Below are 144,179 nucleotides of genomic sequence, written 5' to 3'. Positions count from 1 at the left end.
CAGCATATAATATGTTGAAAAATGTTCGTTTTGGATATTTATCTTTATTATTTGATTGTAACTCTTGAATGTAATTTTCGTCATTCTTGATTTTTGACTTGACTTCATCAATTCATTTTCTAAAGATGTAGCGTAATTTATAAAACACTCTATGTATATATGTATATATATATATATATATATATATATATATATATATATATATATATTGTATATATAAAACATATGTAATACTTATAATGCTAATAATATTATATGCGTGCAGAGAAAGTATATTCTTCTGATACTATTAAAAATTATCCTTAAAATTTAAAATATTTGGGTCATACTATTTTGCCTGTCATTCGCACTTACTTTCAATATTGTCATTTTTTTCGATGAGATAATCGTCATAGTTAGGTAAAATATTCCAATGAAATCTCTTGCAATCATTTATGCTAATCTTTCGAGAGATGGCCTTCATATTATTAGCTATATTAAAAATTCGTCCCCTCATACAGATCCCTGACATACAAAAGCCTAGTTTACACCAATATACTTTTATATGCATATATAAAGTACTACTGACCAATCATAGCCATTCTCCTAAAAAAATAGAATGACTGCGATTGGCGAGTATAGTACTTGATACGCGTTTCAAATAATCGGTGTAAACTAAAGTCAAACTGTTACTGTTACTGTTTGACATATGTCAATTGATATCAGTGTGGTTATATTTATATATAATTTAAATTTAAATATTTAATTATATAAGTTTAAATTTGCATTGCACAATTTGCCTATATAAAAAATTTCTATTTTTATATTTAAATTTAAATAACAAAAATAGTCATACAATGTAATAAGCTGTGTTGTGTATATATTGGAGAAAAAATAGCATTTTCCCTTTCATTCATAAGTAATTAATAATGAACGTGGTAGAAAATGTAATAAAATTAACTAAATACAAAGTATATATCTGTTCTAAAATAACTCGTTTTTGTATTAAATTCAAATTTATTAGATCTTTTTATATTTTTTTCGGTTTTTTTCTCACACATAACGAATTTCTTTTACTGCTAAATTACGTAGGAAAAAATCCATATATAATATTATTGCAGTATATATAAAATATATTCATATATATTATTTTTATCAAGCATTGTGCCCGCCATTGTGCTCACGTTTGCGCAGTAGTCTTCATGGAAATAGAAAGACAAAAAATATTACTCTCTCGCTCTATCAACTCTCGAGGCGCGTTCCGATATTCACTGCTAGTATTGAAAATCTATAGTGCACGTGACGTAAATTATAGATTTTCAGTATTGGCAGTGAATATCGGAACGCAGCCTATGTACCATGATTATAGCATATATACAGAGTGTCCGGTAATTCGTAAAAAATCTCTCGTTTACAGATAGAGCGGATCAAACTGAGCAAGAAAGTCCTCTACCATTTTGCAATTTTCGCAATAATTATTGGGAAATTAATTTAAAAATATCGATCAATTCGCGCCAATATATTAGCACTCTGCGAAAAGACAGCTCGCTGTCAAGCGGTCGCTAGAGGAACTAGGAGTATCGCGAAAAGAGACAGTCCGTTGTTACACGGTTATTATGCGTGCGACTAGCAACCGCGTGCAGCAGGCTGGCTTATTTTCTCGCCACGTGCAAATATTCACACGATTTAGTCGATTTTTAAATTAATTTTTAAGAGATTTTTTACGAATTATTAGACACCTTGTATAATACTTTTATATCGCTAGCATCGGTCGAGAACACAGACATCTATTTATATAGATGTTTGTAGTCGAGAATGGGTGAAAACATTACGATACAGACGATATCTCTGTCCCAGTTCCACATTTAGTGTACTGCGTTGTTTTGCGCATGCGTTGTTAGTGATAACTAGTAATGATGCGTTTAATTTAAATTTTGTCGCTGTCGCGCTTGCGCAAAACAACGCAGTACACAAAGTGTGCGACAGAAAAAGTATCGTTTGCACCGTGATGTTTTCACCCGCTCCGCTGACAGGCGAGATACGATGCTAGCAAACGGAAAACTTTTCCGTTGTACTACTTATTTCCAGCACGCGTTCTGATTGGCTTCTGCTTTTCTGCTTTTCCGCCAAAGTATGAATTCAGCCTTATAGTCGCCGTTGAGACGCCGTCAATGGACGCTCGTTATTGGTTGATTTTTACGATTACAGCTAAAATTACGATTACGGAATTTATGTGTTTCTGGCTTAACCAATCATATTTATGATTCTTTTCTAAACTCAATTGTGATTGATTAATTTCTTAAGTCTTACCTCTTAAAGTCTCATTGTAGACTACGCTTTAGGTCGGTATTCGTAGAATAAATAGCCAATCAATGAAGTAGCCGCATAGCATCATTTTATTGGTTGAACGAGATCTTAAGATGATCTTAAATATAAGATCGGACTATGAATACCGGCCTTAAGACAGAAGATTACTCTGCCATGATTGGTTACCTATCATGTCCGCGCATGTGCAGCCATTTTTAGGTATGCTGAAGTTGCCAGAATTGCGCTACTACCGCTACTATATATACTATATACTGTGGTTCAATCACAGCTGAGAATTTGGGACTCTGGGAATTCTCGAATGTGTTATCTTTTACCACAGACTTCTATATATTAGAAGTCTGTGTCTTTTACGCACAGTTTAAAATGTCTTTATGTTAACTACATTTATTAGTAAAATTATTATATTTTCATTTTGTGATACTGCATCCATCAGCGGAAATCCATAAGAGAAAGAAGAAAAAAGATTATTTTATTTGATTATATCAAGTAATATTTTTACGCAAAACTTCTCTCGATCGAAGAATATGGATTCAAACGGTTGTTCGTTAACTTGCACTATCACGATTGAATGGTTAAACAATCAAGGATCTATTTTAAGGAAGGCAACTCACAGAACGGCGTTATTACGCTTAATTCGTAATGATAAGCGCGAGATGCTTGTTGAAATACAGACAGAAAAGGCAAATGTATCTACGAAATTACCCTTGAAAAGTATATCTGTTTTTAATAAATTTATGACCGAAGGAAAAGCATCCATAAAATTCAAGGAACAAAATTGCACGTTATTCTTGTCGAACGCACCTTCCTCTCAATTGATAAGCTTTTTGAAGACTATATTTATCAAAATGACAGGTCAAGAAGGAAAGGCTTCTGAAGGAGGTTCTCTAAAGGAAAATCTCATTACAAAATTGCAATATAGTGGTGCTGAAGATGTTAGTCCAGCTACTAGTGCAGAGATCAACAGAGCAAAGGAAAAAGCTGTCGCTATATCGCGTGCAACAATCACTACCCCTTCACCAAGCGTTGTCAGGAAGCGGAAGTATTTTAACGATGTCACTACTAAAGTACCAGCAGCAAAAAAAAAGTTATATTCTAATCCTATCGCTGGAGAATTGACCGAAGAACAAATGAAAGTTTTGAATGCAGTACTTAGTGGAAAAAATGTGTTTTTTACTGGAAGCGCAGGCACTGGCAAGTCATTTCTCTTAAGAAAGATTATATCGACTCTTCCTCCAGATGTAACAATGGCTACAGCAAGTACTGGAGTAGCAGCCTGTCATATAGGTGGAATTACATTACATCAGTTTGCTGGTATCGGTTTGGGTACTGGTACCAAGGAGAGATGTTTTCAGTTAGCTTCTCGCCCATCCGTAGTTTCAATATGGAGAAAAATGAAACATTTAGTTATAGATGAAATTTCAATGGTAGATGGTGAGTTTTTTGATAAGATTGAAGCAGTAGCAAGACACGTACGTAGGACAGAAAAACCTTTTGGAGGAATACAGTTAATTTTGTGCGGTGACTTCTTTCAGTTACCTCCCGTATCTAAAATCAATGACAGAGCAAAGTTCTGTTTTCAAAGCGAGGCTTGGAACCAATGTATTCACTTTAACTTTGAATTACAAACAGTCCATAGACAAAAAGATGAGGCATTTGTAAAAGTATTGAATAGCATCAGGATAGGTAGAGTTACAGATGATATTGTAAATACTTTAAAAGAAACGGCAAAACAACATATTGAAAGTAATGGAGTATTAGCAACTAGATTGTGTTCCCACGTCAAGGAAGCTGATGAAATTAATGAATTTCAATTGAATGAACTTAAGGATGAAACTAAAGTATATACAGCATTAGATTCTGATAGTTCTATGACATATTTGTTGGATCAACAGCTGCCTGTACCTGGCAAACTAGTACTGAAAATTGGCGCTCAAGTTATGCTACTAAAAAATATAAATATTAATAGCGGATTGGTAAATGGAGCTCGAGGAGTTGTTATTGATTTTAAAAATGATATACCGATAATTCAATTGCGTTCTGGAGCCCATTACGAGGCAAAAATGGAGAAATGGACTATTAAAATCAGCTCTGGAGCTTTTGTACATCGAAAACAAATTCCGTTAAAATTAGCATGGGCCTTTTCAATTCACAAAAGTCAAGGTTTAACTTTAGATTGTGTAGAGATGTGCCTGTCAAGAGTATTTGATGCAGGCCAATCTTACGTAGCATTATCAAGAGCTCAGAGTTTACAGAGTTTACGCGTTTTAGATTTTAATAGTCAACAGGTGTGGGCTAATACAACTGTACTTGAATTTTATAAAAAGTTCAGAAGAAATTTGCAAGAGATAGAGATAATTCCTATAGGAAAAAATAGTAAAATTAGAAATAAATAAAGGATAATAATTTTTTTTTTCTACGTGTATGTACAATTTGTGTATGAAAGTAACTTTCGACACATACACATACAAGAATTATATGACAATTTTAATTTCATTATAGAAAGTAAAAGTTTTATTTATACACATAATGTATTGATACGCGTCGTGTCGCCTCGAATTTTTCTTTTCAATTTTTTTTTTACAAGTTTGAAATTCATACCGATATTTAAGTGGACAACGATGTTAATAATCATCGACGGTTATTTCGATGGGTGGTATATATCGCCACGTATGTCCAGCATTTGCAAGCTCTGAATAAAGTATTGGAGAAGTTGAAGCCGATTCTTTACTACTGCATTGAATATCTATTTTATATTGACCAGCAGTGAAAAATACTACTCGACACTCGTGATAGGCTCTGCCATATTCCTGTAACTATTAATTATTTTTGATAATAAAGAACAAGATGCGCGCGAGAAGGGTTGCATTTATAAAAGTTGTAACTTACAGCGGGTAACATGACCTTATTGGTCCCAGCTATGGATAACCTAGTTTCTAATTGATAATTATTAACTCCATTATGATGATCCTGATAGAAATTAATAGACAATGTAAGATCGTTCAGCGGATGTTCCAGAGCGTTGCATACTCCTACACCAACACTGATGCATTCACCTAAAGCGCATGATAGTTCATCTTGCGCTTTTACAATAGTATCATTGATAGTTATTTCTAAAGAAAATATATTTTTTCCATTTATTAATTCTAATTTCGTAATCTTAATACATGGATTGTGTGTATATGTGTATAAGCAATACATACGCACCCCACTGTAAAGGACTCATTCTAACTAGGTCTAACATATCTTGAGTTAGAGTAATACCAGATAGAGTTGCTTTTCCCGTTGACTCTGTACCTAGTAATTGCCAATGCAAATCAACTAATGAGGCTATATGTTCGGCGCATATTTTTTGGAGTTCATTGGTATCACCAGCACTTTTTAACTATAAGCAAAAAAAAAAAAAAAAAAAATTATAATAATAGCAATATTATATAGTAATGTACTTTTAAGTATCGTATCTTTTGTTACCATAGACAATTTATTGAGTGGACATCGGTCAACTGGAACGGGAATTCTACATGGTTCTTTACCTTCCATGTATATACATTTATTTTGTGTATAATGTAATTCCATTTCGTGATTTGTCATATTTGTCACATCCAATACGAGATAAAATTGCAATGGTCTAAAAATTGTTAAACAAAAAGATTTTTTTGACTGATAAAGAATACCTGTAATTTTTTTCTAAAAGAGATATAAACTATATAAATAATATAAATAAATATATGTTACAAAATTTACAAAAAATAAAGTATGTGTTTTTACTTACGTTTCGGCCGGTAATACATCCCAATTAGTAATTTGCACACTAGCTAACATCTCAATGGTTATAAAAACAGATGAAGTTCTGCAATAACCAGCTGTTAAGCCTGCACCTCCTGAATATTTTATTTTTAATTGACCCTCGATAATATTAGATGTATGTAAAGGTACTGCAAGTTTTGACAAACGTGAGCTTATTAAGGAAGAATGGCCAGAGTGTGAACTTATTCCTGATCTGAAGGAGGAAGTCAGTTCGGATTGTCTTTTCATATGATGAGATGGAGAACTTAATCTAGATGGTAGAGAACTATGGCCTGAATGTGACATTAAGCTGTTTGGTTGACTAAAACATGTACTACTAGTGTCTGAAAAATAATAAGTCAGTTATTATTATTAATATATCATTAAAACAAAACATAAAAAAGAAAATGTACTGTAAAATTTGAAGATTATTGAGACTGTTACCATTTCTAACAGAAGATGCTACAAAATCTGTTGCTGCAAAGAGATATAAAGTAAGACTCGCACTGTTGCCAGGTTGTAAAGGTAGTTGTGTCATTAGATTCTCTTCACTCCATTTGAAAATTTTACTTTCAGTTACAGCATCTAAAGTAGATTGTACCGACAGTTCAACCATTTCAATAGGAACTTGTCCAATGTTCGTTATCGTTATAGCACACTCAGCGCTGCAAGCAAAATTATCTTTATCAATCTTGAATGAAAATAATATCATTGAAAGAATTTTTTATTATAATAAAACCTATGCGAACCTTTCACCACCATAGAGCGAGATACTTGCGCTTGTAACTATATTGTCACCTGAGCTGAAACTGGCAGTCTGAGGCAAACTAGTCGCGACATCGATTCTTGGTAAAGCCGGAATGACTTCGACCGTATATTGCGGATGTAACATGCCCTCCATATGTCTCAATCTACAGTTGGATTTAACTCCTAATGTGTGTGTACTAAAGCCGAGTATCTCTAAATCACCAATTTCCTTGGGTCTGCCTGCTAATGTAACTGCAATTGGCCCAGACTCAGCAGGTAGACTAATACTTTCTGGTATTGATTCAAATACCACTCCATTGGTCAAAAGTCTCATATTAGACACGTGTAATTCAAATGGTAAAGGATTTATGAGCTGCATTGATACCTCACAAACATCTCCTTCTACCCATAAATAATCTGTTGTAACAAAAAGCTCAATTAATGTAGAGAAAGAGGAACAGAGGGAGGGAGGGAGAGAGAGAGGGAGGGAAGAAGGGGGGGAGAGAGAGAGAGAGAGAGAAGAAAGTATATAATATTAAATATAAATATGTTAAATTAAATATTCAATTATTATAAGTAATATTAAATAATTATATACAATATTAAATTATATTGTAAGTTAACTATCATCACACATACCAACTTTACTTTTTGAAATATTTTTGCGCTCCAACGATCCAAAATTAATTGGTGTAAATAAAAATGGACCGTGATCTTCTTTTATTCTTTCTATCTTTTGAGGCTGTAAATGTGGCTGCATGTTTCTTAAAATAAACGATTTCGTTTTTGGTATATTTAATAAGTTAGCTGGTGGTATAACAGTACCAGAATCTAAAACCTGTTATAAATTATTAGTTTATAATTATTGTTTAGTTTATACGAATAAAATAATTGAATAAATTAATTGATATCTTTCTCTAGTATTATTTGTATCATTATAATTTTTATAACATACTAAGGGGACTGGTGCCCCCTCACACTGTTGAGATATATTTTGAAGTTGTAATGCGATGTCTTTTCGTTCAATAAATGTTAAGTGATTGTACATTGTTTGAAGTAGAAATGTTAGATGCCTTGTAGCAAGTGCCGGATTACCCATTCGATTTGCAGCAGCAACAAGTTCATTTATTATTTGAATCTGTATAGCCGGCCATCCTCTTTGTCCATCTGTGAGACAAGAATATATTGAAAAACATTATTAGGAATCACGAAGATAAATAATATTTAAAAAATTGTATAATTGTAAAATTGTAGCCCCATAATCACCTGGTGACATTTCAACAGGATCCAAGGATAATTTAAATCCGGATATAGCTTGTAACATTAAGTTATAACATTGCTGCCAATCTGGATTAGGATTATTTTGTGATACATGTCGAGTGGCAGCTAATCGTAAACAAAATGAAGCTTTCCTATCAAAACCAAAACTTGTATATAGATCTGACAATGTAGTGAATCGATCAATCTGAAATGTTTTATCTAATAATTTTACACTCTTTATATCTTGAAAGCATCTGCAAATTGCATAATGTTATCACTACGTACTTTTTCTTGTTCGCTAAGAGGCAGATTAATCAATACAACATTATTTAGATACGATGCAGCCTGTAAGGTACAGTTCTGCTCTATCGAGATTCTTGTAGCTTTGAAACTAGCTTCAGTTTCAATTATACCTGCATATTGATATTTACTATAATGTACAATGGCTTCACGATATTTCTTAGATATCTCCTCTGGTAATAAAATATGTGGCATGTTAGCCTTCACTATTTCTATACTAGGCGGAGATGGCAAAACTGTGGTGATAGCTTGTGATCCTCGTCTACAAATTATTATAAGATTTATTAGTTTACATTCTAAAATCAAGAGTTTTATGGTAAAAAGTAGAAAAATATTGATTTCAATTTTAATAACAATTGACAGAAAGGAAAACAAAAAGATAGTATTTATTAGATTTTATTTTTCAAAAAAGATTATGTAATTTTGCTCAAAGCATAGTCATACCTTTGCTTACTTGGACTTCCTTCCTGTAGAGAGGAATTTCTTTGCAATGGAAGACTTCGACACATATTGGGATAAAGAACCAAGACAGAAGCAGCACAAAGACCTTCGTATGCTGCTCCCAACCACAGCCAATCATTGACCGCTTGTAGAATGTTGGCTGCAGAATTATAATTATTCAATGCATCAGCTAGTAATCCAGCTTGAAGACATAGATCTCCTAAATGTTTTGTCATACGGCCCACGCATCTTTTTTTATTATTTCTGGATTCGAGATCGAGTCCTATAAAATCTTTCTTCTCGAATGGAGCCAATAGAAGAGAGACACGATCTATTTTTTCCCTAGAACGTTCTAATCTTTTCGATTCCAAGATCCAGAATAAGAAATTAAGATATTCGGCTATTTGTGTTTCCAGATCAGGACATGTTTCGTCTGCATAGAACACTGCCCGTGTTTTAAAATTGCTAGGCGTAGTACAGCCTGGTGGTGGTTCATGGCGGCCATTCGATTCGAGCGGGCCAAAGAGGATAGCTCGTGAATCATATAAAGTATTGCTGTATTTTACCTTCAAGGTCTCGTGTACTCTACACAACTCGTTCAACTCTGTCTGATTATCATACTTGCCAAACGTAATCAAACCTAGCAATCTTCTATGAGTTTGAAAGTCTCCCCAGTCATTGTTCTCCACTGGATGTTCTCTGACAAATCTGGCTAGGATCTCCCGGGTACCGCCACTGGAATCAGACACGGAAAATCTGCTGCCAGCTTTAATGATCCTTTCGCATAACCTACTAACTGTCTTTGGCTTGATTTGTGTACCGATGGGTCTCAATAGCAACAGTAGAGCAGCATGATCGTGAGCGGTTTGCTCGTAATCGGGATGAGACATTTTGTTGTCGGGCACCGGACTCGACAAGATAACGCTGATGGCTGAGCGCATTTATGCCATTGATTTGTTCGAGGGTACCCAATTAGTACCTTAGGCGTTCCAGCTTCCAACTGATTCTGTCATTTCTCTCTATTGTCATATAATGAAAAACATGTGCACACGACGAGTTTATATTATACGCGTTTATTATTATACAAGCGTAAAAAATAAAAACTTCCGTTTCATAATATAAATAACTAAATCTTATCAGATAAACGATTTAGTACATAAAGTCGTCTTCTAAACACACACAAAAGAGGCTACTCTCATTGTCAGTTCTGTATGTAGCTATGTAATGTACTTGCACTACGTACATACATACATGCTTACGTACGTTGACTGACGTGACGTGCGTTGACGAACGTAGTATTTATCAGCTGATAGATATATACGTCACGTGACACTGACGTCCTAACCACATGATCGCTCTCACGTGACTGCTGAATCGAACGTATTCGTATTCGTTTTAACCAACAATCAATCTCCCGACAAAAAAATCTCCTTATGGAATCTTTTGTATTTCGAATAAAGATATTTGAAGTGAGATTAAAAACGTTTGTGAATCATTTGATTAATTTTAACTAAATATTTTTAGATTATGAAATTAACAGGAAGCTATATATATAAAACGAACGCCATTTAATATTTATTAATTATGATTGATTGATTTGCTTATGGTTACTACTAAAATTTTGTCACGTACACTGACCTTTAAGTGTAAGTAAAACGAACAAATTAATCTCAATTTATTCTTTTAACTTTTAACATTTATAATCAGCATAGGCATAAAAATATAGACCGAGCGTTTGCCTTTATTTGAGAAGTGGGAGTAGGCACTAGGCACTCACGTAGAAAAAGACAGATATTGAACCGTGTGTTTTTCTTTCCATGCACTGTGCGTTTGCGCGAATGAGAGAAAACGCACGATCACACATCACACATTTCAATCTGTCTTTTTCTACGTGAGCACCTACCCCCACTCCTCAACACTCGGTCTATGGACTTACTTTTGAATTGCGTTGTGCAGTTCGTACTTCAGTTTAGGTCTATGTTTAAAATCGTCTTAAGATCCCATTCAACCAATGAAGTGGCCGCATAGCATCATTTTATTGGTTGAACGAGATCTTTATTAAGACGACCTTAAATATAAGATCGGACTATATGAATATCGGTTTATGAATTCCGGCTATAGAGCTTATACTATAATGAAAAGGCCTTGCCTATATGCCAAATATAGAAGGATCGACAAAGAAGATACAGTCGGTCCTCTTATCCTATGACCCTCTTATACTACGAAACCTCTTATCCTACGACAAAAAATTCTCTCATGCTACGACCGCGAAAAAGGAATTATACCCCCACTCTCAAATTTTTGTCGTAGGATCAGAGGTTTAAGGGGAAGATTCCGGACCGAAAATGTCGTAGGATAAGAGGTCCGACTGTATATATATATATATATATATGTGTGTGTGTGTGTGTGTGTGTGTGTGTGTGTGTAATTATCTCATACTTTTTCTCTTTCTAGAAATATAAATAGGATGATAATTATATTTCTAGAATGAGTAAAAACATTTAATAAACGCACAAATATTTTATGATGTAAATATTTTCAAGACCGGTTTTGGCTCTTTATTAGTTTGCATGCAAGAACAATTTTTATGCTTCTGTTTAGCAGATGTCACGTAGAAGACTTGTATAATATATAGAAGTCTGGTAAATACGCAGAAAAGCGGGACAGCAAAAAAATACATAACTGTATGTGCAATTGTCAGTTTAATCATGATGTAAATGTAATACATACATATATGCACACACACATATATATATATTTATTTATATTTACATCATGAGTTAATAATGACAACATAATATGCATATATTAAAAATTTTTAATGAAAACAGAAAAAAAGTTTTTATTTTTGTATTTTTTATATAATATTTTTACGCGCTCTTAAAATTTTACGCCTGCGTGCGAGCACGCATTGTGTGTTTGCCAGACTCGACTCTGCATATTTTCTTAATTTACAGTGTAATGCATACTTTGTCCCAATAATGGACGAAAATCGAATAAGAAAATAAGATAAAGAAAGAATAAGTAAAAAATTAGGTTCCTCTATATTTTTAATTTCAATTTTTTAGAATAAAATTTTATATATATATATGTATATATACATATATATATATATATATATATATATATATATATATGTATATGTGTATGCATTTAAATATATGTATGCACATACATACATATTCCTGTATGCATTAATACGTATATGCGCGCATTATATATATAATTTGTATATACATATATTATACATTAAAAAAATTGTTTAAATAAAAAAATTAACAAAAAAGGAAGACTATCAACATTGGATGACAAGCGTAACGATTAACGATAGAAACGGTTGAAGAAAGATTGAGAAGTGCATGTAACATGGCGATATGCGCTTCTATTACACAAGAAATGAAAAGTGGGTAGATCACTTATGAATTAATATTTGCTAAAAGTTCAAGATATTGTATGTACATATAGAATTTTTCTCATATTAAATAACCTAACCTAAATTTGAACATATGGAAATATTTGACAAAGATTTATATGATCATTAATCATAATATTATGTGATTGCATAATATTATAATTAATAATAACATTTTCTTTTTTATAAAATAACAATAAAGATTGATTGCTATAATTGTTGCTTTATTTATACTGATATATTATAAGTCTACAATACAAAATCTTAACATTATATATACACACATTACGCGCACACACACACACACACGCGCGCGCGCGCGCGCGCACATACACACGCACGCACGCACGCACGCACACACACACATATATATATATATATATAATTTGAAGAATAAATATAATTAAAGATTTTATCTTAAATTCTTTATAAATATTAAAACAATGATATATACTTTCATTTATATTTAATTTTTCAAATTTTAATTAATATTATTTATTATATTTTATTATATGGTAATGGTAATATCTATATGACAACCTAAACCAAAAGATCTGTTAAATTTGACAAAATTCTACTTTGTCTCGATTGATCCAGCACTGTGCTGTGTAGCAGCAGTGTAATATAGTGGGAGAGAAAGAATAGAGAGCGGCTCCGGCACTGTTTATATCGTTTATACCGTAGGTAGTGCGCAGTGGTAAAAGCCTCCGTACGTACGGGCTGTGGTGAACATACAACAGGTGTCCCGCAATCGTCTCTTCTGTGATACCGGTTCGGTTCTCCATTTTGCTCTCCCATCTGTTTATTCTTTGCCTTTCATTCCGGGACGAGTTAACAGCGAGTTACAGCCGAGCGTGAACGCGAGTGTGTGCTGAACCCAAGTGTGCGGATCGACGTAATATGATGTCGGAGACCGTGGTGACGATGGATGGTTCCAGCAACAACGCCAGCAATAATCCACGACAGGTACCGACGGTGAAGACGGAACCAGGTCAACCGAACCCTCTTGCTGGCATCAGGTTGAATGTGGCTTATTTCAAGACTATACCCGGTATCCTCAAGTTAGTACAGCTGGTAAGCATGCGGCTCATTTTTACTGTTTATTCGATCCATCATTGTCGTGTAGTATATGTAAGTATATGTCAAGAGATGAGAGAGCTAGACGTTTCCGTGCTAACAGCCTATTAAATTGGCACATCTAGTTTGACAATAAATTAATTGCTACGCTTAAGTGTTGCTCAATGAAATTTTCGGAACATTGAGAAAATAATGTTGTAATTGTATGACCTTTGATTGCCATGTCACTCTCTTTGAAGATAGGATAGAACGCAGGTCACGTACAGTATGTAGATATCATAATAAATAAATCGTAGCAAGTTTTTTTTATTTTAGTGCTTAAAATAATAATAAAAAGCTAGTGAAATTTAAATTTGATAATATCTGTTGTGATATTATATTGTGCTTTAAAATATTATCTCGATTGTAGAGAAAATATATTAATATATTATTTTATATACTATATACTAATATATTATTTTATTTTCCATGTTCACATACACAAATATTATAAAATTATATAAATTAGAAATAAATTAATATTATATATTACACACATATACACACACACACACACACACACACACACACACACACACACATATTTATTTATTTGTTTAAGTTTTCAAAAATTTGAAAGCTTACTTCTAATAAGTTTTTTTAATGGATTTTTAATCAATTAAATAAATCTAAAAATTTATTGATAAAATTATGCATGCATAATCTGAAGACTTTTGTGACTAATATAAAAAATATTCAATAACTTTTTCAAGATATATATTTTAAGAAGATATGAATATTTCTCTGACAATGAGAGATTTTTATCGTTTAAAAATAATAATCTCTAGTAATATAGAGAGTATGAAATTGTTTTTATATATAACGGTATATTGCCACACTGTAATTGCTGTTTCTATATACCTTTCTTAATTCAAGTATATAGATTCTCTATTTTCAGCTTTTAGATTTAGTTTACGTACATATACTTGACGCTTATCACGTAATGGTTAATAATAGAAACTTTAAAGTCACTAGGTATATTTTTGTAACACCCTGTAGCAATCTTTGATACATTATGGATATAGTCATAAGATAATCAGAGAGCCAGGAAACTGACAATTTTGTGATAAATTGTATACATTCTCTTTCATTTTTAAATTATATAAACTGTAAAATATAAGTATAAGAATAAATATAATTAAAAAAATAATATATATATATATATATATATATATATATATATATATATATATGTAGAATATATATATGCGTGTGTGTGTGTGTGTGTATTTTAATGAGTATAAATATCTATAACTATTATACTGTATTTAATGTTGCCAATTGGCAACGCTTTATTATTGAACACACGAGATTCAAGATTAGATTGCTCGACACAAAAGAGTTTCTCGCTTTTGTTTTTGCAGATTTTCTCTTTTTGTTGTTCCATTTTGGAATATCGCCAAACATCAAATCATCGTAAAAATCTCATTTCATGTTCTTCTTTAGTATGTTTAGTAGTGGCATCAACAACAACTCGATCAACAAGAATTCGAACGAATGAGGAAAACATTTTAGAAAGGCTTCTCTTATTTATATTCAAAGAAATTTTATCTTGTACGCTGAAATAATGTTACGTAACGCTGTATCTACACGTTTTATTCACAATTTTACGCTTTTGTGGTGATTTATAAAATTTGACCGATTCGATCATTATATTACAATACGCAAAATATTCACATCAGAATATGATATTTTGTTTCGTGATCTTTTCGATTGCGATATTTTAATATTTAATCTTATGCTTTTCTTTCTTGTACATATGTGTCAAATATTTTCGATATCCTCCATCTGTAGAGAATCTTTTTTTCTACGTAATTGATGCACTTTGCTAAAATAAAATGTGTCTACTTACAATATAATAAAAATGAAATATTATAGAATTATTAAATATAAGATTGTTTATTGCCAACAAGAGAAAATCTGAAAGTTAATGTTTTCATATGACTGTGTTATATGTGTTTTTACCGCTAATTCAATGATTAAGCTATACTATTATATTAATCATTTGCGCATAGATTATTATGTTTTTTTATGATTCCAATTTTTTAAATTTTGTTACTGCGATGTCTATTAAAAGGTTAACGACTGTTTGATACTTTCACTAGTTTTCAGCACTGAAATAATATCGTTTGCACTTAAGCGTCACTCTAATAGCAGAAATATGCCAAGGACTAGTCGCATACTGCCTACTTACTGTACAAACGTACATTAAGTATATGGTCAGAAACGTCATGACTTTGATAAAGTTATTGATTACGTTTTTAACTTTTATAACAATTGAATTAGAAAAAATTAGAAAAATTGATTTATTTACATAATTAGGACCACGATAGTTTTTATGAGAAAATTTAACTTTCTCAACAGTCTCGATCTGAATATTTGTGTGTAATCGCGATGATTATGGAAAATAGTTACCGCTCAATAAAACTCTGATTTAAAAGACCTAAAGTAATCATAAAAGTTATTTTTACTTTATTTTAAGCACAAAACTTCATATGTTATAACTTTTGATAGAGAGAGAGAGAGAGAGAGAGAGAGAGAGAGAGAGAGAGAGAGGAGAGAGAGAGAGAGAGAGAGAGAGAGAGAGAGAGAGAGAGAGAGAGAGAGAGAGAGAGAGAGAGAGAGAGAGAGAGAGAGAGAGAGAGAGAGAGAGAGAGAGAGAGAGAGCAGAATTTAATATTCTTGTATTTTTGCTGTATCAAAATGTCTGCGTACAATCTCCAAACTATTATTTGAATATCTATTCAAGAAAGAAGTTGTGTTTAACTTTACTATAATTTTTTCATTTCTTGTGCTTTCGTTTGTTCTATTTTAATTTACAACTATTCAGTTTATTGCTGTTTATTATAATGAAATTTATTCTTAAAAAAATTTACATATTCCGAGTATTGTAATTTTTCTTTTTCAACCGAAAAGTGTACTGTTAATCCGAGATGATTTTCGATTAAAAATCTTTTTTTTTCTACTTCTTTCTCTCTAAGCTTATACCATATTTATTAAAAGTATCAAGTAAAGAAGGGGGAGAAAAAAAGAATAAAAATAAATAATATTTCACGGCATCTTTCCAATAAATCTGAAAGTATTGTACATATTTACTACATGTACATACACGCATCATGGTGTTGCGCGGCTAGCTTATACCGTTGAATACCTGTAGTGGCATAACGGCATAACGGTATTCTTCTTACGGAGCAGTTAACAAAATACTTTATCTTTGCCAGATAGAAAAGATGACGTTTGATCACAACATTACATTAGTTAATTTATCTGAAATTATTTTAAATAATATTTGTAATTATGATTGACTTTGCAAATTTTTTCATGATTAATTCGTAAATAATCTAATTCTTTAAATACAATATTTATTACAAATATTTTTATTAAGCTACTGTACGTAAAAAAAAAGAATATATAATATCTATGTGTTTTATTATATACTTATTTTACAATAGTAGACTAGAAAGATAACGAAAACCTTTAATTTTCACAAAGATATGATAATTATATTTAAGGAATATTTTTTAAAATTATTGTAAATTGTTCTGTCTTTCTCAATTCGAAGTAATAATGTTTGGGAAAAATACATATTATGAGGACAGTGCTTATGCAAAAAATTATTAATATACATTATATTACTGCAGCGTGATGTATATTAACATTACGTGTATGTCATATGCAACTTTGTTACGAAACATTTACGTATTTTTATTCGAATACATTTTCTTATCATCAGAGATAACATCATATTGTTAGCTCTGATACCATTAGAGAAGATCAGGTCAGCGACTATGATTTTGATTTGATTTTTTTTATTTAAAATTTAGACAATGTGTCTTTACAATCCTCACTTTCTTACGAGTAAGTGCAAGGTTGCATATTATTTACGATCGATAAAAGTAAGAATGTATATTGATCTCTGACGCGATATAATTCTTATAATAGCATACGTGGCTTTACACAGTCGGTGACACTTGTGCCGGGAACAATAAAAGACATAATAATGAATGCGTTTGAAAGTTTTCCAAATTTCTGCTATTGAACTAGAATTGCGACATATACAAGAGGTTGTATATATCTAATAAAATTTTATTCCTTTAAGATTTTATTATAATAGATGCGGTTTTTAATATTCAATCAATTAAATTTAAATAACTTCGAAATTGAAAACAATATATAACTTTAATATTTTACTTTGTTAAAAAATGGTTAAAATACATATCATATGATATAAAATATTAAATTGATTTTTATTTATCATTTATGCTGTTTAAGCATAATTTATGCATTATAATTAAAATACTTATAAAAATTATTTTCTTTTGTCTCACTAATGAGTTCGATTATTCTATGAGAATATTCTGATCGATAATGAAAATCTAGAATATTATCGACTCGATTTATTTTTATTTTTGTTTTGTCTTTTCCCAAACTTTTCTTTAAGCTAATTACTATTTTAAACGAAAAATCCATGTTAATTTGTCACTGATATATCCCTTACATTATATATTTTAAAATAATTAAAAATTGCGAAAAAAACAAAGTTGTGGGAATTTAAAATGGATATCAACAATATATATATAGAAATATATAATATATATATATATATATATATATATATATATATATATATATATATATATAGAAATTACAATTTTATGTTAATGATAATATCAAATATGAAGTATAGAAAATCGTGGGGAGGAGGGAAGGAGGGGCTGACGAGTAACTGATTACCGAGATGAAGTGATGATCTGTTTCCTATTTACAGGTAAAGAAAATTTGACACAGTTATGATTGAAAAAGATTAAAAATATTTAATGCATAATGATGCACTTTTTTAAAGAGAGATTCAAGAATATAAACTTTATATTCTTTAGGTAATTTTATTTTAATGGAAATTTAACTTATTGTTAGAATTCATCGTAATATTTAATTTTGAATATAAAAAAAAAAATTACACAACATATGTAGTGATCTCTAATGAAATATTTTCTAACATTTGGCTTTTAGATTGATTAAAAACAGACTTTATAATGTTAAAAATCTAAGAAATGTTTGAATTTGAGAGCTTATATACAAGAAAGAAAGTGTTTTGAAAATTTTTATAGCTTTTTTATAAAATCTTTACTGTAAATTACATTCTTAAAAATTGCGAGTATAACGGCTTTGTCAAATTTAAAAATCGATTATAAACGACACACATAACGATTATTTGAATTATTTTCTAAATAACGCTAAATAAAGAGTTCTTTCAAAAATTGTGCAAAAAAAACGAAATAATATGGAAGAGTTAGCAGTTACAGTTAGAATCGCAAAACAGTTAATATTATTATAACACGATAATATCGAATTTTGGTCTGGAAAAAAACGGCGGGAATTTAGTAGCAAAGAAAAACTGGTTTACGCTAACAAGCGATTGGGCGTGTAACGAACGAGAGTTTGAACAGCGGTGAATTCGATGTTACTCATTTCACTATGCTAGATTGCACGCGATGACCATACATGTTCATCCAGACGACGGCGACGGGGCGACGGGTACCATACGGAGAGCGTCCCACATACTCGGTACCATCACCGCCGCGCCGACATTACGGTGACAACGATATCGGAATGTCTTATTGAGGATGTGTCCTTTGATTTTTCGATCATCTTGTCACGAGTTTGAAAAACACGTCACTACCGGATGTTCGCGTATTTACATCAAACTACGTAATTGTCTGACCGAAAAGACCTCATCTAGAAGAAGTTGAATATATAATTGGATTTAAAGCGAAAGAGTGCAAAAGAGATGTACGTAATATTGATGCGTATGAGATGAATAAGCTGCTAATAGTGTCAGATAGTTGTTCTTATTGCGTATATCAAGTTTGATTCCACAATTGTCGATCTTATAAATTGATTTAATCTTCTTATTTGATGTTTATACATACTTACACGTATATTATACTTGATGGCTTTTCGTGGACTGTTGCCAGCAAATAATAGTCGAAATTAAAAACATGTAGAAATGTAATTCTACATAAAAAGATCCATCTATATTTAAATAATCCTACAAGATGTACATGTAATACTTGAAAAAATTTTTGTTTATTAATTAAAAGACACAGTTGAAATATGACACTAAACTATAGAATTTAGTGATCTTTATTTTTCTTAAACAAAATATTGTTAAAATATACAGTGTTTTATATAATAAAATTATATAATTTGTCTTGCTGTGTATGTAAAATTTTACACAATACATTTGTAAAAACTCGTTTACTAATGGAAAGTAAGATTGTGGTTGAACAATATCGCGCAGGAAGAAACATATCCATGCGCTCAAATGCATAAAGTCGGTGTAAATATTCCTTGACGTTTATCCTTGACAATAATAGTTACTTTATTACTATTTAAATATGCATTGTGTAATCGGAACAATCGTATTACTTACACGTCGCTAGTTTACCATAATTAAAAATTAGTTAATCAGAGAATTGGTAACAGCAAGTAAATAAAAAATTATATATTGTATAAATAGTTATATAAAAATCATTTGCAAAACACAGTATTTTGCACTTTTAAGCTTTTTTTTATTTTTTTTTTGTTCCTTTTGCTTCTAATGTTCGTAGATATTTTTTGTATCAAGATAGAAAGAAAAAACTTTTATATTTTTAACATAACTTAAGATAAATAATGTTGTTAGATCGCAATCATTGATAATATATTAATGAAACTTAATTGTCATAGAGATTATGTACAAATCGTTACGAGCTTAATAATTATCACTCATGAAATTGGGTTGCTGAATCCTTGGACTATAATAATTAATACCTGGAACCATCATGAAATTGCGTGCAAAATAGAAGCAATCATATCATATACTACTTTGCTGGCATAACAATGTTGTATAATGTATCATCGATATACTTATGTCATACCTATTTACGTATCCGTATACACATAAATGGAAATAGGCTGCAAATCATGTACAAATCATATACAACAAAAATAAATGACTTTTTTTTATTGGCATTGCGATACAAATAACACCAGCTATTATAATTAATGTCACAATATATGTTGGATAATATTCAAACATTTTCTTTAAGGATTCTAAATTATTCTTTATATAATGTTTCAAAAACAGTAGTACGATGCCAAGAGTTAATTTAACGAAATATTTTAAACTTGTACTATTTAAAAATATTTAATAAAATAAAATTTATATATATATATATATATATATGTATATATATATATATGTATATATATATATATATTTATATAATATAAATTATGTATAATGCATAATTTGACGAACTATGACGCGTCCTTTTTTCGATTATAGGAAGAATATTGTTTTGATTTTGTACGGTTGTGTTATCTAGTTGAAAGTTCGCGGAGAAATTGAATTGATTTTATTGTTATCGAGACGAAAAGAATGCACGGGCAATTAAATTCTAACTTTTATTTTGAAAAGTTGTACGTGTAAATTGTCACAAGTATAAATTATTTTATACCACACGAATATATGCGCGTGCGCGCGTCCACGGACATACACATTTGTTAGATACATTACTAAATAAATATATAAAAATTGTATTGCAATGCAATTCATGTCCATTTTCGAACATTTACAGTTATTGTAGTTATTGTTGCAGCAATTACAATTATTAATACTAGTAGTGAATCTTTGGTATTTATTTTTGAAATTACAAATACAAATTTGTATAGAAATGTGAGACACAAGACAATTTTGAGATAGGATTTAACGTAAATTTTAAACGTTAAGTTTTAAACGTAAGTTTCAAATTTAAAAATTTATTTTAACGAGCTAAAATTGCAATTGTTCTTCTTTTCGTTCTTTTATTAAGACACTTTCGCACGATATTACCATACACGTAACGCATCGATCTACTTGAAGGGTTAATATATTGGTCAGGGTAACGCTTGTACGTTACTCCCCCATGTATAATCGACTCTTGTTAGCGGTGAGAAGCCATCGTGTGAAAAATTGTACGAGTTGAGATGTGAAAAGTATTTTGATTAATGAGGATGTTATGTTTGAAAATAATTTCGTGAAAATTCTGCAATTTTTCTGGTCTTTCAATATTTATATTTTAAGTTTTTTACTACGTACTTACATTTGATAATAAAAAAGGCTTAAAATTAAAGTTATCTCAATCAAGAAACTAATTTTAAGTTAACATTATTTCAATTTTATTTTGAAAAAATATTAATTTTTAAGTGAAAGTTACTTATTTTTTTCTTTAGAAAGATTATACTTTTTAATTATTCTTTTGAAAACAGACGTAATCACATATAATCTTTATCTTTCTTTTCAATGAAAATTCTGCAGAATTATTGAACAACAGTCCCGTCTACTATGAATTGTACAATCAATGTGTACTATACTATAAAAAGAGAAAAAGAAAGGATTATTCTTGTACTATTATATAATACTATGTCTTTTGTTCCATCTGTAGATCGACATGCGAATGTGTAGATCAGCATGCAAGCGAATCAGCTGCACAAATTATGTACCACGATAATTGCGCGCAGTTCGGATTATGTTAAAGACCTATATAGAATGCGCATTTTCTATCTTTCCCATTATAAAAAAAATATCTCGAAAATAGAAAGAAGTAGATGCTGTTAAACTTTATTCTATCTTTTCCGCATTTTCCCATTTTTTGCTTAAAAAGATGTGTAATAACTTTTATAGTGAAGATATAATTGTTTTTAAAGATTTTTCTCATTCATTTACCGTGATAGAGCAAATCAATTTCCTTAGATTCCATCAAATTCGACAATTTCTTTACGCTAGACACATGGAAAAAAGTTTTAGCTGATAATTTATTATTGTATATCATATATAATTATTATTTATTGTTAAATTATGATCGGACTACAAACTTTGTTTTATCAATTTTTATTGGACTTTTTCTTTGCGACAATATATACCTAATTAAAAAAAGAAAGAAAATATGTGACTTTTTACATGTTTTTTGACGATTTGTTGTAAGAAAAAGTAGGGGTAAGAAAAAAAACAATAATAGCATTCAAAAGGACTAACTTTTAACTTTCCAGTGCCTTTTTATGGAATGATATACGTTGATTTTTCCACGAGTAATAAGTAATCATAGTCAAAAGTGACTATTTTTGTTCAATTTTCGATAATTGGGTCAAAAAATATCATAGCGACTTACGACCACTCAAATTAAAAAGAAAAGATCTTGCTATAAGATGCAAGAAACAGAAATTTTTCATGATTTTCATTACGCTTAGGTGTAACGTAGCAAAGTCGTATAAAAAATTGTTATTTTGACGGATCGAGCTTTATCATTGCCGTTTTGTAAAAAAATTGAAATCCGCAAAAGGCATTTGAAAGAAAAAATTTAAATCGTTAAAATGCTTTTTTGGTAATTAAAATGAAATGATTTTTCGCAGAGTTACAATGCTGGTATATATACTATTCGCAAGAATTAAGGAATCAAGAAACATTATTTAAAAAAAGAATTTTTGAAGCATTGTAAAACTCTGTGAAAAATCTCATTTTAATTATCAAAAAAGCATTTTAAACGTACATTACTTTGCAAAAAAATATTGAAAAGTTAAAAGGTAGCCCTTTTGAAAGCTATTACCGTTTTTTCTTCGCTCTACTTTTTCTGACAACAAATCGTCAAAAAGAAACAAAAGAAAAAGTAACGAAAAAAAAAGATAACCAAGTTTTTTAATTTTTTATTATATATCAACAAATATTTTAAAGAAAATTGCATAATTTTGCGAAGCATGCAACATTATTTTCTTTTGTATGCGCAGTTACAGTTAAATGATCTTACTAGTAACAGTTTACATCTACTTCACACGTCTATTTATTAACGATGTTGTGTAATTACACATCATTGACTAATTAATTAAAATTATAAATAACTGTCAGTAAAGTCAGTAGATGTGGATTACTGAGATTTTTCATTAACGATGTGGTAGGCGACGTCTATTATTATCTTTATGTCATATATGTTATTTTACTTATTCTACGTAATTGAGAGCAGATCTTTATTAAAAACATATGTATCTTTCTTACTTCTTCGTACAAAATAATGTTGCAACATTATAGCGCTCTTTATTTTGATAAATTATATATTATCAGTTATCAATATATATTAATATTTTTAAAATATGTGTAAAATAATAAAAAGAATTTAAATATCTTACACAAATATCTAAATCTTACATTTATTTGTGGTATAAAATATTAGTTATATTACAATATTGTGCAATATTTGTTGCGTTAGATTAATATTTTGTAATATTTATGTATGTACTACCTCAAATTGTGTTTTGAATTATCAGAATAGATATTACGCTACACAAATATGTATATATATATGTATATATATATATATATATATATATATATATATATATATATACACATACAAATATATAAGACACACACACGCACACACGCGCACGCACACACACACACACACACACACGCACACGCACACGCACACGCACACGCACACACACACACATCTATACGCGTGAATCATGAAACTGATTAATATTGATGATCTTTATTAGAGAAGCTTTAATCAATCCTTGAACATGAACCCATAATATGACTTGTGTAACATTCCACAGTGTATAATCGAATCAATAATGTGATCATCGTAAAGAAAAAATGATGTTCAAATACATTTTAACTATTTTTAGAAATGAGTTAAAGATCTTGTCTAGAATCGCCATTTTTCTTAGATTACTACTAATTTTTGTTGCAATAAAAATAACAACATCTTAAAAATTGTAATACAAAATTATTTATACATGAATTTTTTATATTTTTGAGATAGATGCATAAACATTGAGAAGTTACAAAATTTTAATTTATTTTGAAATAAAATACATATAAAAGAAAATTTTTATAAAAAAACCCATTCACACACGCGCACACGCACACCCACATCCACACCCACACCCACACCCACACCTACACCCACACCCACACCCACACACACGCACACGCACACGCACACGCACACACGCACAAACACAATCAATTACTTTTTGTAGTTTGTATAATTGTTTTACTTGTATAATATTGGGCTTTGTATAATTATTTTAACACAAAAAAGCTTTTTATATTTTAAAAATTGTATGTGTATGTATTTAGAAAAATTTGCTTTAGTATATATATATATATATACTAAAGCAAATTTATATATATATATATATATATAATATTCTGTTTTCTTTCACAAAAATTAAAAGAGCTTCTTGGAAACCACAAGAAATGGCATTGTTTGATCAATATCGTAAACTGTTTGTGGCTAAACTGCCCTCAAAACGATTATTAAATCATTTGTCATTACGAGCCACGAGAAGGATGTTGAAAAAAGTGGTCAAATACCGATCGAGTTGGATTTTACATGACGAAAATATCGAAAATGTGCAGCACATTAGCTTAGCTCCTGAGGTTCAACAAGAACTAGGTTGTTTGGTTGGCAAGCATGTATTTCTCGAATATCCTTGGGCTTATGTGTCGCGAGAAACTGTTTTGAAATTCGCTAATGTAACAGGCTCATCGTTAGAGCCATATCGAGACAAGATTGAAACTTATAATAGCGATACTTTTCTCGTGGGTTATTCATCAACTCAATTGATTGCACGTGACTTTGTCATCTGTTTGACGGAGGATGCAAAATCAATGATAGTGAAAAGGAACATTGATATTAGCAAGAGAATCCGGAGTGAAATTATTCAGAAAATCAGAAAAACCGGCAGATCCTGGAAGTCTCTTGGAAGTGAAGTGGAATTAGATGTGAGTTTGATCAGAAATACAAGAGAATTCTTTGAAATGCAAGTATGCTTTCCAATCAAGTCTTTGGGCTTAAATCGAAGTCTTTGTAACAGAATTTTTTCGGAGAAATCTTGGGATAGTTACGTAGAATTAATTCCTTACGAAAGATTCGAAAATATCGAGAAAAAATGCATTTCTAGGATAATCCAAACACACTTCGGGCCTCGAGAAATTCAAGTGCAAACTTATCCCGGTTATCCCAAGAACGCCTGGACTCAATATATCTACGAAGATACTCTAGGGCTGGATGCTGATAATGATGAATTTGAAGAGAAGGAAAAAGAATCAGTTGAGGAGAAATTGGAGGAATTTGAAGAAAAGAGAGAAAGCGAAGAATCTAAAGAGATGTCTGATGTCAAGGCGGAAAAGGAGCTAATGGAGAAAAAAAATGTATTGGCACTGTTTTTAAAAGATCATGCACAAGTAATGATTGATGCTGTATGCTATAATACAGTCGTAAATGTACACGTAGATGATATCGAAGCACTTACGCGGCAAGAGTTGGAGATAACTCAGCTGCGAGATAAGATTACTTACGTAGAACGATTCTCTCTTGTTGATTTGCGCTTGACGATGGGTAAGGTTATTTCCGACGTTTCCTGGCATCCGTGTCTCATCGATTACGTGGCCATTTCCTATGTACCATTACGCAAAAAAATTATGCAATTTTCGTCAGATATCGAATATAACTTTGTGTCAAAAACGGACCCAACGGTATTATTATGGTCTCTCACTGATTCTCTTCAGCCACGCCTATTATTGCAATGTGACCAGGACATTCAATGTATCTCCTTTTGCCCGACGAATGGTGACTTTGTAATTGGCGGTTCTATATCAGGACAAATAGTCATTTGGAATATTCATGAACCAATAGAAAATCAAACAACCATCAAGCTCGAATTTTGCATTCAAGATGTTGTACCAGTAGCAGCAGTGTCTGATCGAAATCATTCGCACGAATTGCCAATTCGTCAGATACAATGGGTTCCTGATAATTACAGGATAGAGCCATCTGGAAAACTAACGAAATTGTCTACTTGTTCGAGCTGTCAATTTATGACGATTTCCGAGGACGGTATTGTTGCTATTTGGGATCTTTTGAGATACTCCATTATCTTCCAGCTGAAGCCAAGTGATTACAAAGATCTTGGTGATGAACTTTTTCGACCGACGTATCGTTTAAATGTTCGACCTTATAACGATTCAATTTTCACACCTCTTTATTTGTATTTTCCATCAATCAGCGTTTTTCAAGAAGGCGATAAACAACATAATGAATTGAATATAACGGATAAAGACAACACGAAGAGATTTTGGATCGGCACGGCGCAAGGACATTTCGCTTGCTGCACCTGGGAAAGTCAGTTCGACATAGAAACGTCCGGTGTAAACGAGTGCAAGCTTCTAGATTGCACTTCCGCGCACGACGGTCCCGTTGCATCGATTCTACGATCCCCGCATTTTTCGGACATTCTGCTGACGATAGGCGGCCATGTTTTTGCTATTTGGAAAGATGATTACTTAAATTTTCCAGTGTTCAGACGAAAATCCAATTGCGTATATACCGCATGTTGTTGGAGTAATCGTCCGGGAACTTTCCTAATGGGTACTAGTCTAGGCGATCTGGAGGTTTGGGATATCGAAAAGAAGGCAAACAAGCCTGTGCTCACGCAGACTATCTCCAGAGAACCGATAATTCTTTTGTCACTTCAGGGATTGTGTAAACAAGATTTTAAACTGATTGGTGTTGGTGATTGCAACAGTGCTTTTCGTATTTTTGAGGAACCAGCGGAGATTAAGGATGATATACTTGAAAAAGTGGACTGGTTTGAAGAATATGTATGGAGGGAAGTAAGAAGAAAAAAAATGTTTTCTGCGTGGCAGAACGATTTTCTTCAGAACGACGTGACTATTGTTGCTAGAAGGCAAGCGAGAGCGGATGAAGAACGCAGATTAAAACTCGAAATGACAAGGCTAAAACTTCACAAAGAGCACGAGGAACGATTAAGATTGGAAGCTGAAGAGAAAGTACGCAAAGTGCCAAAATCTAAAGATGTTATGTGGAAACTGTACCAGCAAGGAAGAATGAAAAAGGTTCTTTTAGAGAAGAAGAAATTTGTGCCACAAGAATTGGAAGAAAAAAGATTGCCATTAATTCGTTTAACTGAAGAGAGAAATCTAAAAATGAACAAAGGAAGAAATGAAGTTACATTTCGAGACAAATATTTTAACGATTTTCTTTCTCTCGAATTTCCTGATTACGATCACGATTTGGAAAAAAGAGGCCAAAATTTAACACAAAGACATGAAATGGTAGAGAACGAAAAGATAATTAATATATACTTACAAGAATTTTATAAAATCAGAGATGAGACGCGACGGATAATAGCAGAGAAACCAGTTTCAAAATTTGCCTGGAATACTTGCATAAAGAAAGGAAAGAAAAGGCTATAAAATGTAAAGAATTTGTAAATGCAAAATTTGAAAAATTTTCTTAAGCCTTGTGCTCACGATGATAGAATTTGATCCGAGATCTCAGTCCGAGAAATGTATAGGCAATAAAATTGCAGCTTTTCCGTGAAAACTACAAACTGATTGGCTACACATTTCTGGAAAGTAGAACGTGGACACAGGCCTCAAGAGAAGTGATTTAAAGTTTGCTGATAATTTAAGTTATGTAAATTGATAAGATATGTAATTCGACAAGAAAATTGGAAAATTTTTTGAGGTTGTACATATGTATAACTTATTTTATATATATAATTGTAAAATTAATAATTTATAAAACTTTTAAATAAAACTAATAACATGAAGGAAAAAGGCGAGAAGCAAGAGGAACTAGCGCAGGGTATGAGAGCGCAAATAAAAGCTCAAGTTTTTTTAATAAACAAGAACGCATTTATTTGAACGTTTCGGTCATCTTCGGATCATCTTTAACAATACAACATAAGAATATACAATATAATTATATAACACATTAAAACACTTAAGAGTACGCAGATACGTAAAATGTAATAAGTTTTTTACTGATTCCAAACTTTACGAACAAAAATAATGCGTGCTCAAATGCACTTCCCAATATTACGGTATAATAGCAAAAGTGATATAAAAAACAATAGGAACCAGAAAGAAACTCATCATAGATCTCAAACGCAATATATACATAATTGTGACAAAGCACACACAACCGTCGTTTAACCCGTCAACGCACAAGTGAAAATGATAACTGTATACATACATATATTGTGCAATGGATATAAATATATGTGTGTATGTTATATTAAAATCGTGATTAAATTAATTGAATTAATATTGACATAACATTAATAATTTGAGAAATAACATTATATATTACAGTATTGAATAAAGTCAATAAAGTATTGAAAAAGTATCAAGTAGTATTATAGTATATATAAAAAAATAAATTAAATGTTCTAGAAATTAATTAAAGTAACGAAAAAATATTTCTAGAAATCAATTAAAGAAGCAAATTATTCCGTGTAAAATAGATGTACTTTAGATTTGTTTTGATAATTCAATCTAATTAAATCGATTTTATTACATAATGTAGCATAAACAGCGAAAATAGTCTTGTAATAAAAGGCAGTTTTCTTGTTACATAAATAGATATATGTACAACAAATAAAAAATAAATTTTAATTTTTTTAACATTTTCGTATTTTACTTTAATTCTAACATTTTTTAGAAATGTTTTACTTTTCATTACTTTTTACTAGTCAAAAAAAATTATAATCACCGTATAATTATTTATTTTGTATATACATATAATGTTAATCGAAATTTGAATTTGTGAAAGTTGAATGCAATTAACTCGATATAAATGCTCATCTTTATTATTTAAATAAAAAATTGTTTTGTTGATATTACAATTATGAAAAATATTTATTTGTTTGTGAAATTAATTTTACATATTGTGGCTAATGAAGGACTAATAAAAGGTGATACATTTTCCAGGGTTTGGGCATAATATGTATGGCATGCGCATCTCCTGCGTATATAGGAGCGACACATTGGTTTCTGTTCGTTGCTGTAACATCCTTCATATCTACACTTATATGGTGCGCCGTGTATTTTCTGTCTCTCCGGGAAGTACTTAAAGTACCCATCAACTGGATATTAACTGTAAGTGAAAATTGTGAAAAAAGTTATAGAATTATTCAAAATGTACATATAACTTTGAAGCTTTTTTTGATCAGTGTTCTGTTGTATATTATTTTATTTAATTAAAAATTATTTAATCTCTTATTTCATTTATTTATTTGACTTTTATTAGAAATAAATAATTTAATCTTTTAAAAATTTCTAAGAATATTAATGTATTTATTAAAGATATGTACAATATTATTTTTAATATTTTTTTAATAATTTTTTTTCCGTGAAAAAAATGTGACCTTTAATATATTACTTTTTTATTTTTAACCAATATATATATATATATATATATATATATATATATATATATATGTATGTGTGTGTGTGTGTGTGTGTGTGTGTATTTATTTATTTATTTATTGATAAAATTGATTTTAAGAAGTGGTATAAGGTATATGTTGAATTGTACAAAATAATTATATTTTTTCAGGAACTTCTAAATACGTCTATAAAAGCCGTACTTTACATGATTGCATTTATCGCCCAGTTGTCGGCTTGGACAGCTTACAGAGCTTCATCATCGAACATTGCTGCTGGAGTGAGGCCTATTATTAAAATATTAATAATTGAAAAGATTTTATTCTTAAAAAAAATACATAAATTCAACACTATTTATAGATATTTGGAATCTTTAATACAATTGCATACGCCGCCGGAGCTTATTTCCTATACATCGAATGGAAGAACACTAATACACAATGAATATTGAGCTACAGAGAAGCCAGGTACTTGAAGAGCATACAACATCAATAATTGCCATGACTATGATCGTGACTTCTCGTCCGTCTAAAATAAAGATTTTGGCATAATAAGATTGTGTTCGACATGAATATCAGCGCTGGGAGGAGCGGCTTAAAACTAGTCCGGCGAGATCCTTCTCAGATCGTGTATAGCTTAAAGGAAGACTTTGTACAAATGTGCCTTAAAATTAATTATTTCTCGTGATTGTCATAGTTAGAACAAAACCCACTGTTGCTTTGAGAAGGATCGATGAAGTCGCAGAAACGAATGAGGTGTGCTACATTCAAGATACTGTATATCTGAAGACAATTATATTGCACTCACAAAATCTTGTACAAAATCATTGAACACGTGCATCTGTAATTTTAAATCTAAATTTATATAACATAAATAAGTAACATTTATATTTTTTTTAGTCATTCTATTTAGAATGAAGAGAATATGAAAGAAAAAAAACATATATATATATATATATATATATATATATATATATATATTTTTTTATATAAAAATTTCAATATTTCTATATATTTCTAATATTTCTATATATTCTATATGACATATGGTTAGTTAAATATTACAAATTTAACTTGTTTATTAATGAAAAAATAAGTATACGTCTTTAGATAACTTACACAATATGGTGTATTATAGATAATAAATTATATTTTGTGACGGATAATATTCATTATTTCACAATTTTCCATACAAACGTTATTGTACTTCCGTCCTTATTAATATTTACTTGAAATTATAGTTAAAGAATTTTAGATATTATTTTATTATATAATAAATAGAATTTTTATAGTATTTAATATTACAGGTATATACCTAATATTACAGATAAATTTAATTTTTGTTAAACGTTTTTTAAGCAAAATTTTTGTTGAATTATTTGTGAGATATTGTTTGTACTTTGTACTTTGACCATATAATCTTTCGAAGAACGATAAAATAAATAAAGTAAATGTTTGGGTTAACTTATATCTACCAAATAAGATAAATGTTCGGATTACTTATACTTCAGGGATTATTTTCATTTTTAAATTATATTGTAGAGGATACATTCTTAAGTAACACACTATGAATTTTACGACCCTCTCTTTTGGTTCCTGATACGCGATTTTAAAATATTATATTTTCGTACTTACTTAATTTTTTCGTTATATCTTACTTGTATTTATATTTTTTTGTTTACATTTGCTCGTTATTGTGTATCATTGTCAAAACTGTGCAGGGAAAAAATATTATGCTAGATATTTAGTAGAATTTTTATTCAAACGTTCATTATTTTTAATAAATATATTGAATTTTTTAACAGTATAGCAGAATTATGTCATATTCTCTAAATTGAATATGTGAATTGAATAAAAAATAGATATAATTTAATAAGATATAAAAAACTGCAATTTTTTTCATTTAACCTGAATACTTTATTAAGAAAGTATTTATTATAAAAATAAAAAATAAATACTTAAATAAACGTGTGAAGGCAGGGAAGAGACGCAGTCTCTTCCTCTTCATCCTCACCCCTACCCCAAGAAATTTTAGTCAAATTTATTTCCGATTTTATAATAAATTGAAATTAAATTTGGATTATATTTTTCTTTTCGGAATATAGGTGCAAGGATTTTAATTTAATTTAATTGAATTCTAATTTTAATTTAAAATAGGATTTAATTAAAAAAAGGTGGGTTAGGTTATTCTTTTCGAGATGCGGGTGCAGAGAGAAAGGAGGAGTCATTTTCTTATAGACTTTACCTTATGATAAAAAACTTAAAAATTTTATCGAAGAAGGTCATGGAGAGTATAAATTTCTTTTTCTAAAAATTATTTTTACAATATTTCAAAATCACATTGTATATATAATTTCATTGTATAGATAATTTCAGGAATCAAAAGAGAGCGTTATAAAACGTATTATTTAAAAATGTATTCTCTATAATATAAAATAAAATTAAAATAATCCATGTAGTATAAGTTAATCTGAACATTTATCATAAATAATTTTAAGAGCTCTTATATCAATGTACGATGAGTTTCCAGGGGAATATCAGTTGTTTTCAATCAATATAAGTTATTAACAACTTGATTTTTTAATCTAAAACTATTTAGGCAATTAAAGTGATTATAATGAATGGCTACTTTCGCTGGCGTAATTTTGATAAATACCAATTTATAATTTATATCAAAATATAAACTTCTGATGATCCCAATGCATCAACTTCTCGTGCATGAAATTTCCAACATTATTTTCTTAAATGTCATTTTCTCATACTTTTGCGCATTATACACCTATTGCAAGAAAAATCTTATTTACATATGTATTTCTTTATACATAATATGTATTTAGATGAGACACACAATATTATACATATATACATAGTTTCTTGATTGCATGTAATAACTTTTTTTATATTCTTTCTTATTCGCATATAAATTATAAGTTTTAAATACGTTATAAAGAGTGTAGCGAATTGAAAAATATTTTTGAAGGACTTTTTTAACATTGTGCAAAACTTATTTAAACACCAATAAACAAATAATATATTCCTCCACTATATGCACCCCTGTTTTATTACTTGGAGGCCGGCTTGTAAGCGTTATTCACTCACTGCGAAGAGTACTGAATGTTGTTCAAGAAATGGTGGAGAATGGTGAAATGGTGGAGTTTGTATCCTTTAGAAAGCTCTTGTGGAGTGTGTCCCTGGCCTTTGTCCCTCCCGAAAGGACAACCATAACTCAAGAGAGCTCAATATCAGAGCTTCTAGCTCTAAAGATGCAAACTAACATTTGCGAAACATCAGCATAACGTTTCCAGCATGCTGCATCCATCCGAAAGTCCTTTCCGTTGAAAATAAATAAATAACATTTTTGTTAAAAAATATATTTTTTTATATATTTAATAATAAAGTTAAGTAAAAAATTACAAAAAATATCAGACAAAATAGAAGAACAATAATAGCATTCATGTAGTCTATGCATGCTTGCATGATGATAGAGAGAGGGAGAGAGAGAGGGAGGAGGGGGCGAGAGAGAGAGAGAAATATAGAGAGAGAGAGAGAGAGAGAGAGAGAGAGAGAGAGAGAGAGAGAGAGATTACATCTCCATGAATTACCTATTTAAAAAAAATAGATATTTTTCTGTCAGCATGTTTTTATCTTTACATTTGTTATTTTCGGTTTAGTGATTTTTTTTTTAATTTTTTGACTTTTTCAACTTATGTAAAGAAAATTTTTATAAAACTCTTTAAATTTATAGAGTTCAGATTTGTCTGATTTTGCAAAAAATAAGTGTTGTTCCGAAAGGGGAACCTCTCCGATTGAGATGAACTTTTGTAAGCGGCTTCAGGGGATCATATTAAGGTCATTTGTCAAGGTCTCACATGGGTTTTAAATGGTTTAAAAAGATAAATGGATTAAAAGATACAAATAAAAATATCTAAAAATGATAAAAATCAATAAAAAAAAAGCCCCCAATGATCTTCAGCTTGACATATGTTATCAAGATTATGCTCTCATGACATTCAAAATATTTTACTCGTCGCTCATTGATTACTAAAAAAATTACTACTAACACTCTTCACACTAACTTTAGCCGATAACAAGAATCAACGCCTACCTCTTCACGTGAAAAATCGCAAACCCCTGTGGAAGCATATGTATACTAGAAAATACATGCTGAAAAAGAACGTTTAGTTGGGAGTTTACAGGAGAGCGGGGGTTTACTCCGCGCGCGTCCTCCCGTGCCCTCTCACATAAGAGAAATATAACGAAACTTACAGGTGTGAAAACTACTAATAATATGGTCAATAGAACTGCGTGGAAGTTTCAATGTAAAATTTTGCGATATGGGTTGAACCTCGCTTCACACGAAAAGTCACAAACCTATGTAGTACCGTATAATCATTGACCTCGTTTCGCAAGCACTCAGCGATATATGTAGATCGTTTCCTGCAAACAGTCGCAATATCTGAAATAGAGCGCTGTGCACTTTGTTTACGGTTCTCAAGTTAAAATTTACAAAATTAAATAATCCGAAGATAGGACGTTGGTAAATCTCTAGGTATTGTAACAATATCACTTGTAAAAATTTATTTCAATTGCAGAGGTTCTCCCTTTAAAATTACAGCCATAAATATTTAAAAAATTTTTCCCTTTTTTCGATATCCTATTTTTTTTTTAAATATGCTATTTTTCAATTAATTAGATTCTTATAATTAATTTTGACATATATACATATATACATATATACATACACATATATAATATATATATATATATATATATATATATATATATATGCGTAAATATATATTTACATATATGTATATTTATATTTCTTTTTAGATTTTAAAATTAAAAATTTTATTTATTTTTTAGGTGTAAACGGTAAATAAAATATACAAAAAACATTATCATATATTTAGATATGTTTTATTGTTAACATTAGTGTATCGAACATTTTTTTAAGCATTTTATTCTTACTATTGCAAATTTAATTTTTAAAATTGTTTCCATACATGTTATATAATACACATACTTATGAAAAATATGCGTAATAAAAATCCTGTAAGTATTCACAAGAAGTGTAACTTAATATATTACAGTGTTGTAAAGGTAACATTTAATAAGTTTGTTCTAGATTTCTTATTTTATACTTTTTGATTTCATATTTTTTCATTTCTAACTTTTTTTAAAAAAATAATCTTCAATATATATATATATATATTTATTTATTTATTTATTTAGGTTGCACGAATGAAAACTGTAATATATTTATACTGTTTATAATATAGGTACGTATCATCTAAAAATGCGTATGGACGTATGATATCATCAATGACGTCATCCTTGGTATTACACTGAAAGAGCAACGCTTCAGTCAATCGTTGACGGCCAGTGGATAACAACGTTCTTTCTTTAGGTTAGTGGTGTGTGTCATTTTTTTGTCATAATAATCCCATAAACATGTATTTTAGTTAACTGTTTATTGAGAGAAAGAGATAGAGAGAGGGAGAGAGAGAGAGAGAGGGAGAGAGAGAGAGAGAGAGAGAGAGAGCTCATCTTTTTATAATAATTTTTTTTAACATTATTTTTTATATTAAAAATAATACTACAACTATACTCTATTTGAAAATTATAATTATTAGCTGTAACAATTATTACCGATAATTACATTAAACTTCTGCAAATATTTTACAGTATTAATAACATAATGATATTTTTGACTGATATTTATATCAACAAAATTAAAAAAGTTTTTATTGATAGTCTGACTAATAATTTCGTTTTATAACTTTTGATTGTAAAGAAAACTGATATAGTATATAATCAAATTTATATTTATATTAATATTTATGATGTTGTAACTGTGGTACATGTAATAGATATTACCGCATACAGACTCTATCAATTTAACCTTATTTAATAAATTAATTAATTTCAAGTCTGCAAAACTAATAAAATAGACAAAATTAAACTTAATTCATTACATAGATTGAATAATTTGAGAAACACATACAAGAGTTGATAATTTTTATATAATGTAATAAGATCAAACAGTATAAAAATATAAATACAATAAAATAAAAGATTATATGTGAGCAAAAATCATATTGTTAATATGAAAAAATATTATCGGCGGCGATTCTGTAGATAATTTCTGTAATCTTTGTGTGGTTAAACATTAAAAGAGTATTTACCAAGCTGGTAGATATGATTCAATCTTAATCGACAATCGGTTTAATAAATTTTTAACTCGCACCTTATACGTAATTCTTTCGTGTTCTGGATATTTAAAAATAACCTGTGACTACGAGTGACGTTTATTCGCTTGTAGTGGCGCGCTTTCTGTTGGCATTCTGTTATACAGAGTGTCCGAGAATAAATAGTGAAGTTTCGATCGATTTTTTATGAATAATACAGATTAAATATTGGTATAAATTTTTTTAATAATAATCAACAATTCAAATAGTTTAATTACATACTCAGTAAATTTTGATATGTAGCCCATTAGTGGCATAGCACACTGTAGTGGAAATTTCAACACTATTCAATATCTATACTCAATGGACAAGTCAATGGATAAGGATCACAAATTTATGCTCAGTCAACCATAAGACGCAATTAGTCTTGTCCAACGACGATTTAAGCAAGTTTTCTTATGAGGACGCGTGAAAAATGTTGTACAATGTGAAAGTTAAAGATTTATACCATCTCCATGGATGGAAATAATTGCAAGAGTTATACGCTAGATATTCTGGATCGAGTGATATTGAAGAGTATTGAAAAATTCATATAAAAATTCATCAAAATCATTTATTTTCAGACATCCTCTCTATTTTCGCAATGCCAAAATTTTGTTGATTATCATTGATTTTAATATTTTTCAATAGCATAATTATTATTATTTCTTACATATATATATTATATGTATATATCTCTATCTCTATCTTATTGTTAGTTTTATTTATGATAAAATTCTGTTTTCAAAATGTATAAATCTTGCGAAATTGCATTCAAATTTAAGACACAAATAAGAATTTATTTGCAATTAAAAGTTTAGTTTTATTATATAAATTTAAATAGTCATTTATATATATAATATTAATCGCGTATTTCTTTAAATAACATTTGTTATTACATACATGCATGCTTGTATCATCATTATTAATTAAAAAAAATAGAATATTGTTATTATTCTTGTATAATAAATTACGTATTTATTATAAATTATACGTAAATACATAAATTTATATATTTTGTATGTATATAAAGTTTATTTAATAAATGCACATAAAAATTATTATAATTAATAAAAGCAATGTGCAAAATGTTTTGCATCTGATATAGTTCTTATTGTGAAATCACACACACATCAATCCTTTAATTTTTTTTTACTACTATACAAGTACAGTGTACTAATATGACACACACACATACAAACACACACACACACGCGCGCGCGCGCGCGCGCGCGTACGTACGCGCACAAATTGATTAAAATCTTTTTCATAATATTATAATATAGTCATAAAATTATATTTAATTAATTTTTAATTGAGAAATTTTTGAATATAATATTATAATAATTATCATTCATAGAAAATTTCATTAACAACTCATATGACTATACTGATACTAATTTTATCCAATATTTAATCAATTAAGAAAATAGGTTAAATGTTAAATCGATAAAATTTAATAAAGATTTATGAAAAAGTACAGAATTAAAATATTGTCTTTGATTGGTTTCATGGTTCTTCTAATAAGAGAAAGTTTTGAAGGTCTTTACACATTATTGATCGAACAAACTTATAGAATGTGTCAAGATGTTCCAAATAAAACCATCTAAAGATATTTTATAATAGAATGTTATTGTTTATTCAAGATTGTTATGAATTTGCAAAAAAAACGCACATATATATATTACGTAAATTTTATTAAGATCAGAATTCTTTCAAAATATTTATTTTGTTCTTGTGAATATTAATTATAAATATCTATTATAAATATTTATTAATTTCTTATATTTTACGTATAATATTTATATTTGTTATTTATCTTTTAGATACATTAGATTTCGTATGGTTTATTAAAAAAAATATACGTATAAAACTTTCAAACTACTTATATAAACGTGAAATTTGGAAAAGAAACTGAAAGGAATAAAGAGTTATAATATTATTTCATGAAGAAGAGTAAATATAAAGATTTTTGCTCTATGTAGATCATACCTTATATATGAAATCTTGACATTGTCACGCTTAACCTACTTATAAATCGTCAACATTTTTATTATGTGTACATGCGTGCGTATGTGCGTGTATATTGTATATGCTACATAAAATCTCGATAAATTATGATAATACAATATATAGGGTGATTCTAAAGTGAAAATTTATAAGTAAAAATTTTAGAATATGATTTTTCTTTTTCTGTTGAAAATTAAGAAAGGATTTTTTATATAAACATGTACTTTTTTCTATATCCCGCTCTGTGGAGTTACACTTCTACAAAGAAAAAAGTAAAAATTTTCTTTCCGTATCGTTATAAGAGGTTGAAACTAGCAACTCTTATTCAATTTTTTATTTAAATTTTTTAAGAGGCTGGAATGTGATTATTTAAAAATATGCGTTAAAAAGCTTGATTCCTTTAAACATTTTTTTATTTTTTTTTTGTAAAATTAATAATTTTTAAGTTAAAAAAATAAAATATTTAGCATAGCACGATGCTAAAATAGCATAGATTATAATACGGAAAGATTAAAAAAATATTGATAAGTGTCTTTCTTTTTACGCGCGGTAAAAAATGTCCAACAAATTTCATTTTTTTAACTTGTCCAAAATTTAAGAAAAAAAATTAAAACTAATTTTTACCTTTTCTTTTAGAAAAGTGTAACTTCTCAGAGAGGAGTATAGGAGAGGGGAGTTTTTCTAGAAAAGATCATTTTCTAAAATTTTTTATACTTATTTAGAATTACCCTGTATAGAAAAATTATCTTTAATTTTTTCAGAATTGAGAAATATAAAACAACAATGTCTCATTCAGTGACAATTAGAACACAAACAGTGACAACCAGTTCGTCAACGATTGTCGTCAACACTGGCTATTTGAAAAGTTGGAGCGGTATTTTAAAGTTCTTACAATTGGTATGCGCTCTTATTATTAAATTTCTTTATTATTCACTTTGACTATTATTCTCATTATATATATATATATATGTATATATATTCTCATTATATATATGTATATATATATATATATATATATATATATAATATTTATTAATATATTTCAATATAATATTTGCTTTAATTAATTAATAATGATTAATTTTCTAATTATACTGCAACAGTAGCTATAACATAACTCTAAATATAAATAATTTCAGAGTTCAACAATTTTTGTTGTGCGCATATTAAGTAAAGAAATCGATATTACTGTTGGTAATTATATATATATATATATATATATATATATATATATATATATATATATATAATTTACGAAAGATACATTCAGGAAATGTTGTAATCTTTAGATAGTATTCGCTTTATCATGCGCGCGCGGTAATATCCTCTTTCGACTAAGTACGCACATATTTACTTACGATAATGATATTACAATAGTAATGTAAATTCTAAAATATTTTATTTTATTTATGTTAATTTATTTTATTAATCTTATTAATGCAATTAATACATTTATCGTTTTTATCATTATAGTATATTTAATATAGTTTATGAACATTTTTATAGAAATAAATTTTACCTGTTTATATATATTTTATATACATATATTGTATATACAGGATGCGGCACTAGAATCCGGACAAAAGAAGTTTTTTCGAAAAAGGCATATATTAAATCCAATATGAAACATACAAAAAATGCTTTTATGTACAAGTTGATGGGCTCTTTTGAAATCCCTTTTATTCAATATAACCCCTCTGTGCCATTATTATTCTTTCGATTCGATCCTTGAATCGCTCGCACACGGTTTTTTAAATGCGCGCGATCCATGATCTATGTCCACAAACGCTGCTTCATTAGCGGTCCGCAAGAAAGCCATATTAGGATGTTTCGACTTGTCAGTAACTCTTTCAATAACGTCCAATAATGCATAATAGTTCAAGGGGTTCAAGTCGAAACTATTAGGAGCCCAGAAGTCCTTGGACCAAAAAAGCTCGACGTTATACAAAAGCCAATTTTGCACCAAGTCGCTGGTGTGAACGGGTACATCGTCTTGTTGTGCACCTCTTGAGCGATCTGACGCACAATTCTTTCGCTCACCCCCAAAATGAATGCTAATTTTCGAAGAGATGTCCCGGATCCTCCGAAATCAGCTCTTGAACGCAGTTTATGAGCTCCGGCGTCTTTGTACTTCTCTACCGCTTATGTATTTTTTTTGCTTTAACGGGGGGGGGGGGATTTAACTTCAAACTTTTTTAAAGCCGTATACTTTTTCACAATGTCCGTCCTACCTTATTGATCGGAGGTATTCAAAGAAATTGATTATTTCAAGTAGTATTCGTCTGGCGCGAAAGCATTCGATTATCGCTGTTCTTCAATTATATTCTGCACTATGTAATACGTGTTTCACTATTTTTTATTTACGAACTTTTTACCTACATATATGTCTACATTAGTACCACGTAGCGCATCCGGCGGAATTATAATATAGCAAGAATTTCAAATCAAATTTTGTCCGGATTCTAGCGTCGCATCCTGTATGTATATAAATATAAAACTGATATTTTTTTACCAACAGGCATTAGGTATAGTTTGCGTAGGGATTATTGGTAACGAATTTAATACTTCTTATCTGCGGACTACACCAGAGTGTTTCTTTCTTGTTATAACGGTTACTTTTATGATTGGCACTTTCATTCTTCTTCTCAGTTGTTTGATGTCTCTTTCTACTGCATCTATTATATCTAAAACGATTTATGTAAGTATCTTTAAACACATACATGCAAAAAAATTTCATTCATTTTCGACATATATTGTAAATATAAAGAATTACACCTACATTTTATTTATACCAAGATTTATGCTGCATCTTGTATACATATATTCTGCACACATACACACGCGTTTACATAAATTATATATAATTTGTTTAATTTATTAGATTACTTATATATTGCACAATAAATGAGAAATGTTGAAAAGAAACGATTGTTAAATTACGTTAAAATTTAAGAAAACAGTTGTTTCGATTGAAATTTATTATGCATTATTATGCAATATTATGTTTATTAATATCAAAGGTTTTAAACTTTCAGGAACTCCTTTATCATTCCATTGCATTTGGATTATTATTTGCGGCCTCATTGACGCTATTGATACATGTCAATAATTATAAGCATTCGATGTATAACTACGAATTGTTATTAGGAGCATCTGTAAGTACACAATTTTATATTCATAAAAAATGAAATTCTTAATTGATACGAAAAATTAAAGTTAAAATGCAATACTAAAGCCATAATACTATTTTATTTGAATCATCGATGTTTGTATTGTACATTATAAAGTATTGCGAATTTAACGAACTATCTTTCATGTGTGAATTTTTAATTGTGAAATCATGAAATCATGATTTGTTAAGTCCGCGCACACACTCTATATATTAATTATATATATTAATTTATATTTAATATAAATTTAGTAATATACAAATATAAATGTAAATGTAAGTATTATATATATATACATATTATGTATATATATATATATATATATATATATATATATATATATATATATATACACAAACACATACACTCATAAATATACAGGGTAAGGTGCATAGCGTAACAAGCTATTATATTGGAAAGTACGCATTAAAGTAAGCAAAAAATGTTTTAGATAAAAGTTGTTTAGCTTGAAGAAGAGGAGAAAAAGATAGAGGAATATTAGTTTGATCTTAAGCGATTTTAAGTATGTAGAATTCTGTAAAGGTCAATCTAGTCTTTTAAATGAAGCCTTAATTTTTTTATAAATTAATTCCTTACAATATTATATGTAAAAAGTTATAAAGTATGAAGGCCAAAAATTCAATAGGTCATGTATTCCATATATAAAGAAAATTGTATTATCGGTGGATTATCATGATTTTTATAGAATAAATTATAATACAACATAGTAAGAAACTAACTTAACCTACTTAAGGAGATCCTAAAGCTGTTTTAGATTGCCGATAAAATCTAACCTTTCATGACAATATATTGTATTTGCTTAATAAAAAGTTGCAATTTATATACATAAAATAAAATAGGCTACTACTGTAAGAATTGCATGAGGAAATATTTGTGAACTTTTAGAAATGAGTTTAAAAGCTTATTGTTAGTAAAAAGCACTTTGCTGCACAAAATTTTCTTCAACAAAATGTTTTTTATCTAGGCTTCTAAGCTCATATCTAAAAGTTCACTAATATTCCTTTATGCAATTTATATCTGGAACATATCTCATTTTGTTGATACAAATTGCAAAACGTTCGTATCAAGCAATTATTGTGTTACGATCTGGCTCCAAAAGCCGATAAAAAACTATAATTTCTTAACTTTTTTCTTTATTAACAAAGGATCGCATAGATTTCGAAAAAGTTTCGTTGTATACTTTCATCGTACAAAATAATTTTTTTATCACTTTATACAACCAATATAAACATTTTGGTATAATAAAAATATCGATAATACAGAACGGTTTAGAATGCTTTTAACATGTTTTATTTACCTTAATAAAAAGTAAAAATTCATAAGTGTAAAATTATAAAATGTTATAATGTTAAACCTCAATTTTTACAACTTGGACAAATGATAAAGATTATAAATCGAATGCACCTAATGTGATAGTAACTGCGGACCATCAAGGAACTATAAGTTTAAAGGGATCCTAAAAGCCCCTTAAATGTTATAGTATTTAAACTTATAATTCCTTGATAGTTCGCAGCTTCTACGACATTGTAGTAATATTTTATATAAAATTTTTTCTGTAATTTATGCAAAATTATGTGAAATTAAAGTATGAAATATACTCTATTGAATTTTTGATAATCATTCCCTTAAAACTTTTTTACGTAGAATACTGGGAGAAATTTATTTACATAAAAAAATTCGAATGGTTTCATTTAAAAAAACTAGATTGATCTTGGTACGTACATTTAAATTCAAACTAACATCCTTATCTTTTTTTCCGTTCGAGCCAAACAACTTTTATCTAACATAAAACACTTTTTTTACTATAATGCGTACTTTCAGAAATAATAGCTCGTCACGTTTTACGCGTTTCATTCTGTATATAATAAATTTACATTTACGTATAATGTTATATGCCATAGATTGTATTGTGAAAGTAATTTGTTGATTTTTATTTAGATTTGCGGTCTAATAAATGCCAGTGTGTATCTCTTCAGCACGATTCTTGCCCTTCGCACTTATAGAGGGTTCTAAGTAATTCAATTACGAATTTTTAAAAAGTGAAAACGAATGACTCTTATTAATACATTTAGGTTTTACACAAGTCAAATTTGTATGTTATATAAAAATTTTATTTAACTCAATTAATGTGTATATATAAGTTGCATGTATAATAAACTTTGACTGCCTAATGTCGAATATTTGATAGATTTTTAAAAAATGTGAAGATTTTTTTCTTCGTTTATATGTTTCGTAAACCTTCTGAGATTCTTATATTTGTTCACAATTAAATCATTTTTGTACGATAAAATCATTGATCTATAAAAAAATTATGTTCATTAAAAATGTTATCTAGATATTTATTTTAATTTTAAGTAGATAAAGAAATGCATACACTTACAAAATTGTTTTCTCTTTCTTATAATATAAATAACGAGAAATATATGATCTCTCTTTATATTATCTTAAATTTCAAATTGTCTAAATTTTTTATTGTTATGTTTTACATCGAAATGCGCATTTATACATACTACATTCTTGATTTATATAACACACGTTTATTTATTACGATGCTTGATTGTGATTTTTCCGACTAATATTTTTATAGAATACATACTTAATGTATTATAGATATATTTATTTTATGCGTGTATATGATATTTATGTTTGTTAAATGAATAATTGAATATGTAAACATATGTGTACATTTAATTTTCACTATGATTTAGACACACAGAAGATCGAACAAATTTGACAAATCATAAACTGATCAATCAAATCAGATTATATATAATTATTATTATTATATATTATATATTATCATGTTTATATTTAAAAAATCGTGTTATTTTTATTTCTTCTTTGTATATAAATATGATCAAAGAGGAACAATAAATTTTTCTAATAAATTCTTTTAATTTTCTCTTTCTTATAAGTTAAGTTATCCAAGATAAATTTTCCAAGTTGTGTACTAATTTTTTTCCATACATTTTATATATTATGGAAAATAAAACATGTCTTGATATAACTTTGCTATTTGAGGAAGCATGCCCTGCTATCATTCATTCATGGCATTAGAATGTTTTTAAAACTGTGCGTGAATATTCAAAATTTGTTATAGATAACTTTTACTATAAATAGTAAATAGTAAATATAATATATGTATATATATTTATAAATTCTATTTGTACATGTAGAGTTTATGGAGTCTTTCGTCTGAGAGAGTAGACTTGGGATTAATACATATTAACAATACTTCTATTTATCGGTATCAATATCAACTTTTAAACAATTATTATTCTTGATTTTTTCTCAGATCAAACTATTGTTTAAAAAATAAAACAAGAATAAAAAATCCAAGAATAAAAAATCTAGTAATTGTATGATTCTTTTGGCAGCATCAATAATAATTTTTGAGTTATAAACTATTGAAAAAGAAGGATTTTTCACAAATTAAATTTTATGGAATCCTAAAATGTTAACAAAATTATGATCTATAGTTAGTTTCAAATAAAATTTACTTTAAAATGAAAACTTACTTTATTATATATTATACTTTAACGTTACTTTAATGAAAATTTAATTTGAGACTTAAACTTACAATTAGTTACAAAGATATTATAATATAAATTATGATCTAGGAATCTAAATCTTTATTGAAATTTTTGCTAAAAAAAAATTAATTCCAAATTGATCAGAAAATTGGTTTATTAAAATGTACGGAGATTGTGAGATGTCATCTATACATATATACATATGTGAATATATCCGACTGGCATTTATTTATATAGATACATACGCGCACACCCTCCCCCGCATACAACACACACATACACACACATATTTCTCTTATTATTAAAATTACAGAATTAATTTTAATCATAAAAAAATAAAATTTAATTGTATTTTAATTCTCTCATTTTAAAGATAAATCATTTAATGTATGTTTTTTTTTATGTTGAGTTTAATTCAAAGAATTTTTCTTTTTTTTATTGAAAGAGATCATAAATATCTTGATCAAAGAATACCGATGCAAGTCTACTTGCTATAATACTAAATCATATAAATTGTTTTATATAGTTTATTTGTAAGTTTTATGTAGGTTTATATATTTAATAGTAAACATTGATAAACAGATGACAGATCGGTACGTTAAAAATCTGAGCGTGCGAATTCTATGCGATCTCATTGGCAAACTTTTGATCGTAACTAATATTAATTTTAAAATTTTTGTTTTAGGATTATTATTTTGATTCTATTTTACTTCTAGAAATACTTTATTAAAAGGATATTCGGAAATTTTAGAACAAAATTTTAACAAAATACAATATAATAGAAAGCTAATAAAGAGACATTTGTATTATTCTTTATTATATAATTTTTCTATATTGTATTTTGTCAATTTAAAATTTTTTTTAGTTGCATAATCCTATTATATTATGTAAGTACAAAAGCACTTACTCTGCACTTAATGTTTTTCAACTAAATAAATATTAAGATGCAATAAAATATGTACTTTTTCTATGTATTATATGTAAAAAGGAACTATTTTCAAATTATTATATCTTGAAAACAAAAAATCATAGCTAAATAAAACCAAATGTATTGTGAAGCTAAAAATTGATACTTTTGCATGGGATTAATAAAATTTAGAAAAAATTGGTTGCCGGTACTACAACGTCATGAAAACTTTTGAAAGTATCATTTTTGGCCTCTTTGACGTGATGCTTTTCAATTTTCAAAATTGTGACGTGATAACCAATTTGGATAACGGATTCGTGTTCAGCCGATAAGAGTACGTCGGAAATAACTAATTCACACTATTCACACTTATGTATGTTACAAAAGGAAAGTCAAATTTTATCGGACAGTATTATTAAATAATAAAATTATACAATAAAATAAATTAATTATTTGTTTAATATTTGCAATAAATCATGTAAATAAAAATTATAAACATGTAATTATATATAAACTTTGAAGAAATGCGAGTATTTATCTTCACTCATGTTTTAAGAAAGAGGCAATTGAATAAAATAAAATTATAATAAAATTATAAGACAAATATGAGAGATATTATCTTATTAATAAAAATAAGATATTATTATCTTATCTTTTCGTATGTTTTCTTTTTCTGCATAGTCAACCGATAAAACATTCTGACTTTGTGGCACGTGCCAAAAATAGACAGCAATTTCCCTTGCGTCGAATGCTATACGGGGGGTTGCAACACATTCAAACTGTCTAGATGCATATGCCTACATCCTCAGTCTGTTTAAAACTGTTGTCGATCGCGGTCGTTCTTTGTGTTTTAAAATTTCTTTCAGGAAGAATATAAAATCTACAATTAAATTTTTTAAATATTTTAAGTACGTATAATATTTTTTAAAATAACTTTTTAATAAATCGAAAATTTTTCATTAATTATTTTTTTACATTTTTAAATTAGATTTTATCCTAGATTTAATCTTAAAAAATTGCTTTGTATTTAATAAAAAATATATTTATTATGTATAAAATTTATTGTACGTAAAATATGCTTTAATATTGCAATATAATGAAGAATATACAATGCAGTAACTCTCAACGTTCGTTCGGTTTTTTTATACATTTAGCTGCCGCTTTTGCTTAATAAGGAAGTCTATCTAAAAAAAAAAATTATTTTTTATAAATAATGAACAATTTCAACATTCTGATAAAGTCAACTTTTTTTAGAGAAAGAAAGAAAGAAAGTATATAAAATATTGAGTAAAAGGATTAATAAAAATGTTGATTTATATGAACGAGACAGTTTACTGAGCATCGTAATTTAAAATATAGAAACGAGCACTAGGTAACTGTTTGCGATAAAGAATCATGGGGATAAATAATGCCGGATCGGTCATTTCTCCTCTCAGGATGTCATCTTCTAGTACGCACGGCGCAGGCGGTGTCGGTTGTTGCTGTTTCAGATGTTGCACGTGCATACATATAGAATTCTTTAAATCATTGCCGGGAATTATGAAAATTTTTGAAACGGTAAGTATTACAATAGCACATACATTATCTAATAAAATATGTAAAATTTGAGAAAAAATATATGTATGTGTATTTTACATATACATATATGTATATAAAAAAAAGATATTTTATATATATTATATCAAATTTTATATATATAAAATTTGATTATTTGCTTATATACATTAATTCAACTTTCTTTCAGATCTCTCTCCTCTCTCTCCTCTCTCTCCTCTCTCTCCTCTCTCTCTCTCTCTCTTTCTCTCTCTCTCTCTCTCTCTCTCTCTCTCCCCTCCCTCCCTGCTTCTCTCTTTTCCTTTCCCTCTCTCCCCCAACCAAAAAGAAAAAGATATCATTTATCACAAATTTTTTACTAATATTTATATCTCTAATTAGTTAAAACAAAAATATATTTTAATATAAATATAAATGTAAAATGTATTTTATATATATATATATATATATATATATATATATATATATATATATATATATATGTGTGTATATATATATATGTAATTTAATATATTTATTTCCAGATAATTAGTGGATTAATACAGAGCTTGCTGATTAATTATGGTTTGAAATATAGCTCATCTATTGGTTCGGCTTTTGAGGGATCATTGACTACGGCATCTGCCTGCTTTCTAACTTCCATTCTGTTACTTGCTTGTTATACAATTTCTGAAAAGACTTACAGGTTAATTCGTTCATCGTTGTTTGTATGTATATATATTTATCTATTTCAAATATATGTACATGTAAGCGATATACATGATGTACATTATATAAAAAAATATTATAAACTCGCATTATTTTAAATATTTTATTCTCTTTATATCTTTATATTCTTTCGTATATATCGCTTATGTGGAGAAGATATTATATAATATTATATGTAATAAATATAAATAATAAATTAATTTTATTAAAATAATATTATAAAATAGGCATAATAGGAGCAAGAAAATTAATATCAGTTAAAAGACATGTTCGTATAAAAGTAAAAATATAATTTAATTTTTCTTGCTCCTATTATGCCTATTTTATAATATTATTTTAAAATTGTATAGGGCTATTACTATATTATTTTAATTTTATTAATTCTTTAATTATTTACTGAAGATATTATGTATATTACATATTTTTTATTTAAATATTAGGAGATAATGTTCAACTCTTTAGCCTGCTTCCTGTATTTAAGCTCAGCATCCTATTTAGCATTTGCTACAAAATTATTTCTAATGACTGAATATTATTTGAGACCCGGTTTTGACGTTTATCCGGCTATGACAGCTGCTTATGTAAGTTGATTATTGCACTATTAACAAATCGTGATCTCAACGCTTTCACTGGTTTGCGTTATCATTTGTTGTTACATACAAGACAAAAAATTATTTTAATTTTATAAGCAAAATTATAATAAAGGCCAAAAAAACAGAGCCAAAAAACTGATATAATGGCAAGCAAAAATGATAATTTAATTTAATTATTATTATCATTATATATAGACTAAACAAGAAAGAATTATACTAATAAAGAAGGATTAATGTTGAGTCTATGGAACAAAAATATTTGAATTGTACGAAAAAAGGCTTGAAGGAGCTTAATAAAAATATTTGATCATTCTTGGTAGTATGTGTTTCAGATTCGAAAGAATATTAATAGTAAAAATTTACATTGCAGATCTTAAGTGGCACTGTGGGAGTATTGCATGGAGCAGATGCATATTTATCCTTTGTGTACTACAAAACTGGAAGATAAATTATGATAATATGCCAATTATATAATTTTGCGAGAAAAAGTAGCAATTATATATATAAATATTAGACAATGATAGACATATTCTATTTGGACGAATACAAATTTTCTTTTTGAAGAATAATAGAATAAAGTAAGAATCAAAAAGCTTTAGCTTTTTTTATTATGATATAATTATTAATTATTAATTAACTATTATTATTAATAAATTAGCTATTAATGTAAATAAATACAGATTGAATTTGAATTGAATTATTGTATACACAGGGAAAATTTTTTCTTAAATATATGTTCAAAAATAATAATTGTTTTTTAATTACATTAATGAAAAATATGGAGATAAAGTATTCAGTATAGTACATTACAATAATATGCATACAAATAAGTTATATAAATATATATATATATATTCTTGCTTTGTAGTTTAAATATGATTGAATTTATTTGCAATATTGTAACTTATTGACTAATGCGTAGCATATATGGCATACTTACGAAATCAACATTTCATTGACATCACTATAGTACTGTCATATTACGTACATGTCGTAATATGGTTAGTGCTAAAAAAACAATTAATTAAATTAATAAAATTCACGTGGCTTTAATTGTTACATTAATATATATATATATATATATATATGTATATATATATATATATATATGTATATATATATATATATGTATATATATATATATATATATATATATATAATGTAATAAATAAGTAATAATAAATGTAATACAAAAAAGAAATTTATTTAAAGCTCTTATTTTGATAATAATTTCATGTCAATAAGTATTATTTTTAAAAGTACTCTAAGTTTACTTAACAGTTAAGAGGTATTTTATCTAAAATATTTTATTACAAGAGTAACATATTATTTGTAATATATAGAATGATTCAGAACAACCCAGGTGTCCTTGCAAAGACGTATTCCTGAGCTAATTCTGAGACAATTCTTGTTTTACGAAAATTTTGTCCGATGCTTACTTTTTAAATTATAAAAGAAAATAATTATCGAAACACGAGACGAGAAGTACGGAAGGTAGGCAGGAACGGCACAACTCACCATCCGACATATAAGAGAGAAAATTGTGTGAGTGTGTGTATGTGCGTGTAAGAGAGACTGGATATCATCGCGTGTATTTGATCGCAACAAGCGTCCCGTAATCACCCGTGTCGGATAGTAAATTGCGCCGCCCCTGCCTACTTTTCGTACTTGTGTTGATTCGGACTATTTTCTTTTATAATTTAAAAAGTAAGCTTCAGACAAAATTTTCGTAAAAGGAAAAATCGTCTCAGAACTAACTCAGGAATACGTCTTTGCAAGGACACCTGGGTTGTTTTGAATCACCCTGTATGAGTAGCGCTTTTTGCACATATGTATTTATTTTATAATATATAATATTAATAAATTATAAAACAAAACATATATATATACATGTACAGGGTGATTTGAAATAACTTTTTGTCCTTAAAATGTCGTATTCCTGGCTCAATTCTAAGGCAATTTTTCCTTTACCAAAATTCACATGGGACCAGAAATTGTACGATATCTCGCGAATCTTACATCGTGATACCTCCGTAAGGTTTTCTCTCATCCGTTCTCCCACTCCCCTTCCAGAATCTCGAACGAACACTCTATCTCTTTTTCAAATGTTTCCCTTTCTCTTATACTCGTCGCTTTAATTCTTCTCTCCATTCCTCCGATATCGTTCGTTCTGCCTTTTTGTCGCTCTCGTTGACATCTCGCCAAATATATATTATATGACGACGCAGGCATGTGACTGACAGTTTACCAAGATCTCAATCTGATCAATACGAGAAGAATAAGAAGAATTCTGAAAGTGTAACTGCATTTGCTTGCTTCCTGACATTTGTTTTTCTCTCCTATCGAAACCACATCGAACAAAAAGCGGGGAAAGAAAAGTGACGCAAAAATGGAAACGCACATTAGAAACCTAAATGATAGCGTAAACACTACAATGACAGAAGGTAATACATCAGTATGATAAAAATATAACAGATTGAGTCACAGAAACCTGACGATTTCTATAAAATAAAATATAACTTAAATATTTATTTCTTGTTTTATTTCATTTTGAAAATGATCAGGTTTCCATGACTCACGCTATATAAGTATGACATATAAATATAACAAGAAGTGTAATGTAAGAAAATATTACAATTTATATATATATATATATATATGTTATATACTCTCAAACTATCTTTCTAAAGGGTGTATATAATTTGAAAAGTTTTTTTAATGTGCCTGATATTATGTACGCAATCTATACAAATGCAGAAAGTAAAAATTTATAAGTACAATAATGCTAATAATAAATTATCAATAAATGTGATTGTTCATTTGTCAAAATAAAACAGTTTTAGATATTATTTAGATATACACATAGGTTCTTATTCTGCGAGAATTGCAATAATTTCATTATTTATTGTCATGTACATGACAATAAATAATGAAATTATAAAAAAATAGAAATAATAATATATTAATAATCTTTAAAATCTTGAGAAAACCTGAATAATTTTTAAAAAAATTTAAATTTACATTATTAAATAATTAAAACCTAAACATAAAAATAATTTATATATTGAAAAGATTAAAAAGTTGTGCCTGTTTTCAGAATGGAAATAAAGATTTAGTAAAAGCAAATAGTGCAAACTAATGCTCATTTCTATTTGTAACGCAGATACACATTTGAGATACTCATTTGCTATCGTTATCAAGCGAAAATTGCTTGATAGTGTAAATTTATTTAATCGGTTTTAAGAGATATACTTTAAATTTTGTCAATAGTATGTAAATATAAATAACATAAAATTTATGTTTTACAGAATTAATGTAAAACTTACATCGATGATGTTATAGAAAAATTTTATAAAATTAAAATGCGCAAGACAAGTGAAAATATATAATTTATAATCAGTAAAAGTAAATTTTCGATAGCTTATAATTCATGTTTTACGATCATTGTATGTGCTTTAAGATTAATAAATTTTAGTTAATCAATATTTTTAATAAATTTTGATTTTTGAAATAAAAATAACAAATTAAAACATTTTATATTGTGTTTTACCGATACATTTCCGTATGTTGACTTTAATATAATTAATTAGTTATAAGGCATAGTTTACAATATTAGCCGCCATAAATATTTTGATGAAGAAACTTGAAGCATTTTTAAAGTTGCATTCTCTCTCTTTCTCTCTCTCTCTTTCTTTCTCTCTTTTTATTACATTTTATTAAATTAATCTTGACAGCAATATAAGATTCGCAAAATATAATTATAAATTATTCAATTTATTCAATTTTAAGCAAAAGACTTATCCTATCAATTTTTTAAATTATCATTAACATTTTATTAGACTTTGTTAAAAAAAATTTCAAGATTTTTTAATAACTAGTAATTCTTTCAATAATTAATAATTCTAATAATTCTTCGGCAAAAAGCTTGACTATAATATTGATATATTAAATCACATCATGTTGCCAATAGAAGAAAATTAAAGCATAAATGCATACGAGCATTTCGATCTATAAATCTGTCGATTACACATTCAGAATTGCATCACGTGAATCTCATGTTGACACTATAATTCGCGAGAGCCAACATGCAATAATATCAGCCGCGAATCCTTTAATTCGAATAAAAGTGATGACTCGATAAAAAGACAAATGTATATAATCTGCAGAGACATTATTGAATGTATGAATTCATGTGTATCATAGCCTTTTTGGAGGAACACTGCATAAAAAATTGATTTCACGTTTTGCATCACAAATTGATTTTCCTTGGAATCTTCATAAATAATTGATAATTGATAATTGTCGTAGTGAAATGTAGTATTTGAGTCAAAAGAATTGTTATCGAGTTTTCGAACGCTTAATGCGATAATAATATAAAAATAGCGATAAATGCAAACTCGTGAAATTTGTGAAATTTCATAATTATATTATGAGTAGAGTTTTCTTAATCCTCGTCTGTATTTAGTGCAATATAATTTCAATAATAATTTAATGCATGAGTTAATACATTCTTTTGTTTTTATTGGATCTATTTGTTCTCTTTAATACACTGGTAGAAAAATTCTTCTTTTTTACATTTTGATTGAAATGTTACATTTTTTAATAAATCGTGTTATATTATTTTATTTTTTCATTATATATATATATAAATATGTAAAGTAAATGACCCTATTTGTGACCACTCGCAATTTTATTAAATTAATCAAAAGTTTTAAGTAATTTTTTCTTGAAAAGAATATTTATTATGTTTGATTAATCGCCAAACACAATAAATATTATTTTCAAGGATAAATTACTTAAAACTTTTGATTAATTTAATAAAATCCGCGAGTGGTCACAAATAGGATCATGGTCACAAATAGGGACATTTATGTTATATATATTTTATACTTTAATTCAACATATATAATTTACATATGTAATTTTACACTGCTCGTGTATTAAACTACGAAATCTCGCAAAATATTCATTTTTCGATTATATCTTGCCTCAATGCTTTTATACAGAATAATGAGAGGAATCAATTGTTGTAAAGAAAACACAATCGAAAAAGTGTAACCGTTTATTACAAATTTATACTATATATTGACATATATATTGTATCTTTTAAATCCGTTTTTTTACAAAATCTGTCTTTTTATAAAATATCTAGACATTTTGTAAAGTATTGTCACATTCTTAAATCACGATTAAAAATGAAATGTAGTTATTTTAATCTTTTTATAAAACATTAACAAGCAACCCGCCATGTTGTCAACAATGATTATAATGATACATCATTGTAGATTCTAGCTGATTTAGTTGTTTTATGAAGGATACGCGCTTTTATCCACATTTTGCAATATTATACATTGAGTTTCTATGACTATTTATTAATAATTATTTTTGCATTGTATAAGGATTATTTAAAAGAAATGTTAGGCTAAAAAAATACTTTATAAGATAAATGAGATTCCAAAAGATAGTGTAGTTGAGATAAGAACGTTTTATACAAAACTTGAAAAACTTTACTCAGGTATTCATTGTATTTGAAAATTTTATTTATATTATTTTTTATATAAAACCTGAATAATAAATATTCTTATGTACAAGCTTTAACACTTTCTCCTTTAAAAATACACATAATTATTTATTAATTTTCTTAAATAAAATATATAATAATTTTCTTAAATAAAATATAAATATATAATAAATTAAATAAGTGCTTGTTTTACAAAGACAGGTCATAAAACGACTTCAATAAACCAGGCAGAATCTAATATGTTCTAATATAAATCGTTATAATTGAATCTAATATAAATCGTTATATTTGACTGGAAGGGAGCAATTTTATAAAAAGCATTTTATAAAAAGACTAAAATTCTTAGCCAGATTATAAAATTGTAAAATTGTAATATTTTACTTTTTAACCATAAATTTGAGAATGTGCATTTTATAAAATGCCTAGAAGTTTTATAAAACAATGGATTTTGTAACGTATGGATTCTGATTACGACATACATATATATTATGTGCTTATGTATGTATAAATTATTTTAGATATAAATAATTAAAATGTAGAATAGCTAAAGTATTATTATTTTTACTCGAAAGTATTATTATTTTTGGAATTCACAACGGCTATGTTTTTTATAAAGTGTAACATAAAATATAGTTTATACCATCAATAAGGAAAACTTTTTATTCTTTTCTAAATGTAGCAAACTGTGAAAATAAAATTGTTTATCGTACAGGCGGATTTAATTACATTTGTAACAATATACGAACATACGTGGATGCACCAATCATTGAATAATCAACAGATTATAAAATAGAGTATAAAAATATCGATCAATGAGTATGCAAGCATAACAGCAAAATATTCGGATATTTAATTATATAATAAAAAAATGTAAACATAAAAATATTTTTACGTCTTTTTCAATTTCAACATTAAACATGTTTTAATGTACCTGATATAAAACACACAATAATAATAATAATAATTATGATGATGATAATAATATATTATAACATATTATAATTTATATATAAAGTTTATATATTATTAAAAGTAATTCAAATAAAATATTATATAACTTTAATTGTAAATTTAACTATTGCTTTTACTCAAATGTAGCTTTAAGAGCTTCTACTACTAATTTATACATATTATATATCTGACTATATAATATATTTTGTTAAGCATTTAAATACATACTTGTTTTATTTAATAGCACATTTTAAATATAAATAATTTAAATATAAATAATTATATATTTATATATTGTCTATATTAATAAATTATTAATATAGATATTAAATAGCAATAACGTAAAAAAATTAAACAAGGACGTTAAAATTTGTTGTAGAGATTAGAGCAGCATTACTTTTAATTTACATCAAATAAAGGCATACAGCATACAAAAGAAACGCCTCTCGTCTCAAGTTGCTTGTCTCTGATTATCGTAGCATGTCAGCATATGGAAACACTTTTCTCTAGGGAACAAAATAGTTTAGATATAATAAAAAGTAAAAAAAAGCTTTTTCACGCGATAATGAATGCAAGCATTAAAAATTATGACCAAACTTGCTTGTAGTTAACTTTTTTCTGTTCAAGAATTCCTAATTAACATACTACAGTCTTTGAATCGCTAAAAAAATAAAATCAAAAAAAGAACATTATTTAGCATTCATTTTAAAGATAAGCTTTCTAAAATTTTTAATTATTCTTTTTGATAATAACTTTACACACACACACACACGCACACGCACACGCACACGCATACGCACACGCACACGCACACGCACACGCACACGCACACGCACACGCACACGCACACGCACACGCACACGCACACGCACACGCACACGCACACGCACACGCACACGCACACGCACACGCACACGCACACGCACACGCACACGCACACGCACACGCACACGCACACGCACACGCACACGCACACGCACACGCACACGCACACGCACACGCACACGCACACGCACACGCACACGCACACGCACACGCACACGCACACGCACACAGATAGGTAAAGCTAATATTAAATAATTAAAACAAAATTATATTAAACAAGACAATGTTATATTTGTATTAAACTATAATAAAACATGACAAAAAGTGACATTTTAAATTATTATTAGAATTTTTTCTATTGTACAACTTGATTATTTATATGTAAATGTGTCATATCTGTAATCTGTATATACATATATTTGTATAATATATTCCTTACTTGAAACATTGACTATCATAAAACGTGAATAAAGTTTTGACACTATGATTAGTGAATGCATAGTATATATATTTACATACATTTATATCAATGATATGTAAAAACCAACGGTCTCATTTCATAAAATCTCACTCTATTAAATGATTCTTGATGTTCAATTAGGAGAGAGAGAGGCAGAAAAGAAGGGTAGGGATGAAAGGAAAGAGAGAGAAGGAAAGAAGAGAAGAAAAGAGAAGGAGAAAAGAGGAAAGAGGAAGATGAAGAGAGGGGGAAGGAGGAAAAAAGAGAGAGGATAGAGGAAAGGGAAGGAAGAAAGAGAGATGATTGATTTATTGATCTTTATTAGCTTCCTCAGTTATTTGTAATACAAAATTACTTTAAATTACATTATATAAAATATGCTCCTTTAACCTATACTTAAACTTAAACAATTCAACTTTTACATTGTTTTGTTCCAGCTGATAAGACATTATACATTTTTACTCCTTTGTAAAATATGCTCTCTTGCACACTTCTCGTTTTACAAAATTGTATTATTGTAGTATTGTAGTATTGCAATGTCCCTCGCCTTTTCCGTGTTTGCCTTTTATCGTCATTTCCAAAATATTTCCAATCTATTTCTTAATTGATTTGGTAACATGTTCTTTAAAATTTTAACGGAGACAAACACTGAGACGGCCGAAAAAATAGCTCTTGTTTTGTGAATTTTTTATGAAGCCCATAAAGCAGATAGATAAATATTAAATTTTTTGAACTGGTGAAAAATATTTTTTTATTTAATTAAATATATTTTTATTTTGCTATAAATAAATGTGTCTATAGTAAGCTCTGCATGAACATTGACCTGGAGTTTTTAAAAGTTATTTAAAATAAAAAAAAATTAATATTTTTAGAAGTATTACATATGAATGTAGTTTCAGTTAAGCGTACGGAAACTTTAATATTTTAATTATTCGCAAAGTGACGCATGTTCAAAAAAAACTTTGACAATTATCTAAAAAAAAGTAAGTTTTTTATATTTTTTGGGGAAAATTTCTATCATTCGTCAAACAAAAAAATTTCAAATCATTTGGATGCAAATTGGCTGAGAAAAGTGCAAGGCCAATTGTAAAAACGTCATACCTGTCTGGAACCGCGTATGGTACGTAGTTCTGTTATTTTTACGAATTTCAGCATAATATTTTAGAAGTATTCTTCTAATATTCTTCATATAATATATTTTTAAAAATGTAGAGAAAATATTCAATTTTTGTCACAGCTTATCGTTCTTAAAAATAAATATACAGACGTTATAATATGGACTCTGTCTTAAGACATAAACTGCAACGTTTGCAGCATAGTGTTCCACTTTTATATAGGTACCTATTACATTGCAATATGACTCTCCCGAGAAGGCCCGATTTTGCACTATTTGCAATTTATTCAGTTATGTTTTTCCATATCTATTAATAATGTTGTGGAATATTCAAAGTGAGGCGCTATAATTGACTTATATACAATAAATTTAGTATATGTCGATATAAAGTTACTTATTTTATTTAGAAAACTTGAATTTCTTTCGTTTTTTTTTTTTAACATGTAATCACAGTAGTCTTTAAATCGCAAACTATCATCAATAATTATACCTGAATATTTTATTATTTCTACTCGTTTTATTCAGTTCTATTCATATATTTTAACATAATATTTTCTTTCAGTTTTTCTCTTATATTCCTAACTATCATATATTTCGTTTTTCCTGCATTCATTTTTAACTTATATTTATCCATTTTTTTTACTATAACAAATGTCATACTTATTTTATTCTTTAACTCCGCACTTTCTCCAGTTACATATATTAATGTATCATTTACAAACATTTTTATACTAGATCCTTCTGGACAAATTTTACTTATATCGAGAGAGAGACAGCTACTTGTTTTTCACCATACATTTATTTTGAGCTACGCAAAATTATGTATATCATTATTTTCTCTGCTTTCTATCTTTTATAATAACAATTAAATTTTACTATAAAAAATTAAAACAAAACATTTGTCTCTCTGTCGATGATAAAAAAATTCCAAACAGAGAGAGAGAAAGAGAGAGAGAAAGAGAGAGAGAAAGAGAGAGAGAGAGAGAGAGAGAGAGAGAGAGAGAGAAAGAGAGAGAGAGAGAGAGAGAGAGAGAGGCGCAATGACCATTAATGAAAACCAAACAGTGCCACTTTCTCACATATATTTAGAAACATTGCATTTTTTTTAATGATTTTTTTAGCGTATATATTCACATCCGAGATATCTGTCACTGCTGAAGAAGAGGATGCGATTGTAACGTTAGTGGTAGTTGTGATCGGTATCATCATCGCTATAATGGTGTTATTCTCAATGGCTATCTTTATAGATTTTAAACATCAGTACGTAAGAAAGGACACATTTATCTTTGCAGTCTTTAATTTCAAAACATTTTCATTATCTTGAGCAACCAGTTTTCGCAAATAATAATAGCAAAGGTATTATTTACGTACGCAGAAAATTTTTCTTTATTTTTCGTTATTCAACTAGATTATAAACTGATTAATATAATATATTTATATGTATACTTTCAAAAGTCTTAAAATGAGAATAAAATTAATAATTGTTATATAATGAACGACATTGTTACAGGAAAATAGATTCTACGAAAAGAAAAAAACTGAGATTGAAAGTGTCACCATTAGCACGAAGAAATCGAAAAGACGAAGTAAAAGCTTTGATTTTGGATATGTGTCCGAACGCTAGCGATACTGAGTTCAGAGTGACGGATGCTATAGTTTGATGCGTTCCGAACAATCCTTTTTTTATAAAAATTTGATGGAAAATTTGAGAAATATGTATACTTTATATTATATACGACAAGTAGATAGATTATATGATAAATAGAGACTTAGTATTTAATATTAAGACCTTGGAAGAAGTGCAGGTGTGTGCTCCATTAAAATATTATTCATGTAATTTTCAAAGAGATATATCTATTTTCTTATAAATATATATCATACGATTTAATAATACTTACCTCGTGATTAAGATAGTAAATTCGTAGAATAGATTTACAGATAAAACTAATCGTAAAATAGATTTACAGATAAAACTAATCAAGATGTTCATATCATGCGACGAATAAACATTTCTTTATACAAGTAAACAGATAAACGTATAGATATGAAAACAATGTTTTAAAAATGTAAAAAAAAAAAAGAAACCAAGAAAGAACTCTTAAAGAAAATTAACAAGTTAGTTTAATCAAGCTAATGTAAGATAAAGATTTCTTATGTAGTAGCTTAATCTTTTCGTTAATACGGATTATAGTCGTTCTTTAAGAGATGCTACTACTACTTTCATATACTACGACGGGTGACTATAGTCGTTCGCCACGAAACGCCATCATGTTTACAAATGTAATTTCAATATTTAATTACAAATAAATTTATTAAGAAATTATCTTGTTTTAAAAAAAAAGTTTCTTTCTCTTCCTAAAAGTATTGACGAAGCTATATTCTTCTAGGCGTAAAAAGTATACGAACGTCGCCGTCGGAGGCTGTCCGCGCGTAATGTGTACACTTTTGGCGTCGACGCAGGCGCGGCGTCTCGTTCAACGGTGGCGTGTGGCGTGTGGCGTTTTGGAACAGAGGACCGTCACCCGTCGCCGTCGTAGCGTATATTTGTAAGCATTCTTCCTGTACGTACTGGTCGCACATCGTGCAATGTGTAATAGTTTCTTAAATACTACTAGTACTATATGTATAGGTATGTATTATAATATATATTTGACGCACGATTATATTAATTAATAAATTAATAATTAATGAAAAAATTAATTAATAATAAAATACGGTGACGAATTCGTGTAACATCGGTCTAAAATGTTCCCTTTTTGCCGTTTGGAAAAACTTAATTGCGTTCACGCTGAAATTACATTATAAATATACATATATTACAATACATGTATGGTTATATATATATAATGTAAAGAAAATCTGCGGATAAATAAATACAAAAGAAATTAGAGATATTGCTCGTCTAAATCGATCTAACAATTTTTACGTATGATTATAAGAATGTTATGAAGATTAATGATTATAAGAATGTTATGAAGATTAATGAATATTTCATGTGCGCGTGTTACTATAATTTAAATTATCATGTATTTATTGTTAGTTGTACTAAGCTGCGGCGATCGCAATTTTGTTATATCTGAATTCGTAGTAGATGAATTTGTGTTTACGTTTGTTAAGCTGCGTCCAAAAATGCATTTTTGTGGAATATATATTTATCAATAGGTTTTAACTTTTTGAGCAGTTTATTCAATACATAATTAAGATACGATATTCTTTCTAATTTCAATATAATTTTCGCTGAAGATGGACTAAAAGACGATCCAAAACATCCGTTATTAATATATAATTTATGAATATTTTATATTGTAAATAAATTTGCGCTAATAACCGCGCCTAGGCTCTTATTTGTCTTTTTGTTGTTTAATAATTATGATTACATCGAGGCTATTACTTGTATTATTTTATTGAATATGATAATTATAATAGTGATAGCCATTATAGATCCAAATATTTGTCAGTAGGTTTTAACTTTTTGAGCAGTTTATTCAATGCATAATTAAGATTCGATATTCTTTCTAATTTCAATATAATTTTCGCTGAAGATGGACTAAAAGACAATCCAAAACATTTGTTATTATTGTTATGCACAAATATTATATATGTGGTGTGCTTTTTAATTATTTTAATTATTATATAAAAATTATCTTACTGTTTTAATTATACGCACAATATAACAGACAAATACTGTTAAATCTCCAGTATAAAAATTTTGTTAGCTACAGTGTTTTTATAGAAGTTAAATGTGATAACTTTTAAACTTATTGTTAGTTTAACTGTTATATAAAAATATTTAATATTATAGTAATAATGTGATATCAACTGTAAAAATAAAATGTTTATAACTTTAAAAACATATACATACGTACATACACATACATACACACATATACACGTATATACTGGGACATTTTCTACATATAGAAACAAACTAACAATAAATTAAAAATAATTACTTTTTACTTATATGCTAAAAGTATATAATCTATTTGTCATTTTGATAAAGACTGAAAATTCGTATTATATTACTGCGTGCATTATGTAAATGTGTATTCAGGTTTAAAGTTCAATGACTCACTATGTACCAATCATTTTACTATATACAATGTATATAGTGAAATGATTGGTATATACATATAGGGACAGCCTTAATTTTTTGTAAATACATATCGTGTTTACTGAGAGTAATTTATGAATATTATAAACGTCTAAAAATACTATAATATTAATTTTATTTAAAATAAAAGGTAAGTATTATTATGAGCTTTAATCTCTTGATATATGTATGTATATGACATATTAATTTGGCATTATTCTTCAAAAATTTACATAATTGTATGTCGCGATAGAATTGATATCAGTACAGCAATAAGTTAAAATTAAAAAAATATTTGGTACAAATTTAGTATATATATATATATATATATATCTATGTATATCCTCTCTATTATTTCCTCTCTTTATAAATGTCAAGGATTTTACAATAATTAAAACTTTGAATAATATGTAATAGAAAAAATGTTGAGATTTGTAATATGTATATGATCGCACTATTTATTATAAAAAGTTAAAGTTATGAAGTTTTTTATCGAAATATATATTATTGCTATTATTTATTATTATTGAAATATTTTATTACTATCAATTTTATATTTATATTTTATTACATCTTAAAATTGTTTACTTCAAATAAACAGTGCTGTTTATTTCATTTGAAATAACCCCCTCAAATTAAAAATTTATAATATTAATATTATATATCTATTGGTATAGTAAATTAAAATTTTACCTATTAAAAGTTAATAAATTTCTGTAAATTTCTTATTAGTCAATTTCTTATCAGAATTTTTTGTAAAAATATTATTGCAATAGACATAAAATCTTTATTTATTTTATTATATTATATAGCATATTGAAAAATTTACATGTGTAAATTTATGTGTAAATTATTGTAATAATTATTGTGAATTTTACACAGTGTATATTATATTACATAAAAAAATAACAAATAGAAATTATTTCAAAAAAATTCACTTTACAAACAAAGAAAATTTATATAAAATTACAATAGAATTTATGGTTAACGTAATATTTCGTTAGAGTTATCGCTATGTTTTTGATTAACTTTCTTATAAATCTTGTCTAAATCTCTTGTCGCAATAATGGAATGTTGGAAATTACTTTTCAGGTTTTACAAGCATGCATCACAGTTTGACTAAAATTATCGACACAAGCGCGTATTTGTTCAAGTTCGCGTCCGAAAACCATAGCCAGTAATGCCATACGCACGTAGACTCCATTTTCAGCTTGTCGAAAGTAAGCAGCCCGTGGATCAGTGTCGAACTCTGTATTTATTTCAAAGACACGTGGTAGAGGGTGCATCACTGCCATTCTTCTCTTTGCGCGAGACATCAGTTGCGAGGTGACAATAAAATGTCCGCACATCTGTTGCGTATGATAAATTTGTAAATATGTATTATACAAAGTTAGTTTAAAAGTGGTTAGAATAAAATATAAAATTTAACTTGACAATGTGTGTGAGATAAAATTATAATTATATTAATTAGATATTGTTAATGACTTTTAACAATTGATCTCTCTCTTTCTTTCGCTTATACATAATTTTTAATAAAAGAAAGATTACTTTTAAAAGAAAACAATGCACACATAGTAATTTTTAGGGGCACTAATTGCACTTATACAAAAAACATTTTATAATGTAAGGTAATATACATATATGTAAATATGAAAAAGTGTATCTTTAATTATTACAGATTTAATAAAACTTAAATAAAATGTCTTAAAGACCTACCTGATGATATTCTTCGTGCGTTGCAAAACGTTCGCGTTGTATACGGGTCATATAAAGTACATCCGTGTCAGGCAGAGCGTCCTCTAAAGTTGAAAATTTTTCTTGGGAAATATGACGTTCAGCCACATAATTAACAACATGCTCCGGCATGCCTAGGCCAGGTGGACTTACATAGCGAAGCTCCACGTTGTAAAGAGTTAGTAATCTGCATTAAAGTTAGTATTCAACAAATAATGTATGTCAAAGGAAAATATTTTTAGCCCAATAAATGACTATAGCTCGAGAGATAATTGAAGCACATATATGTATATAATATCTAAAATTACATTACATAATTTTACAATTTATACATAAATAATTTAACATTTTTTTTTTTTTAATGATCCCACGTTAGTTTTAGAATTATATATGTTATTCGATTTTTATTAGAGTATTGTATTTATCTATAACATATATTTGACATAATTTATTTTTTAAATTTTGTTATTATAGAAATGTATTCAATATATTCTCTACAGATTTTTATTATTTATTGTAAGTATTAATGACACTTGGATTTAATTGAATGTGTGTAGTTTTATTTTAACATTATTTTTTTTATAACACAACAGTTTTCATTTTCATCAGAGATTTTCTAACAATGTTGAAATTTACTTTTCCTTGGCAGAAATATCCAAAAAATTATTATTCCACAAATTTATTTTCATGTATTATTGTAAATACATATTTTATTAATATACAGGATGTTTCGAAATTAAATGTCAAATCTTTCGAAGTTTTGACATTTAATTATTTAGATAATCAGAAATTGAATTGTTTTGGTCGTACCAACCTTGCAAGGGAATGAACGGTCCTGCCGTGCTTCAAATCTCCTACCATCGTAATTGTAAGGCCATTCACAGTTCCAAATTCGTCTCTAATTGTAAAAATATCGAGCAACGCTTGTGTTGGATGTTCACCAATTCCATCACCGGCATTTAACAATGGTTTCCTACAATGTAGTGCTGCTCTCTGTAAATTATTATTAATATATAGCAAAATATTGGAAAAGTTCTAAACTGCTAAAGTGTATATATAATACATAGTGTGTACAAAAAGAAATACCCAAACTGATTTTTCGTAGGACGTTTTACTAGTAGCGCTATTTCTCAAATTATGGAACTCGATAAAATAAAGTTTCCTTCATAACATAAAAATTTTAAACAGTTATCTCTAAGTTAGTGGAATGAAACATGTAGCTTTGTAATGTATCGTTTGTGGTCAATGTCACGATTTTCAAAAATAGAACGACATGCTGCAATTAAATGTTGTGTTAAACTTAGACAAAGTGCGATAATACAAATTGCGTTCGATAAATAAAAAAAGTGATGAGTATTACGGTGTTCGAATGGTTTACCATGGTCGGGAATCGAAATTAAAAGAAAAGAAAAAATTACTTAAATAAAAGTTCTAAATATTACATAGTAATATATTAAGGAAAAAATAGGAAATAAATAGTCAACGCGAATGTAGGGCGTGAAGTATTTTTCAACCAATAATTCAGATCATGTTTCATTAAACGTTTCGGACTCATTTCGAGCCTTCTTCAGTAACTTATAAGGAAAAAAAGGCAATGCAGAAGCGGGAAGACCAAAAGATTCACAACTGTGAAGTCATGCAAATAATTCGAACACCATAGTATGATTCATAGTACGAACTTTATCATCGAACGCAATTTGCATCATCGCAAATGGTTCTGTCTTTTTTCGAATTTAATACAAACCTTAATTGGAACACTTTTTAAAATCATGACATCAACAATCAACAACATACAAAACCACGCGTTCTATTCCACCACGTAGAATTAACTGCCTGAAATTTTTATATGTTGTAGAAGAAGGTCAGTTCTATTGAATTCCATAGTTGTTCAAGAAGTAGCGCTACGTTTTACGAAAAATCAGTCTGGGAACTTTTTGTACGCATCATGTAGTATGTGGAGATATTTCTACTAAATTATAACTTATCTAATATTGTGTTCGCAGGTCAATATCGATATACGATAATCGAAGCGCGCAATGCAATCGTTCGAATTTGGTAAACTACGTCATTCTAGTATGTTTTTTTTTATTATAAATAATTAAATTAGGACTAATGATTTAGATACCAGGATATCTTGCTTCAAATTTATTTAAGGGTATTCGTTCATTAGTCGAAATGCGGTTGATACTTAATACCTAGGTATCCGGACCGTTCAACCCGGATAGCGAGACCGTTCTACTTATATTATCTGAATTATTTTATACTTGTATCATTCACTACTCTTATTATCGAAATAATTCACATCTTTATTTATATTTAATACAAAAAATTAATAATTACATATATTATAATTGTAGTGCGTTATTATTATACTTTTATTATTTTATCGAATATATTGTATTATAAAAATGTCAATTATGTTAACAATAAGAGTAGCGAATAGTACAAATACAGGATAATTCAGATAATTCAAATAATACAAGTACACGAATAGAACGGTCTCACTATCTGGATGAAACAGTCCGGATACCCGGGTATCATCAGCTCTAAACTAAATATTGTTTAGAAAAGAACGATAACTTTATTAATTTAATAGAGTCTGAGTAAAAATATTCGAATGTGAGAAGGGAAACTATCTTAATACGACCGTACTATTTGACAACTGCTCCGAATTTGACTGCCATTATTTAACAAATAGACCCCTTAACAGCGCGCTTGGAACTCGAAGACATTGTCAGAGACAAATATAGTTTAGATTCAAGGATGGAATTTAGAGAGATAAAATACAGGGGCGAAATAATATATTGTATAAGATGAAAAAATACACAAAATATAAAAAATCTATAATAATTATTGTCCCAAAAGCTATTTGGTCCCAATTATTTGACCGTACTAAGAAAAATAATTAATATTAAACATTTTCTCAGTAATTTATTAAAAATAATTAAAATTAAACATTTAAAACTTTAGAAATAAAATTATTGAAAGTAATTCTATTAATTATAATATAATTATACTATAATTTGAAAAACTGTGTTGCATTTTTACACACACACACACACACACTTTTTATTTATGTGTGTAATTCGAATACTCACAGCTACCGCGCCCGGCTCCGAGTGTCTAAGTACAACCACATCCGCGTATCCTGCCATGACTGCTATAGAATCTACAAAAGCAATAATTCAATAAAATTCATTGAATATGTGATAAACTATAAAAGCTTAGATTGCATTGTTCTTATAATTTGTTTTTACACATATTGAGAAAATTATAGTATAGACATTCTTCCCAACACACTCTTCGGGAGAATTGTATTTTTATTGCAAAATCTTTTCTACAGACCTTCTAAGGTTTCTCCTTTTTTTACCGACGATGTGGAACCATCCATGTATATTACGCGACCACCAAGACGTTCCATGGCGGCAGCAAAACTGCATGATGTTCTTGTGCTGGCCTCGTAAAAGATGGAAGCCATAATTTTTCCCTAAACGTAAATAATACTTATATAATTTCTTTTGAAAGCAATAGGACAAATAGATTTGTATTATTAAGAACCAAGACGGTATTTTCATACATTTTCTAATAGTTTAGATATATTTTCAAAATTATTCGCAAAAAAGTTTGTAATATATTTGTATCAATTTGGCATACAATATATAAAAAATTATATATATACAGAATTTATCAAATTTATCAAAAGGATAGAAACTGCTTAATATTTTGAAAGATATACATTTTTGAAAAAATTTTGTTTCACACAAAAGTTATAAAGCTGAAAAAGACATTCAATGGCAGTATGACCATAGGTGACATCATGAAGGACAAGGTCACCTTGAATTTTTTAAATAAAACTTCCTATTTTTTATTACATATTCTTATAGTCTTTCTTGAACCTTCCCTTCTCAAAATACTAATAATAATTTTATCACTTTGGGTTAATTGTTTTGAAGTTATCGATGAGTTTTTTATGATAATCTTTTTATAAGTTATCTTTTAATAATATCGGTGGCTATAAATCAGTCAAACACGAAAACTATTCATTATCTAGCTTTGCGTCTATTACATTTTTTTATTTAGCAGGTTATAAGGTACAACATGCGAGAAAATCAGTTGATTTTATCGAGATCTAATTTTATATTACAAAATCTTTTATTATAATAGTATAAAATTCAATCTCGGTAAAATCAGCTGGTTTTCTCTTATGTTGCAGTTTATAATCTGTTGAACAAAAGTACTTATAACTTTTGTGTGAAATTTTTCATTTTTTTTAAGAATGCATATTTTTCAAAAAGGTTTTCACACTTTTAGTAAATCGTGCATAACAGCAACATGTGCACACATACAAATATAAAATTAATGTTATCAATATGTATCCTCTTTATACTATCTGATATATTCTTACAATTTTGTATAACAATATTCATAAGTTTTCATAATCTTTAATTATTTTTAATTACCTTTAAAACACAATCCAACGGTCGCTCTTTTCTAATAGCATTTCGGAAATATTCCGCAAGATTAAATATATATTTTAGTATCTCTTTGTTAAATATATCTACGGTAAGTATATGATGTCCGATTAGACTGCTGCTTGCGTGAACGGTTGGAATAGATGGGACTATAGTCGTAAATAGATTCGGATTACTGTCACTTTTGTATCTGGTGACATTGCTAATTGGCAATGGTGAGATAGTCCTTTGAGAGGGTAATATCTTAGTATATTCTCTTGCATCATTATCTAACGTGAAATGTACACTCGATTTGTGCGATGCCAGTTGCAGGTGATGCGTAAATGAATCTAATAATATGGAAAATAAAATAGTTTTGCATTACATCTTATTGTCTATAATAGAAAACTGTAAGTTGCTTATTTTTGTTCTTACAATGGCAGGACATGTAATGCCAGAAGTAATATTTGTTACATTTGTTACTTTTATTTATATAAATTTTACTTAGATTAAAAATGTTGCTAAAACGTGTCTTAATGTTATTCTATATACACACACACACACACACACACACACACACACAATTAAATGTGTATGTGTATAATTGTGTATATATTTAGTCTCATAAAAAATAATATATATAAATATATCACACACAATTGAAAGAAATTCATGAAAAATGGAATACTTTATTCTAACTAGACAAGATAAATTTTAATTAATAAATAAATTTTAGAAATGTATAATAATAAGTTTTTTTAAAATATTTTTGCATATTATTCATTAGCAAATTCATTAGCAATTCTTTTAGCATTGTCGTACCAATTCGTTCCTCTTCATACAAATCAGCGACATGCTCAGCATGTATGTTAGACTTTTCATAATTTGGCGATAAAAGACCGTCCAATAGTGGCAATGGTTTACAGATGGCATCTGTAGACTGACTGGATATCATCGGTATGTGATGCGTCGGAATTTTTGTCTTGTGTTGTATATCTCTAATGTTTTGACCAAATCCAGGATTTACCAAAACTTTTCCCTCGACGTAAGCAACCTCGCCTCTTAAGACTACTCTGTGCACAGAACCGCGAACTTTTATGCCAGCAAAAGGTGTCCATTTTGATTTGCTGAATGGCATTGCTTCCGGAATGATCCATTCGTCGTCTAGATCGACCTCGACATACGTGTTACGCTGATCAGGAATAGCAAAGATTCTTTTGGGGTTTCGATATAATCTGTCAATAATGTCCTGCACAATAAACAAATACAATAATTTTCATAGTGATTCAGTATTTTTTATACCTAATATTTTAACTATTGTATAATTTTTCTGTTGAAAAGAGAGGGAGAGAGAGCGAGCGAGAGAACGTTCATGTACAAGGTATAACATTCTCATTATATGTATTTTAAATTATATTTATATATTATATATTTATATACAAATATTAGTTTAATCAAATTAAATTTTCAATTATTGAAATTATAAATTTAATATATAAAAAATGTTTAACGAGAAAGCGTTTTTTCCATTATAGAACCACAAATAAATCTATCAAAGATTTAGCATCAGAAAATAACCCTCACGTAATGAATAGACGTAAAAACTACACGTAATTGTATTTAAACAAAACTTTAGAAAATTATTTTGTTGAGAGTTTACATAGATTATTTTAATGTACATCACATAGTGTATAAAGAGGAAATAGAATTTTTAGATAGACGTTGTTTGCTATTAAAGAAAAATGCCTACTCCATTTTATCCATTTTTGTAGCTTATTCACGTTATACCTTATGAAAATATAAATTTTATATAAATTTAGCAACGCGTAAATTGTAAAATACCTTGATAAGATAACAATATACATATCTCAATATGCTCCGATATTAAAAAATATATATATATATATATATGTATATATATATATTTATTATTATTCAAAATCAAGAATTAAGCTGCTTAAAATCGGTCATTATATATTTCAAGTTATAATTATAAGTAAAAGTATATTAATTTTAAAATATGGTAATACATCTTAATTAAAAAGTTTTTTTAGAATTTCATCAAAAGCAAAATAAATTTCAAACAAACTACTGTAGCCTTCGATTTATTACGCAAAATTAGAACATAGGTTCTTTTATCTTTGAAAAAATTATGACAATGATATGTTTATTTTCATAAAATTTAGAGAATTGAAAATTTTTTTCTTCACAATAAATTTCTTTTAGATATCTTGATTTATTACATTATGTTAAATATAAAAATTTATCTCCGAATTAGAGAATGACATATATAACAACCGCGTTTGTTATCGAGAACTTATCAACATTCTTTACTCATTACGTCAGCCAAACGTCGTTAAAAGTTATAATACGCTTGAAAGATAAAATACCTCCATAGTCAATTTTCCTTCATGCACGCTATTAAGTAACAGCGGTAGCATAGTTTCCAATCCGGGAAATCCTGGCGGTGGTTTCTCGGAAATCTTTTCTTGTACAGTGTGTGGAGCTTAAATACAAATCGGCATTTCAAGACAAAAGATATAAATTTTATACATTTCATTTCTTGCTAAAAATTATCTATTTTTTTCATTTGAATAAATTACACACACACACACACATGCAATAATAATTTTGTAAATTATCAAAATATTTATTTTTTATCAGGACACTATAATTGTTTTTTATTTCTAAATAAGTGCAAATATCCAATATAATATCATTACCTCACGAAAAAAAAATATTCTTGTACGTTAAAAGCAAAATAAAGTAGATGTTATATGAACATGAAACATTCATTTTTTATCTTTGTATTATGGAATAATGTTGATTGCTATCATTTCACGACATCGATGTATTAATTTTACTTTTTAATTATAGCGCAAATTTGAAGTTAAAAAACACAATTTATGTCACGTAATTATAGTTACAATCAAAATTCGAGAAATAATGATGAAATTTTCACGTACCATGATCGGTTGCGAAACAGTCAATAACATCCAAATTGTCCCAAAGAGCCTGTTGATCCTCTTTTGTTCCTAGAGTAGGTCTTACCTGACCTTTTTTATTGCCTATCCGATCCAAGTCATCTTGGCAAAGGAATAAATGATGCGGACATACCTCGCACGTAACTGCCAATCCCTGCAAAAATATATGCAATACATAAATGAGAATATCTTTAGAGGGAAGCTCTCATAATTTAAAATCTAAAAATAATTTTTAAAGTATAAATTTAAATACTTTCTTTTCAATGTTAAACGTAAAATTTATAATATCTCATAAAAAATCAATTTTTAAAATTTCATTACTCATTCCTATTACAATATTATCTCAATTATTTTCGTTTGTTAAATATATTTTTTTATATAAGTACTTTGATTTTATAATTTAGTTTAGTTTATTAATTTTATTAATTAGATGTTGTTAATATACTCACATGTTCCTTGGCAGCGCGTATAATTTCTATTTCTTCTTTACGTGCCACGTGACATATATGAATCGGTCTGTTGTGCAAACTCGCCAGCAAAAGAACCGCAGCTGTAGTTTGTCCTTCCGCATGCACGCACAAAGGATATTTTTTAGGCCAGCTTTCAAAATGCTGCAAAAAAAGAAAAAACAGCTTTACATTATACAATTGCTAATATAAATTGTAACGATAACTACATGTACGTGAAAAATAAATGTGTATACACTAAATTAATAAATAAACTACATTTACTAAAACATACATATACATATATTGAGAGTCTGTTTGATATTTCTTATACCTTAATCCAAACAGTAAGATCCGTGAGACGAAGTGTCGTAAACGTCTCGTTTAGGTACATTTTCAGAGCGGCAACTTGCGGGGCTATTTCTCGTATGATATTATAATTGTCCGATGAGGCACCGATAAAAAGTGCATAATCGCAATGTGAACCAACAGCAGCTCGCTATTCCAGTATGGATAATATAAATAAATTTCATTATCTTATTATAATAAATTATTTAAAATATATCTTAATTAAAATTTTTTTCCAAATTATGTAACTATTTCTAATTTTAGATAAAAAAGTAAAGTTTTTTTAGATAAGTAAAAAAATTTTATATACGCAAAATATCAAGCTAGATTTTGAATTTATGTAATATTTATGTAAGATGTCTTTTGTGCACGCAATAATAAATAAACATATGTGTGAATTAGGTTTTTTTAAATAAAAAAAAAAGTAATATTACTCATAACGATAAAAATGTGTCATTTTTAAGCTATTATGATTATATAATATCACGATGTTAAAAACTTTATTCGTTTGCTTCAACAATTAGTTTTTATAAGTACGCAGTTTTCAAATTATCGATATAGAAAGAAATTATCATGTCTTTGTTTATTCATCTATAATTGTATTATGTCATACTAAGACAAATAACAACAATTGTTTCAAAAGTTTAGAGTTTCATATGTACATATGTTCTCTTCGGCATTATTTTATTACCAAACATACTAAAAGTTTTGATGTTTCTTTATTATGCATAACATTTTATCATTTATAACATTGCACATTTCATAAATGATAATTGTGAGAACATATATAGCAGATACGTATGTATATATAAAAGATTTATCTATTTAAAATCTATATAATTCTAATTATGATAATTGCTTTGGTTATTATGTATTGTGTATTTTCATCAAAAATGCATTTAATATAATTTGCAAATAAGATATATATATATATATATATATATATATATATATATATATTTATTTATTTATATAAAACAATTTTTTATATATTATGTAAAAATAAAATTTGCTGGAAAATATATGAATTCTTACTTCTTTGGCGATAGCAAAAGTCTGATGGTCCACCACCGCTGGATTGGTGTTGGGCATTGCAAAGATCATTGTGATGCCTCCGGCAAGCGCTGCCGCGGTGCAAGAAGCAAAATCCTCCTTGTGCAACGCTCCAGGATCACGAGTATGTACGTGCACGTCAATAAGGCCAGGTAGTCTGATCATTTTGCGCGATGACACGCAATCGGTATACGTTTTCATCCGCGGTGCTTTTCCACCAATCATTCTCATCGCCTATATAGAGAATAAAAGTACACAAATATGTAGAGCAAATAAAGCATAAATAAAAATAAGTAAAGAGTACATACATAGAAAACCATATATTGTCATCATTTATCACAGATACATATTTATATTACACAATAACACAATTATACAATCTATATATATATGTGATGCAAATAATAAATGATTGAATGTATATAACAAATAAATTATGTATTTGTATAATTAACAAAAGATGTTGTTTCTCTTAACAAAAAATTATTTACGCGAAAATGAGTTTTAAAAAAATTAATATTTTTTCTTGTATAATTCTAACATATTATTATATACGCATCTTTATTTTTTACAAACTTTAGAATAAATTTTAATAAAAGTAATAACTTTTTTTAATTATATAAAATTTATTTTTTCTTATATTTTATCAAAAAATTAATTGAACATATAATTAACGTTATTTGTACTTACAATAGCGGTACGGACGCGCTACGTTGAGAAAAACTAATTATTGTATCTTTTTAGCTGTTTAAATGAAAAAAATGTTATCAATGAAAATTAAAGAAATTAAAAATAATTTTAAACAATTACTTTGTATATAAAACTTTTAGAAAAATATTACATTTATTTGTTTAAACAAAATTTATACATATCATAATTTTATTATAATATAATTAGAATAATATGCTTAGCTAGATTTTAATGGTAATCAAAGATTCTATATATTGCGTGCTCGCACTCCCCACACACACACATGCACGCACGTACGCACGCACACACACATTCTGTATTCTTATAAAAAAATAAATAGCTGTTTTTGAAATATTAATACATAAAAATAGAGAAATTAGATATAGATTTTTGAGTAGTTTTAGTTTTGGAATAACTTTAATTTTTAGTCATAAAATGTTTCTAGCTTTTGTGTAAATAATGATATTTTGTATTTCGTGTATAAATAAAAATTGAGAAATGTTCTATCAACATAATCTTAAAATATGTAATTTCTTTGCACTTAATATACCTTATCTACAATGTAAACCAAATTGTACTAATAAAAATGAGTAATATAATCTATTTATCAAAAATGATCTTTGATCACTGACGTAAGAGTAATGTAGAATGTAGTTTAAAAAAATGAGAAGATAATGGTTGCCTTGCTAATTTTAATCATTATATTTAATCACACATTTTGTTTTTTGAAATATTGGTAGCCAAAATTTATCTGTATGTATAAGTATGTACATATAAAGTAAATATAAACAAAAATTTTATTTTAGTTTATATTATATTTATTTTATATACACTTATACATATACACTTATACATATACACATACACATAATATATTTTATTTAATACTTTTGCAAGTTCGAGTTTAAATACTTACTTTGACCAAAAGTTTTGCACATTTAACATCCGTAATTAAAGGTACGGAATGATCGATTGCTAGCCTTCTCGTCCGATAACCATGTGTCATAATATTGGAAACACGTCGAGCACCACTGCTCCTAATCGGCAGATTAATTATAAGATCAAATTGCTTTTTTGACAAAAAATCAGCAAGATGTCGAAGTTCACTCGGACTAGCATCCTCATTTACAGCAATATTTTCAAATGTCCATTGCACTGGTTCTACCTGTATTGAAGAAATTTATAAACTATAATAATAAATGTAATAATAATAAATATAACAGTAAATATATACATATAAGATACACACACACACACATACACACATACATACAGACATACATACACACACACACACACACACACACACACACACGTGTGTGTGTGTGTGTGTGTGTGTATATACCTTTTTAAAAAAAAGATAAATAAAACATTGAGCTCAGGGGCACGTTGTATGTATTCTACAAAAACTGTTTTACAAAAAATAGTGTTATTTTAAAAAATTGCATTAAATAATTTTACTTTAGTTTTTAAAAATATGTTATATAAAAAAAGTTGTTGTGCAAAATATTTATATTAATTATATCAATTCCTTATAAAAGCTAGTAATATTATAAAAAATTGCGTTAAGTTGAAACATAAAGCAAAATTTTACAAAATAGTGTTATTCTAATTATAAAAAATTGCGTTAAGTTGACAAACATAAAATAAAATTTCAAAAATAGTGTTTTTTTAATTTACAAATATCAAATCATAAAAAGTAAAAACATACAAAATGTAAAAAGTGAAATCGTACCCAAGTTACATCCAAAGAATACAAACTTACGCAATTTTAAATATAGAAAAAATTTAATTGAAAAAATTATTGTATAAAATAATTTTTTTAATTTTCTATAAAAATAATGTATAATAATGTATAATATTAAAATATTTAAAAATTTCTTTAAAAATAAAAATTAATAAATATATAATATAAAAAAAGATTAATTAGAACAACTCAGCGATGTCAATTTTATTGTAATAGCTTAGCAGAACTCGATCGGTTCAGCCGCTATTGCAAAACTTATAATCTAACATACTTTCAAACTGCCTACTCGCGTAAAGATGCACGGTGCGCGTCTTGATTAAAAGAACTTTCTCGAAAAAATTAGAACACTAATTTTTTTTTCTTTAAACAATATGCAAAATTCAGTCAGCTGTAACTTGTTACAAATAAAGGAAATTTAAATAAAAAAAGGTTTTAAAGGTTAAAACTCTCTTTTGAAAGATTACTATTATTTTTGCGTTTGTAATTTTTACATATAGAAAACTACAAGCAAGACAAAATAACAAATTTTCTTTTGAAAACTTTGTGAAACTGTCACGTATCCAAAAAAATTTGCAAAAATTTTTGACTTTTTAATGTAAAAGCTTAAAATTTTCTCTACAAAATCATTTTTTCAAAGTGTTTCTAAGATTTTTCGAAGTTATTATGGGGTAAATAAAAAATGAACATTTGTACTTTGGTTGCTAGATTTAATTTCGTTAAGAATCATCGTATTTTATTGCAATTTTATCGCAATTTAAAAAAAATAGATTCTTAAAACTGAAACTTTTTTCTATCGAATGGTATAATAATTGCTAAATTTTTTTTAGCATGTAAATATAATGCAAATGAATGAAAACAATGTAAAAATTAGTAATTTTTTTTATTTTGATTCAGAAAATAATTGTGTAGAATAACAAGAAATAATTATTCTTCATGTCTTTTTGTACTTTTAAATACAAAATTTGAAATAAATTTGAAAAAATTTGTCGGAGAACTATGAGATTCTTTTTATAGTGGCTACTATGGTTTTATAGATTGAAATGTACGAGAAATTGTCAAAATGCTTAATTTAATAGAAAAAATAGAAAATAAAATTTAATTGCATGCACGTAAACATATAGCCATACGAGAGATGTAAATTCGATCGCACAACCATCGCGTAGTATTGGCTAATACTGATGTCGGTAGAGTATTGTAACTTTAAAGCCTCATAACTTGACTTAATGAAAAAATAATTCATTACAGTATTTTGACAGGATAAGTTTAAGCAGAATATGTAAGAATGCGCAATAAATTCCCATTATGTGATTTTGACAATACTATTCAAGATACTAATATTGCTATGTAAAATGTCGCTTAAAACCTTATAACTTATTTGTTGTTATATTAAATAAAATGATAAAATTATGATAATATTATAAAAATCAGTTAATTTTTATAGAAAAATTGTCAATCTATTGTTTACAAAACTGACGTAAATTTATTTCAATTTCTCTCTCTCTCTCTCTCTCTCTCTCTCTCTCTCTCTCTCTCTCTCTCTCTTTCTCTCTTTCTCTCTCTCACAATATACATATTATACTTTTAATTATATAGTTTCTTATTAAAATAAATTATTAATGAAAACAATTTTTTAATTTTTTAAAGTTTTATATATTTATATAATATAGAACTTTATGAAATATATTTATATAGATTATATCCAATATTGTAAGTATTATTAATATGAAGATAAAGAAACGAGATTATTAATAAAAGTATTTATAGTTTATAACATATTGTCCTTGTAATTATATATACCAGTATATATACAGTATATAATGATAAGAAATTGCTGGACACTGGCAAGCCCGGTGAAATATCAGAGTTTTATCATATCGACACCAACGCGATATTTTATGCCAAGCTTGTTTGTCGATTTCCGATAGTAAGCAGCCGATTAAAAACGTTCGGCTCGATAACGAGATAGCTATTTATCGCTGCCACCCCGCGAGGGAACTACTGCCTCACCGCTTCTCGATGTGTTCTTACGCGTGCACACATAATGCCGTTTCTTCGCTATCGCTGACCTTGAAATTAAGATGAGAAAATATTGGATATATAGTGAATCTAAGTGATTTATAGTGAACCAAAGTGTGTAGTGTACGGTGCGCATCCCTGCTAAAGACCCGCTTCTCACGTGGAGACATTTGTCACGTGGCCGTCTCTAGAGTGCACTTTGTTATACTATTGAGTGAAAGAGAAAATGGGAAACTGTCAAAGTAGATCATCAAGCAAACAAGTCAAATCACAACCTCATAAGCAGGTGGACGAATATGAAGATTTGGAATTGAGACTACTGAGGAGAGTCATCGCAAGGGAACCTGATACTTTTATTTTAAACAATCTCATGATGTGTATCCAGTTCTTTGAGAATTATGAGGAGTAAGCATTTGATGTTTTTAGCAGAGATTCGTTACAATTGGATAGTGATAATTTGTAATACTCGTGATCAAGAGTGTACAGAAAATTCATAATAGGATATATTATTCAGTAGATGTTAGTATTGAATGAGTACAAAAGTTCGTGCCCATTTCAACTGATGTCATTATTAATGTTGCAGCATTAGCCACACTGTTCGTAATGTTTACATATTATATATTGTTATGAAAGATGATACCCTCATTTGTCATTTAAACATAAAATTAATTTATTTTCATTGCCTTTAAGGTGTAAGAAAAAATTATATTATTGAAAATAAATGACAAAAAAATTAATTTTCAGCATATTATGAATTTTGTGAATTTAGAAAAGTTACAAGTAGTTTGAACGACTGTAAAAATGATTAAAAAAGTTTGTCAGGATTATACACCATTCATAAAAACTATAAAAAATGGTTTGCACCCTCAGAAGGTGATGTTATCTGTTGAATCGCAATGGAGTAATTCTTAAAAAATCACATTTCGACATTTTTTAACAAAAAACCATGTGCATTCTACGATTGTGGTATGGATGTGTGTATACGTATGCTATCAAATCGTTGAAGAAAGATTATAGAAAGTGATGGAAATTATTTAGTCCATTAAATAAAGACTTTTGCATCAGTTTTTTTTTTTTATTAAAATCATCTGGTTCGTCAATATGTTCAAATGACAGGTGAGGACTATCTTTCAAACGGTATATAATATGTAACATCACGAACAATGTGGCCAGTGTTGCAACATTAATAATAACATCAGTTTAAAATGAGGCGTGAACTTTCGTACTCATCTAATATATTAATAAATGAAAGCATTTCTCGTATAATGATATTTGCGCTCGATATATGCGCGCGTGTGTATGTATCGAGCGCAAATATCGTTATGTGAGAAATGCTGATATATATATATATATATATATATATATATATATATGTACATATATGTATATATAGTAAATCTTAATGTTAATAAAATTAAAATAATAAATACATATACTTTTATACTGTTGTTATACTATTGTTACATTATTAATAAACAAAACACAAAAGAATGAAACTAATGCTAATTGGTTTATAGAAGATCTAACTACTATTCATACCTGTAATATATAATTGATATCATGTAGAGTTTTTTTTTTAGAATACTTGGAAGTTACCTGATAATATTACGTATTGATCAAGGAATATTGATATCATTCATTTTGATTTAATCTAATCTGCAAACTTAGCTATACACACAAACAAACACACACACACACGCACACACACTTATATATGTGTACATATACATATATATATATATATATATATATATATATATATATATATATATAATATTCTTTAACATGATATCAGAGGAAATATAGTCTTTACATTATTCTTGATTTTTAATTCGCAATATAATTAATTGCCTGTCGAGATTATACATGTACATTCTTGTCAAGATCGATGATTACTCGTCTTCCGGGAAAATATGGAATCATCTTTTCGTTTATATAAAATAAAAAAAGCTCCTACTTATATTATTATATAATTATGTTAATAATTATATTATATATACAAGGTATCTATCCAGAAATGTAAATGTCAAATATCTCGCAATTAAAGTTATAAGAAAGTTTAATAAGAAAAATTTGCTTTAAATCTGCTACAAAACGTAAAAAATTTTTTTTACTCATGACTTTTCCGAATTATGAAGATTATTTTATATCTATTTTTTTTAATGTAATTAATTTTTTTATATAAATCGATTTTTTGTAATATTCTACGTTAAAGAATTATAAGGATGTGATAATAAAAAATTGAATAATTTACGAGATATTCATACTTTGACATAATTTTGTATAAACTACGAAATATGTCGTAAAATATTCATTTTTCAATTATCTTACTTTAATACTTTTATGCACAGAATAATGAAAGGAAGCAATTGGTGTAAAGAAAATAATTATCTTAAAATAAATAAAAATTTGTAACGAGCAGTTACAATTTTTATTTTTTTTTTCTTTTTTACAATAATTGATTCCTCTCGTTAGTCTGTGTACAAAAGTATTAAGGAGATAATAAAAAAAGATAATTAAAAAATGAATATTTTACGAAATATTTTATACTTTATGTAAAATTATGTCAGAATAAAATATAAATATCTCGTAAATTATTCAATTTTTTTCCCATTATACTCCTATAACTTTTTACACAGAATATTACGAGGAATCAATTCATATTAAAAAATTCTATAATTTTATTTAAAAAATGAAAATGATTTTTATAACTCGAAAAGGTCACGAAAAAAAGTCAATAAAACAATTATTTTACAGCCATTTTACAGCAGATGGTGAAAATTGTTTATTAAACTTTCTTTTATCTTCAACCAATTGTAAAATATTTACTCGGACATTTATAGACAAATATCTTGTATATATGTGTAATATTTTATTAAACCAAATTTTATTTACAATATGCAACTAAATAAATTGATTAATAAGCTTATTACATGTTTTAATTTTATACTGTCAATATGTTTCTCTTATTAATATGTAGAAAATTATTAATAAAACAAATATTTTTAATATTTTAAATATTTTTTAATCTCTATATTAATGTTTTAGTAAATTATAATAAAATAAATGCATAATCCACACAAATTTCAATCATTTCAAACATATGTAACACAAACTTTTGTAATTATTCATGCTAATAACGACAGATTATTTTTTTGCAGAGATATAATTCAAATTAAGGAAACTCTGGCATCGTCCTATGAAGCAAGACTAAATGAGATACTGCCACCTCAAAAGCATGTTTTATTACCGGACATTCTTCAAGAATATATCGCGCACAATATCATTTTCACTTCGAAGAGGCAAACCGGTGATCTTATTATCGAACCGTTGCAACCCGTCCGCATTTATATTGTGTATGACAATATTGAAATTACAGAACAGTATTATCAACCAGAATATAGTAGTTTGAACAATGGAATTACGTATAATATGATGGTGCAATCAAGTGAATATCCTGGTAAGTAAATTTGCTCTAAATCATGAAGTTTGTATAGATTATCTTCAGATATTTAAGATTTTCCATATTTTCTTTTACACAACAAATTCGTGACTCAATCTAAGTGTTTTTAGCAAGAATATCTGATGTGATATCAATAGTTTTTGAGTTGAAAATATTTAAAAATTTGAAAATTGAAAAATTTAAAAAGACAAAAAAGATGTCTTCCTTCCTTCCTCTTTTCCTCTTTTCCTCTTTTCTTCTTAACTGATTATTAAGATTATCTTAAATTATTGTAAAAAAGATGACTATTCTCCCTTAACTCTAAAATTACAAGTATTCTGTCAACAGGATACGTACGATTACGACGCCTCGATGAAACACCACATTCGAAAAATTTTAGCAAAGAAGAAGATATTGATCCTTCATTAAGAGCGGATGAAACATACGACAGCGGGAGCAATTGCAGTCGTAATTCAAACATGATGCGTCTTTATCACATGAAAACGAAAGGTCTTCAGACCTCTACACTCTATAATATTAAATCTTTGTCCAATTTACACGACGACAAAGCAACATATGAATCCCTTTTGCGCGAATATATTTGCAGGACTCGATCCAATCACGAAATTGAGTCTGCTGACTCAGGTTTCGGTTACAGATCTGATCTCGAAACTTGTGACAGTGGTAGTGACTGCAACTATCACACTGTGACTCCTAGTGCACAGCTCAGTCGTAACATGAATCATAGTCGTAAGATGAATCATGACACATCGAGGAAGCATTCAGATGCGATGATCCCGATAAACTGCTTCAAGAAAGTTAAGGTCGATAACAAGGACAAGATTTACACAATGCGAGAGGACAAGAAACAACTACAAAATTTCAAGCAGTTTCGCCTCAATATGGCAGATAGGATGTATGACTACGAGGTCTTTTACACTAGCAGTAAAATGTTTATGAGTCATTTTGTCGATCTCTTCGTAAATCAGCTGGCCGAGACGCTGGGTTTTAAGCCGGATGATCTAAATTACGTGGAAAATTCCGTTATACACTGCGACAAAATAATAGAATCGCACAACCTCAGACGTACGATTGAATCATACGAGATCACGCCGACAATATGGCTGCAGTGGCCGGAATACGCTCAAGAATGGTTAAATCGACCGAGAAACACGTGGCCTGATTACAACGATATTGGTAAAGTAAAAGACTTTGGTTGTTATGTGATACCCGAGGATTCTCTACCGAGAAAGAGAGATCGTCTGTCGAAAGAGTTTAGACATCAAAATGTCAAAAAGAACATTCATCCAGAAATCGAATGGCAGCTGACGTTTCCAGCCGCCGAACGTTATCTGGAGACCTGTATGACTCGCTCGCAAGTACAAGTATACTTGATTGCGCTGATGCTTCATAAAACATTCTTAAGGCCAGTCTTTGACAGCATGCATGGCTTAACGACTTCTCATATTAAAAACAAGCTGTTCTGGTTGATCGAGGAAGACGACCTGCCCTCGAAATGGCCTGACAATCGGACCGGCGAACGTTTAATCAAGCTGCTGGACAGTCTTTACCGCTGTATCAGCCAAGACGAGCCGACTCTGCCTGACTATTTCATCCGTGATAAAAACATGTTTAGCAAAGTGCCATGCGACTATCTATTGCAGAGTCAGAAACAACTGAAGAGAATAATTGAGAACCCTATCATGTACGTATTCCACGCAATGGAAAATATCAAGCATAGTAACAAATTTTTTCCGCGATTGGACTTTGCAATGCTGTTCAGGATACTGACAGTTCAGCCATGGTTAGCCGTGGTAAATCCGGCCCTAGGCATGCCGAGACCTACGGAAGAATTTCACAGGGAAGAAATTTATAATAAATCTGACGGATTCTGGGTCACCGCTCGAATGAAGAATCAGCAAAACTATAGTACGCGAGTGATTACAAGTAAAACGCTTATCACTCCACGCAAGGCCACGGACTTTATCGTCGAGATCTCGGTGAGTTCCTCGAGTGATAAGATTATCGATCGTAATGAGCAATTCGGCCTAATATATCTATTATTGTAAACCATTGTGCCAGACAAAAAGCGCTAAGTCAATCCATAATGCTACACGATCCGCAAATCTAATCTTATCTCCATTCTTTTTTATGATTCGTGGATCAAGAGTCATGGCCAACTGACATTCGAGGCTTTTATTTTTCATTCTTCTTCTTCTTTCTTTTTTTTAGGAACGCTGTGCTAAGTTGGAAGGCTTAAGGCTAACTGCTCTGTTGGAATTCTTTGTTCGACATTTTATAAAAATGGCCGAATACTGTCATAGGTATAAGTCTAATCAGCAGAAAGAGGTTTATCTCGATCAAGCGGATAGACTCTCGATTATTCTATCAGACCTGACCAGGTACAAGGACGACGCAAAAGCTTATCGTAACAAAATCCACGCTCTAAGAATGAGACCGGCGACGAATTCAACGAGATTACCGAACAAGCCGCCGGAGACACCCAAGAGGAATGTAGAGCCTATATTCAGCAGTACTTGGAACGATCGTTTTACGAGACAATTTGCTGAGCAAATTGTTCCGATGCAGCATCCAAAGGATGAGCAGGTTACGAAAGCAATTGCTCATGAAGTACGGTTTAAAGATCAGAAAAAAGCGGAGAAAAATGTAAAAACTGCAAATACGACAACAAGCGACGAAGATTCTTGTACGTCGAAAAAAGCTGTATTGGAGAATCAAAGTGACAAGTCAGCCTCGGATACAATTCAAAAAGTAGTCTCCCTACCGGATCATTTAAGCGAAACATATATATGATATGTGTGTTTTATTAGGGGGTAAATAATCTATTGAAAAGACATGTTAGTATTCATTTATACATACATATATATATATATATGTGTGTGTGTGTGTGTGTGTGTGTGTGTGTGTGTGTGTGTGTGTGTGTGTGTGTGTGTGTGTGTGTGTGTGTGTGTGTGTGTGTGTGTGTGTGTGTGTGTGTGTGTGTGTGTGTGTGTGTGTGTGTGTGTGTGTGTGTGTGTGTGTGTGTGTGTGTGTGTGTGTGTGTGTGTGTGTGTGTGTGTGTGTGTGTGTGTGTGTGTGTGTGTGTGTGTGTGTGTGTGTGTGTGTGTGTGTGTGTGTGTGTGTGTGTGTGTGTGTGTGTGTGTGTGTGTGTGTGTGTGTGTGTGTGTGTGTGTGTGTGTGTGTGTGTGTGTGTGTGTGTGTGTGTGTGTGTGTGTGTGTGTGTGTGTGTGTGTGTGTGTGTGTGTACATGAGGCAGGTTTCTTGATCATAATAGTATTCATTATTATATTTTGAACATGGTTAATAATCATTTTAGTAAATATTTGAGAAAGACTGACAATGAGCGTGTTTATCGCCTTGCAAATTGTTGATATTCGATCATTATGTTATGCAAGAGCAAATAGAGTAATTTTATATTAATAGTTAAAATAATTTATAAAATCTAATTTTGTGTGTGTGTGTGTGTGTGTGTGTGTGTGTGTTTGTAGGTGTGTGCTACAACACAGATTTGAATCGTTTTTGTAATATTATTATAATATAAAATGTAACACTCGTAAAGTAGATTGCGTTACTAGCGTAAACTAGATTAAGTTTTTAAAATAAATTGTTTATTAAGAAATATTCTAATTAAAAAAAAAAAATTACTAATTAATACTAATAAAATATTTATTAGTAATAAAATTACTAATAAAAAAAATTACTAGACAAAAAAACAAAAAAAAGCTTAGATGCGGTTAGGGCAGAAATGCAGTTAATACTACAAAATATTCACAAAAAATACATTAATAATATACGTTCTCCGTTTTTTGATCCATCTTCAGCGAAAATTGTATTAAAAGACTGTCATTATATTAATTACTTTGAATAAACTGTAAAAAAATATAATTATATTAGCAAGAACCTTGCGGAAATCTGACAAACGCATTCTTTTCTGCAGTTCTTTAAAATTAAACCTGAAAATTGAAATAAGATAGATAGTGAAGAGAATGACTCACCAAAACATGCGTAGGACCCGCACAATCCAATTGGCCACACCAGAATACCACTACACGTGTGCCCTGGCCGGCAGTATGACATGTACCCATGTTATATTTTATGAATATTTTGTATTATAACTAAATTTGCGCTTTAATAACCGCCAAGCTCTAATTTTTGCTATTTAATAATTGTTATTAATTGAGCCTTTTATTTTTATTATTTTATTATTAAAAGAACCGTTTTATATCTCGTGATACACATCTTTCATTTTTTCATTCCTTTTTTTTTTGAACTCGTTATGCCTCTTGTGAATAAATATCGTTGATTTTCTAGCAATATCATAATTTTCAACATTTTTAATTATCCTTAATATTAATATTTTTATCGATTTATGAGACATGCTTTATTATTGCAATTAAATATATATATATATATGCAAGGTTACAGTGTATGTATATTTACATACATTGGAACCTTAAACATGACAACCGTATGGTGCTCTGACGCATTCGAAGGAGATTACTATTTCTCCGGTTATCTTCAGGGAGCTTATTCTGTAACTTTTAACGCATACATTATATGTATTGTTGAGCAATTGTTTTAAATTATGTAATAATAGCACCCACAGTTCTGTGCCACCGCGCTGCTGAATTTTAATTAAGTTATGTCTCGTAACTTGTAAAATTAACGGCAAAAATTACTATTAAACGCATAACGGTTATTTACGAGACTTTCACGAGCTTGTCTTGCGTAGTAAGATATATTTTCTTACATTCCTGGAGATCTATTTTGTAATTTTTAAGGCATGCGATATGTTGCACAGCTATTACACAATCCAAAGCAACTGCGCAACGATACATAGGTATAATGTATGAGTTAAAAATTACTACAGAGTAGACTATATATATATATATATATATATATATATATATATATATATATATATATAGTCTACTCTGTATATATATGTATATATATGTATATACACGTATATCGCTTTAATAAAATATGTATGCTATAAAATTGCGAAAAAAGAATAAATATAATATACCATACTTATACTTTACTATTTTATAACTTTTAAATTTCAGAAAATTATTTGAAGAAAATTATTTACCAATCATTTTTTTTTTAAATCTCATTTTTTTAATAATCCTTATAAAAATATAATTATTCTTTTCATATATAATTGTACGCAAAAGTGATTGAATATTCAAAAGAATATAATAATTAGTATAAATACTTTTTTCACTTACTTCGACTCCATGCTCGGTATAAAAATCGGCGGTACCCATACTGGCATATAATTTGTATCCCATGTTTTTCAAATTTCTGATAGACTCAAGCAATTCCATTTTGTGCTGAAAAATGTGTAAAATCGATTGTCTTTATCTTTATTATAAAAAACGTATTTTCGAAAATATGTTTTAAAGACTTTCTTGGCGTAGCAATTGTCTGCTTTATAACAAAAGTAATAAGAAATTTTCATTGTAAATATTATCAATATTGCAATTTCTAAAGAAGAAAGATATACATATATGTTTCCAAAGTAAATATATTTTATTTGGTATATATGTTTTTTTGGTATAAATATATCTATATATATGTGTGTATGTATGTTTGCGTGTGTAACAAGTATAAAGATATATACCTAAAAATTTATTATTTATTGTTAAAAGAAGACAATTTTTTTTATATGAAATCTAATTACCTTAAAACTTCCTATAGAGAGCAAAATACCCCCTTGTGGAATATGAAAACCGGTGCTTATCATGCCTTTCAAATAAGCTTCATAGCGATTTTCACCGAAACATGCTACTTCTCCAGTAGATACCATTTCGACACCCAACATCACATCAGCACCTTTAATTGAACCGTACAAACAATAATAAGGTAATATATAGGATGTATTGAAATTAAATATCAAAACTTCAGCGCGATGTGAGGGATCAATAAACTACATTTTAAGACAAAAAGTCCTTTAGAAATTTATTCATTTTTACTTTGTTTTGGAGAAAATTACAAAAAATCATGTTGATATATTTAATGTTAGAATATGTACGCGTCATATTGTGACAAGTGTAATTAATTCACTTGTAAACTTTTAATAAGTAACTGACTAATTTATAAAAGAACGCAAGAATGTAAACACAAATAAACACAATTAGCAAAAACGAACAAATCTCTCTAAAGAACTTTTTTCTTAGTTTATTGATCCTCAACACACACTCCCATAATTTTGACATTTAATTTCGGGACACCCTGTACATATATTTTGATTAAAGAATGAAAGAAAGAGAGAAAATGTGTGCGTTTGAGTACATGTTGTATAACACATAAAAGAATTGTAAAAAAAAGTAACAGTTACTAATCCGTTTTAAAAAATGTGACAATGTAAAATATTACACACAACGTTATGATAAAATAAATTCCCGTTTAATATTATGTCTTATATTATACATTATTGGCTAATTATAATAATAGGAAACAATATTTTATTTAAACAATAAAATATAACTCAAAAAAACTAATAAAAGATAATTCAAGAAAGAAATTAATTAAACAAGAAAAAAAAAGATAAATATTTAGATTAACTTACATCCCACGGATCATTGCTATTTTTATTTTATATGATAGGAGGTCCTGAGTAATACACTTTGAATTTTGCGGCGCTCTCTCTTGGTTCCTGAGTTACGCGATTTTGAAATGTCATAATTTTTGTACTCATTTATATAATTTTTTCGTTATATCCTACTTATGTGTTTACGTTTCTTTTGTTTACATTTGTTTGCTACTGCGTTACTGTCAGTACGCTTTGGAATTATTACTTAGTTTTGCTAAGAATTTCAAAGTAAGCGTAGCAAAATGAAGCTTTGAATTTCTAGCCACTACTAATGCGGATAAAAAAATTAATTAATTATTTATTTAAACATCTTGTTATGCATAGTAAGGTCAAATGTCTACGTTGTATAATAAGTCTGTTGCAACTTTATCCTGTGACCATTATTATTGGAATGCCACAGTGTTATATATATATAAACAGAAACAATACAGAAGAAAAATATTTTTACCATAAAGTAAACGCGTAGGGAGGCGGGCAGAACCGTTTCTCTTGCACCACCACTCAAAAGGAATAACTTAATCCAACTCATTTCATATTATATTATCATATTAAATTCTATTTTAAATTAAAATCAGAAACAGGTTATTCTTTTCAAAGTGAGAATACAGGGGAAAGGGCGGAGCTTTTTGGACATGTGTGTTTACTTTATGATAAAAATGTTGAAAATATATATCAAAGTTAAGGTCATTGGGACTAAATTTCTTTTTCTAAAGATATTATCTTTACAATAATTAAGTTAAAATAATTAAGTAAAAAATTAAGTTAAAATTAACTCTGGAATTAAGAGAGAGCGCCACAAAATTCAAAGCATTACTCAGGAATGTACTCCCTATTGTATAAAATAAAAATGAAAATGATGTGTAGTAGGATGTAAGTTAATTTGAATATTTATTAAAAAAATTAATTTATCTCGCAAAAATATGAAGAAATAACGTATGATGTATAAAAGCACAAAGAGATGTATATAATAATTCAGTATTAATTATATATAATACATATATACAGCCACGGCTAAAATTTTTTTTTTTTTCATTTCTTGCTAGTTTTTGGAACTTTACTTAAATTTTTCGAAAGAAATTTTTTCTTGAGCTGCAGAGTGTCATATATAATTATATAATTTTAAGAAACAAAACAATGTGTTTTTTAAAGCAGAATAAGGAAGATAAAAACATTATAAAACTACCTATAGTACGTTAGAGTTGTTCAGTAGTTTAAAAAATTTTTATCTTTCTTGTTCTATGCTTTAAAAAAGAACACATTGTTTTTGTCTCTTAAAATTATATATTTTTAACACTCGATAACAAAATTTCTCTCGTAAAATGTAATTAAGTCAAATTCTCATAAAACACTTTTTTAAAATTTTTCTATGATTCTTTTGTCCAAGCTACATAATTTTAAAACTGTATCTTTTTAGAAATAATGTCAATACTCAATGAAAAATCAACGCAGACAAAAAGTTAAAAAAGCATTTTAAAGCTTGAAGTTTAAATTTTAACTTCTATCATAATTTAATTTAAAAAAAAATTTATCTGTTGAGTATTTATTTTGACATACATACTAAGAAATAAGAAAAAATTATGGATGCCTAATAATTTATAATAAGGCATATAAGTATATAAAATACTGTTACTCAAGTATAAATTTTTCTGTAAAAATTACATATATAAATGGCCGAAATTCTTACCAGCAAGACGGGAAAAAGAAAATTGCGGAACTTTCACTCCAACTTTTCCGCAGCCAGCTAAAATGTCCACAGGCTCAATTTTTTCGCCGACAATTAAACGGGTTGCCGTTGCGACAAAATCATGGTCTAAGGTTTTTGAGACGAATGGGAAAGATCTGGATACTCTTACGTTACACTCGATCACTTTTAACTCATTATCCTGCATAAAAATGTTATTAATTTGTTAATTTCTATTAAAAATAAAATATATCTAATAAAATCAACGAATTTTCCCTCTTTCTTCTTTTCCCACTTTTAGCTTAAAATAATTTCAATGTTTATAAAATAAAAATATGACATTAATATGTAAATAAAATAATAATTAAAAAGAAAATATAATAGATAATATGAGGTTGTTATTATTTAAATAATATATATAATATATAAAATAATATTAAAGTTATGTATGTATTTTTAAGTTTAATTTTATCTCAATTTTTAAATACACATAAAAATCCAGCGATATCCACCTTCGCAATTAGTTGCATATTGAAAGGACCAGTGACTCCCAGGGATAAAGCCACTGCTTTTGAAATACTTTTTATCTTTGTTAGAGTTTGCGCATTAATATCTTGTGGTGGTGTTACTAATGTAGCATCTCCTGAATGAACACCAGCATTTTCGACATGTTCAGATACTGCCATGCATAATATAACTCCTTCATAAGCAACGGCATCGACGTCGATTTCTTTGGCCTCAAGGATAAATTTTGATATCACAACTGGGTGCTCTTTGCTAACTTCGCTTGCACTTTTCAAATACGACTCGAGATCCTGATTTGAGTAGGCAACATTCATTGCGGCTCCACTTAGCACATACGAAGGCCGAACAAGGCATGGATAACCAACTTCCTCGCAAAATTCAATAGCCGATTTCAAATTTGTCAATTCTTTCCACCTAAAACGAGAAACAGTTGCAGAAATAGAAGAAATATTACACAAGAAATATATATAATATTATCATATATAAATATATATATATATATATATATATATACATATATATTTATTTATAGGATATAATATATATATATTTATTTATTTATCAAAATAAGAGATAATACACAATAACTATATATATATAATATTATCATATATATATATATATATATATATATATAGAATGGCGCCAAACTAAAATTTTATTCTGAACGACAAAATTCCTATAAACATAAATTCAAAAATGCTTCCTTAAAAATTTAGAATGTAAAAATCCCCCCAAAAAAATCACGTTTTTTAAACAAAAATTACTGAAATAAAACTTATAGAAAATAAAGTTAGTTTTTAAATAAGGCTAAAATATTATTATTATTATTATTATTATTATTATTATTACATTTTATAGGTTTTGAAATAATTAGTTTCAAGTGTACAAAAAGTAGTTTCTTGCTATTGATGATAGAACTTTTGAAAAGTATTCTTTATTTATTCTGTTATGATCTTAGCTATGAGCTAATTTTTCTGAGTAATTTATTAATTCTTAATGTTTATCTTGCTTACTGGGTATTCCACTAAAAGAATTTTACTTTTCCGCACTAACAAATCTTACTATAGTCATAACAGAGCCGTCTGACAAGGTATAGATAGCCAACTTCCTCGCAAAATTCAATAGCGGATTTTCAAACAAATGTTGGCGCCTAAGAACTTCTAAAATCACGCTTTTTACTTTTACAAATAATTTTTATACATAAGTCAAATCTCTATCTTTTTTTCTCCTTTTGAACTCAACAATTTTTCTGAATATTTTTTTGAAATATTTTTGTCTTAAACTTAAAATTTCTATTTTGTGATATATTTGAGATAGTGGATTGATTAAAATAGATCACTCTGTATATATACATGTTTACTGAAAATCACGTACCTTGGTTGTGATATACCAATACTATCGAGCATTCGAGAAAATTTAAAACGGTTTTCGGCGCCATCGACGGACTCTGGTGATGTTCCAAGGATTCGAGCCTGCTGTCTATGTAAATCCATGGCAATATTGTTTGGTAGTTGTCCACCCATTGACAGTATTATACCTTCTGGACACTCACAATCATATATGTCCATTACCACTTCGAAGGAGATCTCCTCAAAGTATAATCTATCGCTCATGTCATAATCTGTACTGACCGTCTCTGGATTGTAATTTACCATTATTGTCTTACGTTCAAGATTTCGCAATTCGCGTAGACAACTCACGGAACACCAATCAAATTCTACTGAACTGCCGATTCTGTATACTCCGGAACCTAAAAAAGAAATATAATATTTTTTCCATCCATTTTAATAAATACAATATTTTTAATATTTCTTAATTTATTTAATATTAAATTTTTATTTCTTAATTATATTTAGATCGATAATTAAGTCAAGTCAATTTACTTCTTTTATATGTAAGTATAAATTATAAAGAAAGCCAATATAATAATAAAAAAGTTGTTTGTAACTTAATTAAACACGTACGATGTTAAATGAATAAAATTGTACGTTTTTAATTAAAAATAGTTTTGTTTGTTACGATTACTTAACAATTACATACATACATTATACATACATACATATACATATATATATATATATATATATATATATATATACATATATATATATATATAACGAGTATACATATACATATAACGAAACTATTTTTAATTAAAAACGTACAATTTTACTAATTTAACATCGTACGTGTTTAATTAAGTTACAAACAACTTTTTTATTATTATATTGGCTTTCTTTATAATTTACACTTACATATAAAAGAAATATAGAGATATATGTACATATACATATATCTCTATATTTCTTTAACAATTACAATTTACAAATTTACAAATAAAGATATATGTATATATACATATATATAAAATGCTGTACCTATCAACATTGTGTATCCGCCAGGAAATTCCACATCGTGACTAATCCCATTGTACGTTAAATAAAGATAGTTTGTAGTGGCTGGCCATTCAGCAGCGACTGTATCAATTTGCTTGACCATTGGTCGAATATTATTCTCTTGTCTTTGTATTCTAACAGCTAATTCAGAGCTCTTCACCAGGGCGGCAATCTGTTTGTCCGAGAAACCGTGCTGCTTTGCGCCCAGCAACAAGTCGTGCGAAAGTTTCGTACGATCGATGTTTTCTAAGAGTACGTAATAATCGATAATATTCTTCATCTTTTCAAGAAACCAGCGATCTATTTTGGTGAGTTCATACAATCGATCGATCGTGTAACCAGCCTTGATAGAAGCAGCAAGAACGAACATTCTTTTGTCGGTCGGTTTCTCCAATTCTTCATCGTTAATCGTCTTTTCGTAAGGGTCAAAGCCATTCACATTCTCATTAACCATTCTCAATGCCTTCTGAAATGCTTCTTCGAATTTACGTCCAATTGCCATGACTTCACCCACACTCTTCATGGAACTGCCGATCTAGAAAATATTCAATATTACAGTTATAAAGAAACAATATTAAAATCAATTAAAAAAAAAAATAATCTTACATTGTAGATAAAAAGAGCACACAATTTTTTTTTATTCAATTAATTTTTACTTTTTTACCATTGTTTTATCATATTTTAAAGTATCATATTATATATATGTATATACACATATGTAAGAGAAAAGGAGCAAAAACACACGCACACACACTCACTCACGCGCGCGCGCGTACACTTATATGTATTAATATACCTATGTAGGTGCACGCAAGTGTATGCAAAATCATTTAACGTCGTTTCATAAAATTAAAATTAAATACTTATCCAATACCTTAGTGCTGACGCGATGAAATTTGCTAAGATCCCATCTAGGTATTTTAACTACGCAGTAATCAAGGCTTGGCTCAAAACAAGCTGTTGTTTCTCCAGTGACAGAATTACGAATATCCGACAAACGTATTCCAAGAGCTAATTTGGCAGCGACATAAGCTAGAGGATAGCCGGTAGCTTTACTAGCTAAAGCCGAACTTCTAGACAATCTAGCGTTCACTTCGATAATGTAATATTGTCCGGAGAAAGGATTGAGCGCATACTGAATATTACATTCTCCGATAATGCCGAAATGTTTAATGACCTTAATAGCGGTTGTTCGTAGCATATTGTATTCTTTATTGGACAATGTCTGACTCGGCGCGACAACAATTGATTCACCAGTGTGAATGCCAAGGGGATCGACGTTCTCCATATTGCATACCGTGATACAGTTGTCGTATGCATCGCGAACAACCTCGTACTCTACCTCCTTCCAGCCTTGCAATGATTTGTCAATTATTAATTGTTTGGAGTGAGCTAAGGCTTGTTGCGCTAATATTCTCAGCTCTTCTTTCGTATTAGCAAAACCGGATCCGAGACCACCGAGCGAAAACGCAGCGCGCGCCATTACGGGATAACCCAATTTTTCAGCAGCTTCTAATGCCTGTTTAGAAATAAATAATATACATATATTAAAAATAAGCATGTTAATTTGTTCAATGTTAAATATTATATAACATTTTATTGTAAATATTATTGAAGAATCAAAGATACTCTTAATTGATTCAAATAATACTAATAATTTTGTAAATATAGCGGAACGCGAGATATTTTTATATAAAATTAAAATAAGATAATCTGCGCATGTGAATTTCATAAAATTGTAAGAGACATTTTTAAAAAATGTCAAACTATTTGTATACCTCTTGATCGGAATACACGGCAGCACTCGGTGCGACTCTTTCATTTATCTCGCTGATACGATCTGCAAACATCTTTCTGTCTTCAGTCTGTATAATGGATTCGATTGATGTTCCTAAGATTTTAACATTGTACTTTGCAAACACGCCGTTTCTCTCAAGTTGTACGCCGCAGTTAAGGGCGGTTTGTCCGCCAAATGTTAATAATACACCATCCGGCCTCTCCGATCGTATTACCTAACACAGATTATTAAAAGAATATTCTTTTTTTCTTATATATAATATTTTTAATTAATTTATACTATAAATAAATATTAGTATATTAAAAAGATATTGTAAATATATTTTATATGTATGAAGGTTCCATAATATAGAAGCATAAACTCGAAATTGCAACTTTACAGAAATGAGGAAAAACGGTTTAAAATTTACATTTAATACATAGGAATACGTTTAATTGTACGTATTTCTGCATGTATTTATTTTCATAATTGTTAAGCCAATTAATACGCAGCTCTGTTATACGATGCAAAGCGTGCTAAAATTTTCATGTGTCTTAATATCTTGTCTTTTTTTTTTTTTTAATTGAAAATACGCTCCTACATTGTGAAATCCACTATATCTAAAAAATACATATTAAGTAAATATTCACATATCTGTGATAGTGAGTATTAAATCGAAAATTTACAATCAATATAGGACACTCTATGCATATATTAGCGACGTTGTTAAAATAAAATCAAACCGTTAGAAAGTTATTAGTGATAAATCACTAGTCAAAAATTTTATTCTTTAAATGCATTTTTTAAGTGTAATTTTACCTGCTCGACATATTCCGGTATAATTGGCAAAAAGTACACTTTATCGGCCAAACCTTTTGATGTTTGTACCGTGGCAATATTAGGATTTATCAAAAGAGTCTGTATCGATTCTTCCTTTAACGCTTTTATCGCCTGAGAGCCTGAATAATCGAATTCTCCGGCCTGGCCAATACTAAGTCCTCCCGAGCCCAAAATTAATACTTTTTTAGGCCGTTCAAGTGAAATTAGAGATTTGTAAATTAGCTTCTGAGTGAGCCTATCCTTTGTAGAAATCCAAAGGCGACCCTCGATTTGGTCCTTCACGCTCTCCAAAAACACATCGAAGAGACATTCGAGATCTTCAGGTCCTGCTGTGTGCTCCGGATGAAATTGAACAGAAAAATACGGCAGACTTGAATGAACTATACCCTCATTGCTGTTGTCATTAATATTGGTAAAGAGCACTTCCCAATCGGTCGGTAATTGAGCCGCATCGACGCAAAATCCGTGGTTCTGCGAAGTCATGTAACAACGTCCGGTACTGTGATGCGTCACCGGTTGATTGTGACCTCGATTGCCATATCTGAAAATGAATTATATTGCCTGTAATAATGGTACTCTGTTATACTTTGTATTATGTAACAAGAAAATATTTGCATTCTGATGAGAGAACAATAATATTTCGAATGATGATGAAAGAAAATGAATATATTAAAATCAGAATGTTTGGAGCAGAAAGTGTAATTTAATACATCTATCGCAGAGAATCTATCTTCCGCAGCGCTCGTGAATGTGATGAAAGTAGTATTGACATGATTTATGTTGTCTCGTACTTCATTTTATATGTGACACAACCAGCAGCTATGGATAGTAATTGATGTCCAAGACATATGCCAAAAATAGGTGTTTTCTTATTTTGTGTAAGAGCCACTCGGATATTTTCTATAGTTACTTGGCACATGCTTGGATCACCCGGACCATTGCTGAGGAATAGACCGTCGTATTCGACAATACTCAAATCATAGTCCCATGGTAAAACGTCTACGCGAGCACCACGTTTTAGCAGACATCTCAATTGATTGTATTTTAATCCACAATCAACTACGCATATGCGAGGGTATCCATTCGGATTATATATTTGATATCCGTTTGAAATACACTGAAAATTATTATATTATAAAAAGTTTACTGTCTGTATAATGTCATAAAATCAAACACAAATTAAATTGTAATAATGTTCTTGCTTTATCAATATATGAGAGAATACTAACATATTTGATAGTAATAATAAATAACTTATTATTCTTTTAGTCATTTGTCATCAGCGTGCGACAATGTTAAAAATTGAAAATTTAATTATTTTAATTATTATTCGACAAGGTTTTTGAATTTTGAAAGGAGTATTTTATACAAAAAAAAAGTTATATTACCTGAGAAACTTCCGCAACAAGATTTCTCTTGTTGGGATCTTTTATTGGAGGTATTATCGGCAGAGTGATTGAAGGTGGTTGACCGAAAATTACTCTGCCCAATATAGTACCTTTTTCACGAATAATTTTTGTCAATGCTCGTGTGTCGATCTCATATATTCCAGGTACATTTTGTTCTTTCATCCATGCGGATAATGTTTTAGTTTGTCGCCAATGACTGGGCTTTTCACAAATTTCTCCGACTACTAGTCCAGCGGCCCAAATGCGGTGAGACTCAAACCAGCTATGTCAAAAATTAATATTTTAAAGGTTAATATTTCTTCTCAAGCATTATTTACAACCCATTCCCTTTTAAAACACTATTTTTAATATCTGTATACGCTACATATCACTTTTATTTTAATCCCTAAACATTCTATTCTAAACTGATTGTTTGTGCAAAGATAAATATTTACTTCAACCTCTTCAAAGGTCAATGACCTTGACATATATTGTAAAGGTCACAAGCCTGAGTAACATCCAAAAAGTTAGTCGTTGTTCATTAAAAAGTCATACACAAAAGAAATTTCACGAATTACGTGTAATTTTTAGATATTACGTTTAAAAATATACTACATTTAATAGGACTTTTTCTTAGATTTACATATAATTTACATATAACAAATCGAACGGGCGGACGAGAGGAGAGACTCTGCCTACCCCTCCCTGTACTCCCATCTCCCAAAAATAAATAATCTAACCCAACCCGTTTCAGAAGAGAGTAAATTGTTAATTTAAATAATAAATATTTTAAATAATAATTTATTTTTCGGCATGTAGGAAGAACTTCACTTCTCAGCTCTAACAAGGAGACATCACGACGTGATATCAATCGATTTTAATGAAACTCATTGTATCGATAGAACATTATGTCAACTATTATGGAGTAAAGGGATAAGACACGTTTCTCAAGCATTCGCGAGAAAATCGAAATTAAAAATCTCGAGCGCCGTATAGTGAATTATATGAAATAAAACGTTTAATCAAAAAGCACGTGGCGCAACGGCAGCTTGCTAAGCTTGTATCGTCGACGATGCCAGTTCGAGTCCCTACAAGTAACATTTTTTAAATATCTTCTTTTGAAATGTAATTTCTTCTTACAATAGAAAGCAATTATTACATAAAATAATGTAATTAATATATGTTTTATTATTTATTTTATATATATATTACAAAAGTGCATTTTTCTTTGCTTAGAAAATCCATTTGTAGAATAATTGTACTATAGAAATAAATAAATGTAATTACTGATTGTTTCTAAACAGCAATGACAGATAGGACAGTGTTATATACAACACGAATAAATGTGAAACGTGTTTTGTGAAGCAGTTTAAAATAATGTATAACACATCTCCTTACCCTAACAGCATACATGCTCCAAAGATCCTTATAAGAGATCTATAGGATGTTGAAACATGTTTGCTGTTAGGGTTATAACGTTTATCCCCTTTAAACCCTTGAAGCAGATAAAAAAATGAGAAAGGAAGGGGAAGTTCCGTTGCACAGTTTCTACTCACTATTCAAAGAAATTTTTTTTATGTAACTTCTTTTATTAAAAACTTTCTAATAAATAACGAGCAACGGCTAAAACCTTTCGGATGTTACCAGGGTTGTGTGTTCCATCGTAACATATGTCAAGATCATTGACTTTTAAAGGGGTTGACCTTACGTAAATATTTACCTTTTAACATCTATTATATGATAACTGATGTATTGTTTTATATATATATATTTAACAATGTTTTTTTATGATTTTTGCACGTATAGAAAACATCTTTGTTAATGTTTAAGTTGGACATTATATCAACAATCAGCTAATTGTCACACAGTCTCGCCTTTTCTTCAAACGCGCTACATACAATATATTATACTATTGCACCGTTCTTAGGAAAAAGATTGATATCTGAGATGATTTATATAAAACGCCAAAAAAAAGAAAAGATGCCTTATCTCCAGAGCGGTACCGTAAAATTAAAGAAAGCATGTTTAACAATTATTGACAATCTATCTAAGATATGATTTTGTTTCGGTACACGTCTTTCGACTATATATTTAGAATCAAATATGTGCGCTGTTATGTTTTCATGACATTGGATGTTTATTCCAATTAACGGTTAAATTCTATCACTTGTATGTCGGTTGTTTGTCTTGTCTCTGCTGTTTTTCTCCGTCTGAGTGAGTTGCCTCTGATTTATTATTTATTAGATTTATTTAACATTTTAGTTGATTGACAGTTTAAAAAATATGTTTTTGTTTTTATTAATGTATCTCTCCTTACATTATGCATCGTTTAGGAAGCTTTTTATATTGGACGTTTGTGGGGATCGATCGAGAAAAATTACATAATTTGCATCTTGATGTAAATAGGTATATTAATAGGTTATTAGTTCTTTTATTTTATTTCTTATCTTATATGCTTGTTTTATTGTTTTATAGTTTTTAAGTTACCAAAGAAGACTCAAAAGGTGTCTAAAACGTATGGATTATTAATAAATCATGGATTAAATCATTTGTTGAACCTATTTCACGCCCTACCTCCGCGTTGACTCTTTATTGCCTAATTGTTTCTTTAATTGTATTACTTACAATTAATAATATTTAGAGCCTCTAATTTATTTATTTTATTATACTATTATACTATACTGTAAATATTATACTGTTATCGTATTTTGTTTATTATACATCACTTTGAATATAATAAAAATATTTTATTATTGTTATTATATAGCGAAAAGAGAGATTTTAGGTTGTTATTATGTGTATAATTTTGATTCGCTCGATCCACGTGCGCTATATATGTATAATGATTAACATTATTATATTATATCAATTCGTTAAAAGACGCTTAAATTTTGTTGCAAATACTTACTATGGTATGCCATTCTCGTTCTTTTCATCACCAAAAACACCATAATTTCCTATAAGCGGATATGTTAATACCAGAATTTGAGCATGATAGGAAGGATCTGTGAGTGATTCTGTATAACCGACCATACCCGTCTGGAAGACTGTAAAAAATAGTAATCGCGTTCTTACATGTGCACAAAATAAACATATAAATATATGTATATGTACACATAATATATACACGCTTAATTATTTCATTTGTACAATATTTATGTACAATTAAATACATATCTAAAAGAAAAGATTTTTCAAACACTGTCTCAATTAAAAAATAAATATAAATTTATATATAATATAAATGTAATATAAATTTTTATATATAATTTCTATATTTTATTTTGTATTGCTATTGGAACAAATGGAAATTTAACGTCCTGAAACATACATCTTATAGTTAGTATTTTATTGATCGTAATTATATCTCGCAAGGAAATGTACTCGCGGATGTCTCGAGGACTTTGAATTCCATTAGTTTTTACATTTGCACTTATTGACGACAATTATATCATATAACATACATTCTATGAAACGTTAAGTTAAGAGTTAATAAAATGTAAAAACAATAAATCATAAAGTTAAATTATTATCTATCTATCTATCTATCTATATATGTATATATATATATATATATATATATATATATATATATATATATATATATGTAACTTTCAAGTCTTATAACTCAAAAAGTACTTAATGAAAAAATACTAGTATTTTGAAAACGTTTCGATATCAGCACACACTACAAGAATATGTAATAAAAAGTATGGGTTTCCATTTAAGAAAATAAAGTTGACCTCGACTTGACCTTGGTAACGCCACCCATGGTCAAACTCATACGTTCACTAAATGCGTCTTTTTAAGCCTTATACCTCTTGTCTGAAACATATTTCTCTGAATATATCTCTGATATCTTGAAAATGCATTATTTTCGAGATATTCGATCGTTTCCAAACTTTTGGACCACCCTGTATATATATATATATATATATATGTATCAATTTGAATTCAGAGAAGAAATAAGGATTCCAAGTAAAAATGTGCATTTATGTAATTTTTAATATTTCTTAATTAATAATAAACAATGTTTTACGTAGATAACGTTAAACTCGTTTAAATAAAGATAAGATAAGACATATAGTATTTTATCTCAAATAAGATAAGATGATTTATTTAAAGTTCATCTAGATAATAGATAAAATTATAAAGCATCTTCTCTAGATGTTTAAGATTTTAATATTGCTTTAAAAAAATATTTAAGGGAAAAATGAAAACATAATTGTATAATACAAAACATACTAATAGTACGCTGTTAAAATCTCGAATCTAACACCACTAATTGTGAATTAGTGTATACTATAGACTGATTAACCCACTTTATGAAACGTTGGTTGTGTTTAGCAAAACTCGGCGTTTAGTAAGTGCTTAGTGGTTTTTTAATACGATTGGATTTTATCTTTGGATCGCCTTTGGAAAGAAATCTAAGAATCAAACATATTTAAAAAATCATAAAGTGCTTATTAAGGGCTAAGTTGAGAATTAATTGCAGACTTATCTTAGATAACTAGTTGCAGAATTATCTTAAATAATTTAAGGTAAATAATGTACTTTTTCATCTAAGATTTATATATTATTTAAATGATTATCTAGATAACTTTATCTATATAATAGAAAACACTGTGAATAAAAAACTGATGTTATCTATTGATGTGTGTCCTTTTGTAGTTATTATTTCTCGACTGAAAAAGGGGTTCACTTTCATACTTGGTATATAATAGTTAAAGGATCTAAACTTTAGCTTAGCATAAAAAATTTTAAATTTTTCGTTGACAGAAAAGGGGTGAACTTTCAAGAGACAACCTGGACGTTGCTCTTTACTCTTTACAATTTAATAAAAAGACTAAGGGACGTTGCAAATAATGTTAATAAAAGTTTGATTAATATTCAATTTTCAAACCAAAATTTATTTTATAATAGAATTGAAAATTATAATACATTACTAATTTTTTATTCATTTTCATCATTACATCGATGCAATTGTATATAGTAATTGTGTATATAGTAATTAAATCTTAGTTTATTTAAAAAATATGTATATATATATATATATATATATTTTTTTTTTTTTTTTTTCTAAATATATAATATATATCCTATAAAATATATAAATATATAATATTATCTCCTTTTTACTCGTTCAATTTTCTGAATAATTTAGGATTAAAAATTAAAACAAATTTTTTTTAACAAAAATAAAAGAAATTAATTAACAATCTCGAGAAAGTTGTTACATTCTAAACGAAAAAAAATTAATTTTACATTGTGAAAAAATATAGTTATGTGTCTAACAAAAAATTTAATTAACAAATAAGAATCATTTATAATTTGAATATAAACTAATGAGAGATATGCATTTAGATTTGTTTAAATTAATCGAGTTTTGTTTAAACATTTTAAAAAAAATTAATAATAATCAGTATCATATCATCCATAGTATTTGCAACAAAAAATCCAAAGCTGCAGTTTTAAATATTTTTATTTTGTCTTATTCATTATTCGGACAATACTATTGGTTTAATTTGAATCTAAAAACAATCTATGTTACGGTATATAACTTAATCTATTGTTACTCATATCTATAGATTTTAATGATAATTTAACACATTATCGTGAAAAAACAATCTTCTATTGTATAAAGTTTTTAGCTTGTATTAGTATTTAATCAGTAACTGTTACACATATCACATCCAAGTTACAACATTTTTTTTAAATTCTATTTTTATATATTTAATAATTATATACAAAGATAAGCAGTAACATTGCAAATATAATTAAAATAAAATATGCAAAAACTTTCTGTGTTTTGCAGTTATGACACACATGTAGAGAAATAATGCCACTAAAGCTATTATTATTTACAATATAATATATCGATAAGTTTCTCCTTGTTTCATAACAAGAGAGCTTATCTCGTAAGAATCGTGCATAATATACTTTCTGGACCACATGCAAGAAGTTGACTCTTGGAAAATAGCGTGCACGTGTACGCTTACATATAGTTCCGACTTGTAAAAAGAGCACATGTTCGGTACGAACTCACCAATTTCACCATCAATGGATACATCGGCGCCAAAGCGTTTTCCCAAAAAAATACTACCATCTTCTAAAAGAAGGTAACTATCGGTCGCACCATTGAGCCCACTGGATGCGTAAGTAGACATTTTTAATTTTTGCCGTTTTAATTTTTGTGTTTTCTACGCACGTGCTGCCGATAAACTGCGTGTACCGCGAGCCGGGAGCACGTTTTTTACGCATATTGAGCGTTCAATGGCTGCTTCTACATCTACATTGATGATATGTGCGCCATTAAAGAGCCAAAATGTGTGTGTACGACCAATTGGCGAGCAACGTTCCCGCTTTGCTGCGCAGAAGTTACAGCGCAAACCATGTGACAAAAATAACTGCACGATCATTGGTTCCTTTGCATTAAATAGCATAACGTCATGCATTCTGTCACATTGGCGGGAAAACTAATTTTACTGATCAATACGTATACTCTTTTTCAATTTACACATTTTATTTTTTATTACTTCTAATTTTAATTTGAAATATATTTGTTTGAAAATTATATATATAGCGCGAGGTCAATTTCATGTAATGAGATATCTTTGAGTATGCTAAAAAGAAAATATGTACGTAGAAATAAAAAAAAAAAACATGCTGTAGTAAAAGAATATCGTATATGTAATACAAATATTTAATACAAATTAAAAATTGTAATTATTAATAATTATTAAATACATCAAATTTATTATTTATATTTTTTTATTATGTATATGCATGTTTGTGTGTTGGTTAGATCAGAATTTTTTTCAAAAAATTTATATGTTTAAATTTTTTTAATTAAATTCTTTTATAATTAAGTTTTATTACAAGTTTTTTACTACATATGCATACAACATTAATATATGCTCAAAATATGATTTGATATATTTATATTTCATACATATATTATTAATATATTCTTAATATAAATATAAAAAAACACATTAAATAAGCTGTAGATTAAAAATCTAGCTCCTAAGCAAAATTGCCGAATTGTTTAAAAAATTTCTTTCTAACATAGTTGCAACAAATTTTGTAATTATTGAGTATTGTTTTTGTTTAGTCTCCTCACTTGTCACATTAAATTGCATCTCATTAAATTTAGTATTGTCACATGATTGTACGTCACAGTTTACTTTTAAATCATTATCAAAATATGTATTGGTATTTTGTTATATAATTCATCATTATTACAATTCTCTTTTTTGCTAATAAATATTAAATAAATCTTGAATTTTATGTGTACTTTTCCAAAATTTATCTTCATGCACCTATGTATTATACATTATATGCAATTAATAAAAAATCAGATACTCTATTTTGGGAAAGTTTAATGTGTAAACAATCTTACAAATATACATACTCATATAATTGCATTATAATTACTAATAATAAACTAACAATATAATACTTATTTAAATATAAAGTATAAAACAACTATGTATACATATGATAAAATAATTATAGGACAAAAAAATAAATTAGAAAGTTATGCCACAGTAAGGATATTTTTCTAAATTAAAAAAGAAAATATTTACATTTATAGAAACGATTGCACGTTCCGGTGATTGATGAAAAGTAAATTTTTATCTAACAAAATTATATTGTATAGTAATAACAGTAACACATGTACTCATACAAAATAGATTAAATATTGTTATCAGTGTATAACAATATTGTGTAATAGTAATTTCTAACTTATTGTTAGGTATACAATATAGGTCACAGTTTTAGAATGCGATATTTTTTCTTTCATCCAATTTGTAATTGAGAATATATTTTGTTCGCGGGAAAATCTTTATCGGATAATGTTTATTTGAATAATTCGATTAAAGCTCTCAACTAATGGTAGATTTAATCCAGTCAATGTGTGATGAAATTTTGTCGTATAATCGAGGTCTTTCGATGCCATCTTTTGAGCAAGCTATTCTCCAGTTACCAATACCAGTTAACGCCCATCTTCGACTATCCGCTTGAAGACACAACATTGGACTGCCGGCGAGTTCCTCTTCCTGTGAAAATTTAATAACATAAAATGCTATTTTTTATATTATTTATCAAAATTTCATCTGTTTGTTTTGAAATTTATTAATATTTGGAATCTATAGTGTAAAGTAGTTTTTCACTAAAAGAGGAAAAAGAAAGTTTAAAAGCGCGCACGTACAGAATCTATAGAAACAATTTTTTAATTTCTTACATTGCAATCATCCATGGAATACGCCTGCTCGGTGCAAACACTATTCACTGAAGGGATACTAATATTTTCGCACTTTTCCATTGCACTATGTTTCAACTGTACTCTTTGCAGCAAATCACCTGTCAAATAAAAGAACAAGATTCTACATAATTTATTTCAAAAATGTTTTGTGCCTTTCAAATAATTAAAAAGATAATCGAAGAAATATATATATATATACATATATATATATATATATATATATATATATATATATATATAATAAAATTTAAAATAGACTGCAAACAAATTAATAACTAATAAATTTTATATTTTTCAAAAACTAATTTATAATCTGATAAAGAAAAGGTTTTAATTAGATTCTTTATTCGTTGTTGAAATAATATGTATAATGATACATATTTGTTAATTTGAATATATTATTAAAATATATCGCAATATAATACTAAATTGATTCATTAAAATTTATTTTCAACGTTCAAGATTGTTAAGCATTTTAAACTTTCTAAATTTTAAGCAATTATAAGCAATTAACGGTCAGTCAACGTACGATTTCTCGCCCAACCCAGAGTGTTACATTGCGATGTATTGCTCAGTGAGTCCTCGCTGGAGGGTAGACAAACCGGTCTTACAAAATCCGAAAAAGTCGTTACTGGTCTATCCAATTTTACCAGAACAGTCGTACCTTCCACCGGTGATTTAATCATACCGACGATTCTGCGTTCTTGTTGCCAAGGGGACGTACTCGAAAGTCGTACGACACCAAGTTTAGCCAACCATTCTGCTTTGGGTTGACTATAAAAAAAATCCTATTTTAGTCTTCCCTACATGCCTATGAAAGAGAGAGAGAGAGAGAGAGAGAGAGAGAGAGAGAGAGAGAGAGAGAGAGAGAGAGAGAGAGAGAGATTACATATTTATACCGAAACATTCTTTCTCTTTCTCTCTCTCTGTCTATATATATATATATATATATATATATATATATATATATATATATATATGTGTATGTATGTATGTATATGTATACTACTTCTTCCTTTGTCACTGATAGAAAGAAGTGGTTCGGCAACCTCTCATCAAGAGAAATTTTGATTAAAGTGCGCGGTTTGTTACGACTGGGAGGAAGCAAATTTTGTTTACACAGTCTCTCATAAAGATAAACTTATAATATTATTAAATTTATTAAATTCATAGAGAAAAATTTACATAAAATTCAAAAAAGACAAATGAATTTCTGCTAATATTAAAAATCACTCACTTTCTATCATTCAAACTTATTATATCATAATTTTTCTTCAAATTACTATTGACAAAGATATTTTATATATTTTAACTAACACAAAAAATTTTATCAAAGACGTATAAGAATAGAAACGTTCTACCGTACAGATAAAGGAAACATTACCGTTGTATTAGATAAATCTGCTTATATATCAATAAAAATGAAAGAAGTACTTAAAAATGACAACACATACATAATTGCTAAACGCAATCCGTTAATAAAATAGTATCAGATTTACACTCTTTGTTGACGAGGTGGAAAGAGTGAAATTATAAGAGTTGAAATTATATATTATCGACGTACATATGTTTACACTCCATCATTCCCTTGTTACTTATTGTTAGAGCCTACGGGCTGCTGAAGATACATAAACAGAATCATCCGCTCAAGGTCATTGTATTTTTTAACAGCCCATTTATACTCTTACTGTATTTTTATACGATATTATATAAAAAGCATTTCTCTTCCAAACAGCCATCTTATCAATAATCTTTCATCTCATTGAAAATTTATCCGCGGTTACAGTCAGGGATCATTATGAGCTTATCTCTCTTGAAATGGTATCACTTTTTATAAATACTCCTCTGAATCTGTCTGTAGATAACCTTAAGAAGAAATGAAATTTTCCTAACACCAAAATTCCAATAAGTAAATTTTTATTAGCTCTGAATATAGTTTTAAATTCTATATTTTTTATCTTTAATGACGTAATTTATAAACAGACCTTTGACACACCTGGGCTCATCTTTGTCTCCGATAATTGCGGATGTTGTCCTCCTAGATCTTGAATCTAAAACTTTCGCGGGACTATACTTACTCCCTGTATCTTTTTATGTGAGATACGCGGATGACATAGCTCTGACGGTTTTTTCCGCCTTTTTTAAATCGGTGTTAGATATTTTTAACTTTTTCCCTCCAAGAGTACAGTTTACAATAAAAGTAGATACAAATAAGAGATTAAACTTTTTAGATGTCATAATTATCTGCTATAATGGCCATTTTTTATTTAATTGGTTCCATAAACCTTTTTTCAGGCAGATATTTGAATTATCACTCCCAATCCATTATGTCAGCAAAAAAGGCACTATTATTAATCGGCCATTTCTCCTTTCTCATTATATTTTTCAAAAAAAAACTTTATATAATTAACATCTTTAGAGTTAGAGAACGGATACCCACCCAATTTTATTTTAGAAACGATCAATTTTAGACTCTTTCATTACAAATATCTCTTCCACTATAAAGATATTAATATAAAAAAAATATTAAATCCTCACTCATTTTTCCTATTTCCTTACGTTAAATCGATATCAAAGAAGTTTAATTCGATCGTAAAAAACGCCGATTTTCGATCCTTGTACACAGAGCTATACAGTCTCAAGCTGTTCATTAGATTATACAAAGATCCTATATCATATTCTTATCACAATAATATCGTGTACAGAATGATTGTATAGATACCTATATAGAAATTGTGCATCCTACGTGGGTCAGACGAAAAGACTACTAAAAATGTATATTACCGAACACTGTAATCACACATAAAAAGAGCTTGCTCTCAGTAAAGTTCTGTTATCATGGATAATAGAATTCAGGAAAATCATGAACTTGATTGAATACAGATTTTGAATAGCAAACCTTATTATTATAGGAGACTCGTGTAAGAAATTTATAAAAAGACAGAAACCAGCTTAAACCTGCAGGATGATACGGAATTATTGTACTTAATCCATCTTGTGTATATATTATTGAGAAAGTTTTGAAAAGCTTTTTCTCATATATTTAGTTGCTTATATATTTTGTTTTTCGATTCTGTCCAGCTTGTTGATTTTATTTCATTTTGTTATTATCTCCGTTCGCGCAACAGTTTCACAAGTTGTGACATAACGAAAGATTTGCAAGTCCATCGAGGGGTCTTTTTGTACATCTGATTTGGATCTTCCGGCGAGTTTGCTAATTATATTGTTAAAATTTTTTTTTTAAATTGTCGATTTTCCACTACAGTAACATATAATAACATCTTTTAGGCAACTTTTATTTTTAATTTCTACCGCAAGTCTCTGACACAACTTGTGGAAGTCAATTAGCTATAAAATTTTATAGCAAATTCGACGTACATGCACTGACAGTTTTAGTACTGCTCCGACATGATGCAAATGCAAAGTCGGAGCAGTACTGTCGTGTAGTCTGAAACTGCATTGTCAGAAAAGTCAGCGCAACATTTTTTTAGTCCTTGTTCAATTTTTTTCAATTATCCAAATATAAATTCGTCACTACATTAAAGCAATTTTTATTTGTCGAATACAACAATCGAAATGCATTGGGACAGTGAATTCAATTCAAATATTAAAAAGCCAGAAAAACACTTAGTGCGCACTAGTGCAAACGGCCGAATTCGCTATTAGCGATGCAATAGTATTGAAGTAATCCAACACTATATTTTGTAACCGAGACTCAGTTGACAACAGTTATTTTATTCTTGGTTGTTTTTTTTTTTAATTCTTTTTAACACTAAACAGAGGCCAGTCAAGGATAGAAACGTATTTTAACTTGTATTTTAAGTTACTATATGTTCTGTAATTCATCAATTTTTTGTTCTTTATGTCTTATTAATAATTATTGATTAATTTGTTAAATTTTCGTCCATTTATTATACATAATTGCGTCTCTTATGTGATTTTCCTTAATATTTGTAACGTATGTTTTAAATTTTGACCATATCTATTATATATTAAATTTTATTATTTGACTTTATTTATATTGTATTCTGTTATTTGCTCCATACACACACACACACACACACACATATATATATATATATATATATACAGGGTATCCAGTAATTGGTGAAAAACCTGCTAATGGCAGATGCTTAAGATCATTTCGAGATGATTTTCTCTCAGCGAAAATGTCGAGGCATAATTTCTGAGTTATAAGCGATTGAAAAAAAGGCGCTTTCGCAAACTACACTTCTTGAAGTTAAAAAAATTACCAAAACTATATTCTTCAGTTAATTTCAGATAAAGTTTATTGTAATAGAATTTTAATTTAAGACTTAATTGCAAAAGTATATAATGATAAAAATTGGAAACTTGCAAAAAATGATAACGTCTCTCAATATTTTCGCTGAGGAGAAATCGACTCCAAATAATCTCAAGAATCTACCATTAACAGGTTTTTCACCAATTCTTATGAAAACACGTGAAAAATGTTGTGTACAGTGTGAAAATCAGAAATTTACGCTATCTCACAGTGGTCGAATCATAAAAACAATTACTCATCGACGTGTAATAAAGTCCACGAGAGATATGCCAGATCTTCTGAATCGAATATAGAATTAGAAATTGAAGAGTGTTGAAATTTTCGTTATAACAAATGCCATGCTGTTAATGGGGCACATACATACATCAAAATTTACTGAATAGATTATAAAACTGTTCAAGTTGTTGATAATTAAAAAAATTTCATCAATATTTAGTTTGTGTTATTTATAAATTGAAATCCCAACATTTATTTTTGGATACCTTGTATGTGTATATATAACGATATTTATATAAAATAGAAAAAGAAAATATTTTTAATAATAAGATCTTTTTTACAAAACCTAACTTTTTTAATATAACATTTTATAAATACTCACCTTTTTTAATTACAAATTTATTAAACTCACCCTTGGAAGCAGTATGCAGTTGTGAGTAACCAATTATCCGCCACGAGAGTAGCATCGCAAACATGAACTCCCTCCTTGAAAAGTGCAACATGCCAAGGCCAGTCGCCAGGTTCTGCCATCTTATTAAGACTTTGAGTACCGCCGTTTGCACGTAAAGGTTGTATTCCGCACTCTAGTTTTTCAACAGAGAAAATATAAAGAATTAAGAAGTATACACACATATAATGTATAATAAATGGAATTATATATCTATACATTATACATATATAGTAACGTGCATAATTGCGAGCAAAACATGTATTTGACATAATGTATACTTATTATACGTAATATTAAATGTAATATTAGAAAAATAAAGCAATCGTACCGAGATCGGAACAGCGAACGTACAAGACTTCCTTACTAGGACAAGGAGCCCTAACGAAAGTGATTTCTGGTGCTGATGGATCTTCCATGTATACGTACGGGACATCTTCTTCGTCATCAATTCTTATTTCAACAAGAGCCACGCCGCTACATTAAAAAAAATTACAGGGTATAAATTTCTAAATTATAAAATTTTTTTCCAAGTATACATAAAATATAATAGATATAAAATGTATAAGTAAATTTTAAATTATGATTATGCACCTATCAAAATTATAATCCTAAAGGTAGTACTAATAAATAACATCTCAAAAAGCAAACAGATTTAACGGCAATTAATTCAAGGTGATAAGTGATAATTAGTAAAACAAAATTTAAAAAATTTTTCTAATTACAAAATAATAAATAAAAAGAATTGAAGAAGCCAATATATTAACTAGATGAGTTTTATGCAATAAAAAGTTATGCAAAGTAAAATGTAATGAAAATAAAAATTTCGATTAATGAAAAGAATTAACAAAAAAGGCCGGCAAAAGATATTTGTTTTGCTGGTATTTATATTTAGCTTTTTCGATTCTTTTTCTTTATATATACCATATTTTGAAAATCAATGATAGCAAAGCTATTCGTATTATTAAACTACAAGATAAGAAGATACTTACGTATACGTGAGTAGAGTGCACAATGAGCTCGCTGCCGTTTGAAGAACATTATCCATTTCCGTTTCTGGTAGGGTAGCATTTAGGTTTGCTGTACAAAGTTTACCAATAGTACCTTTTTCATTAAATACAACATAACCCTCTTTATTGTATTTCGCTGCATGAGGTGTACTCCAAGATTGTGATTTTAGTACGTGAACGCTCGGCGCCAAAAGTACTACAATAAATATTCACAATAATGTTTATGGCAATTATAGCAATTATTTATTCATTTATTTTCGATAATTTATTTAACATTATCTTTGTATTGAAAATAAATTAATTAATACGTATTTTTTGCGTGTTTTATACTACTTACGACAATCTTTCTCATCGCTGCCATTCGGACAGTCCACTTTGCCGTCACATCGTTTTGTAGGCGGTATACAAGTTCTTCCTACTCCGCAATGCATGTAACCATCTCGACAATAGGCACAATTCTTTTCATCCGACAGATCCGGACAATCGATCACGCCATCGCAAATTCTTGGAGATAAGGCTTTAGATTGAAGTGCTTGCACACATCCTACACATTGATTCATTCATATTAATTAATTCATTAGATATCGCGTTTAATGTCATCTCACGAGAGAGATAAAGAGAGATTTTGCTTGCAATAATAACGATATTATATTACTTCTGACAGTTAATCTCACACCTGGCTTTGGTCTGCAACTGCCAGGACCAACGTATTCTGGAAACTTGGAGCAATCCAAGGCACGTTTTATCTTCTCAGAAAAACGACTGCCGCAGCCATTCCAAAATTCTCTGCAAAAGCTTCTACAAGGCAATTGTAACAAATCTTCTGGATGACTCAATTGACACGCAGGCTGCAGCACCTGACAGATAAAGTCGTAGGCCAATGGATAGCATTCCGCGTCCACTAGTTCTCTAATTTCAATGTACTGATTAGATTATAGTTATGATTATAATATTATTAGATAATATTATCACAATTTAAACATATAATAAAAAGAGAAATTTATTATTGACCTTTGACAAATATTACAAAATCTTTTGTAGACCAAACAAATATTATAGAATCTTTTGTACATACTTTATAAAAAAATATAGTTTTATAATTAATAAAGAGATAAAATTTCTTTTTACATGTAAAAAGAATTATATAAAATTATTAAAAATTATTTTTTAGTAATTTTTATATGATTATATATTGAAAATTTTATATATTAAACATTATTTTTTTCTTTCATTTTTTAATAATTTTTCTTTTAATTTGAATAGATTTTTTCGTGGAATAATTTTTCTCAAAGCTTAACAGAATTTATAATTTCTATATATAATTTCTCAATTTATTTGAGCCCACTATAAACTTATTTAATCTAAAAAAAATTACTTTCTACCTTAGTCTAGAACATACCTAAAAGCAATAACATCCTCTTCGACATCTGCCAAGGATCTATGCTCCAATATATTTGGATATGAACTAATATTATAAGGGAGATGTTTACAATAGGACAGATCCAACTTGCTGCACTTTCTTGGCGGAGGCGCTGTCGTTGTCGGCGGTAATGTGGAGATTGTTGATTGTGGATTCATTTGCTCGTTTAGAGCTTTCAGACTTTCTTGAACATCGAGACTCTTCGTCTCTATTGTCAGATTTGCCAGATAACGCGAGGTTTCGGGATTTAATTCCCGCGACAGAATGTCTACGATATTCCCAGTAGTTATAGTCTGATATCGCGGATCAAACCTAATATCAAAATGCACTACTAAATCACGTCCTTCCACCCTGCAATAAGTATAAAATATATACATATATACATATATTAAAGAAAATAAATAAAATTTTAAAATTTATTAGCAGTCAAAATAATTATTTTAATCTTCTTATTGTTAGCATTAAAAAGACCACATGATTGTACTCGTATCCAATATTTCTTTCATAAAAGCATTATTAATTTACTTAAAAATTTTTGAATTTGTATAATTGTTTTTAGAAATTTTTTTTTCAGAAAAAAAAATATTAAACTTTTAATTTCTGTATAATTTGCTTATAATTTTAGATTTCTAAATGTAATGTGATTTCTATAACAATGCGACTCATTTCATGGACCGATTACCTTAACTAATAATAAATCAATGTAATATACAAGCTCGAACTCAATATTATTAATGAATAAATACATTATTAATAAATAGCCACAGTAATATATCTCATTGCGCGCTAAGAGCAACAAGTGCAGTGAAACCATGCGCACTAGAAAGTTACGAAGCAATATCGTCCGATTTCTCTCCCGCATACAGCCTACAGCTCCGAGCTGTTTTCATCGATTTCCATTATATCGGTAAGTTTATTTCTTCTAAGAACCAACTTTTTGAAAGGAATAGAAAGACCAATCAAGTTTATGGTATATATAATGTTTTATAATTAGCTAATTTTTTGCTCTTACATTACATGTTTCATGTAGAATGTTATTGCATAATTTGGTTTGCAAATAACTTTGTACTAATATCTTTAGGTGCGTTTTATTGGCGAAACACTGACAAAAAAAAATGTAAAGGTTAAATAGTCAAATAATTGCCTTATCAATCGTAATGATAAAATTTAGTTACCCGTCAAGCGCTAAAACATCCGCTGTGAGAAATGATAATTTTAGCCAGCTGCGGCGAAAGATAAGATTAAAGCGATCGCGGTATTCTCGTGACCGTAGCCGGAAAGTCTCGGTAGAAGGATCTGCCAGTTCTGCGGTGAAAGAATCACCTTTGGTAACTCGGAATGTTGCGAGAAATATTTGATCACTCGGTGGATCCGAAGTGAGGAACGTGTCTAAAATAAAAACAAATATTTAATGTTAATTATTATTAGTTATAATCTGTAAAAAAAGAGTAAATAATAATTAATAATATAGACAAAAGTAATAGTACGTAATGATAGTACGGAAAAATTCAAATGTCATGTAAAAGATTTAACAGTCAAGAAAATAAAAATAGTCAAATAAAATACATTAAAATTTTGTATATAGCAATAAGAAAATAGTATAAAAATATTTTAAAAGATATGTATATATGTCAAAATTAAAGAAGATATAAAAAATATTGCACATATATTAATTTAATGAATAATGCATTAAATGTGTGTCGAATTTTGTGATATAATTTTATCGGTCTTTACGCATCGTTCGTATTAATATGCCTTCCCCTACTTGATTCTTGTAGAACATTATTCGGAACAACTTCTCTTAAAACATATCTAACAATAAGTGGTGACAAAACTGAGGTATAATCATTTATGCAGTTTTATCTGAAAGGCGTTGTTTGCTGATATATGCGTATATTATATCTATGAAAATTATAAAATTCTTATTATCGCTAATAGAACGTGCAATAAATAAATATCATTGATTCATTGTTTCATTACTTGTTGCGCTCACCTTATTGTTAGTTATCTTTGTGCAGTACCTTGAAATTAATCTAAATCAATCAGGCAAAAAAGAGTCATGCACAACGATAATATATAGATGTAAATAACTTATTTACTACTACATAAGTTTATTATTACTACAAGTAAAATTCAAATTTTATTTAAGTAATGTCGTATATATTTAGATCCACTTCACGCGGGTCATCTTTAATACAAATTAATAAAGATCTAAGAGCATCTAAGAAATAACGTAATATATAAAATTATTTACAAAGTACGCCAAGTGGAATAATCTCATTGTCAGAAATTAAATACGATATATAGGGTGTCCGGTAATTCGTAAAAAGTCTCTCGTGTACGGATAGAGCGGACCAAACTGAGCAAAAAAGTTCTGTATTGTTTTACAATTTTCGAAATAATTACTGAGAAATTAATTAAAAAATATTGATTAATTCGAGCCAATATATTAGCGCTCTGCACAAAGACAGCCCGCTGTCACGCGGTCGTTAGGACTACAGCGAGAAGAGGCCCACTGTTACACGGTTACTATGCGTGTGCGACTAGCAACCGCGTGACAGCGGGCTGACTTTTCTCGCCACGTGCTAATACTCACACAAATTGATCGATATTTTTTAATTAATTTCTCAATAATTATTGCGAAAATCGCAAAATGATATAGAACTTTTTTGCTCAGTTTGATCCACTTTACCCATACACGGGAGATTTTTCACGAATTACCGGACACCCTGTATATATCAAAACAGTAATTAAATCCTGTTCATTGGGTCGCTGTTCGTGTGACAAAGACAACTTTATCTGACAATGACGTTAAAAAAAGATAGGACGCGTTTCACGGTTATCGTTTGCCGTAACTGTTACCGAAAGTGTTAATTGATCAAAGTAATCAAAAAAACATTTAGAATGTTATATTTGCGCGTGATATATCTTACTATAGCTTGCAATATATCGCAAACTTAATAGCTTTCTAATGCATGTGCGATCGATATACAAATGATATAGAACGATCGTAGAACGTGCAATATCATAAAGAGAATTTCACTCCTCGAGTGCTATCCATTATGACGTCGCGTCGCGTCGGTGCGATAAATTTTCCACATGCTAGACAAAGCGGGACAAATCGGGAATATGCAGGGAGACTTCGATTATACATACACATACTAAAAATTACTTTTTATTGAACTTTCTCCATCCTGACGCGGCTTGCTCGCCGAAGAAAATTTTTTTGACCTCCCGCGATTTACAGTTTGATCAGTGATAAAATATTTGTTAAGGAAGCAAGATCTTTTTTAGTAGTTCTTATTTCAATATCTTTTAATATATTAAATTAATGTTTTTCTTTTTTTATCGTTTACAGTTTAAAGTAATTATACACGTGCACCATACATTCATATATTTTAGCTACGTTTTATTATTTTAGCTATTAATTATTTAATACGCAAGGAACGTTAAGACATTTTTATTATAAAATTTACTTTTTTATAAGTAACATTTTTCAAATAAATTTTATTTAATTAAATATGCATTATCAATCATAATACTAGTAATAGAGCATTTTAATATTTTAAAGATATTTTCTATAATATTTTTATTTATAATCTTTAATATCGATGACAAAAGCAACACATTGCGACTTGGCTCTCGATATTAAAAAAACAATGTTAAAATAATCTCTATGATGACAGCATTTCAATATATTGCTGTACAAACTCGAAAAATATAATTTATTTGTTTAATAAATAATCTGTTCATTCTATAATTAATTTACTCAAAGTAATTTTGAAAATAAAGAGATAGATATACGGGATATATATATGCTATGTACAATGTATCCCGTATATCTATCTCTTTATTTCCAAAATTATATACAATATATGTACATATTTTCAGACAGCCAAATTGTGTCTATATTTAGTGGGTAAAAAATATTCTATACTCATGTTGTACATATATATGTCATAATGCAATCTATTATAAAATCAATGGCTAAATAATCACATATTATAATATTTGATTATCTAATCAAATAATATTTTATTATCTAGTCATCCGTGTGCATATGCGTGTGCGTGCGTGTAGACTTGTAGATTTGTAAAAGTTTCTACTATATACTATTAAAAGATGTAAGATTTGCGAAAAAGACAAATTTTTTATTAATTGGAAAAATAGATGTTTGATTTTTTCAGTATATAAATATAAAAGATGGAAAAGCTATTCTTTAATGTGTGTGTGTGCGATTCCCAATTGCTCGATATTGCAATGTTAAATCTATATTTAGAGCATAGATTAGTGACGCAGGATCAAAGTGCTTCAAGGACACGAATTCCCATCTTTAAGGTCGAGCGCTGAAGTGACTTATATCTATCAACTAAACAACTCGGTCAGACCGTTATACGTTTATCAGCTGGAAAGCGTCAATGGACTGGCACGCGCGCGTTCATGCAATATCTTCCATGACCTCTTATTCTTCTCCCTTGTAAACACGAATTAAACAGCGATAGGAATTATCGACCTCGTGTTCGCTGTACCGCATGAGTATAAAATGTGTAATATATACATATTATTCATATATTTATTAACTAACTAATTAAGTACGATATAAATCATTTTTTAATTAATTTGCGACAATTTTTTTGCAATGTATTTTAAGTTAATTGCATTAAAGTAAAATTTATGGCATGAGTAATAAATATGTAATATGCGTCTTTAATCAAAGCCATATGACTGAAGAATAGAGAATGGAAAGCAGGAAGAAGGTGATGCGGCCAAAGCCCATTGAGGTCTTTCAGCTCGTACGCATAACGGTCTGACCGAATAACCGAGTATTCGAAGAAGTGTTAATATATACTTTTAACCAAAAATTTAATCAATTTTTTGCAATAATCAAAAATTAAATTTTAAAAATTGAATTGAAATTGTTATCTTAAGAAGCTAAAAAAATATTATCGCCAAAAAGAAAATTTTAATCATATCAATGTTCTATTATTGTTATAGTCTAATTATTTTCCTAGTTATATGTACATATATGTACATACATATGTATACACACATGTTTATGTATGTGTGTCACTCATTAGAAAATATATATACACACAAAAATAAAAATTTGTAAGACTTATTATAAAATGGAAAACTTTGGAAATTTCTATATTTATAATCAATTTGCATTTAATAATTTCAAAAGACGTGATTTTTAATGTAGAATATTACGCGAGATGATAATTAATAATAAATAGATTATTTTTTTTCTCTCCTTCGTTTGGATCTTGTTTGTGATGTATATGTGTATCGTATATATGACTTTATATATGATGTATGAATCGTACATCAATCGTATAACCAAGATAAAGTGCATGAACAAGAAAACGTCAATCATTTAAACAAGGCGTATCGATGTCAATCACACTTTACAGTCCGATCATATGATTCATGCACCGTGAATATATCCGTCGTCCTGGCACGATCATGATGTGCCAGGATAATTTCATGCTCGCTAGGTCGCCGATCGCCGGTTAACTGTGGAATAATTTTATTTGCATCAGTACTCATAGTGTCTTCTATGTTTATACATGTACATACATATACCCATATATGTAAGAATAGCAAGTGAAAGGGGGCGATCGCTCATGCGACGAAAATGTTTTGGCTCGGTAAATGGCCAATACATGTGTGTGTGTGTATGCAAAAAAAAGAACAAATTAAAATAATAAATAAAACAATACATATTACACTGTATTCCGGGATTAACGTAGGAGTATACCATACGTATACATATATTGAATTATGCGTGATTTATATAGAGTGTCCGGTAATTGGTGAAAACCCTGATGCTAATGGCAAATTCTTGAGATGATTTGGAGACGATTTTTCCTCAGCAAAAATGTCGAGGCATAAATAATTTCCGAGTTATAAACGATAGAAAAAAAGGTGCTTTTCGCCAACTAAACTTTTCAAAGTTAAAAATTTATCAAAACTACATTCTTCAGTTAATTTCAGATAGAGTTTACTCTAATAAAATTTTAATTTAAGACTTAATTACAAAGATATATAATGATAAAAATTGGAAACTTGCAAAAAATGATGACGTCTCTTTTTTCGATATTTTCGCTGAGGAAAAACTCGACTACAAATGATCTCAAGAATCTGCCATTAACAGGTTTTTCACCAATTACCGCATACCCTGTATATGTCGCATTACACTAATATAATGCGCGCATGTATACTTTATAAAACGATTAAATCTTTTGATAAAATGTTCATTTTCTAACAATAAAAAAAATCATTATACGAATGCATCGCGCGAATAACGATTTCTCTATATAGACTTACAATTTCGTAAATTGTTTAATTGTAAGATTGCAAAAATGAGACTTTATTGTATCTTATTTCTTTGATGTATTCTTCTTCGACAAAGATGAAAAGATTAAAGGCAAATATCTAATTGAAGAACATTTTAGTAAATACATTTGATAAATGCAAAAACTAAATTTTTAGCGCTTAAAGTTTTATATTAAAAGAATATTATTTTTATTGCAAAAAAATCTATTAACACAAATTAAATATTATTTAATTAGTCAAAGATGATTTTATATAAAGAAATATATTGATATTGCCTTAATATCAGTATGTAAGTGTAAATGTCAACGTATTCTGAAAAAAAGCGAGACATGCAGTTAAGCAAGATAAGTTTTTAGACATTTTTTAGAGAATCGTGTTATCTTTTAAACATCTTACGAATTATCAGATTTATTTGCTGCAATGTTTGCAACGACATACTTACAGCCGAGGTATATAGAGACACCCGAGAAGAGGAGAAAGAATAAGAAAGCGGCGAGGACGCAGCATCCACAGCGATACTGGCCACCGAGTTTTCTCGTGAAACGGATGTCGCTGTCGGATGATAGGATCGAGCTTGGTGTTCCCGCGCGGCTGAACCTTCTCGTACTCACTGTACTCACCGAAATCTACAAATAAAGATGTACTTAACAATATACTTTATCGTACTTTATTTAAAATGCTTTATAAAATGTTATCGTAAAACGAAAGACGAATGCTTTCACTATCGACAATGTTACTGCATATATGAAATAGAAAAATATGTAAAATATAAGAAGTATACTCAAATATAATAAGCAGTAGCTATATAAACATACATTTTGCAGTAATCCAATTCTGCAAATATTAGTGATAAAAAAATTTAAAAATATTGCATTACAAAAATGCATTTGACAAAAATTGAAGTTATATGATATGTATATATTAACAGAAATTTTTTCAAAATATTGTATATTTCTATTATTAGCTAATATGATATAATATAGTCATTTTTTTCTCACGTTATTCATATAACAGTTATCTTTATGCATAAAGAATACATAACGTAAATTGGAATCATTTATACAAATATTACATTTGATGCATTTCTTATATATTTGTGATAATATTTTCTGTAATGAAATACAGTCTTACTTTGTTAATACAACAGAAAGTAAATTACGAAATTTAAATTGCGCACGCTTAAATTATCGATAAATAATATCTATTAAAAATAGTAGGCGGTATCTCTCCGTTGATGAAACATTCCGTTCCGTTGTGCCAATGTATTTTTACCAATTCGAAAGAACAGGGATTACTGTGATTGTGACACAACTTGCATTAACGATCGCATTGCTTCCGTCTCAGAATTAAAACAATACGGTACGGTTCGAATTGGTTGCAATACTGCCGCAAATTTGAACAAATTATATTCAAGATTAATCACTTTTAAATAAGAATAGAATTTAAAATGTCTTTATTACTTTTGACAATATGCAAAAATAGAAATATTTAGAAAGAGAAATATTTACATTTCTAAAAAGAATAAGAATCTTAGCAAGTTTGTTTGTGCGCATGTGCGCATAGATAAAATGAATAGAATAAATGAAAGCATATCCATGGCCTTAACATCTTATGTCACTTTAATTACAACTGTATTATGCAACTACTGTATATCACGCGCACGTATACATGTACATATGTATATACAAATGACACGCATCGTAATTGTGGTGCGTAAGATGAACACGCATTATACCTGGCCGACATGTCGATATATCCATGACTCGGTCAACACATGAATTTGCAATCGTATAATCGTTGCCGCCTCATCTCGTATACCTTTTCTGCATGCAACGCGCGGAACATAATAATCACATAGGCACCGCGATATGCCTACTTACGCCTTCGTTCATTCGTTCAAATGCTACGCCTGGCACACGCTCCAACACCAAGGATTACAACCGACTATATCTAGATAGCTGCTGCAAAGGTCAAAGAAACTAAAGGTCGAAACTCACCTAAATAGTACGAAATATATTATTCCCATACACAACACACACGCAAAAGTATATAACGAGTGTGGATTATCTGTCTTGTATCAATCCATAATATATAAATATTAAAATGAAGATCAAGTATAATAAAAATTCTGTTGTGTATGTACATACATATATAAATATAAATGTAGATGAAAAAAATCATCTTTAAATAACTGCCAACTAAAGTACTAATGGCGACCTAAATATTGTGTAATACCTAGTACATATTCAAACGACGTGAACGACGAACGACGTCGTGAAAGTCAACCGATTTTCGCACGCGATTCGTACATATATGGGAACCGTGCTTAAGCATAATATTACGCATATTACATGTTTTCTTGTTTAGCAAACAAAGATATTATCTCGAACTTTGTTTTCAATCACTTCCGGAGTGCAATGTACGCCACAACTATTATCTAATTATAAGAGTTAAAGCGATACGGATACGCTCTCTTTTATAATTATAGAATATAAGTTTATTAAAATGTAAATAATATATAGAATATGTAAAAATATATAGAAAAATTTACGATTTTATTTTTATGATAATTTATTGTATTTTTATTATACCTTCCACTCTATAGATTTATACAATTAATAATTTGAGAATATATACCTTATAAGAATAAAAGAAAAAGTATATCGAATAAAAATTAATTAAATTATGACAATAGGGCTATACAGCAAAACATTTAAAAAAAAAGAGATACTAAAAAAATATTTAGTAAATGTATGTACTTTTGTACTTTACAAGGTTCCAGAAATTTTTAACTAACATATGTTTTCAAAATTATAATTTTGATCTTGAACAAATTTAATCGTTTTCTCATTGTTTATTAAAAAAATTAATAATTTTTTAATAAATTTATATTAATAAATACAAATTTGACTGTTTAAATATTTATTTTTAAAATATAAAAAAAATAAAAACAATATAATAAATGAGATCTAACATATATAATTGTACGACTTCAAATAGGGGATTGCAACTATATACACAAAACAAGATTCATCAAAATTCATTTAGACCTGCGAATAATATAGACCTTGTTGTGTATTCGAAGCAAATTTCGAATAATGATGTAAATTAAATGTTAATTTTGCGTGGATAGTTATCTATTTTTATTTTTTTACTTATTAAAGAATACTCAAGTAACCAAACTTTTTAATTTACTTATTAACTTGTTAACTTTTTAATAAATAATATGAGTAATTTGTTAAAAATTTTTAAAGATTATTCAAAGATCTTGACAACATATGTCAACCTACAAATCTTTTTTCGATCTGATTGTTTAAAAATACGTATTTTATACGCATACACAGTTATATCATATTTCGCGACATAAAGTATATTCGCGAAATATAATGCTACCTACATGTGTAAAATATTTCCTCACGAAACCGCAAAACCACGTTGGGAGGAAAGGTTCTTCTAGTCTATAGCATTATATAAGGGTAACTTGGAAAAATGTACACTGTGCCTATGCTGTTACGAAACTGGCAATAGCAGAAGAACTGAATGCGAGAAGTTGCCTTTCGTTCTTAGATATCAACTTCGTGAATAATATTATAGAGTTTGTATAAATTTTATTTGCACTACATAATTGATTTTGATGCAATATTACAAACACTATTATAAATGGCAAATACCAAAATATTAATTTTTTATTCAAATTAATTAATTTAGTCAATTTGATTAATTATATAATTAAATCAATTATATAACATTTAATTGATTACATTATGAAATAATTACAATTACAGTATTAAATATTATATTTTTTAAATTATTGTAAGTATCAAAATATTAAAAGAAAAATTAAAAAAATTTATGCACGAATGTAATCCAAGAATTATTCTTGAAAGAAAATCAATTTAATCCAAAAAGAAAGACAATGAAGAAAGATATTTTCATACGCAAGCTTATCTTAATACATTCATAACACACCATAGATAATCTATGAATATTTAGTCTTAATCAAAGCAAATAATAGTATACTAATACAGCATTTAATCGTTACTTAAGATATCTGATTGTGACAAAAAATTAACTTTCGTGAACAATAATGCGAAAAACATTATAAAAATCAAACAAAAATTTTCGCTCGATTAATTTGGCATTTGCATCAGTGTTTTCGCTGAAAATATCTTTCATTTTTTATATGTAATATATTCGTTGCATAAGAACCCGTCTTAGGATAAAGTAATAAACGGCGAATCAATTACAGCCATAAACATTTTTCTCACAAAAAAAACATTGCTTGACTTTTGCAAAGTAAAAGTATTTAATTTGATTTAATTATTTGGTTACATGATTATGTTAAAACAAAAAAGTCAAATAAACTTTTCTCTGAGAAAAAAATTTAAAGCGTTCGTTTAGTCATGTGAGAAAAAAATTATACATAATTGAAGATATATATTCGAATGTTTAAAAGAGATTTCTTTCTTTTTTATTTCTTTTAAAAATATATATATAATTGTTTTTTAATATACTTCTTTTACTTTTAATTTTATTTAAAAATTCAAAATGTTTAATAAGTAATGTAAATTTTAATTTGTCTAGCAATTAAAAAAATATTAAGGGATAGAAAGAATGCAAATAAGAATCAAAACGTGATAATTAATGCGCAAATTTGTTATAAAAAAATATGCTTCCAATCTTACTTATATACATATATATATATATATATATATATATATATATATATATATATATATATATGAACTACTTAAAAAATTAGAGGAATATCTAATTCTTATTTTAAAAATATGCAAAATTCAGTCAGCTGTAACTTCGTAAAAAATGAACGAAATTCAAATCCAAAAAAGAATTTTAAAGCGTTTTTAAAGGGTCACTATTATTTTTGCGTTTCCGTGTTTAGTAATTTTTACATATAGAAAACTACAAGCTGGATAAAATGGGAAATTTTTCTTCTCACTTTGTGGGTCTGTTACGTACCCAAAAAAATCTGCGTAAATTTTATATTCCTGCTTAATATAAAAAAATTATAAGTTTTTACATTTTCTCTGTGTGAATCCAATTATAAATATACAAGAATTTGTCTGAAAAGTATAACTTAAACTCGGATATTTCACGCGATTCATACATAAAACGAGAATACAAAAATCTCCAACTTGGTACAACTATACTTGTATATTTGCGTGTGTTTTCATAACATTGAGCATTATACGCGAAAGAGATTAGTGTTTTACTTATGAATTTGCAACGATATAAACACGTAAATCTCAGTGTTTTTTAAAAGAAAGCTCATAAAGAAACTTCATAAAGAAGAAAATGTAAATAGAGTAGATTTACCAACAAGTATATATAAGATTGACGCGATTGACTGCAGTTGTGAGTTTATGCCGATCTAGATAATAGGCTGTTTCGCGCTTGAGATGAGCTGATCCGATCTACACGCACTAGATTGGAAAGTAGAATTCAATGTGGATAAACGTAGTGCTTCGGTAGTGATTATAGAAAGAGATTAACAATAAGACATGCTCGAACTGGACAGCGTTTCGAACTCTTCCGTTAATAGGCGCGGTCAACGACTTCAAGTCCGGGAAAAATTAGACCTCGCTGATAGAAAAGCGCTTTTCACGGCCAGAAACTTTTATGAAAGTTTATGCGAACGCTTTCATGGTACACTCATTTCTGATTCCAATACATTAAGCTTCACTAACATTATAATTAACTGATATATTATAAGTGAACGATGAAAATGATGTCGATCCAAATTTATTAAATTATTAGGTTTTCTAATAGTCAAAGATTACTTCCATTTCTGATAACGAGAAGATGAGTTAAATTTACTACTTCCGTATAAAGTCGCATATAAGAAAGAAACTTTATGTTTAAATATATAATATATAAATTGATGAGAGCGAAGGAAAATGCATTTTTATATAATGTGTAGTTGGGAAAATAATTTAAATTGATTGGCTATATTAAGATAATGAAGATATCTTGCAACTGTATTTTAATTACGCCAATTCATCGTTTCTATTTTAAATTAATCTTTTTTATTAAAAGATAATCTCTTTATTAAAAGTTAACAAAAGTACAATATAAAAAGCATAATAAATATATCATATGACAATATTTAATGATATCACTGACATTGACAAAAAGTAGAGTAATCTGTGCGATGGAGAGTTACTTTGTACTTTCCTTGCGCATTTTTGTACTTTTTATGCAATATGTTAGAAATTATAATTTATAAATTTAATTTAACTTATTAAAAAATATATATTTATATATATATATATATATATATATATATATATATATATATATACAATATATACAAAAACAGTTGATCGATTATCAATTTGCTAAAAGAGTTAATGTCAACGACCTGTCGGAAAGAATCTATAAAGCGTCATCGGAGCTACTGTTTTCTCGTGACTTTCTTAACCGTTATAACCGTTATACCAAACACCAAGCTACCTTTCCAAAAGAGCAAGAATCTAGGAACGAGTTTCTGACCGTTTTAAATTACAATCCGTTCAGTCATATACCACACACACATAACATGCGCGCGCGCGCGCGCGCGCACACACACACACACACACACATATACAATATTCTTGTCAGTCCTTTTTACTAACTACTGAAACACAATACTATACTAGTCAGCAAAAAACAACTAAATCTTAAAATATAATAATAAAGTTAATTTTTAATATATGTATATAATCCTCATCATTATCATCATTATAACTGGGGAAGGGAAAGAAAAAACACATTCCAAAATGATATATCTTTAGCGTTAAGTGAAGCAAGTTTTAATATCCTTTCATATTTTTATTTCACATTAAAAATTGAATTATGTGTGAAAAATGTGTGCGTGTGCATGCAAATACTATAGTACAATAATATTTTTATTTAATAGTAAATGTTTTCTTTTTAATATCCCAAAGGAAGTAACAAAAGAAAAGAAAAGACAGGAAAGAAGAGAATTGAAATAAAGAATACAAATCATGATGTGTGTGTGTGTGTGTCTCTTATCATGCACTGAATTTCTATAGTTAAATAAAATAATATATAGTTGAAGTAAAATAAATATAGTTAAAAAAATTATAGAAAACAACTCCAATATATATAGGAAGATATATGAGATTATCGATGAGACATTTCTCAATATTCATGTTTAAACACATGAGCGAGTGCACTAACCATTGTACATTATCTAAATCTGATCAAAAGGGCGACAAGCGTTACGTGCAATTTTGAAGAATACCAAACGCGATCGAGTGCTCTTGTAAAATAACGGTATAAGGGATAGAGCAGATGGCCCAACCCAGACGACCCAACCCACCTAACGCATCGCTCTTCATTCTGGTCAGCCTAGTTCTTCGTAAACTTGCTGTCGAGTGCGTGTGTATTTGTACGTGACTCGAGGTCATTGGAGAACAAGATCAAGCAGTCTGTGGAGATGAAAACCGAGTTAGGTTACTGCTACCGCGATGAAAAAAAGGGTAAACCGTAGTATCGTGACATAATTTCGCGGGTAAATATATTTTCATTCATAATCAATATCAACGACAAGAGAAGTCTCGCAAATCATTTAGATTAAATCTTAACAACAATACCTGTTCTGGCCCTTTGAAAGTTTTTATTATTTACTCACATCGTAATATATGAGAGAATTAATTAAAAAATTAATTGAAAAACGAAAGCAAACATTAGCACATATTGACGTGCAATTATTAGATGCGCGATGAGACTTATATCTATCTAAATTATTGTGCAGTGCATTCGCGAAAAAATGTTGTTTTTTACAATTTAAAATTACTATAACGTGATCTCTAAGAACAAACTAATTCTATTCATTTTACTTTCCTAAAAAAATATTATATTAGTATAGTGTGAAAGTATTAATTAAATTAATCAGAAGTGCGCTTTCTCTCTCTCTCTCTCTCTCTCTCTTCCTCTCTCTCTCTCTCTCTCTCTCTCTCTCTCTCACACACACACACACACACACACACACACATACACACACTCGTTCACTCACTCACTAATTTGTCACGAACAATACGCGAGATCAAATGTCAGGCCGAAAGCAGCAACTTATGAAAGCGGTTATTCCGCATTTCATCTTGCAACGTCCGTCATCATTTTTAGGTAATAGCTGAAGAGGCGATATATCATTTTCTATTTTTGAAACAATTTTTCGCAAAGTCTATAAAATGCAGGCCATGAAACAAAAACATAAAACTGTGTTAAATATAAAACAACACCATTTCATAGTTTCTGCTCGTAAAAAAATCCTACGGTAAGATTGCCAAAACTAGACTATAAATTTAAATAAAGCACGATGCACGTTTGTCAAGATATCGTTTAATGAATAATTTGAAATCGGACACACACATTCGCGTTTATTTATAATTATATCTGCTCTGAAAATGTTGAAAATTTTGAGATTGTTTCTTTGCAAAAAAGCTAGAAAAGCAGCAAACACAATGTTCATATCTTCACTATAACAATGTATTTCTTCGTACACGAATCATATTTCAACACTTTGCATTTTCCACTCGGTTCATTGCTTGAGTCATGACGTTTTCGCATGAGGACCCACTCCCTAATTAATGACGCGACAAGATAATGAAGAGAACATATACCACCAAAGGGAAAGTGCGCTACATATTCGAATCTCACCTTCGAGTCCCACGAACTCTTCCGCTTGTGCTCCATCGCGACGGTCATTTTTATATCTATGATCACTCTCGAGCTTTGTCAGCACTTCTCCTCCAGAACTTGATTAACTCGAAGAGCCATGAACATCATTGTGGATTCTCTTTTCTCGAACGTGTGTCTTAACGGTATTGGATGACTACTCGGAAACAACTATCTTCTTATCGTCTTTGTTTTGTTCAGTTTTAAAGAATTTTAAGATTTTATATTGCCAAAATGCATTTCTTATATGTACATACGTCTCTTGTCTTTTACGAGCGAAGATATTAGTGTCTCAATCACTGTAAAAAATATTTAAAGCAAACTAATTAAAAAAATTATTTTCTAAAAAGTAATACTAAATTTACAAATTAACCCTCAATTTTGAATAACTACGTATTGACTGTATGAAGAGAAGCGAATAAATAATATTGGGTTGGTCAAAAAGTAATTTCTTAATAGATGTGTGTAATAAATGTTTTTATGTTTTTCAAAAGCTAACACTTCACTAGAAGCTGACATTTTGACAGATAATTTAAAAAAATTACGTTTGATTAAATTTTTTTGAGTTTACCTTATTTTAAAAATGAGTGATAAAAATGGATGTTTTTTTATTTCCGCAAAGAAAAAAACACGATACAAATCACAGTAGGAAATCTTTTTTATTGTTTGTACCGCATTTTTTCCTTTGTGAAAATAAAAAAGCATAACTGTTTGAAAGTATACTTTCTTGTCATCTATTTTCAAAGGAAGGCCAATTCAAGGAAATTTAATTAAACGTAACGATTGTTTTTTAATTACGCGTTAAGTCAGCTTTCAAAAAAATGTATTTTCAGGTTTCAAACTTTAAATTTTGGTTAATACTTATAATTATAAATAAACTAATAATGAGAATTTTATCGAGGGAAAAGATAAAGAGGCAAAATTTGCTGACAAGAAAAACTTGGCATTATTATGAAGAGTATATTTCACAAGTTCTGTTTTAAGTTTATCCGTGTGTTTTAATACAGAAAATTTCTTAAATACTTATGTACTTAATAATGTTTTAGAAATATAAATTGCCTGTACATATTATGTAAATAATATTTTTGAACAGTACTCTATATGTAAAAGAAGCATCGAGCAATTTAATATAATTCTGTAATAAACAATAATATAAATATTTATAATGTTTAAAATTTCAAAAATTTCATATGATATAACGTTATAATATTATATTTATAATTTCTAAATTTTTATTTATGTAATTTTCTAATTATGTAATTATGTAATTACAAAACTTAGAAAAAACAAGTAAATGTTATATACTGATATCTTATTTCAATTAAATAAAATACCTCGAATATCTAGCTTATATAGTTCAAGATAAGCATCGTTTGATATACAGATTAAATAATCAATTTGATATCTAAAAATAAGAAAATGGAAATTAATCGCAAGTCCTCGAAGAGATGCATTTGAGATATAAAAAATTTTATACATACACACAAATAATTTTATATATAAAAATAATACATGTACAATTTGAATAAAAATAAATATTATTTTATAAAATCTATAAACATTTTTGAGAGAGAAACACTGATTCTTTTCATATTAATGTTATCTGTTATTTTCAATTTTATTAACTTCTCCTTAATTAGGAAAAAAAAAACACTTAAGAGTTTATATTATAATTTTATTATTTTTTTATGTGATATGCACATTTCACGAGTTAAATATAAACGCGTGTATGTTTTTATGAATAAAAAATTTAATCAAAGGTCAAAGTAATAAAGATTAATGAGAACTAAAAAAAATATATCATAAACAAGAAATAAAATTTATAGTTAGGAATAATTTTTTATCATTTTAAATCATGCAACCTCAATTTTAAAATTTTGTTTTATCACATAACAAGCATGAATGTAACAAATTTGATTTATTCTGTGTGTGTGTGTGTGTATGTGTGTGTGTGTGTCTGTGTGTGTAGGTGTGTGTAGGTGGATGGGTATTCATTATCAAGTGTATTACATAAATAAAATTCCAACCTTTTCAATTAACAATATCGCGTTTCTCATAAAATCTCGTCGAAATCACTTCACTGAAAACTACTCATTGTCAGAATTGTTCACCTTGAACTACGCGAATTAGTAAAACGTAAATATACAAACGAAGCGGATCGTAAATTACAACAGCGGTGAAAACGCACTCGAAGAAAGGAAATAACTGAACGATCGCGCGGTGAACGAAACGTTTGCCACCTCAGTCAGGCGAGCACTTTGATCATCGAAAGGCGGAGGAATTTCTCCAGCGGTACCTCGGCCACGATCCAGAGGATTGTTCTGAACGTGGCGATACTGCTAGGAGAGCGGTGGCCTGTCTGCCTGTCTGCCTGCCTGCCTGCTTGCCTGTTTGCCTGTTTGCCTGCTTGCCTACCTTCTCACTCGTGGATGCACTTTCACGTCATTACCGGTTCTCCACAACGTCCATGCGTACAGTTATGGACTAGTTAGGAGCAAGGACGCCTATCCCTCATCTCTTCCTGATTATCCCTCTCTATCCTGTCTTTTCCTGTGTTCATTCATGTCTTTCTGTTTCCAAATCCTTTTTCCAACTTAATTTTTTGCTCGTTTTTTTTAGTTTCTTATTATTTTTTCTTATTTTGTACTTTTTTGTTGTTTACTCCTTTTTTTATTTGTTTATCTCTTCCTTTTTCTATTTATAATTTTAATTTCTCTCTCTCTCTCTCTTTTTCTTACTAAATCCTTGCTATTTTTCTCATCTATTTTTAAAGATAAGACTCTTTACAAAAAGAAGCTTTGCGAATTTCACCTCTTGACCCTCTCGATTCGTCAAATACTCGTAAAATTGGGCAAAATCCCTATATCTCCCACAAAAATTAAGATAACAAGTTCTTTTTTATTCTTTTTCATTTATATAAAGACTATGTGAAAAAAATTGCTAGTTATTTTTAAAATGGCAAATTCAATGTGACGGACCAACATATTAAATTTTGTTGTATTAACATATAAGTTAATATATATAAGTTTTTGAAGCCGTTGATGACGAATTTGCAGTAAAAATTCCAAAATTTTAAGAATCCAATATCACACACCAAAATACTAAATTTTACTGGATTTTGAATAAAACTCATTGTTCAGGTATTTTTCGAATCGCTTATTACGAATTTAAAGTTGAAATTTTCAAATTCAAGATGTGAAATTTAATATAGCGAGCAAAATAAATTAAAAACAACTGATGAAAAGTACCTATGGAAATAACTGATATTTCAAATCACTGATTATAGAAAACGTTATATTTTGGTCCGCTATATTTGATTCGTCATAGAAAAATTAATAACTTGTATAATAATATGTTTATCACTAGAATAAATATTATCGAATAATGTACAATGATATGAAAGGATAATTTGTTTTATTATATTTCAAAAATATATTTTTAAGTTTTTTCTATTATGGCTAATTTTTAACATCTATTTCATCAACGCATAATCTAAAACAAAAATATACATATTAATTTCAATGTGCTAAAATTAAAATTTCTCTTGTTAGTCTCTTGAAATATAACAACTAGTGTTAAAAAAAAAACTGTTGCTGAAAATATTAAATCGAAAGTGTTTTTGTTAAATAAGAGTGGTTATTTTTACAAGTAAAATGAATATTGTTTGTTTAAAATTTAATTTCTGTTTTAAAATATTTCTTATATAAAAAAACATGTAAAAATATATATAAGTATAAAGTTTTGGACCGAAATAAAGAGTTTTTATATATTATATTTATGTTTAATAAATTAATTTTATATTCTCCCTCTCTCTCTCTCTCTCTCCCTCTCTCTCTCTCTCTCTCTCTCTCTCTCTCTCTCTCTCTCTCTCTCTCTCTCTCTCTCATTTGTAGACATATCTCTCAATTGCTAACTCCATTACAGAGATCTGTATACTGCTAATGAAATACAAGGATGTAAGTATACTTGAAAATAGAAAGTATGATAAATTGTTGAAATGAAAAATATAATAATGAAAATTACATTTGAGACTGTGATATAACTTTATTCTTTAAAAAAAATCTCCAAATAATTGAGAAATATTGCACATGAATTTACAGCAATGTAAATGTACCTGTATATTACATAAAATGATTTTCATTTACATATGTATATATTTTACACAATAATTTTTACTTGTCCTAATGTTAGAGTATCCTAATATTAAAATATATTCAATTGTTAGAGTTATTATAATGTTGCAAATTGTGATGACGTCTATAGTAAAATGTATATATTTTGTTTTTGTACGGATAACATTTTTTACAAAACTATCAATTCGCATTATCCGCAGTTATGAATATTTTGTATACATATAATAATAGAATATAAAAGATTTAAAAAAATCGAACCCTACTCAAAAACTATAAGGTTATTTTATTAAACCACAATTATATTTCAATAACAAAAAAATGTGACGAGAAAGCGATTAAAAGATGCTAAAAGAACATGACATTATAATAGAGCAAATTATTTTTCTATTTTTAAATTTATATATATACACCTCAGAGTCTTAATCTTCAAGTTCAATAAATTATCTTTTTGCTTTCTTGCCACATTAACAAAGTTTTTATTCTTCAAAAAGAAAAAAACAAAAAGATATTTTGTATAGAATTTTATATATCTCATTTTATTCAAAAAATTCCACATTAATCAGTCTTCTCTTTATGCAAAACACTATTTTCATTTAAACACCGTTCTCGACGACACCTGTCCGGAAATAGTCGCTTGGATGAACAGACTAATTTTTAATGCGTCTTTCGCATTCAAAGAGACAACTCAAGACATGTTTCTCTCTTCTTGTGTTGCGTTAAGAAACAACCGTTAACGTAAAATACAAGCCTTTAAAGTGAGTAGTTACATAAATGTATACTGTACACATGTATACTGTAGTGACATAAATGTATATACTATGAGAGAGTCGACTATGTGCGATTGATGACATGACTTTGCTCGCTCAACACCCTTCTCCAATTAAAATAACAGAAAACGAGGAATGATGTCCTCGTGACAAATTGTGCGTGTCTAATATCGTGTGCCTTTGAGAAATACTCAACGCTCACCGAATCTAACAAGTGAAAGTCTCTCACTATATATTATTATTTGTATATGTTTCGTTATTTACAAAATAAATTAATAACAATTTGCTTTATAAATTAGTATTCATTGTCTTTTCTTGAAATAAATTAAGAAATTTATTATTTAAAATACCTAGTTTTTAAAATCTGTTGATTCTTCCGTAATAATCTATAATAAAAAAGAGATGATGAAAACTCGTGAAACATGTTCAAGTAAAATTCCGAGATTTATATTATTATTATTGCACTTTTTCCGTGCATCTAATTAACGTTCGATAACGGTGGAAAATGAATGTTCAATTGTTGACGAGTTCAGTTTAGACGTTGACAATTTGTTCACAGTTCAGTGATACTCCATATTATCGTAAGCGGGGATATATTATTTATTAACCCCGCTATTGATAATAATAATATATATTGATACTACGAATAATACATCAATATTAAGAACATATCAATATTAAGAACTGTACTAATTTAATATTATATTGTTAAATTGTAGATCATTGATTGGTGATCAATGATGTCGAATACACTTTAGCCAAGTTTTATGTACAAAGCAATGACAGATGCAGCAATTTGTAATAATTATTTGTGATAGATAAATATTTTACACATTTTATTTAATTTAGGAAAAGTATTATGGAATTGTAATAGTTATTATAATAAGATAATAATTTATATTTGTTTAAACACATTTCATGCATTTTTATCATTTTTTATATTATGAACAGCACAGCGCGCGTATAGTACACAATTTGCATATAGTTACTTACGACTTAATCTTTTCAATTTATTAAATAAAAAAAAAAAAAAACAACCTATATATTTAAAATTACTTTAATTACTGTTTTATTATATATATATATATATATAATTTTTTTTTCTTATTTTATTATAGTACAAAAGTTATTTTTAAACACACTTAGGTATATGTAAGAATATATTGTGTATGCGTAAAGCGCACGCTGTTGAACGTTACAAAGTTATGAAAAATTTTACGAGTTTATTATTATGTATTATTTAAATTTAAGAGAAAGAAAATAATTTAAGAGAAAAAAAGTAAATAATTCTCCTAGTTTCCAAAATCGTTACACGCACATGTTCAAGAGGATTTAACTATTATTCTAAAAAATAATTAATCATATATCTTAAGTGATCTTTATTTTTATATAATAATACAATAAGGAGTGCATTTTGTTTAATCAGTTTATTTGTACGGACAATTAAACGATACATATGTGTACGTACTACATGAGTTTTTCTTAATTCTAATACATCGATATAATGTTTATATACTCGTGAATGATCATATTAGGCGATTACAGATAGATACAGGATATGGATTAGCGAATGTTTCACTTTCCGTTCGACGAAACGGACGTGGACTACGTGGATGTGGATCAGAGAATGCGACTGCATCAGAATGGCATGGAGTTAAAGATCGGTATCATACCAGGCCGCAACCTGGTTGTTATCTTGGGGCGGTGCAGGGAGCTCTTCCAAATGATCGAAACTCAAATCACCCTCGTGCGCCACGTCCATGGTGTCCATCGCACCATACGTCGATCCACCACCTATCTCCAATCCTTGCATTGAGTCTATTGGTATCTGGTCATAACCTGTTGTATGAAAAAAAATATCTTGTTTTTTAAAGATTCTATGATTTATTGCTTTCATGCAATTACATCGATAAAAATTACACTGCACACAAAGTGCAGAACTTTTATTAATCAGTGAAACATAATAATTCGGCAAGTGTTTTATAATTTTTTTTAATATTACGAGATATATACATAGTTTGCTATGTGTCCTAAAAATGATTACATCTCCTTTTTGTATGACTATCTTATATAGTTAATTAATAATTTTTATATGATTATAATTCACATATAATTATATAATACTAATATATGTATATATCATATTTGATGGTATTATTCATCGATTTATATATGACATATTCTTTTTTATCATAAATCTGCTGTGTGCCAAGCTATAGAAGAAAAGTTATTTAGTGATTAAAGCTGCTTATTAATAATATTAAATAGACATACACATACATACACAATACACATTAAAAAAATATATATACCTATATATATTAAAAATATTTTTAAAAAGTAATTATTAATCTTAAATTCTCTTTAATTTCATTTACAATTTACATAATAAAGAAACAAACAATATAATAATTAATATTGAAGCTTAATTATATGCTACTGTAAAGATAAAACAAATTAAAAGTGTTATATTATTAACATTTTTAAGAAATTAGGCAAAAAGTATTATATTATTATACTAATATTTTTCAAAAAATTAATAAATATTTGTAATAGTTTTTTTAAAGAACAAACACTGCATTAAGTAATTTTTATTTAATTACTTACAAATATCATTTTCCTACATGTATGACTCCCCCACTATAAAGTGCATATTACAACAAAGAAAAATAGTAAAAGAATAAATAATAAATAAATATGTGTATATATATATATATATATATATATATATATATATATATATTATATATATATGCAAAAAAACATAAAAATTCCTGTAAAAATATTACAATACTCTACACATACATTAAATGACGCGTTTGTAATTACGAATGAGAAAAGATGATTGCAATATAACATTAAACATGCAGTCAAAATCGATTATCGAAGATGTCAAACAACTAGATAATGAAAACAAGAACAATACATAAAGACCAAATGTCACCTATGTTACTGCGAGAGATACTGTTGATAGCCTGTATTTTAATTTAAGAGTCCATGGGTTAAGCTGCTGTTAAAATAACATACAATTAAATGCATTATTTTATATTAGAAGTAACACTGAGGATAATAGTAAACTATTTAATAATCCTTCGCGTATTTTTAAAATGCAAGACATAGAGAATTGGACAGCATTATTACATACAAAATTATTTCGCTATATTATATGCCGGTCGTACACAATTTATTACAATTATACATATACATGTATATATTGTTGCGCCTCTTGTGTCTCATCCTTGCGTAGAAGCTATCTTTGACGGGTATATTTGATATTCACTGTACTCTCCGAGGGATTATCTCCGAACTCCGAACGTATTATTAAAGGGGTTGTTAATCAATAAGTGGACATCTTGTGAAGAGTCACCATCTTGTCGAGTCTCGCGACTGCTGTCATACCATGTGGACACATTTTTCCGACGACTACAATTGTTACAATATTTCTCTGGTCTATATTCTTAATTCTTTATTAAAGTTATACCGAATTTTTTTTTTTTAAACGACACTATATACTTTTCGGCAGGAGTGCTTGTGAGCGAGTGACAATGGTGCGAGGACAAACAGCGAGACCGAGATCGACTCGCAAACGCAACAATATATAAATACATTTATGAAAGCAGAACGAGATTTGTTTTTATATATACACATTTAAAATTCTGTCTACTTTCAATCGAGTAATAAATCGATTATTCGAAAAGAGCATATTCGATAAACGAGATGGATAATACTTATAAATTACCTTGCGGCTGATAACCCCGACCGCCATGGCTGCTGTGTACACTAGGAGGTCCTTGGCCATACATACCATCATAGCCTTGATCAGGGCCAAGCATGTCCTGAAGAGTAGGTAGCTTAGATCAACACAAAGCATATCTTCTAAGAAAAGCGTGTCATGACACCTCGAAATACGGTCAGATATGCGCTATAGTAAGCAAGTCGTATGGTAATAATAACGACTAAGAGAGAGAATAATATAATGATACAAAAAAAATTTTTAACATTTGTAAAAGGGACAAAATGCATTCCATGCACATAATAATCTTGCAAACTATGAATTAGAATTCTAAAGTGTCTGAGTGCATTTTGTGATTTATTAGGTACGATCATAGGTATTGCTTCTTCTTTAATCTTTCCACTTTTGATATAAAGATGTCTAAATAACGTTAAACTTTGGACATTAACTATATATTATAAAGCTTAAGCATAAAATTAATATGTTAAAGAGCATGCTTTTTTTGCTTGAAAAAAGCATATATTTCAAAACTGTTCGTAAAATGAATTTATAACTTATTAAGCAATAATGTAAAATAATGTAAAATTAGTCTTAACACATTATATCATATATATATCTACCATTTTCGCAAATATAATAATAAAAAGTCCAAAGCATAAAAATTAAGAGGTAGTTAGAACCTAATTATAGCATGTGAATGAGTATTGCACTATATGTCTTAATGGTGGTAAATTCAGATTCATAGATAATGTAAATGATGTTGTAAATATTACTTATAAACAGCTGTGCTCGGAATCAATCTTACAAAGGAAAACCTTTTATATATATAAATACCTGAATGTTATTAACTAGAGAGAGAGAGAGAAAGAGAGACAGGGATGTCTTTAAGAACAATAAAAACTATTATCATAACGTGGCAATTTACCAAACAATATGTAACCACCTAAAAGTGTTTAACATGCTATGATATAATGTATTTCTGTTTATATCATATTACAAACCTGACGAGTCCTGGCAAATACTTGAAAACAATTGTAAAAGACAAAATCTGCTTCTATATATACATATATAAAACTAAAGCTATGTTACATAGTGTTTGCAAGTAAATCTATTTTGCCACGACACGAATAATTTTACGTGCATTACTGCATCCATTTTTTACGATACCTGGAGATCTGGAGCCATGCTGAAGTCAGTATTGTTCCATAAGTTTGTGTCTTCGCGGAATAAAGAATTCGTCAGTTCCATGGAAAGTCGTTTTTTGTACTCTTGGGGCTTATCTTCGCTCATACGAAACAATACTGCTGCTGCATAAGTGGCAACACCTTCATTTCTGGAGTGAAGTAGTTCTGTCAGTGGGGCAGTAGCACCCTCTTGTTCTATTATCTCGGCACCTTCTTTGTCAGCTGCTAGTTCGCAAAGTACACCGGCTGCCACGCGTTGAATGTTTTCAATCTCATTAAATAATAACTGTATGAAAAACAAAGTAAAACTATATTAAAATTTGTCAAGAGAAAAAAATAATAGATATAGAATTCTCCTATGTCTCCTTCACTAGTCTTGATCTTCTATTATTTTGTAAGTAAAAATCACTTCTTTAGCCACACATTTGCTATGTATTACGTAATCATGTGTAGAATAGAGAAGCGAGTGAAAGATACAGAACACAACACGACATTCATTCTGTGTATGTGACACAGTAAAACAGATTGAGAATTAAGAATAAGAGAATTTTGACAACTCAAAAAGAGGAGAGTTTGAGTTTGTATTTAAAAGAAAATGTAATAAATTCTCTCATAAAAGTAGCAATACATACTTGTACGAAAATTGGAATCACGTTTTGTGAGCGAATTATCGCCCTATTGTGAGACTCTCTTGCTAGAATATGAAGTGCTCCTACTGAGCCTTCCACTATCTCCTCCATACGTACTCCATCTGCATATGCGCCTGGTGTCTGTTGGCTTCCAGTACTAGCAACAGATGAACGCTGCTACAAATAAAAAAAAAAAAAAAAAAAACAATTACTACATATGCTAAATTATAATAAATTATTATTTTATTCATTAATAGAAAAAAATCTGAAAAGAATCTCTTTTATGTAATAGTATGAAAAAACAGTAACAAAGAAAATATAAATTGAATGAACTGAAATACATAACACAAATAATATTCATAAGCACACACAAATTCATTCTATTTCAATAAAAAGTCGCACAATATATATAATAAATGCTAGTATAAAAAATATCAAGTATATAAATAATGTTATTCTTATTCTATATATAACAAAAATTTGTCATGTGAATAACTTACTCTTTGTGTGTCGTTAAATGCACGCATCAATAGTCTTACAAGATGATGTATCGCACCATGATCGCGTAACGGACTGTGATTTGCAGGACAAAGAGCCAAATTTCGAATTAATCCAATAACCGCTTTCACCAACGGCCAGCGCGACGGTGGGTGAAGTAATTTGACTATAACTTGAATACCGTAATTCAATCGAACCGAGTTTTGTGCCATTTCCGCTTCATTGTGACGCGATGTCAAATGACGTAAAGCGCATACAGCCGGTTCAGTTATCTCTTCTCGATCGCCAGCATTGATAATTGTACGAACGAGAGCATCGACACCACCGTAATTACACACTGCAACCTGAAGAAGAAATTAAAAGATTCTTTATCCGCATGCCAGAAGATTTTATAAAAATCGCTCGCAGAAACATCTTTTTTTATTTTGACATACTTTATTACGCTGATTATTGCAAGTCAAGTTTGATAAAATGCCAGCCGCACAAGTAACAACGTTCACATCCGTTGATCCAAGCACAAGAACGAGACTTTGTAATAAGTTATCAAGTCCGTCAACCTTTGTGCCAGCATCTGATAAATTACGTAAAGTCCATAAACAATTCTGCACTAATCTTTGACTCGGATTTGCAAGATGCATAGCAAGCGCCTGCATGCCACCTGCTTCTACGATCGCAGGCTTGTTACTCGGACATACAGACAATACTGTAAGCAAAATAAATCATTAATTAATAAATGATATAATTCAACAAAATTATTAAAATTGATAATTTACCTTTTAATACCCTTGAAGTAGTCCATAACAGTTTTTCATATTCATAAGCGCGCATGATACGCACAAGTTCTATTGGACCTTGCGAAGCAAGAATTATTAATTTGCTCTCCTGATTTCCGTATGCTAGAATTTGCAAACAATCAGTAACAATAGCCAAAAATTTGACATTGTTCCGTTGCAATAAAGCAACCATTTTCTGTAAACCACCGGCTAGACGTACGGCCATCTTGGAGCCATCCTGATGAAGCAATAAATTATGGAGAGTTGTAATCGCATAAAAAAGAACAGATTCTACTGGAGAACTCAGCAGTTTCACAAGCGCAGGAATCCCACCGCTCTTGAAAATCGCCAGCAAACCTTGTCTGTGATGTGATAAATTGTGCAAGGTACCGACTGCAGCCTTTGTCGATTCCAAATCGTCGCTATTAGAAATAGCACGCACTAAGGCAGCCACCATTTGCGAGCTGTTCATGATGGCATGACGAGAAGCTTCTTTTTTAGATAACTGATGTACCATCATAGCTGCTTGAGAAACAACTACCTGATCCTCATCATTTAAAAGCTTAATTAACTCGGGAATAGCGCGTGTAGCGAGATCAGCATCATCTTGATAATTAATCAAATTGACGACAGCATGCTTCAGCATTTGACTCGGTTCAGCCAATCTTTGTACAGCGGTAGGCTGTGCTGGATCAAACTGTGTAGAAGGTATCTCTACACCTTCCTCTAATGTTTCAGGAAACATAGCAGCGCGCACACGCTGCGATCGAGTATGACTCAATTGTTGGTTCATTTCTGAAAGATCAATGCTTAATCGTAATATATATTTCATTTTAAGATGAGTAATAGTCTAATTTACAAAAATGAAAATATAAATTCACCATCAACTTGATCCTGTGTGAAACCTTGCGCAAATCCTTGGTCCAGATCAAACATCAATTGATCTCCTTCCATTTCTTCATCTTCTTTGCCAGACAGAGATGGTGCCTGAGTAACGGCACCAGAATGGATGCCTGAATCATTCATGTAGGAATTTTGCTGCCACATCAATGTCTGTTCTTTTGCAGAGCCCATAGGCAAATCGCCCGGGCCCTGATAATTTCCTTGAGACACTGAAATCCAAACAAATGTAATGTAAATAACTAATTAATTTTGCATATCTAATGTGACAGATTGAATCGCATAACTGATTGACTTACTTGGTCGAGACTGATTTGATGACATCGGATAACTCATGTCTCCAAGATATAAAATTATCTCTGCGTCTGCAATGAGTGAAATAAAATTCTAAAAATTTCCAACACACTATTCTATAATATAATCCACTGATCTCAAGATTTTAGTAGATATTTGCATTGAGTTATGCAATAGAAAATGCTTGCAAGAATGCAAAAAGACGCTAGCGCGAGGCAACGCTCTCATCAATCGAGGTGAGACCGAGTCGTATACAATTGCCGACTTGAAAATGAATACGTCACTCGAGATCTTTGTGAAGCATTAAAAATAAAAACGCCTTAAAATTCGCTTAAAGTTCGCACACCTTTCTTAAATATACTAGCGCGTGTCGATAGCGTCCGTGACAATATATGACGCGACACTACGCTGGGTCAGTGAATTCCGTTCCGACGAGATGTTCCAGAGTGGAATGTGGGCGCGATCGAAGAATCTCTCTCTCTCTCTCTCTCTTTCTACCCTCCCTTTCTACCCTCCCTCTCTATCTCGCTCTCGCTCTCATGTCAGCCTCAGACTCGTGGGTGCTGCCGACTGCGATCGAATATGCGTCCTGCCGTCACACTCATCGGGTGTAGCCGCAAAATATGGGATCGCGATGGAATGCAGAAAGGATGATACACGCGCATATATCAGGACTTCGAATATACAATGTACCTTACTTTCTGACAATCGACAAGATCGTGAGAGAATAGCAGCGCAGCGAGGAAGGGAAAGGCAATTGATGTATGTGTGCGTGCGTGTGAGAGAAAGAGAGAAGGAAGAGAAAGAAAAGAGAGAGAGAGAGAGAGAGAGAGAGAAAGAAGGAAGAGAGGGAGAGGGAGAGGGGAAAGAGAAAGAAAGAGAGAGAGAGAGAGAGAGAAAGTGGCTGAAAAGGATGTAATCTCGAAGAAAAAAAAAAGGCTTCAACAAAAACGCAGAATATAAAGCGAAAAACATCAAGCAAGTATTTCGTCAGACAAAAAAGAATGCATCTCGTAGAGTATTAGTCGATACCGATGCGCATGTTCGTATCTAGTGATCGACTCAGAATCAAGTTCGAACCGATAATTCTTTCGACACTCACATGTCACTCTTGCGTCTAGCACAAATTTTATCTCTATGTATCAAAAACAAATACATTCAATATAAACACACTTTATGCTCCTGAACGGGTTTCAATTTCGTGCAACAACTTACTGTACTACGATGATATGATTCAGCGGCTCGTCCAAGGTGTACAAATTCTCTCTTGAAAAAGTGGGCAGTGTTGTTCTCAGAGACGCTCTTCCTCGCGCATGCGCGGATTAATGACAGTAAAATTCAGGGATGGATGTATGCATGCGGCAAATGAGCGCGAAATCTTAATATTTTTAATACTATTCATATAATTCAATCAAAAAAGTAATATATATTCCAAATCCCAAAAAAAATTTATAATATTTGATGTTTCCTTTCATTAATTTCCAAAGTATTTCTAAAAAATAGAGGATTTTTACAAGAACGCCCTTTTTCTTATAAATTTGCTACTTCAATGAGGTCACGTTCAACACGCATGCGTAAAGAAAAGCGTCTGTGAGAACAACACTGAAAGAGGGAGGCAGTTCTAACGCCATCTGTCCTCGGACTCGGATATGAACAAACTAAAATCAGTCACGTGACAAGAAGTTGACGCCATTGAAAGCTACGTGCGCATGTTCGTATATTCTATATATAGTTTGTGTGGTATATCTGTCGAGTGTACTTTTATATTCCTGTTATTCCATAATTAATGTCATAATAATGTAGCAGGCTGAAAATTATGGGAAATGTGTCATTTTTCTCACATAAATAAACAAGTAAAAAAATGAGATATACAAAGAATTACATAACCAATAAGTTAAGAATCATTTATATCCTGCTACTAGAAAAATATAAATTTTTTTTAAAAACATAAATAACACAATAATAATGAACTATAGGCAACCAACTATACCAAACGATATCGGAATTTATGCACCTTGAACTCGAGTTATTTGCAAATCTATTTCAGCGTACGCAACATCACTATATATTTAACTTGTTAGCACTTCAACTAACACTCGATTTGCAATAGTAACTTAACATTTTTTTATTAGATTTTTGCGCTAAAGAACACAATACTACAACGATATAACCCACCAAAAGACTCTAAGCTCCAACAAAAATTTTCTTCTTTATTCCGTCCTATTCAGGAACACAGTATCACGATTTCCAACGTATTTCACAATTCTACACTACTTTTGCTTGCGATCTTTTATTTCTTAAATTTTCTTGAAATTTAATCTTGTTACCCTCTAGACATTTTCAATCTTTTATTAAGCTTAAAAATCCGATGATATTCATTTCGAGATATATAAGAATCAAATAAGTGGCTAAACTCACAATCAAAACCTGCCGACTGTCAGTCAGTCGTCAGTCACGACTCACGAAACCACACACGTTACCCCACTAATGGTTTTACTCCAACTAAAGATGGTGGAAAGTGACGCGCAATAAAGCGACGCGGACGCCACCTGTCATTTGCGTCCATCCAAAATTACAATAGAAATTGCAATGAATGGCTAGTACTGTGTTAAGAAAATTTGTAGAATGAAAGGACAGCAAAGACTATTTCTTTTTTTACCTACTTATTTTCTGATTAATCAACGATTTTTTATCTTTCTTAATCTTTTCTATTTTCGACTTTTTCTATTCAATAATAAAGCAAGATACAGATGGTCCCTGCTGCCCTCTCACTCTACGTTATTTTTCCCATTTAACTAGTGATTCCAATATAGGATAGAATTCTTGCAATAAAACTATAGAGAGCTTATACTAACGAAGGCCTTGGCGCGTGGAAGAAGGATCGACAGAAAGAGCAGAAAACATTAATGATAACCAACCACAGACCTAAGCCGCTTTCATAATCCATTTTTATATACTTAAAATCATCTTGAATCTAGTTTTAGGTGTCGTTTTAAGATTTTATATATATTGTATATATATGTATATATATATATATATATATATATATATATATATATATATATATATATATATAGAGAGAGAGAGAGAGAGAGAGAAAGAGAGAGCTCACTCTCTTGCTACACACGCGCGTGTGGGAGCACACACACAAAACACACACACATACACATACATAGGGTGATTCATATAAAACGACCGAGGAAAATATTTGAAAAAGTTCAGAAGATATATATAAAAAAATTTTTTTTATACAAAAAATATTTGATACGAGGGAGAACATCGTATGAGAGAAATTATTTTTTTGTAGATGGACGCATTAAGGAGATTTCAAGGTCAACTTAATATTTTTAAATGATACTGATTTTTTTTATATAAATCAATTCTTTTTAATATTCTGTGTAAATGGTTTAAGGATATATTGGCAAAAATCGAAAAATTTACAAGATGTTTTATACTTTAATTTGACACAACTTTATATCAATTATGAAATATCTAATAAAATATTCATATTTTTCGTCTAATCTTAATGCTTTTTTTACTGAATAATGAGAGGACTGAATTGATGTAAAGAAAACATATAGTTGTCTTCAAAGTTGTCAACAAAGAAAAAATATGTGACTTTCTGTTGCATATGTATTTTTTCTTAAAAACAACTATGTGTTTTCTTTATATTAATTGATTTTTCTCATTATTCTGCGCATAAAAATATGAAGCAAGATAATCGAAAAATGAATATTTTCCAAACTATTACGTAGTTTATGTAAAATTGTCAAATTAATGTATAAAATATCTTTAAACTATTAAATTGGCTATTGTATCCTTATAATTTTTTTTTACACAAAATATTACGAGGAATCGATTTATATAAAAAATTAGGGTAGTTCCATTTAAAAACCCTAGAATGATCTTCATTTAATCTTGACAATTCCACGTAAAGTTAAACTAATGGCAGCATTTTAGTCTTCCTTCGAGCCAAACAACTTTTGTTTGAAATATTTTTGTCTGCTGTGAGCTCAGTTTTCGAAATATTCAATTGATCTGGTTTGTTAAGCTTAATATGCATATAATATGTATATCTTTTTATACATGTGCTTTTTCATACGTATGCATACGCATATTACATATACATACATATATCCTCATTAATTTGGTATGTATATATAAATTGATATAGATAATGTAGATTTTTTTGTTTCCCATAGTATATGACATTATTATATTTTATCAAAAAATAAGATAATAGAGATAAAATCTTTACGTGTAAAATAAGTAACATGTGTATAATGAAAATTTTCTTTAAAATACTAGATCTTTTACTAGTTAATTAATAAATTTAAAGTACAGTCGGACCTCTTATCCTACGACCCTCTTATCCTACGACAAAAAATCCTCTCATGCTCGCAAAAGGGGAATTATACCCCCACTCTCAAATTTTTGTCGTAGGATCAGAGGTTTAAGGGAAAGATTCCGGACCGAAAATGTCGTAGGATAAGAGGTCCGACTGTAGTTATATTTGAAAAGTTAAAAGTAATTAGGACATTTTTATAAAAATAAAATTATTCTTTAATAGTTGAATCTTTTTTTATCATAATAAACTGCAATTATTAACGCTTTTGCTGTAATTAAATTATAATAACGATTTAATAATTTTCAATATTTTTGAGAATTTTGCGCGCGAATAAGGATTAAACGTGATTATTTTTTACATAACATTTATGTTCTCGATAAATTTGTATGTCATCACAATGTTCTCAATACATCAACACAGAAAATATTCATTTATGCGATAATACAAATTAAAATTAAATAAATGCAAAAAATCAGATTAACTCTTTGCTGACGATTATGTTATGATCGCTTTATCGGAGTATCTTATTACATCGAAGAAATATTATACAGAAGAACAAAAAAGTCATAAAACACAAGCTAAAAGAACATATAAACAAACATAGACACATTCCCTTTATCATGAAATTGTAGAAGTGAACGCTTACAAATGCATATATGTACGTGTTTATTTTAAACTATTATACATATATATATATATATATATATATATATATATATATATATATATATATAT

General features: G+C 28.8%; 11 protein-coding genes and 1 long non-coding RNA gene across 29 annotated transcripts; 8 read left to right on the top strand and 4 right to left on the bottom strand.

Annotated features, from left to right (window-relative positions):
* Positions 1-2,588: 2,588 nt before the first annotated feature.
* Positions 2,589-5,591, top strand: Pif1 (Pif1 DNA helicase). The gene has a single exon (XM_072887533.1). It carries the CDS (start codon positions 2,832-2,834, stop codon positions 4,698-4,700), a length of 1,869 nt encoding a protein of 622 aa, XP_072743634.1. The 5' UTR covers positions 2,589-2,831; the 3' UTR covers positions 4,701-5,591.
* Positions 4,790-10,141, bottom strand: Brun (trafficking protein particle complex subunit brun). The gene is made up of 12 exons (XM_072887519.1): positions 8,842-10,141; positions 8,383-8,659; positions 8,104-8,302; positions 7,793-8,004; positions 7,477-7,675; positions 6,840-7,254; positions 6,535-6,755; positions 6,077-6,434; positions 5,776-5,932; positions 5,512-5,689; positions 5,194-5,417; positions 4,790-5,120 (listed from the first exon to the last, which is right to left on the bottom strand). The coding sequence occupies exons 1-12, from the start codon at positions 9,777-9,779 to the stop codon at positions 4,929-4,931; spliced, it is 3,570 nt and encodes a 1,189-aa protein (XP_072743620.1). The 5' UTR covers positions 9,780-10,141; the 3' UTR covers positions 4,790-4,928.
* Positions 10,142-12,934: 2,793 nt separating this feature from the next.
* On the top strand, positions 12,935-30,522 carry LOC140676581 (plasmolipin). Its single transcript, XM_072911772.1, has 4 exons — positions 12,935-13,324; positions 29,190-29,357; positions 29,818-29,925; positions 30,006-30,522. Exons 1-4 carry the CDS (start codon positions 13,151-13,153, stop codon positions 30,087-30,089), a joined length of 534 nt encoding a protein of 177 aa, XP_072767873.1. The 5' UTR covers positions 12,935-13,150; the 3' UTR covers positions 30,090-30,522.
* LOC140676575 (dynein axonemal intermediate chain 3) lies at positions 24,631-28,526 on the top strand. The gene has a single exon (XM_072911760.1). It carries the CDS (start codon positions 24,648-24,650, stop codon positions 27,666-27,668), a length of 3,021 nt encoding a protein of 1,006 aa, XP_072767861.1. The 5' UTR covers positions 24,631-24,647; the 3' UTR covers positions 27,669-28,526.
* Positions 30,523-34,925: 4,403 nt separating the features above from the next.
* Positions 34,926-43,305, top strand: LOC140676589 (uncharacterized). 2 transcript variants are annotated; one of them, XM_072911784.1, is made up of 5 exons: positions 34,926-35,054; positions 38,646-38,781; positions 40,403-40,582; positions 40,920-41,039; positions 43,014-43,295. In XM_072911784.1, the coding sequence occupies exons 2-5, from the start codon at positions 38,668-38,670 to the stop codon at positions 43,086-43,088; spliced, it is 489 nt and encodes a 162-aa protein (XP_072767885.1). In that variant the 5' UTR covers positions 34,926-35,054; positions 38,646-38,667; the 3' UTR covers positions 43,089-43,295. The 2 variants fall into 2 exon arrangements, with proteins under 2 accessions (XP_072767885.1, XP_072767894.1); XM_072911793.1 differs by having other exon boundaries at positions 35,012-35,061; positions 43,014-43,305.
* Positions 43,306-45,544: 2,239 nt separating this feature from the next.
* Sing (MARVEL domain-containing protein sing) lies at positions 45,545-49,077 on the top strand. Of its 3 annotated transcripts, none has more exons than XM_072892457.1 (5): positions 45,545-46,423; positions 46,952-47,072; positions 47,594-47,776; positions 48,218-48,358; positions 48,741-49,077. In XM_072892457.1, the coding sequence occupies exons 2-5, from the start codon at positions 46,953-46,955 to the stop codon at positions 48,816-48,818; spliced, it is 522 nt and encodes a 173-aa protein (XP_072748558.1). In that variant the 5' UTR covers positions 45,545-46,423; position 46,952; the 3' UTR covers positions 48,819-49,077. The 3 variants fall into 3 exon arrangements, with proteins under 3 accessions (XP_072748558.1, XP_072748551.1, XP_072748546.1); XM_072892450.1 differs by having other exon boundaries at positions 45,553-46,423; positions 46,875-47,072; XM_072892445.1 differs by having other exon boundaries at positions 45,555-46,423; positions 46,770-47,072.
* A 1,149-nt stretch (positions 49,078-50,226) lies between these two features.
* Positions 50,227-61,480, top strand: LOC140668129 (uncharacterized). 3 transcript variants are annotated; one of them, XR_012047126.1, is made up of 4 exons: positions 50,227-50,814; positions 58,363-58,501; positions 58,752-59,046; positions 59,629-61,480. XR_012047126.1 is itself a non-coding variant. In XM_072896794.1 (3 exons), exons 1-3 carry the CDS (start codon positions 50,760-50,762, stop codon positions 58,900-58,902), a joined length of 345 nt encoding a protein of 114 aa, XP_072752895.1. In that variant the 5' UTR covers positions 50,227-50,759; the 3' UTR covers positions 58,903-61,475. The 3 variants fall into 3 exon arrangements, 1 of the variants encoding a protein (XP_072752895.1); XR_012047122.1 differs by having other exon boundaries at positions 58,752-59,521; positions 59,629-61,473; XM_072896794.1 differs by having other exon boundaries at positions 58,752-61,475.
* A 794-nt stretch (positions 61,481-62,274) lies between these two features.
* Positions 62,275-101,724, bottom strand: Rudimentary (carbamoyl-phosphate synthetase 2, aspartate transcarbamylase, and dihydroorotase rudimentary). 2 transcript variants are annotated; one of them, XM_072898045.1, is made up of 26 exons: positions 101,524-101,724; positions 98,386-98,524; positions 95,478-95,760; positions 94,881-95,206; positions 94,069-94,630; positions 93,251-93,484; positions 92,347-92,991; positions 91,455-92,007; positions 90,451-90,826; positions 89,061-89,487; positions 88,552-88,750; positions 85,956-86,107; positions 85,501-85,605; positions 73,957-74,205; positions 72,333-72,584; positions 71,284-71,448; positions 70,953-71,114; positions 70,486-70,657; positions 69,910-70,025; positions 68,342-68,768; positions 67,529-67,869; positions 66,414-66,555; positions 66,167-66,237; positions 63,883-64,061; positions 63,051-63,255; positions 62,275-62,683 (listed from the first exon to the last, which is right to left on the bottom strand). In XM_072898045.1, exons 1-26 carry the CDS (start codon positions 101,642-101,644, stop codon positions 62,423-62,425), a joined length of 6,864 nt encoding a protein of 2,287 aa, XP_072754146.1. In that variant the 5' UTR covers positions 101,645-101,724; the 3' UTR covers positions 62,275-62,422. The 2 variants fall into 2 exon arrangements, with proteins under 2 accessions (XP_072754146.1, XP_072754155.1); XM_072898054.1 differs by lacking the exons at positions 95,478-95,760; positions 98,386-98,524; positions 101,524-101,724 and having other exon boundaries at positions 62,281-62,683; positions 94,800-94,920.
* LOC140668760 (uncharacterized) lies at positions 76,697-83,234 on the top strand. The gene is made up of 4 exons (XM_072898064.1): positions 76,697-77,208; positions 79,965-80,263; positions 80,594-82,245; positions 82,478-83,234. The coding sequence occupies exons 1-4, from the start codon at positions 77,030-77,032 to the stop codon at positions 83,057-83,059; spliced, it is 2,712 nt and encodes a 903-aa protein (XP_072754165.1). The 5' UTR covers positions 76,697-77,029; the 3' UTR covers positions 83,060-83,234.
* LOC140668768 (uncharacterized) lies at positions 97,336-98,459 on the top strand. Its single transcript, XR_012047232.1, has 3 exons — positions 97,336-97,691; positions 97,811-97,883; positions 97,953-98,459. It is a non-coding gene; the product is annotated as an uncharacterized lncRNA (long non-coding RNA).
* A 1,249-nt stretch (positions 101,725-102,973) lies between the features above and the next one.
* LOC140666543 (atrial natriuretic peptide-converting enzyme) lies at positions 102,974-128,554 on the bottom strand. 3 transcript variants are annotated; one of them, XM_072893826.1, is made up of 13 exons: positions 128,213-128,554; positions 126,168-126,484; positions 117,925-118,108; positions 112,319-112,532; positions 111,123-111,494; positions 110,400-110,632; positions 110,061-110,267; positions 109,706-109,919; positions 109,045-109,190; positions 108,678-108,849; positions 104,276-104,520; positions 103,726-103,844; positions 102,974-103,540 (listed from the first exon to the last, which is right to left on the bottom strand). In XM_072893826.1, the coding sequence occupies exons 2-13, from the start codon at positions 126,213-126,215 to the stop codon at positions 103,367-103,369; spliced, it is 2,328 nt and encodes a 775-aa protein (XP_072749927.1). In that variant the 5' UTR covers positions 126,216-126,484; positions 128,213-128,554; the 3' UTR covers positions 102,974-103,366. The 3 variants fall into 3 exon arrangements, with proteins under 3 accessions (XP_072749927.1, XP_072749937.1, XP_072749947.1); XM_072893836.1 differs by lacking the exons at positions 126,168-126,484; positions 128,213-128,554 and adding an exon at positions 119,363-119,454 and having other exon boundaries at positions 102,975-103,540; XM_072893846.1 differs by lacking the exons at positions 117,925-118,108; positions 126,168-126,484; positions 128,213-128,554 and adding an exon at positions 112,156-112,245 and having other exon boundaries at positions 102,975-103,540; positions 112,319-112,457.
* Positions 128,555-132,449: 3,895 nt separating this feature from the next.
* LOC140664061 (armadillo) lies at positions 132,450-141,605 on the bottom strand. 10 transcript variants are annotated; one of them, XR_012046391.1, is made up of 11 exons: positions 140,312-140,557; positions 139,102-139,167; positions 138,784-139,014; positions 137,903-138,697; positions 137,564-137,832; positions 137,132-137,473; positions 136,635-136,808; positions 135,986-136,288; positions 134,825-134,936; positions 134,030-134,095; positions 132,789-132,924 (listed from the first exon to the last, which is right to left on the bottom strand). XR_012046391.1 is itself a non-coding variant. In XM_072888798.1 (10 exons), exons 2-10 carry the CDS (start codon positions 139,136-139,138, stop codon positions 132,740-132,742), a joined length of 2,448 nt encoding a protein of 815 aa, XP_072744899.1. In that variant the 5' UTR covers positions 139,139-139,167; positions 141,515-141,605; the 3' UTR covers positions 132,450-132,739. The 10 variants fall into 10 exon arrangements, 8 of the variants coding, with proteins under 8 accessions (XP_072744899.1, XP_072744925.1, XP_072744909.1 ...); XR_012046392.1 differs by having other exon boundaries at positions 134,825-134,921; XM_072888798.1 differs by lacking the exons at positions 134,030-134,095; positions 140,312-140,557 and adding an exon at positions 141,515-141,605 and having other exon boundaries at positions 132,450-132,924.
* Positions 141,606-144,179: the final 2,574 nt, after the last annotated feature.

Source organism: Anoplolepis gracilipes, chromosome 1 (genome assembly GCF_047496725.1).
Source record: "Anoplolepis gracilipes chromosome 1, ASM4749672v1, whole genome shotgun sequence".
Lineage (NCBI taxonomy): Eukaryota > Metazoa > Arthropoda > Insecta > Hymenoptera > Formicidae > Anoplolepis > Anoplolepis gracilipes.
Note: the sequence above shows the minus strand (reverse complement) of the source record. Positions and strands in the feature narration are given on the sequence as shown.

Bases quoted from the DNA above. Each gene is read 5' to 3' on its own strand.
- LOC140676581 (XM_072911772.1), top strand. From the start codon at position 13,151: ATGATGTCGGAGACCGTGGTGACGATGGATGGTTCCAGCAACAACGCC. The intron at 13,325-29,189 runs GTAAGCATGCGG...TACATTTTCCAG, and splicing joins TCCTCAAGTTAGTACAGCTG to GGTTTGGGCATAATATGTAT. The intron at 29,358-29,817 runs GTAAGTGAAAAT...ATATTTTTTCAG, and splicing joins CCATCAACTGGATATTAACT to GAACTTCTAAATACGTCTAT.
- Pif1 (XM_072887533.1), top strand. From the start codon at position 2,832: ATGGATTCAAACGGTTGTTCGTTAACTTGCACTATCACGATTGAATGG.
- Rudimentary (XM_072898045.1), bottom strand. From the start codon at position 101,644: ATGTCTACTTACGCATCCAGTGGGCTCAATGGTGCGACCGATAGTTAC. The intron at 74,206-85,500 runs GTAAGTGAAAAA...TCTTCAATACAG, and splicing joins ATACCGAGCATGGAGTCGAA to GTAGAACCAGTGCAATGGAC. The intron at 72,585-73,956 runs GTAAGTATTTAA...TTCTCTATATAG, and splicing joins GTGCAAAACTTTTGGTCAAA to GCGATGAGAATGATTGGTGG.
- LOC140668129 (XM_072896794.1), top strand. From the start codon at position 50,760: ATGGAAACGCACATTAGAAACCTAAATGATAGCGTAAACACTACAATG. The intron at 50,815-58,362 runs GTAATACATCAG...TGATTTTTTTAG, and splicing joins AAACACTACAATGACAGAAG to CGTATATATTCACATCCGAG. The intron at 58,502-58,751 runs GTACGTAAGAAA...ACATTGTTACAG, and splicing joins TTTATAGATTTTAAACATCA to GAAAATAGATTCTACGAAAA.
- LOC140666543 (XM_072893826.1), bottom strand. From the start codon at position 126,215: ATGACCGTCGCGATGGAGCACAAGCGGAAGAGTTCGTGGGACTCGAAG. The intron at 112,533-117,924 runs GTAAGTATGTCG...TTTTTATTTTAG, and splicing joins TGTCTCTATATACCTCGGCT to ACACGTTCCTCACTTCGGAT. The intron at 104,521-108,677 runs GTGAGTTTAATA...TTTTTTTTATAG, and splicing joins ACTGCATACTGCTTCCAAGG to TCAACCCAAAGCAGAATGGT.
- Brun (XM_072887519.1), bottom strand. From the start codon at position 9,779: ATGCGCTCAGCCATCAGCGTTATCTTGTCGAGTCCGGTGCCCGACAAC. The intron at 8,303-8,382 runs GTACGTAGTGAT...AAAACATTTCAG, and splicing joins CTCTTAGCGAACAAGAAAAA to ATTGATCGATTCACTACATT. The intron at 7,676-7,792 runs GTATGTTATAAA...AATTTATAACAG, and splicing joins AGGGGGCACCAGTCCCCTTA to GTTTTAGATTCTGGTACTGT.
- LOC140668760 (XM_072898064.1), top strand. From the start codon at position 77,030: ATGGGAAACTGTCAAAGTAGATCATCAAGCAAACAAGTCAAATCACAA. The intron at 80,264-80,593 runs GTAAGTAAATTT...TTCTGTCAACAG, and splicing joins GCAATCAAGTGAATATCCTG to GATACGTACGATTACGACGC. The intron at 82,246-82,477 runs GTGAGTTCCTCG...TCTTTTTTTTAG, and splicing joins ACTTTATCGTCGAGATCTCG to GAACGCTGTGCTAAGTTGGA.
- LOC140676589 (XM_072911793.1), top strand. From the start codon at position 38,668: ATGTCTCATTCAGTGACAATTAGAACACAAACAGTGACAACCAGTTCG. The intron at 38,782-40,402 runs GTATGCGCTCTT...TTTTACCAACAG, and splicing joins TTTTAAAGTTCTTACAATTG to GCATTAGGTATAGTTTGCGT. The intron at 41,040-43,013 runs GTAAGTACACAA...ATTTTTATTTAG, and splicing joins AATTGTTATTAGGAGCATCT to ATTTGCGGTCTAATAAATGC.
- Sing (XM_072892450.1), top strand. From the start codon at position 46,911: ATGGGGATAAATAATGCCGGATCGGTCATTTCTCCTCTCAGGATGTCA. The intron at 47,073-47,593 runs GTAAGTATTACA...ATTTATTTCCAG, and splicing joins TTATGAAAATTTTTGAAACG to ATAATTAGTGGATTAATACA. The intron at 48,359-48,740 runs GTAAGTTGATTA...TTTACATTGCAG, and splicing joins CGGCTATGACAGCTGCTTAT to ATCTTAAGTGGCACTGTGGG.
- LOC140676575 (XM_072911760.1), top strand. From the start codon at position 24,648: ATGGCATTGTTTGATCAATATCGTAAACTGTTTGTGGCTAAACTGCCC.
- LOC140664061 (XM_072888798.1), bottom strand. From the start codon at position 139,138: ATGAGTTATCCGATGTCATCAAATCAGTCTCGACCAA. The intron at 137,474-137,563 runs GTATGTCAAAAT...TTTCTTCTTCAG, and splicing joins GCAATAATCAGCGTAATAAA to GTTGCAGTGTGTAATTACGG. The intron at 136,289-136,634 runs GTATGTATTGCT...TTTTTCATACAG, and splicing joins TGATTCCAATTTTCGTACAA to TTATTATTTAATGAGATTGA.